General features: G+C 46.5%; 5 protein-coding genes across 6 annotated transcripts; 3 read left to right on the forward strand and 2 right to left on the reverse strand.

The window, feature by feature from the left end:
- The first annotated feature begins 13098 nt into the window (after positions 1–13098).
- On the forward strand, positions 13099–25294 carry pdgfbb (platelet-derived growth factor beta polypeptide b). 2 transcript variants are annotated; one of them, XM_018742947.2, is made up of 8 exons: positions 13099–13625; positions 13797–14115; positions 20730–20826; positions 21470–21547; positions 21806–21999; positions 22445–23336; positions 23436–23595; positions 23724–25294. In XM_018742947.2, exons 2-7 carry the CDS (start codon positions 14053–14055, stop codon positions 23576–23578), a joined length of 1467 nt encoding a protein of 488 aa, XP_018598463.1. In that variant the 5' UTR covers positions 13099–13625; positions 13797–14052; the 3' UTR covers positions 23579–23595; positions 23724–25294. The 2 variants fall into 2 exon arrangements, with proteins under 2 accessions (XP_018598463.1, XP_018598462.1); XM_018742946.2 differs by having other exon boundaries at positions 13099–14115; positions 23436–23617.
- Positions 25295–34644: 9350 nt separating this feature from the next.
- LOC108928835 (cytokine receptor common subunit beta-like) lies at positions 34645–43072 on the reverse strand. Its single transcript, XM_018742999.2, has 10 exons — positions 42947–43072; positions 42001–42145; positions 41635–41773; positions 41247–41401; positions 40612–40742; positions 38026–38200; positions 37658–37754; positions 37330–37399; positions 35790–35878; positions 34645–35621 (listed from the first exon to the last, which is right to left on the reverse strand). Exons 1-10 carry the CDS (start codon positions 43052–43054, stop codon positions 35105–35107), a joined length of 1626 nt encoding a protein of 541 aa, XP_018598515.2. The 5' UTR covers positions 43055–43072; the 3' UTR covers positions 34645–35104.
- A 13149-nt stretch (positions 43073–56221) lies between these two features.
- On the forward strand, positions 56222–77889 carry pvalb6 (parvalbumin 6). Its single transcript, XM_018742956.2, has 5 exons — positions 56222–56345; positions 75129–75199; positions 75613–75745; positions 76010–76119; positions 77422–77889. The coding sequence occupies exons 2-5, from the start codon at positions 75139–75141 to the stop codon at positions 77445–77447; spliced, it is 330 nt and encodes a 109-aa protein (XP_018598472.1). The 5' UTR covers positions 56222–56345; positions 75129–75138; the 3' UTR covers positions 77448–77889.
- Positions 77890–78929: 1040 nt separating this feature from the next.
- baiap2l2a (BAR/IMD domain containing adaptor protein 2 like 2a) lies at positions 78930–85623 on the reverse strand. The gene is made up of 14 exons (XM_029250405.1): positions 85570–85623; positions 85378–85453; positions 84452–84538; positions 83098–83159; positions 82585–82656; positions 82339–82428; positions 81887–82020; positions 81626–81767; positions 81267–81345; positions 80712–80901; positions 80441–80506; positions 80054–80201; positions 79134–79174; positions 78930–79002 (listed from the first exon to the last, which is right to left on the reverse strand). The coding sequence occupies exons 1-14, from the start codon at positions 85621–85623 to the stop codon at positions 78930–78932; spliced, it is 1314 nt and encodes a 437-aa protein (XP_029106238.1).
- A 2826-nt stretch (positions 85624–88449) lies between these two features.
- LOC108928858 (nascent polypeptide-associated complex subunit alpha, muscle-specific form-like) lies at positions 88450–108251 on the forward strand. Its single transcript, XM_029250406.1, has 10 exons — positions 88450–88617; positions 89471–89514; positions 89812–89877; positions 92066–92132; positions 92862–94314; positions 102736–103478; positions 104826–104988; positions 105403–105644; positions 106091–106270; positions 106659–108251. The coding sequence occupies exons 1-10, from the start codon at positions 88549–88551 to the stop codon at positions 106887–106889; spliced, it is 3258 nt and encodes a 1085-aa protein (XP_029106239.1). The 5' UTR covers positions 88450–88548; the 3' UTR covers positions 106890–108251.
- Positions 108252–122892: the final 14641 nt, after the last annotated feature.

Raw genomic sequence — 122892 nt, forward strand, 5'->3', positions numbered from 1 at the left:
TTGGGATGCCTTGCGATGGAGTGGCGTCCCATCCTGGGTGTGTCCCCTCCCCCTCCAGCCTTATGCCCCGTGTTGCCAGATTAGGGTTTGGCTCCCTGCGACCCTGCATGGGAGAAACGGTTTCAGACGGTATGTGGAGAAAGTGAAGACTTCACATAAAAGTGTCTGCTGCTGTCTTGAGAGAACGAGGACAACCGGATCTAACCAGGAGAGAACCGGAATGAGTACAGAATAAGAAGATCTAGAAGAAATACATCAGAGTCCGCAGTCTGAGAAAAAGACGTCTTACGGGTCATCGGTTGGCCGCTTCCTTAAAAGTTAAATAGTTCACGTCAAGCAGCAGTGTCGTCTGCGAGAGCTAAAAGACGACTCCGGGACGCTGGCCTTAGGGGCAGAGTTTCAAAGAAAAAGCCATAACTGTGTAATATTAAGAAAAGGTTAAAATGAGGAAAAGCTCACAGACGTTGGGTGGCGGATGACCGGAAAGGCGTATTACGGATAGACGAGTCTAAGATTGCGGAGTTTGGATCAAGGAGCGGAACATATGCGAGATGCCTGAGCAAAGGGAAGGCTGCTGAAGGAGCGTCTTCTGTCGAGCGTGGCAGGGGAGATGTAGAGGTACGGGGCCGCTCTGGTGCTGTAATGCTATGTCACAGTTGTATTATGTACTGACTGTCATTTCTGATCAATTTCACGCTGCCTTGGCGAATAAAAGTATTACCATCCATCAAAAACATGGAAGTTTCTGTGCGATTCCAGATTTTTGAACAGCAGCGTGCATAAATTGGTCCTTTCGTTGGGTGATAAAGCAGGGCCCCTACCGACACTCGAGCTGGAAACCTTCGCATTACTAGTCTCTGCCTGTAACCATCCTGCCCCCTGCGGCCTAACTCATACGGCAGAGGGACCCGAAGTGGGTCGGGACACGTTTTCCGTCTTCGTGGATGTAGTTCGGTCTCCGTCCCTCTCCCTTCCGCTGCTCAAACGCTCTCCGCGCGGCGCTCCGTTTCCGGCTCGGCCGTTCTTAACGGAGGAAGACGAATGAGCAGGAGAGGCGAGTAGGCGAAAGGCCTAACGGGCGGGTAAGGCCGGTCTGACGAGCATTGTGCGAGATTTTGGCGGCAACATCCGCGCTGCGGCAGATCTCGGCCGCAACGACGAAACCGGGCTCCCGCGGCATCAAAGCGATCCCGCCATTGTTCGCCGCATCGAGGAAGTGGGCTCTGCCGTGTTATTGTTGGACAAAGCTGAGAGAGGGGTTGCGGGGGGGGAGGGACAGGGGTGTTAGGGATGTCGGAGCCAGGGGTACCTGAGTCACAGCGGAAGGGGGGAGCCCGCTAACCAGCGCTTTCCGAAGCGGAACCCGCGCGGAGCAGGAAAACACCTGGAAACTGAGAACAAACAAATATGAAAGAGGAAGCGGGAGAACCGAAAGGCTTAACGATAAATGCATCTGTGGAGCGGCGGAGTCGGGGCGGGGTCTCGACGGAGCCGCGGGAAAGCTCGCGCTTCCATTGACGGAGACCTTCATCGTTAACAGATCTGCTCTCACCGCGGTCTGGGCAGCACAGCGATGCCCCCGGGTGATCGGGCCGGATGTGCCGAGAGCCGACGGCCATACCGGAACCGCTTAAAGCAGCCTGGCGGAATGACACCCGTACGTCGCGTGTCGGTTTTCATCGCCGAAATCTGTTAACGCTGAAACAATTACGCACTTGACGGACGATCGTCTGTGCCGGAAAGCGAAAACGTCATCAGATATTCCCCCGAACCCCGAAAATGTGCACGGAACGGGCGGAACGCTGCGTTTCCAGCGCTTTTCCATTAGACCAAGGCTCATGCCGATCGTGTAAACGAGTCGCTGGTGCGGATGAGCTGTTTTCGTTTGGCGGTCGGGCCTCTGTTTTGCTTCGCGTTCTTTGGAAACTATAAAATAGCGCTTGGGTGTTCACATCCCCCCTCCCCCCCAACCCCCCAGCCGCTCACGGGAAACGTGCACTAGACATATTAACTGCTGCTCTCCTATGACGATCGTATCAGCCAGATCGTGACCGATCCCGAGAGACGCGGAGGGGCTGGAACCCGGCTCGGCGTCCCTCGCGTCTCCGGTGCCTCTTGGCGGTGGACGAAAGCCCCCAGGCCTAGGAGGCGAAGATGAAGGTGAAAACAGCAGCGACGTAAGCTGAGGCCGATAGGTGCTCCGATACAAGAAAGTAATTACATTTAATTAACATTTGTGTTTTAATAATCCCTCTTGTGTAATCTGCAATCAATCATCTCGCACTCGCCAGACAGGCTGTTGACTGCAGCTTCGCCGTTCGGTTAACCTCAGGGCCTTCGGCGAGCATAATTTCAGCGTTTATGTGAGACGGTTGGGCATTCTCACGTATTCGTACCGGAGCAGCGTCGGAAAGTTCGCGCGGATCGCCCCCGGTCTCTCCACCCTGCTTTTTTTTCCTCCGTCGCCCTCTACCTCGCTTTTACCAGCCGGTTTGCGTCATCGAACATCCTTCTTTTCTTTCTTCGCAAACCCTCGACCCATCGATCGCCTTGTTCCGCCGTAACTTCGGCTCTGGAATTTACGGCTGCTGCGATTTTGTTTACGCGTGCCATCCGCCGCTCAAGCTTCCGCGGGTGCGGTGCCGCGTGGATCACGGCTGCCGCTGGCACTGGCGGCGAGTGGAATTAATGGGATTCCTGGGATTTGCGCAGTAACTCAGACGAATCTATAAAGCTAGAGCATTAGTCGGGAATGAAGAAGGATTAGCAGAGGGTGACTATCTGAAGGAGGCCGTGACCAAGGGTACAGGGCAGAGCTGTGAAACGACGCCTAGAGAAGCTAATTGACCCCTTTTGCTAAATATTGTCTTCGATTACATGTGCGGTTACTCATCTAGCAGACGCTTTTCTCCGAAGTGACGTAGATCTCGGAGGAAAATACAGAGGGCATCGCACGAAGAGAAGGAGAGATTTGGGCGCAGACCCGTGATTCCGGAGTACAGCCTATTTGTCGTATTCCGCCATACGAACCAACGGACATCAGACAAGTAGGCGCGTAAAGGTTTATCCATTTCGCCCTTCCGTTGTGTTACATATCTGCACGTTCGATCGGCCGTCATGACGGGGTTCCGTAGAACGAAAAAGATCGCTAAAATGGCTTATGAAAATATCCACCTTTTTCTCAAACAACTGGCCCATTTTTCGGTACAATGGCATTTACCCCCATTACGCAGTCATTTTACTTCTGCAGCAGGTGTTTTATCCCATGTATTATCACCACAAGTATCAGATGTTTTCACACACACACACACACTCTGAAACCACTTGTCCGATGAACCGGAGCCTAACCCGGCAGCACAGGGCGCAAGGCCGGATGGGGAGGGGACGCACCCAGGACGGGACGCCAGTCCATCGCAAGGGACCCCAAGCGGGACTCGAACCCCAGACCCACCGGAAAGCAGGACCCGGCCAAACCCGCCACACCGTCGCGCCCCCCTCGGGTGTTTTCGAATATCGAATATTTCGAACCTGAAATGTTCCCAATGCGAGCGCGTCATTCTGGTTATTTTTCTGGCTAAATCTGGTGCGTTAATCTGTTCGTTCTCCACAAAACGATGGCGGCGAGAGTACAGTTATGGTTCGAATGCTGCTGGTTTGGCTCCTTTCTTTTAATATAGTGCTGGGTGGGGACTGCCGTTCCTTCACACACTTCATTATTAACACTTTGTCGATTACGATGCCAACTGCTGCACATATGTCCCGTTTCCTACAATACTGACAGTGTCGCGTAGCCACAAGTCATGATTATGGTTAAAATAAATTACAGCTGACATAGCAGGTTCAGTACTGTTAGTATCGTTAATTCATTTATGTGGAACTTCTCTACACAGCGACTTATAATGTTACCCTGCTTGCAGTTATTTACATGCTTATACAGCTGGGTTGTTTTTACTGGAAGAATTCGCTGTAATTCCTTCGATAAATGGAAGCGAAACAGGAGCAGGGATCCGAACCTGGGTCTTTCGATGGCAAGAGTGATTTTACATTTATTTGTTTAGCAGATGCTTTTCTCCAAAGCGACTTCCAATGAACTCTTTGTAGTGTTATCAGCCCACACACCTTATTTACCAAGGTGACTTACACTGCTAGATACACCACTTACAATGGGTCACCCATCTATACATCAGTGGAACACACTCTCTCTGTCACTCACACACTATGGGTGACCAGAATGTCTTTGGAGTGTGGGAGGAAACCAGAGCACCCAAAGACTTACACTGCTAGATACATTACTTACAATGGGTCGCTCATCCATACATCAGCGGAACACACTCCCTCTGTCACTCACACACTATGGGGGAACCCGAACAGCGTGTCTTTGGACTGTGAGAGGAAACCAGAGCACCCAGAGAACGCGCAAACTCCACACGGACTGAGCGGTGATCAAACCCATGTCCTCTTGCACCACCCAGACAGCGCTACTCACTGTGCCACCCTAGTGAACTTTATTTCTTTATATCATAAACATCTGTGAACCAAATTATCAAAATGTCTCCATCCAGGGTGTACCCTGTGTCCCACCCTGTGCTTCCTGAATAGACTCCAGAGCTCTGGAACCCTGCACTGAACAAGCAGTAATTAATAACAAATGAAAGAGTGCAAATATGACATTTAAAGCCAGGTTACAAATAATGTATTTGTTTAAAATATTCTAATAAATATTCTACCATACTTTTGGTATTATAAGTAATTTTATATTACATGTCAGCAATGGACTGGGGTCCTGTACAGGGTATACCCCCTTTGCCTTGCGTCCTTTGATTCCAGGATAAGATTTGGACTCGCGAGCCTGACTAGGACGAGCAGCTGACGAACGTGAACGAGAGAGCAAGTAATGCGTTTTTCATCTGGGAACCGATTTTGTTTTTCATAAGAAATAATTGTAATCTGATGCCAGCAGGAATTCGCCTTATGGGATGATTTCACGAAACGAAATAATATATGTATCTTGTTCTCCTGCTGTTTATTCCCAGGGTTTTAATTGATTGTGTATTTATTTGTTGCTATTATTATCATTTTGTATGTTAGTTCAAAACTTTTTTCTCTCCCTCCCTCCCTTCCTCCTTCTCTCTCGGTCTCCTTCTCATTCCGAAGCAGGCAGAGGGAAAGTGAGGTAATGCATTTCCTGGCAGAGGAACAAACGGGGGGATCCGCTCGTGGGATATCAGTGTCATGCTGTGTGGAAGTCCCCTCAATCGCTGACACGTTGCGGTGGGACGCTCGCCGCGCACGAAAGATGGACACAGCTAGGAGGGGAATGCTGGGAGTGGCCCGCCGGCTTTGGGCGATCGAGCCATTTATTTTTGTGGTGTTGCCTAGCGATTGCTTTTTTTCCTTCACCAGTTTATACAAGTGGAACTGTTTATTAAAAGTGCAGCACTAGAATTATTTCATTAGTAATATTTTCATTCTAAGCCTATTGCCAAGGTGTTGATTCACCTGCATCCCACTTGCACTTTTAAACTTAATGTTATGTTTAGTTCGCTTGGGGGGATTGCATACATCGAGTTCAATGGTTCATCCAAACGTGAAATGAACGACGAGCGTTGCGTTGCGGGGGTGCGGTGGTGCAATGGGTTTGCCTCGTGCCTGCTCTACTGTGGCTCTTGGGTTCGAGTTCCGCTTGGGGTACCTTGCGATGGACTGGCGTCCCGTCCTGGGTGTGTCCCCTCCCCCCTCCGGCCTTACGCCCTGTGTTGCTGGGTTAGGCTCCGGTTTGCCGCGACCCCACTTGGGACGAACGGTTTCAGACGATGTACGTGTGTTGTGTTGTTTTCTCGAGAGCTGACTGAGGCTGCAGGTTCACAGGGACCGTACGGCCTACATCCTCATCCTGAGCAAGTAGGTAAAGAAATATAGATAGATAGATAGATGGATCCCACAAGGGAAATTATTATGTTACAGCAGCAGAATACAAGTCTGAAAATACTTGCAATATAAAAAAATATAAAAACAAGCGGAAAAATACAAGATAAAATTATGTACAATTATATATACAGTTGGAGGAATAGTAAATAAGTATATTTAAAGAAAATGAGAAATTAGGAAAATTAGGATAGGCATCAAAATAATAAACAAACCGTTCAGCCCAGTGAGAAATAACACTGAACATGCGAGGCAGGAAATATGAAAAAACATGGCAAAATATGAGCTCGGGGGCTGCGTTTTGCTTACGGAAGACTCGGGGTCCAACGGGACTACGCATTTAGGAGGAATGTACGATCGCGGGCCATGTTCTGCTTCTGCACTGTACAAGCCCTTGAGAGCTGGCAAAAATGTGCGCTGGAAACATTCCTTCCCATGCATCTGACAGCGCCTTCGCGTCTTTCTCACAGTCTCCTTTACATGCATTCTGTTCCAGTCCACTCGTGAAGTTTGCCTCTGTTCGATTCTGTGCGGCGGAGCGGGCAGAACATTCCAGAAATGCCTTCGCAGACTCCCTCTCGCTCCCCGCCGGCATCGCCCTCGACTCCGTCCGGCGGTGCCGTCGACGGGGCCGCGCCGGAACACGGGTGCGCGGCACCCCTTTCGCGCGCAGCTGGAGCGAGTCGCTCCACCGGCCTCGGCATTTTCGCCGGAGCAGCGACGGGACGTGCAGATCCTCTATTCCGCGGAATCGCGGTGCGTGATGCGCGTTGCATCCCACTCACCGGGTTTCACAACGCTGACCTAAAATGACCCGACACCGACCGTTCTGTGAGTAACGCAGAATGCAGCCACTGCCCTTCCACGGCTTTGTAAATAAATGATCTGGAGAGTGTTATAATCCAGCAGGAACAAAAACCCACACTAAATGAGTTATTAAACCAACACAGAGGATGAATTTTAAGACCACCCACGTATTACGAACCAACCGGGATTGAACTGTTTTCGTCCAGGAAACTCTTCATGACGCCTTTGGTGTTCCCACACTGCAACTTTTATCTCCTTTCTGATGCCCGATGGGAGCGATAAGCAATTTCAAACGAAAGGAAAATGCAATGCAGGTTTTTTTTTTTTTTTCTTGCAACGTCTGCATTGCGGAGTCGCGGCGAGCCGGAGCCGGAGCCTAACCCGGCAATGCTGGGCACAAGGCCGAAGGAGGAGGGGACGCACCCGGGACGCATCGCGGTTGGAGTTACCACCTTGGGAGCTGAAGGTTGCAGGTTCAATCCCTACCTCTGGCTGTAGTACCCTTGAGTAAGGTACTTAGCTCAAGTTGCTCCGGTAAAATTACCCAGCTGTATAAATGGGTAAATAATTGTGAGCTTGTACCCGTAACGGTGTAAGTCGCTTTGGAGAAAAGCATCAGCTAAATGAGTCGACGTAAACGACGGCGTCTTGAAGGTTTGTAGAGAAGTGTGGCGGGTCTTTCTCTGACGACCCGAGTTCTGCGCTACGTCGCCTGCAGGGTCCCACGGTAATTAGACTGGGAGATATTTTTTTAATTGAACAACTTTACTTTGAAACACACCCTGTCTGCATGATGCGGGTCAGTGAACCCGAGGCTGGAAGTGGGAGACGGGGGCACACCGAGGCAAACGCCATCTACCCTCAGATAACGCACCGTGTAATTAGCACAGAATGCAACGGCAAGTTCACACAGGAGATGGCAACCGTGCCGGTTTTGGTTAGTGTCGTAATGAGACTTGTAAAAAGTGGTGTGGCGTGCAGGGAGCGCAGAGGAGTCGCGCTCTTTTCCACACTGACTGAAACCGCTCGTCTCAAGTGGGGTCGCGGCAAACCGGACCGTAACCCGGCAACACGGGGCACGAGGCCGGAGGGGGAGGGGACACACCCAGGACAGGATGCCAGTCCATCACAAGGCACCCCAAGTGGGACTCAAACCCCAGACCCAGGTGCACCACCAAACTCTCCGTTCAGATTGTAGTTGGCCTTAGTAACAGGGCACACGCCTGCTTTCAAAGCACAAGCCAAAGTGCTACCGAACCCTTGCCCGTTCACTCACCCGGTACCCTTAACCAAATGTCCTGCAGGGTTGTGCTGGTCCAGAGCCTGTCCTGGTTGCATAGGGTGCTGGGCAAGGCAGAGTGCACTGCAGACAAGATGCCAGTCCATTGTAGGGTAGCCTCACACTCACAAATGCTAGCAAGCAAAAACGACATTTGTTTTTTCATGTTAGCGCTAGTTGTTCTTCAGTGGCGTAATTTTTTTGGATGATCTGCAGATTCATTTATCCAAAATTTCTTACTCTATACACACACACATTTTCTGAACCACTTGTCCCATTCGGGGTCGCGGGGAGCCAGAGCCTAACCCGGCAACACAGGGCGTAGGGCTGGAGGGGGAGAGGACACACCCAGGACGGGACGCCAGTCCATCGCAAGGCACCCCAAGCGGGACTTGAACCCCAGACCCACCGGAGAGCAGGACCCGGTCCAACCCACTGCGCCACCGCACCCCCCATTCTTACTGTATATAGGGCATGGTTTTACAGGTGAATGATTACACCTGAACCAGTTTGAGTACATAAGGAAGGGACAACTGGTAATGTAGTGGATGGCACTACTGCCTTTGGCCCTGAAGGTTGCAGGTTTGATTCCCACCTCCAGCTGTAATACCTTTAAGCAAGGTAATTACCCTAAATTGCTGTGTTAGTAATTGTGAACAGCTTAACACTCCATCACTTCGGAGAGAGGTGTCAGTTATTAACGAATAAAGCTAAGTAAATTGTCACAGGGTCCACACCTCCAGCCCGTCTGAAGAGCTGTCCCTACGCTTTGCTGCTTTTCGTTCCGTTTCAGACGGCGGGAAGTTCTGAAGCGCGCTATAGAATGAGCAGGGGGCCATGCCGTTGGCAGCAAAGGCCGGGTCCCACCCTCGTCAAGAATGAGAGCGCCGGGAGGAAAAACGTGCCCGTTTCTGGCGAGAATCTCGATGCACGTGTGGGGGCTGCGCGCCACATCTGAGGAAGGGAATTTCCTGAGCAGAATACAGGATCAAACGGCTGGTTCCCACATCTGCCTCATCCCCTGGGACACCTGCAGATGTTACAACCAGCCTCAGACTGGGCGACAAAGAGAAGAAAAAAACCATAAATCAGTCCTTATAAAAATGACAAGTTAATGCAGTGTTCTTAGACACTCGCTTATTCTCTTGCCGCTATAACCACCCCTTTCTTCCGAACAGAGGCCTTGCTTGTGGCTCGGAACGCCAGAACCCTCTAAAAAAATCTGACAGCTCTCGGAGGATCTGAGGGACATTGATGGTCTTGGAGCTGAATTTCACAGCTTCCGCACGTGATCGGCCTGCCCGAAAAAGACTTTTCTAGACTTTTTTTTTTTTTGTAAATTTATTAGGTGTTCTTCAAAAGCGGCTGTCGTTTTAAAGTCGCTATTGGTGAATCTTTCATCAGCCACTCGGGCATGTTTACGGATTTACGGCCGTAGTCCCCGCTGCTTCTCGCTCCGCTTCCCAGCTACCCCCCTACAATTTCCTTTGCCAGCGTCCATTAAAGTACTTGTAGCGTAGCTTCCTACAGACAGCTGCTCTCCGTACACATCGTGCTGTACATATTTAGCCCTCTGTCTCCGTTTCCTCAGGTACTGAGTCAGGAACGCAAAACAATGCAATCTTTACCCCTTTAACAGTCTTTGCCCAGAAGCTGCCGCTAGCATAGCTAAAGTCTGAGAAACGCAAGGTGTTTTACTATGGAGTAGTTTTAGCCAAAACACACAGAAGTCTAGACTGATCCTCCTTTCACTGACATCCATGCAGTAATTGGCATCTGGTTGCCATCATTCGCAGTCCCCTGCCCTTCCCGAGATCCATTTTTCTTCTTACATTCACATTAACAGTTTGAGCTTTGTTTAACCACGGTTCACATTTCGGAGGTCGCAGTTCAATGTCAGTTCAATGCCAGCTCAATGTCTAGGGAAAGGATTTTCTGGAAAGTATTGTTTTCCTCCTATATGAGTGCATGTGATACAATGTCCCTGTATATTCCTACCGGTATTCGTTCATTTATGTGCGGCACATAGAGACCAGCGGCACTGGGTTCTCGAAGTCCTGGAAATAGTTAGAACTGCATGAATGTAACTCTACTTTTGACCTTTTTATCAGACGCAGTATGTGCAGTTTGCATACTGGCCCCTGATTTCGCCTGGATTTTCTCCAAGTAGTTTCCTTCTTCAGTCTGAGGATGTGATGTGTAGCGTTGAAGTGTGTAAGTAGCTCTGTGTCAGGCCTGCCTTGTGTTCATAAATGAGAAATCATTCTTTGTTTAGTTAAGCTTGACAAATTAACGGTGAAATTTTTTTTTTTCCCTGAACCACTTGTCCCATACAGGGTCATGGGGAACCAGAGCCTACCCAGCACATAAGGCCAGAGGGGACACACCCAGGACAGGACACCAGTCCATCACAAGGTACCCCCAGCAGGACTCAAACCCCAGACCCACTGGAGAGCAGGACCCAGTCCAACCCACTGCACCCCCCACTTAACAGTGAAATATCACTTCTTTTTCTTGTCTTAAGAGACATAGTTTTGAACCAGCATCTCCACACCACACCACACCACACACACTTTCAGAACCGCTTGTCCCATACGGGGTCACGGGGAACCGGAGTCTACCCGGTAACACAGGGTGTAGGGCCGGAGGGAGAGGGGACACACCCAGGACAGGACGCCAGTCTGTTGCAAGGCACCCCAAGCAGGACTCGAACCCCAGACCCACTGGAGAGCAGGACTGTGGTCCAACCCACTGTGCCACCACACCCCATATCTCCACACTCATGGAAGTTAAATCTTCTGAGAAGGTACTGGGAGGAGTGCTGCACTGACATTTGACTAGAGGTAAGAGAGAAGTTGGGATTGTAAGAAATGGGCCCTGCAAAAGGAAAGGTCTCTGCCTTTTATTATTAGCATTATTTGTTGCAAAGTGGATTAGAGTTTTAAATATAACAGATGTAAAGCTAGATGTGAACTGGTATACTCTAAGAGTATCTTGCTCAAGAGTGCAGTAACAGCTGCTCAGGGCCTGTGCCTTTATCTAAATTGCACAAATTCACATTCTGAGCCTCTGTGTTGCCTACAATCTACGTTTTTGCTCCCAGGTGACATGATCAGCATGCCTTTAATGCTACATGCTTGTCATTCATGTTGAATGACTGATGAAATGATCAACCAGCAGAATTCCAGGAAAAACACAAAAGTAGAGAGTGAGAGAAATCTGGAGGGAGGAAAATGGTCTGAAATGCTGTCAGGCTGGACTTGACCTCCTGATCTGTCCTTCTGCAGCACAACACATCTCTTCATAGCTATTACGCAGATGGAAGACTACAAACCTCTCAGCTGCTCCCGGGGATGCCCCGCTACATTCTCTGAGACAATACACAGAGAAAGCTGTCTAAGTGCCTTCAAAGAATGATTAAAGTTCATGTTCAAACATACAGTGCATAAGCGATGAGCGCAATGAAAAATTTAAGAACAAACACTACACAGTACAGTACACCAGAACTGGTTATTTGAAAATCATGATGGTAATTTTAAAAGTCAGAGTCTTCCAGCACTAACAGATTTTTTTTTGTAATTGCTAGAATTTAGGTACAACATGTTTGTTGCAAGTTTCTTTACCTAGAAGGATTGCTGCATGTTTTTAAGACCACACACACATTGTCAGAAACCACTTATCAAAAGCAGGGTTGTGGTGAACCGGAGCCTAACCCAGCAACACAGGGCGTAGGACTAGAGGGGAAGGGGACACACCCAGGACGGGCTGCCAGTACATCACAAGGCACCCCAAGCGGGACTCAAACTCCAGATCCACCAGAGAGCAGGACTCAGCCAAACCAGCTGCGCCACCGCGCCACCGCACCCCCCTCCACTTTCCAGACCATTATATCAGAAACGCAAGAGCAAAATGCATGCCCCATTGCCATATAAAACTCTATTTTGGGTCTAATGCTTTGGGCTGTTGACCTAGCGGAGACAAAGTACAAACCTACACTCAACGCATGAGGAAATGAAAGGTCATAAGCCATTGGAAATAACACAGAGAGTGATATTTAAGCACCTTTTCACCTCCTTTGCTGCTGAGACAGCGCCTGCAATAATGATGGTGATGATCCCTCTGGGAAATGGCACTATTTTGGGGGAAAAGGTCAGTTCTTGCTTGGTGAAAGAATGCAAACCTTTTAAACATTAGTTGTATCATGAAATAATTAGTAGAACAGCACACACACACACACTTTCTGACCCGCTTGCCCCATACGGGGTCACGGAGCCCAACCCAGCAACACAGGGCGTAAGGCCGGAGGGGGCGGGGACACACCCAGGACGGGACGCCAGTCCATCGCAAGGCACGCGAAGCGGGACTTGAACCCCAGACCCACCGGAGAGCAGGACCCGGTCCAACCCACTGCGCAGCAACTGCGCAGCCGATGCGCAACCACTGTGGGCTGCCACTGCGCAGCCACCCCTAGTAGAACAGCTAGTTTTCTAAATATTTTGCGGATGTCCACGTGTCAACCAGGAGTAACTAAATAAACTCAAAGGATTACACGCCTATTTCATATTAAGACCTTACAATTAATGTCTGGACATTTTAAGAGTGAGTAGTATTTGTGCTTAAAAAAGTATGGCAATAAGTAGTTTTCCATCCCTGGATTCTACTGTAGGCTTGTTAGGAGAGTCACATCCGTGTCAAAGATCGCAGGCTTGCTGCAGTCTGTGGTCAGACAGAGTGACACAGCTACGTTTTGAATCATCTTCTCATACACAGTAAGAATGGACAGCTGTATCCTCAGCGTCCTCAGCCCATAACCTATTTATGATTCAGTCAGTACCTGAGTTTTTCCACCGTGGGATTTGAACCCTCAGCATACCGGTCAGCAGCTCACGCCCTAAAACAGCACAGCACATTGTCTGTTGCCTACGTGTTTGACCTGGCATGAAACTATCGACACGATCTTTAAGGCACGCTCAGAGTTATGGGGCATAAAGTTATGATAGAAGTATGAATCGCAATAAGAAACGTCATCAGGCGTCCCCTTTAAAAGCGCCTCCTCGAGGGCTCGCCCTAATATGGATATGCGAGCCCAGCCTCGCAGGGGCGGGAGGGACGGCGCACACTGGCGCAGAGAGGCGCGCGCTGGCGCTGGAGTGGAGCGCGGCTCGCCGCACAGCCTAATCAGAGGGCAGCAGCAGCGGAGCGCCGCAAACATGAGCGGCTCGCGATAAGCTTATAGAGAAAGAGGCAGCAGCAGCAGCAGCTCTTAGGAGTCCGTGCTTCGCTCCGCGCGGCGTCCTGCGCGCCTGCAGCTCTGTTGGGGGGGCGGGGAAAGCGGGACGGCTCGCTACAGTAGGAATGTGCACTTCATTGCGCGGTGCGCGCGCGTTCTCGCACTTGCGCGCTTGTTGAGGCGGCAACTTCTTCTTGGCGAACACGCGAATACTGAGCTGTGCTACCAGTTCGCGTCTTAGCTTAGCCTGCAAATACGCTGCCACCTCTCTCTGGATGGAAATACCTGTATGAGTTCAGTTTTTTTCTGGGTTATTTGCAAAGACCTGTGGTTTGAAACGGCTCACCTCTACTGGCTGCCGCTCACTTTTCTCCTCAAGATCAGGTGTAGTACTACAACGTTGTTTTTGTACAGATTACTGTACATTTTTAAGTGAGCGTCGGCCACACTGACTGACATTAATAGTAATGTTGGCGCACGAACGTACTGTGTTTTTTAAAACTTTCATGTGTTCGCGTATTATTATTGGGAACCAAGTAAATGGACTTTTTTCAGTGCCCAGACACTTCTGAGATCAGCGCAAAGATTCCTGGAAGGCTGTTACTGTGTTAGTTCGCACTGTGGAGTTTAGGAAAGTGTCCGTCCAGCCGAACATCCTGAGGTAAATGAGCGCCGAGTGAATTTGTCGGACAGTGGAGACGGGCGCGCGCGCCGAGTGGAGCCGCTGTCCTCGCGCCCAGTGCTGAGCAGCGACGCGCTCGCGCTCCATAAATGCCCGGTCCACTGCGGGGACTCGAAGCTGCGCGGCACGATGAGCGCGTGGGTCCTGCAGCTCGCGCTGCTGACGGCTTCCTTGCGCTTCGCTAACGCGCAGGTAGGTAACCCGCGCACTTACTTGCACGTAATAATACCTATGTAATTCGGCCGCTTTTCAAAGTAGTCATTCACTTTTTGCGCTCTTCATTGTTTCACATTTCTGCCTGTTAAATTACTCAGCCGTGGTGCCAAATGGCTCAAGCAAGTTATCAGTTGAGTCTCAAGGTAGTGCGCAAAAAAAGCACCGGATCAACGGGGACTGGTTTACAAGTGGGAACAAAAACAGGAGTTGACTGGAATTATAGAAAGACAAGAAAGTAAGGAATAATGTCTCATTGAAAGAATATTGCAAAACAGAAGTGTTCCCGTGGACCTCTTTGTGGCAAAGCTCCAGGGCAGGGCCTTAAGGGGTTCATGAACATGGACTTTGTTCCTGATGGTGGCCCTAGTGCTCAAAGAAGTTGTCAGATTTTGGGGGAAAAGCTATTATGACTAATATTCAGTGGAATTATACTTATATGTTGGGATGGGGATGGGGATGGGGGGCACACATCCTTTTTTGAACATCGGGGCAACACGTCCCCCATGTGTCACCCAAGCGTAGCCCTGTATTTCTGTCCTCCACCTAATGCAAAATGCTGAACGTAACGTTCACTCTTGGTTTGCCATCACATTAAATTATCATTACTTTATCACTTGGCTGGCAGTTAAGAAAATCACTGTTTTATCCATTCGTACAGCACGGAAAGTACTTTGCTCGGTGGAACTACAGTGGTAACAAGCAGTGGGGTTGGAACTGACCACCTTTAGTGCTACATAACCTTTTGGTCCAGAATAAGTTGCATTTTCAAAAGAAATAGTATAACCACAGTTAAAGAAACAAATGTTTTAATTCTTATCTGAAAGGTTAGTTTTTGGTGTTTGCAGTAGTAATTCTTGTTTCTAGTAATAAAATAATGTTAAAAAATTGTACATGAAATAAGATCTCATAGTGCATCTGAAAACCTGTAATGTCAGTATGTTACAGGCGTAGTTAATAATGGAGTTCAGTGCCATAAAGTTGACTTTAACAATGAGCTCTTTGAGGGAACCATTAAAACATAATAAAAAAAATGAATGAAAGCTGCCACTAAGCATGCTTGGTTTTTAAAACAACCAGTCAAAGTATAGCCAAATATTTCGTAAATCCGTTTTGCTGCAGCTGAATCATGACACGGGGCTTTATCACTTCCACGTCTTCAGTTATGATTGTGTCTTCTACACACCCATCATCTTACGTATCAAGATGCCAGTGAAGTACATGGGAAAAATTAGAACAGACAGTAAGAAAAGGCTCTAAGCAATATTTAAAATGCAAACTGGTATGCCAGTCTACTCAGCATGCTTCAACACGCTGCAATGGTAGTGTGAGGAGTCCTTGCACATGCTAGGAAGGTGTCTTATTGAACTTTATGCTGAGAAGGAAATGCAGCTGTTAAGAATGTGGAAGCTAAAGTTGCTTTTTCCCGGTTCCGCCCCTCAGACTGGGGTTTGAGCTTAGGCTCTGCCGTCCACTGATTGTTACAGTCTCCAAATTAGTGGAAAATGTCATTGGCAAAATTTCTTCAGAGATGGGGAGGCTTACGTTGGCTGACCATTGCACCAGCCCCACCCAAGATGTTTCCGGACTGCTGTTAGATACCCGTGTATGAGATTAGCAGGTTTCAGCATCATTGCAGGTCATTCTGCTTGCTGGTTCTCTGAGTATCAGTGTACCCATTCTCATTTCATTTGTTTCAAAAGTTTGCATGATCCAGTACCAAGGCATGTCTCCTTGTCTGAAAGTAATTGTACATGGGTTAACTAATGCACACCCTTTTTTGAATATTAGAAGACACTAGCAAGTGTCACGCACAAAAGGTAAAACGTGAAGGTTCTCGGTTCTGGCTTCATTGTGGTGGAACGACCTTCCTCTCTCACTCAGAACTGCTGAATCTCTGTCCACATTTAAAAAGGGTTTTAAAACTCACTTCTCCCATGATCTCTTTAAGTTCATGTAAAGTGTAAATGTTCATGCACTGTAACCTTGAGATCATGCCTGTTAAACAATGGATAAACCTTTGCACAGCTACTCCTGTAATGTAAAATAAATGTTTATATAAAAAAAATATTACTAGGAAGGTCAAGAGGAATCATCGATATTCGGATAAAGTTTTATGCAGCTACTTGTGTGATGAACATTGGTTCATGTGGTGGAAAAAAGCAAAGTAACTGTACTTAAGAATCATGTGTTTGCATCTAAGTGTCTCTTTCTGCTAATGTAATGCACACATTGTATTTTCCATGAGATGTACGTCACTTTGGAGAAAAGCGTCTACTAAATGAACAAGTGTAAATGTCACAGCATGTTTGTGTGAATCGGTATACGATAAGAATGAATGTATATATGTGTTCTTGTGTTAATGGTTTTAACAAGTTTTTTGCATTTCTGGATGTGTTTTGGAGTGAACGTATGCTTGAACCTGGCCACTATGTGTCTGAGTGATTGCTGTGATCTTGCATGCTAGAACAGTTATGACTTTATGTTGTGTTTCAAATCACCTGAAGACACCAACATCTGGTGCCTCTAAATGCCAGTAGTATGCATGTATTAATGTGTGTGTTACATTGATCTGCTCTGTAGATGTGTGAATGATTGCACAGAGTTAATTGCACTGGGTCTTATATTTTGGCTTTTCTAGTAATCGTTGAAAGCCGCTTTAGAGAACACACACACACACAATGTCTACAACCGCTTGTCCAAGTGAGGTCACAGAGAGCCGGAGCCTAACCCAGCACCCCAGACAGGATGCCAGTCTACTGCAGGGCATCCCAAGCAGGCCTCGAACCCCGGATCTACCACAGAGTAGGCCCCGTCCAAAGCTGCTGCACCACCACTCCCCCCGTGTGCTAAATGAATAAATGCAAATGTTAATGACTAACACTACTCAGCTGTCAGGAAGTGCACTAAATCCAAATTCATCCCTGGTAAACGTGAAGAAATGCCTCGTTAGTTGAAGTAGGGATATTTGATGAAGGTATTTGTAAAGTCAAATTCTTGTAACTTGAATGGGCATATCTTGGAGATGACTGCATTTAAAGAAATCAGCATTAAATTGACAGAAGTTATTTAACAGATATTTGAACGTTACCATTCGAACTGGAAGTAAATATGACATATTCACTGTCCCCTTAAAGATCCATTCCTGTAACCTACTTTGCTTAAGTGTCAAGGGGCAATCTCCTTTAAGGGCAAAGGAAGACCAAGATGATAGTTCAGCTTAAGTCTCTAGACATCTGCAAATGTCCCTCTGGGCTAGTAAAAGACTGAAAACCACAACATTTTCAGATAAACATGGAAAGTTGTGGAACTTCGGTATGAAAGGTAAAGATCCGAAGAGTCTTGGGAAACATGAAAGTGACTCCAAATCAATTCAGAGAGAATCCAGCCTAACCTGCAGTCAACACTATCATTTGCTTAATTTGTGCAGTCCAAAAACACAGTCTCATTTTTAGGGAAAGAAGCTCTTTGGGTTGGGAAAGTTTGAAAAGGTTGATGTTGGGTGTTTTACTGTTTTAGATGAATCTCGAAATCGAGATATCTGTTTTTAACAGAACTAGAGAAATAACAAGGAAAATCTTGAAATCCATAAGACAAGCTAGGTACAATATTTGCCCTAATGACATTAACTTTCCAAATAATGAAATAGGTATTGAGGCCTATGCAGTCAGATCCTGTTGAACCTTTCTAATTAATGCTGTTTGACACATAGCAAGTGATAAATATCAGAGGTGACAAAAATTCCCAGCTACCTTAAACCTGAGTTGAAAGCTAGTTGAAAGGGATAGCACCAAATAGAATTAGTATTAATTTGTGCTGTGAAAAATTAGAAAGTTTAATTTTATACCCTGAGAGTATATTATTAGAGGAAATAACCTTTACAGCTGCTGAGACTGGTGTTTCAGAATTCTTCTAGTTTCATAGTGTATTTTCAGCATTAAAGGAAATGTTATGGTCCTGTTTTCCAATTTGTATACTGAACTGCACAAGGAATTGGTCCCCCTTCTGCCAAAGGTTCAACCGTAAGTGTAAATAATCATCAAGAGAAATAGCTGAAGTTCCTGCTTCTTGGAAACAAAATTTGTGATTAAAACATGACACATTAGTTAGTGGAGCCAAATCTAGCTTTAACCAATCTAGTCTGATCGGATTTTATGATTTCTGGGAGAAGTCTCCTCCAGAGCTTTTGTTGCGATTTTGAAATTCCTATCAAGGAAATTAATACGTTGAAGGATTCTAATGGGTTTTTGTCCTTTAAAATTAAGATTAGGCTAACTGTGGCTGTTTGAGATAAGAGTCTCTTTAAATATGTTGTTTGCCAGCAGTTGAACTGGCCTGTCTCGCCTTGGAACATCTTGTATAATTCCTCAGCAAAATCGTAAAGTCTGGTGGCTTTTCACAAAGGTATGGATTTGAAAGTTTCCCAGATCTCCTCAGGAGTAAATGGGGATTTAAACAAGTACACTTCTTTTACAACCAGCTGTTAACCTGAGGATCTTGCCCTGCATCTGTTAGTCGAGCTTGCTGACAGGAATTATTGTCCCGTACTCTTTAGTGTTTGGCTTTCAGTTGTGTTGATTTCTTTACGTGCTTTGTAAAAATTGTTGGCGAAATGGGCTGAATTATGCGGGTAAGTCAGAAAGTATCCACAATAACGGTGTGATATGTAAACAGCGACGACAGCTTGTAGTGTAGGGTTAGAGCTGCTACCTATAGACCCACAAGTTCAAATCTCACCTTGAGATTTCCCCTCCTTGAATGCCACCTTAATGTGGTGGAGGGGTTTGAGCACCTGAATGATCTCAGGAGCTATGTTGCCTGGGGCTATATGCCCCTGGTAGGGTCTCCCATGGCAAACAGGTCCTGGATGACAGACGAGACAAAGTGTGGTTCAAAAGCCCCTTATGATGACTATTAAATCAAGGTTTTTGTTTACTCCACCTGGTATGGGGCCACCAGGGCCCCACCCTGGAGCCAGGCCTGGGCGGGGGGGGGTTTGCATGCGAGCGCCTGGTGGCCAGGGCTATGCCCACGGGGCCTGGCCGGGCTCAGCCCGAAGCCATGAGGTGGAGCCGCTCTTCGGTGGGCTCACCACCTGCCGGAGAGACCGTAAGGGGCCGGTGCGATGTGATTTGGGCAGTGGTCGGGGCCGAGTGCTCGGCTGACCAAAACCTCGGGTGCCAGCTCTGGTTTTTGGGACTTGGAAAAGGCACAAAGTGACTGGAGTAAAACAGACAGTTCAACTTCAGATGACCAGTAGAACTGGCTGCCCACACTGTCAAGGAGAAGGACTTTTCCTGATGAAATGATGACCATGTCTTGATAACAGCTATTTGCAGACAGGCTTCGTTGTGCTTGTGCCATCCAGATAAGCAGAAACATGCAGTTTGGTAGTGTACGTACTGTGAATTTAACATAGAGTCATGAACAGATGAAGTGTACAACAGTGTCTTGAGCAGGCAAAAACTGGGCATGTGTCATAAAATGTTTTCTGTGAACTGCAAGCCAGATGAAAAGACCATAAACGAACATTTCTGACATGGTTAGAATGGACACTTTCCTCATACTAAGCTTCAAAAAGTGGACACATGCCAACAAACCTAACCTCCACCCCAGCCACTGTTTCCAAAAGTGCCTTTCGAAGCAAACCATGTTTGTTATAATAATAATGATTATAATAATAATAATGATAATGACTGATGATGCTGAGTGCACAGACAAAGCGACTGTAAACGTACTGTGCTGCTAACGAGGAACAATAACATGAGTCCAATCAAGGTCGACTCATACATAGCCTGCTCTCTGATGAATGTTCTGTTGACTGGTGTATTTGTTCCTTTGGCAGAACAGGGCAGGTTAAAGAAGAATCTGTCATTTAGCCATGAGCAGTGTTAATCTGCAGTGTTCTTCACTGTGATGAAAAAATGTCCTTCATTGCTGTGAAGAACGATGAAATGGAGTGAGCAGATATTAAGGCAGAAGAAAAAACAAACTTTTTTTTTTGGAATAACTGATATGATTGTGATGTGTTTGATGGTATATTTCCCTATATGAATTTGTTATATGTGGCCACATGCATGTGATGAAAGATGTCCCTATGGATCAGGAATGCCTTTTGATACATATTCAACAGGAAGCTTTGTTTTTTTAATCGTCCTTTAACTAGAGTTTGGGGCTGTACGTAGCATAGCAGTTAAGGACACAGGTATGTAACCTGGACGCTTCTCTGGGCTGCTGAAGGTTAATAACCTAGTTACCACTGCGACTGCTGCAGCAGTGTCTTCGAACAAAATGCCCTGAACTGCTATAGGTAAAATATTACTTAAGGGGAACATACTGTAAGTAACTTTTGATAAAAACAAGTACTGATAATAACTATGATCTAAGGACATATTTAAAGGTAGCAGTACATCGAGATTTAAAAACCAGAAGTGCCAGTCGTGCATACCATTGACTGCAGGTCCAGTTCTAGCACTGCAATAGTAAAGCAGCTCACTCTTTTTTTGGTGTAAGCAGTTTAGATGACGTGTGTTTACCTGGCACCATGTGGTGTGTAACTGGGTGAATGAAGTGCGGTCCTCGTTCTCTCTTAGGGCGACCCGCTGCCCCTGGCCTTGGTGGAACTTGTAAGGAGCAGCCCCATCAACTCCATTGAGGACTTACAGCTGCTGCTGCTGAGCGACTCCGCAGGTAGTGTTGTTTCTGAAACGTTTGCCGCATAGCACAGTTTCACGTTGCTTTCTCAGTTAGTTACAAACACACTGTACCACACAAAGAGACAGAGAGATGTTTAACATACAGAGATGGTGGCCAATGAGGTGGATTTGTGACCACAAGGATGCAACTTTTAGAAGATAACGTTCAGTGAACACCTCCTTCCCCATGGATAAGTACGCACAGGAACATTTTAACAGATTTGCTGTTACCACAGATTTTTTATATTTACAGTACATACACACAGATGTGTTTCAAAAGCTTTACTTACTGTTAAATGAGACAGAGACGCTTGCATTCCATTGGCTATAATTATTTTTTGTGTGATTTCTCGCATGTGCACTCAATGCTATACGTTCCTGCTGAAATGTTCTGAAAATTGCTGCAGCTAAGCAATTTCAGTCATGATTCACTCCAGAACAATGCTCATTTGTACTTTTTAGACTAAACAACCAGGCACATGTTTGTACATTCCACAATCCATATTGTGCTCTAACAACATACAGTAGGCAGCTGAGAAGATATAAGGTTGAAAGTCCATGAAAAATTAAAAAGGCTGAAACCCTTCTTACCAATGTTTTTTGTGCCCTCTTTTCTACCTCTTCCTTTTTTCTCACAGAGGAGGAGCCAGACAATCAGTTACACATTAAGGGCCTTCACTCCAATGACACGATCAATCGAATTCCCAGAAGTCTTGGTGAGTCTCTGCATCACTTTGAAGATCAAGGATGAATAATCATAAGAATATTTATAGATGGCAATTACTTGGCACTGTCTGATTCCTTGTAGGTATTTCAGTGTTTTTGTAGGTGGGTTGAACGTTTTTAATCAGAGCAAAACCAATCATGTGCCAGCACTAAATCCAGGTTGACCTATTATTGTGCTGAATCCATGCGGAGATGCATGAGATGTTAGGTCGTTACACTCATATAGGCTTTCTAACCATGTGATCCAGAGCCCCAGCCAGCGCAACAGGCCCTGTGCAAGGTGCGCACGGAGGTGCTGGAGGTGACTCGCACCATGTTGGATCGGCGCAATGCCAACTTCCTCCTGTGGCCACCCTGTGTGGAGGTGCAACGCTGCTCTGGCTGTTGCAATGCCAGGACTGTGCAGTGCATGCCCACAGTCACCCACATGCGCTACCTGCAGGTACACCCCTACAATCACCCATACCCACTACCTGCAGTGCATGCCCTACAGTTATCAGCACCTCCCAGTAATATACGTACGCATACAATGAGCATCATCACATTAACCTAATCATAACTGTCTGTAAGTGCATATACATTGTCATCCACTACATGACAGTCCACTACTACCAGTATGACAACTACTGCTGATGTTATTATTACTGTTATTATCATTATTGGTCTGATGCCTTATACTGTGACTTCAGGATAAATTAAATCCGTTACAGCTTGTACAATGGTATCAATCACATATGAAGTGCAATGCTGCAGTTTGCAGATGCAGGTAACGTGCAGCTCGATGGATTTAGAGTCAAAAGAAAGAATTGTTTTCTGTCCTCTTATTTAGTTTGATGTATTTTAGGGATTATAACATGAGTGCATATTCTCATTCCTTTCACTGTCAGGTGATGAAGATCCAATATGTCAACAAGCAGCCACACTATGAAAAGGCAGTTATATCCGTTGTGGACCACATAGAATGCCGCTGCCAGATTGAAGCCCCAGCTAAGGGCCAACGAACATCCCACAAGAGACCACCTCACCGCAGGAAGAATTCTAGGGGCCCCGAGTCCAGAGTTCATTCGAAGGAAGAGCTGCATCGACAAGATGAGCACAAACAGCATCAGAAAATTCAGTTTGGGGAAGGAGGTGTGTGGCCGCAAAAATTCGGCCGCATGCAGACACTGGCCACGCAGACTGAGGTGCACGTGGTTGCAGGGCATTACCAAACACACCCTTGGGAGGTGCAGACTAATCAGACTCCACTACAGGGATCACACACTAATCACACGGGGAAACTGCAAGACGCAGGGTTATTGTGGCAACCTGATTTGCGGTACCAAGCAATGGAGGAGAGCAGTACCCAAGCGACTCAGGGGCTCGCAGAGACCGAAAGGCCATCTCCAAGTCTCCACGTGCTGCGGGGTTCCCAGGTTCCAGAACCCACCCGGAAAGGCAGCGTGGAGTGGGCTTCCCAGCGTGACCGTGGCTTCTCGTCGGCAGAGGGCGAGCCAGAGGTGCATGGGGTGGAGCCCAAGCTGCACCAGACTCACGAACGAGCAGGGGAAACTAGGCAAGAGGGTCGCCCCAACGACAGACACAGTGGGGTCTTGGAAACAGAGGGCAGCCAATTCCAGGAATCAGAGCAGCTGCACGTTTTGCAAAGTGAGAAACAAGAACTTTTGCTGCTCCAAAGAAAGCTCGATGAGGAGAAACGTTTGTTAGAACTCCACCAGAACCAGCATAGTCATCATCACCATCGTCATCATCAAACACAGACAACTACACAAAGTGCAGGTAAAGAAAGAAATTTCTGTAGGAGCTGTTATTTAAGATTCTGTGTAGAAAGCAAGGCAAAGAAATTTCGGTTCAACTTTCTAGGTTTTTTGTCCGCAGTTACATCCCCCCCGGCGTCTATGCAACCACCGCCTGCACAGCATACCGTCAAGCCCCCCCCAGGCCACAGCCGCCCGAAGAAGAGGAAGCACAAAAACAGAAACCGGATAAGCAAGGCTGCCATGAGGGCAATTCTGATGTAAAGCAACTGGGCTTATTGGTGAGAGACGCAGAAATTTTATGTGAGTGTTTATGGTGCCGGAGCGTTTCACCGGAACGCGTGTATCCACATGAACAAGCAATTTGTTAACTTAAGTCCTCTTTCTCTTTTGTCCACTTCACGAACAGGTGGCCGCGACAGCATCGTTTCTTGCGGAGCATTTGTGGATGAAACTTTGAGACCGTTAGGGGAACACTGTGGCCGTGTGGGTGAAATTTTTGAAACCATCGCTGAAAATAGTGAGTGTAACATACTGGTGGCTGCAGCTATAATATTACTAATGATTGTGCGAGGAAAAAATAAGCACCTTAGTAAGGAAATCGTGTTAAAACTGTTGTGGAAATGCACGGGACATCCGTGTTAAATGTTATACTGGAGCAACAGGGAATCACAGCCTGCGAGGGCCATGGAGGGCTGTGCGTGCATCACTGTGAGCTGTGGAGCTCAGCGGGGAACACAGCAAGCTGGGTTGTGAGGAGCTGCAGCAAGGGCCAGCGGGAGCATGAGAAGAGTCAACTCAGCACCCAGCAGTGATGATCCGTCAAATGAAACGAGAAACTTGAATTTGTCCCAGGTTCAAGTGCACAACCTGCAGTCCACAAAGGACAGTCCACCGAAGAAGCTACCAGAGCTGCTTTTAGAGTGAAGAAAAGGCTGAATCTGAAGAAACTCTCTGGGGTTCAAGCTGGAGGAAAATATGAAAATGTGGGAGAGATGGACACCTTTAACTCGGACAGCCTGGCATCGCTGTCGCAGTATCACGGGAGGAAAAAAATTTTATTGAGTTCATACACACTGGATGACTAAAGGGGGCTTAAAATCTTAAGACAAAGGTGTCCATTCCATTCCATTTAACCTTAAAACTGGGTTCTGTTAAAGTGGAAATGTTAATTATTTTCTCATCTCACTCATTACTTTTGTACTCTGAATTATTTCAGTCACTTGATTTCATTCCGTAATTTTTGCTGAGGAAATAGTATTTTATTACAGCGCTGCTGCCCAAAAAAACAAATAATCTCAAACAATTAGCAGAGTATGTCTAGACGAGGCACGTGAAGAAAGAAACAGGAAGCAACAGCGCTGATGGAAGTTTACTGATCGAAACTCTTCTGTAAATGGTAACGCAGGGGAATCCCAGCATGCCTCCAAGTATTCCCCTGTGTTACTGAAAGTCCTTTTAATAATAACAGTGTTGGAAAAAGGAGGAGGGTGTGTACAATCGAGTACCGCCTTGAGTAAAAGAGGCACAGTGCAGAAGGTTAATCTGGCCTCTACAACCGGTAAAACAAGGTCCACTAAAAGGTCTTTGTGTACGGCCTGTAGGTGCTGTGCCTTCGGTGATAGTGCTTTGGTACTGATTGCTACCAGGGCTGAAAAAAAAAAGTTTTCAATGTGTGTGCGTCTATGTGAGTGTGTTTCTGCGTAAACAAACAGTACCAGTCAAAAGTTTGAGTATACCTGTGTAATCTGACCCCTACTTCTAGGAGATGAAACAGATGAGTAAAAAGCAGTGTAGCTCAGAAGTGTCCTACATCTCTGGGAAGTGTGCTACGGAAGAGCTGGGGAGACCTGGTGCCTCATTTCTTGCTGGATCTTTCTAACCAAATGCCATGTGGGAAAAACCAGTTTTCAGAATGTGAACTCAAACTTTTGACTGGTACTACACATACACACACACACACACACACACACACACACACACACACACACATATATATATATATATATATATATATATATAGCGAGAGAGAGAGAGAGACTCTTTCTTGTGTGACACAGACGGGGAGACAGCAGGGGAATCCAGCAATGAGGCGCCATTGTATTTTTAACCAAGTGAAAGGTCAGAGGTCGCTGATTCAGCCCAGACCGCGCGTCCTCAGATCTGGCTGTTTGTTTATATTTGCGTGGAAACAATCGCAGTTCCCAGACCACGGAGCAGCGAAGGCCTGGACATCCGTGCGCGAGATCGTCCCCCAGAAACAATGGCGGGAAAGCTTGAGTTTCAGCCCCATGACCTAGTTCTCCTGCTGAGGTTTTGCGGGTGCAGTTATGGCAGCGTTGGAACGATCAATCTGCGAGCAGGTTGTTGGCTCTCCTTACCGACAGTTTTCTCAGCTTGTTTTTACATTATTTAAATGTCATCCACCACTCGCAACTGTAATTAAAGAGTGTCATTTTTATGATTAAATATACTGTTATTGTAACTCATTAATGCTACTTTAAGTGTACAAGCAGAGCAATGTTAATATGAAGAGTAGTAGTGTACGCTGTTCTCATGTTTGTGATTTGGAAGAGGAAATGCCATCTTTCATCTTTAAAATTCAACCTGTTTCTTCAGATTTCGTTTTAAAGATTAGAAGTGACGGAAATGCTACGCCTCTCTGCGATCTCACTCATGCAGCACACAGCGATGCGTCATGGGATCATGAGATTCATGGCTGTATTTTCTTATGCCAGCCAGTGCAAACTTTGCAGATAATCACTTCCCTTTAACATATACAGAAAACATCTTTAATGTCTGGTCTTTAAACTGAATTTTCCCCCCCAATAACTGTAAGTCTCTAGACAAGTCTTTTGTCTTTTGTTAAGGCAAAATTATATTTATTTATTTATTCATTTTTCAGATGTACTTATCCAGTGTTACTTACGTATTTAAACGAGTAATGATACAGAAGAGCTAACTGCGATTTTAGTTGGAGAACTATAAAATAATGTAGCTATAAAGTAATGTATTGCAGGGCATGAAATTGTACATCATTAATTCTGGAGAGTCAGGTAATGTATTTTGTTGTGTAGCAGTTAAGGAGTTGAACGGGTGACCAAACTGGCAGAATAATCACAGGCCAGAACCTTGTGTTGTACCCTTGAAGTACTTACCCTCAATGTTTTCGGTGCATTTACAGCTGTATAAATAGATGCAATTGTACAGATACATAAAGAGAACATCTGTTACGCCAATAAATGATGCGACTACTGCAGCAGTGTTTCGCAGTGTCTGTTGTGCGTTTGTCTCCTGTATAAGTCACTGCCTGGATTAATGTTGCTCAATTTTCTCGTAATGAATGTCGCACCTCTCTATGACCCACTGGCACCCCAGACTACCGCACCTTGAGTATGTGAGAGAAGGACACGGTAAACACGGAGGTGAACCTGAGACTGCGAACGACCGTAGGAGAGCGGGGACTGGACACGGGGGCGAGCCAAGATCTCACAGAGCAGTGCGAGAAAAACAGGAGGGGACTTATTGAGTCCAGACAGCTCCTGATCCAGATGCTGAGAGACTGAGCAGGACAGAGGAGCAACGAGCCCTGATGGTGACGGTTGTTCGGGTTTACAGGATGGGGGGGTGTGCAGCCCTTACACACGCACACCCACTACGTTCTGTGGGGCTTGAAGCCCTCCTGTACAGTGCGAAGTGAGACCCCTTCACTTTATGTTATAGCCTTATGTTAAATCAATTAAATTTGTCTCCTCATCAATCTACACTCAATAGCCCATAATGACAAAGAAAAAAAAAGGATTTTAGAATTTTTTGCAAATTAAAAATAAAAAAGTGACAGCACGTTGACAGATAGTTCAGACCCTTTACTTAATATTTAGCTGAAATACTGTACCTTTGGCAGTGATTACAGCCATGAATCTTCTTGGGTATGACATGGCCAGCTTTGCACGCCTATATTTGGGGATTTTCTGCAATTCTTCTCTGCAGATCCTCTCAGGCTCTGTCAAGTTGGATGAGGACTGTCGGCAGACAGCTATTTTAGAAATATTCGACTTTGTTCAAGTCCGGGCTTTGGCTGGGCCGCTGAAGCACATTCACAGAGTTGTCCCTAAGCCACTCCTGTGTTGTCTTTGCTCTGTTCTTATGGTCATTGTCCTGCTAGAAGATAAACCTTCAGCCCAGTCTAAGGTCCAGAGTGCTCTGGTGTGAGTTTTCATTAAGGATATTGCTTTGCTCCATTCAGCTTTCCCTCAACCCTGACCGGTCTCCCAGTCCCTGCCTCTGAAAAACAACCCCACAGGATGATGCTGCCACCACCATGTTTCAACGCTGGGATTGTATTCCACAGGTGATGAGCGGTGCCTGGTTTTCTCCAGACCTGACACTTAGAACTGAGGCCGAACAGTTCTATCTTGGCTTCATCAGACCAGAGAATCTTGTTTCTCACAGTCTGACAGTCCTTTAGATGCCTTTATGCAAACCCCAAGCAGGCTTTCATGTGTTTTGTACTGAGGAGAGGTTTCCCCTCTGGCCACTCTGCCATAAAGACCAGATCGGTGGAGCGTTGCAGTGATGGTTGTCCTTCTGGAAGTTTCTCTCATCTCCATACAGGATCTCTGGAGCTCAGCCAGAGTGACCATGGGGTTCGTGGTCAGCTCTCTTACCAAGGCTGTTCTCCCCGATTGCTCAGTTTGGCCAGGCAGCCTGCTCTAGGAAGTACACTGTTTTTGAAAGAATTATGGAGACCACTTTGCTCTTGGGAACTTTCAGTGCTGCAAGAATTTTTTTGTAGCCTTCCCCCAGATCTGTGCCTTGACACAATCCTGCCTCTCAGCTCTACAAGCAATTGCTGTGACCTCATGGTTTCTCTTTTTCATTGTCACCTGTGGGACCTTATACAGACAGGTGTGTGCCTTTCCAAATCATGTCCAATCAACTGAATTTACCACAAGTGGACTCCAAACAAGGCACAGAAACATCCCAAAGATGATCAACAGGAAAAGGATGCGCCTGAGCTAAATTTTAAGTTTCATAGCAACTGGTCTGAACACTTATGCTGATGTAACACTTCAGTTTTTTATTTTTAATAAATTTGCAAACATTTATAAAATCCCGTTTCTGCTTCATCATTATGGGATGCTGAGTAGATTGATGAGAGAAAATAAAAGAATTTCAAGGATTTAAGCATAAGGCTTATAGATTAAACAAATGTGAAAAAAAGTGAAGGGGCCTGAATACTTTCTGAATGCACTATGTATTGGCTCTGGAAGGGGAGGGAGGGTCACACGCTGAATCAGCTCCACAGCGAGAACATGCCAGTTGTGCCAAGTGACTGAGGTGAGCGGAGGGGCTGAACCTTGGCCCACCCTCGCTGCGGTTTCTCCTGGAAAGAGGTATACATGGTGCAACGCTGGCTTACCGCCCTGGTCCCACGCAACTCGTCATCCCTGGCTCCAAGGCTGCAGACAGAGTGACTTCAGCAGAACGCCGGAGAACAACCTTCAAGTCTCGGCAACCAGAAACTCGGGGTATGGTAATACCGCGTTTGTATGCATGAATGTGTCTGTGGGCTCTGCAGGTCCAGTCCAAAAAGAATTTCAAGAATCATTCACTCATTATCAATGACCTCTTCTCCTTTGCAGGGTCGCGGTGATCTGGAGCCTAACCGGGACGCAACGGGATGCGAGGCAGGGCACACCCCAGGCAGGAAAAACACACACACCAGTTCACTCACACATACACACACTGCAGGCTAATTAGGGTCACCAGTTCAACTGAGAATTTCAACAGTTTAGGACTCAAATATTGTAGCGACAGCGTTGACAAAATGGTCTTTCATATTTTCACTACTTCCCATGTTCCACACATGACTCGTATTTGTACTGGTGTAGGAGATACAATTATTTCTATTCCAATACAGTATAAACGTATGAGTAATCTGCTGTGAGCGCTCTACATCCAAACATCACTCTCCCTCTAAATTCAGCACAGAACTGAGAAGGGAAAAGGTGGGATTGTCCGCCACTTGCCCCCGTGGCTGGAAACCAGCACAGAGGCGAGTGTTTGAGATGGATCTTGGGTGCGGAGACTCCGTGAACACAGATGAAGCTGCTCCTGTCAATCAGCCAGGGAATCCACACACACACACACACACACATTGACTGAAACCTCTTGTCCTGAGCAGGGTTGCGACGAGCCAGAGCAAAACCTGGCAACACAGGGCACAAGGCTGGCGGGGGAGGGGGCACACCCAGGACGGGACGCCAGTCCGTCGCAAGGCACCCCAAGCAGGGTTCCTACTCCAGACCCACCAGAGAGCAGGTACAGGCCAAACTTGCCCCTCCACCGCACCCTCCCCGAGGGAATCCAGAACAATCTAAATGTGGGAGGGGTGTCAACCACAGCCATGTAACCAAATCTGGCCAATGAGTGCAAGAAGAGCCCAGATGAACGATGCTAAATCACCTAACCACCAGCCACCACGAGTCCAGATTATGGTCGAACCCATAACCAAGCCACAAATCCTGGGTCTCCATGCTACTGAGAGTTTGTGTATGATCAACCGACAACGTGCCGCTTTATTGCTGTCTGTTTGCTTGCCAGGTGCTATTCTGTGTTTTACCTGGCTCACACTTGTATTGTCGCACGCGCTGGGAATTTACTGAATTGTTAACTCTTTTTCAAAGGTACAACAGCAGCCACCTCCTTGGAGACCCCTGTAAACCTCGGTCTATCAGACACTTGTAAACCAGCCTGCTATTCTTCCGTTGAGCTTAAAAGCCACATGAGGCTGTCTTCTGCTGCTTTGTATATACACACACACACACACACACACACACACACACACTGACAATAGAAGCGATTACTATCTGTACCGGCCGCATGCCAAAGGGCTTCCTGTTTTTTCATTTCAGACTAAATTTGTCATGGTGCGCATGCATGCCTGCGTTTGTGTGTTGGAGGCAGTGCACAGACCTGTTGTCCTGTCCTAGTCATCGCCTTCCAGCAGTAAGCTTACTTCACCTATAGAGGGTCTGGTCATCATTAAATCAGAAATAATCATATATATCATATATTCACATTTCATAAACGAACACTTAATTCAGCTGGATAGCAATAGCTGAATATACCACTTAGCCTTCCATGTTTTTAGCAGCTGAACAACGTGCGCGTGCAGACTTACATTTATCATACATTTAAATTTATTTATTTAGCAGATGCTTTTCTCCAAAGCGACTTCCAATGAACACTGTGTCCAGACATTCTAGAATTCAATGCAAATCAAGTGTCAATTTTTCAAAGGGGAGAAATCGAAACATTTCAGTCATACACATTTTTTTTTTTTAAAAAAACTGACCCTTTATCATTTCACTGGAGCTAAAAAAATATTAAACTTCCCACAGGCCTTTTAAAAGCATGAACCTTGTATCTGAATTTTAGTTCCATCTTGTGGTCTGAAGTCAAATTGTTGGGGATTTTTTTTTCCTCTAGGCCTGCTGGCATCTTGTGGCCAAAACAGAGTACAGTACACTACTACATTTCTATGGAGACAGTAGTAGAGCACAGTACAGTATAGTAGTTTTGCAGAAATTATAATTTTTTTCTTTTAAAAATCTGTCGGGCGGCTGCAATACCAACTTTTCAACAGAAGACGGCGCTATAGGTTGTAACAGAATATTGCGCTTTTCAGAGCAGTTCATACTTGTTACTTTTACTCTGGTATATTCTGGGTACAGTACCCACCTGTGATTGTAGAAGGCGGCCTTTTTTTCCCCCACAGCTGTTAATATAACTATAATATTTCTTCCATAACTTCGTAATTTTAGACTTTTGTGTGAAACAAAAATTTGCAGTTTACTTTTACTGAAATATTCAATGCGTTCAAATGTTGCCAACATGTCGAAATTAAAACAGTATAATAAACATCATCAATTCTCCTGACTGGTGTTAAGTTTAGTCTTTATTATCATGTATTTTTGCCATTTTGGGTTTTGTACAATAGTAATATTTTACACACACACACACACACACACACACACACATTTTCAGAACCGCTTGTCCCATACAGGGTCACGGGGAACCAGAGCCTACCCGGCAACACAGGGCGTAAGGCCAGAGGGGGAGGGGACACACCCAGGACGGGACGCCAGTCCATCGCAAGGCACCCCAAGCAGGACTCGAACCCCAGACCCACCGGACAGCAGGGCTGTGGTCCAACCCACCGCACCACCGTGCCACCGCACCCCCTTTAGTAATATTTTATTTTTCTTTTTTTTTTTTACTTTTAATCCATCCATCCAATTTCAAAAACTGCTTGTTCTGATCAGGGTCACAGTGATCCAGAGCCTATCCTAGGGTGCAGAGCTGAGGGGTACACCCTGGACAAAATGCCAGTCCATCCCAGCCATACATGCACATTTATCCATTCTTACACTATGTGCAATTTGGCATCACTAATGCCTGTAGTTGGACTGTGGGAGGAAACCAGAGCACCCAGAGGAAACCCATGCAGACACAGGGAGAATATGCAAACTCCACACAGCTGAAACAGCTGTTGATGCGAGGACTTCATAAACCAGGAGGGGCCAGACGAGCCCTGGGGTGGGATGTTGTATTCATGTAGCCAGGCTTCAAACTGACCTGGAGGGAAGTGCTCACTTATCCAGTGCTCCCACCACCCCACCAAGTCTTGAGCATCTTCGGCAGATCTGCATGTTCTTCTGACTGAGCTCATTTCTACTCAGCAGCTAATTTTACCCTACAGTCACAGGCATTATTTCTGCTCATTGAAAATTTTCATGTTTTAACCTACCTACATTTCTGGCTCTAATTTATTTACATAAATATGCAGTGTATATATTTATATCATGTACAGTACTGTGCAAAAGGTTTAGGAAATTGGGGAAAAAAAGCTGTAAAGTGAGAATGATTTCCAAAATAATGCTCTTAATTAATAAACTTCCCACAAAGCTCAGTAACCATCCGTCGTCAACAAGCGCTTGTCCCGAGGACGACCACCTCGTGTCTTGTTGCTACGCTCACTCTTGCCATGGTTTAAGATCTGAGAGTTAAACTGCCACATCTGACAAAACCTCACATTTTCGGTGCGGTTGTCCTGCGCCCAGTTTTATTCCCTCTGTACAGCTCTTTCTGCTTTAGTTAACCGGTTTGCCCCACAAAGACCTCAAGTTCTCTATTTGGAAAGTGGTTTCTACTATTTTACCTTCTTCCTTCGACATACAAAACCCTTACTATAACACTCTAATTTTTTACAAAAGGAATGCTTGGAAATCTAAAATATGCTCTTTCCCACTGACACTAATGCAAAAGACATTAAATCACCATCTAGAACATATATTTTTGTGAAACATCTAAGTGCCTAAGACTTCTGCACAGTACTGTATTTATTTATATTACATTTTTAGCCGAAACTTTCTTCCAAAGCGACTTATAAAGATAAGGTTACAAACTTAGAATTACTTACCCACTTACCCGGTGGGGATCAAACCTGCAACCTTTGGACCTGAAAGCAGTAGTGCTAGCCACTACTCTACCTGCTGTTCCATATAGTTATATATTGTATTCAACTAAAGCAGTTCTTGGAAAAGGGAAACTCAAAATGTACCACAACACTTGAACGGGTGTTTGCAACAGAGACGGAGGGAGAGCAAAAAAAAAAAAAAAGTGATAATTTATCGAGAGCATCATCTGAGCTGAAACGCTCCTCGACAGCCAGTATATGATTGGAGGAGGGAAAGGACACACGGGTTTCGGTCAAAGGGGTGGTATTTGGGTGCATGATAAAAAGGGAAGTCCTAAAGCGTCTGCAGCACGCAGCTGTGCTCCTCACGGCACCAGATGCTCACGCAGAAGGCCGTGAGCTGTGATGTCTGCAGATGCTGCGAGGCGATCGCACGACAGCGACAGCAGACGCTGCCCGAGAAAGTCCGGCTTCCCGTGTGTCGCCCTGGTTATTTCACAAGACAAATGAAGACCTTTGGAGTGTAGACCGATCATCGGTCTTTAAGGTGATGTATGGAGGAAAGAGGAAGACATTTCAGCCTTTTATCATTGGGTAGGTTAGGCCAGACAGGGCTGGACACGTTGATATGAGACGTCCCAGGTACTGGGCGTTGTCCTTACCTTGTCTCCTGTGTGTAAGTGCACTGAGCAGCACTGATTGCAGTTTCGGTCCCCCCTCAATACCTGACCAATGGTGTTCCACTACTGCTTTTCAAATATCTAAACATTAGTGGTTATTGCAGTGTCACAATTAATATCCCCAACACAATTACATACTATCCTGTGCACAGTCTTGACCGTTTTTTAGACAACTAACTTATTGGATTATTGTAATACCATTTTTATTCATTTAACTGATGCTTTGCTCCAAAGTGACTTACAGTGTTGATGTTACAGTTATTTACCCATTTAAACAGCTGGGTAATTTTACTGGTGCAATTAAGGGGAGGCACCTTACTCAAGGGTACTACAGCCAGAGGTAAAGCTTAAACCTGCAACCTTTGGGTCTAAAGGCAGTAGCTCTAATCACTACACTACCAACTGTCCACTGTCCACTTTTTATCTGGAACAGATTATTTTTATTGCTCTTTTACTCCCAACATTTAATTTCATTTATTTCAAGTAAAAAAGCATTTGCACGGGGCCCGTTTAGTTTGACTCCTTCTACGAAGTAACCCAGGGAAAGGCAAATCGTTCGCCACAAGGTTGGATTTTCGTCATGCGGAAAGCCTGCGCTATATTATAATAACTAATAGTGCCCAGCTGGCCCCCATTCATTTAGCGATGCAGACACCAGCTGGGCATAATCCACAAACGAGGAGAAAAGACAAACGAGGTGAAAGAGAGGGGACAGATGACTTTCGAACCCACAGACAATCACGCAAGCTAATGTCGTCCGTTGACAGATTCTCTAAGTTCATTTGCTTTGCCCAGATCTTACAGCTTAAATGTTTTCAGCTGTTGGAACCCTGGTTCCGGTGTTTGTGTCTGGGTGTGTTTTTCTGCTCTTCTCTCGAACAACATCAGTTTAGACCTTCATATCTGCCACGATCAAAAAAAAAAAAAGCTGTGAGAAGTGTCTATTCACATCCCCGAATACTTCCGACATTACTGACATTGACCTATGGGTAGCAGAATATTGTGGCACAGCAGTAACGTGTTTCAAAAGTCTTTTATGCACTCGTCTATGCACTGAATAACGGGATTCATTTTTCACCTTTTTATTAAAGTTAAAAGCACACACACAACAGAGTCTTCATGCTGAATGGGCACAGCCTGTGTCAGCAAACTGAAATGAACGCCCTTGCTCCCCTGCTACTCAAAAGCTCCTCGGTGAATCTAAACTTTTACAAAAGTGTTGCCTTGTAAGACTACATGATGTATGTATTTCACGCAATACAGCGAGAAAAGTTTTGCACTGTACGGATGACTGACAGCAACAGGCCTTTACACTTTTTTTTATATGATTTAGTCCACACAAAGTTATGCACGAAGTATATTTAATATTTATGAGATTAACAGTAGGTTTCTCTGATGCACAGGCATTAGATACATAGACATGTTCTGCATCTCAGATCGGATTCCGGGTGAACGATCTCAGGGATGGGTGGTTCGTCAGTGAGCCACCCTGAAAGGCTGAGCGTGCCGCTCCATGGGTACAGGCCATGTACCACATGTACCACAATCACACCTGGAGCAAGTAAATGCAATATCTTATTTACTTAGCTGAAACACACACAAACGCACAGGTTATCATGCAACGATTTACTGCACTGTAAAGTCCACGCTGCTGTTGCCCGCCGTTCTGTGTGGCTCCCCTGCCTGCGCGTCGGGAACGAGGCCTGCGGATATGCGCTGGAGCAGGGAGGAGTGCAGTGCCGGGGGGGTCGGCGTATAGGCCGGGGGGTTGCAATCTCGTACCTCAAAGTTTGACCCGAAGGAGTCATTGGGAGCGAACGGCCAGTCTATGTACTCCCTCAGGACGTGGAGCGGAGACAGGCCGGCGTCCGAGGGCAGACTCACGTACCCTGTTGTCGATTCGCCCACGGACAGAGAGAGGTGGGAGCCGGTGGAGAGCGATTCCGAGTCGGAATCGGCCTCCTTCGCGCTGCAGTAATCTAGCGTCTCGCTCAGCGATTGTGACATTTTGCGACACAGAAGGTAAGGGCCGTTGAAACTCAGGCTTGAAGTATCCTTCTCCCGCCTCTCCTCACTCAGGGAGGGTGGACTCTTGAAGTCGTACCGGTCAAGGGCAGCATCCCAGCCGGTGTCTTCCGGACAGCTGAGAGCCAAGAAAACAGGCGAAACTACATTTTTTATTATGACATTACAGGAGGCCCTAAAGAAGTTCTCAGATGACAACTCATGTTGCGTAAACACCTGTTTTCCCAACGTCAGAGGCCCGCCGAATGCGGACTGGCAGGGTGTAAACGTGGCACGAGTGCTTTACCTGGAGGAAGAGAGGCTGTCCAGGATTTGCACGTTACAGATGTAAGCTTTCTCAGCCTGTGATGAAAATGCACAGCTGCTCGGGGAGTGCTGCAAGAGCACAAATTATGCATCAGTTGCTATAGTTAAGATATGACCAAGGTTGTAGGTTCAAGTGCAGAGACAGGGCCTTGTTGGTTTACCCTTGAGCACAATACTAAGCATCAACTGTGTAAGTAACACATCCTGCTGCATGTGGTGTATATTATCAGCCATGTAAATCTCATTCACACACACACTTTCTGAACCACTTGTCCCATTTAGGGTCATGGAGAGCCAAAGCCTAACTCAACAACACAGGGCGTAAGGCTGGAGGAGGAGGGGACACACCCAGGACAGGACGCCAGTCCATCGCAAGGCACCCCAAGCAGGACTCGAACCCCGAGACCCACCGGAGAGCAGGACCCGGTCCAACCCGCTGCACCACCGCACCCCCAGCCATCTAAATCACGCTGGATAAAGGTATCTACTAGGCTATTAAAAGAAGGATTGTTTCATTTGTAAAGCTTCCTAGTACATTCTGAATCAGGTGTGTCCATTTATTGTAAGCTCCTCAGATGTGGACAACCTTTGATAAATCCCCCCTTAAATCAATGAAAAATGTGACATTGAAAGGACATGGACAAGATTTGCACGTGATTTCTTGGTGTGAGGTCACGGGCCCACATCTACATTTCAGATAAAAAGCACGCAATTGCTGACACTGAGGACCGAAAGCAAAGAATGAAGACCTGATGGATAAAAAAGAGAGCTTTAGGAGAAATGAAAGATCATAAGAGACCTATGCCTGAGATGGACACCAAATAAACAGTGTGAGCTGGTGGGGAGTGGAACTGTGCAGTGGGACAGGGCTATACTTGGCGGACCTCTCCCCACCACCTGCCCCTTGCCAATTTCCATACAATGAAGACAAGCTGCCTGAAATGAGACAGTAAGCATTGTTACATGAAGCAGCTGGCGGGGGACCAATGCTGGAAGGAGATCTGAGAGGGCGTGTGACAATCGCGGCAGCCTTTTGTTAGGTTGCTCTACTCATTTTGCACCAGATCATTTCATATTCCTCTGTATTTGTGGTCGTGCTCCTATTAAGCATGAGTCTGCTTTTGGTTGACCCTCGCCTGTTTTTCTGCATCCTTCCTTCTCACGTGACTGCCTCCACATCAGGACCAGCCACTACCGGCCTTGCACAGCTTAGCAAGACGTCCACAGTCTAAACTGCTATAAAATAGCACTGACAATAACGCCATGAGTCGAACCATGTCTGTGAACATTCTCCGATGCTGAAAGGGGATTTCTGATGTTGCGTGAACCAGTTCCTGCTTTTTTATATTATTTAGAAAGTGGGAACCACTAAGTTTTTCTAAGCCAGACTGCAGGAATATTATGAGCAACCGTTACTTTTTAAATTTGATGAAGAGGAGCAGCATATCCAGAGGGTGGAAAAATGATGCGGGTTATTCAGAGGAGATGAAGAGAAGTTAGCTGTGGCAGGAGGCACTGACCTTCAGAATTTCTTCCATGACTTTGCTCTTGATGGGAGAAGGAAGTGACACTTCCCACCTTATCAGCCTCCTGACATAAAGAGACACGTTATTTCTGAACTTAGCACATGTAGCAGAAGCTCAGTCTGTCCAAAAATGACGATACATTTCAGATCTTAATTTCTGACACTGAAAGGAAATGTACTGTAAAAGTGGAACTCCATTCCTGGGAAGTGGTCACACATTTTTTTTGGTCAAGCATCTTGGTCCCTGCACCAGCTGCCATAGGCTACGTTCTAATAATTTCTGCTAACCACAGTAATAGTAGCTGTCAAAGTCTGGGACATACCTGTGGAAGGCAGGCAGGGTAAAGTAAAGAATGAAGAAGAATATGGTCACAACCACACCAGTGATGATGTAGATGAACGTGGAGATGGACCAGGGAGCTGTCAGCACGGAGAAGACAAACGCACATTCACGTGTTAGAGACCTTTCGCTGTACGCTTCTCTTTGCTTTCTCTATTTCTTCTCATGTGCGAGACACTTGCAGGTTTCAGAGGTGGTAAACAAAAAAAAAAATCAACGGTCAATAATCTCAGAGCACCTGGAGAGTGATCTTACGAAGAAGTTCAGGAACTCAGGACATTCACTAAATTTGCTTTCTGGAGCTGAACTGCTCCTCAGTGACTAATCCTCACGCTGAGTCAAAGGTCTCACCTGGGTGGGTAATAAACTCCACCGCCTCTGTCCACTCAGATGGTGGACCTCGATAACTGCTGGGGGCGACCAGGATTCGCACTTGGACCCAGTAGCGTGTATGTGGTCGCAGGGAGCTGCTATGGAAGCGGTGAGAGTAGGTGCTCTGTGAGAAGTTCAACTGGGTCAGGTCCTCCTGAGAAAGAGGGAGAGGGGGAAAGAGAGAATGAGAGTTTTCAGCTGAGGTGAGCTTTCCGGGAGCAACGGGGGTCACAGCTACGTTCAGTCCCCACCGTAAGGGAGGGTTCATAGCCTGGCAGGGAGTCGAAAGGAATCGTCAACAGCACTTTGCATGTGTCCAGTGATGGACGGTAATGAAAGTAACGGACAAGCAGATAGGTAGCGTGATGAGACAGACACGCAACGTGACCGACAGACAGGGGCGTAGCTACATGGTGGTTGCGGATGGCCAGTGCCACCCCTGACTTGTGCAAATCTGACCACGCTGACAGGTGACTTTGTTCGCCGCTCAAACTTCATTTGTACGACGCGCATAGTGATCCGTACGGCGCCGTTAGGCTGGAGAGCTGCGAACCGCCCGCACGGCACAAACCTCCGCGTGTAGGAGGGAGGAGTAGGAGCGGGAAAATTCAATTTAGGTACCGTTACTCACTGCAGCCAAGTCCAGCGCAAGAAGATACGGTGATCAGGAGAGTAAAATCAGTGTTATTCACCTACATTTCACTACCATTTCATGACAGTTTGTTCAAGTTGAAGTACTGCGATGTTTCATCATGACAAACAAATGTTAGCTTACCACATTGTACCGTCCCCCCACGGAGCTACTAGAAACTGGCTCGACAGACAGGGTAAAAGAAATGTGCTCTTTACTGAAAGCATGGATGTCTCCAACAACAGTCTTAACAAAGACGCTTCAGACAGTACAAAACACAGAACACCTCAGAATCCCCCTGGGTCACTCCCAGCCCCCCTGCTGCACCCCCTGGTTAAGGGGTTCCCCCCGGGACTCCCCAGAATCCCACTCTCGAACACTGAACATAAATAGGGCGACAACCAATCAGAAACCACACACATAAACACTAATGCCAACTATTTACACATTTACTCCCCTCAGCGCTGTTACAATATTATCGCATAGCTTAGCTAATAGGCTAATGCTAGCTAAAGTTACTGCCGCTGCTAGCTAGCTAATTTTAAAAAACAATATTATCCCACATAACACTACCACATCATAATACACTTACATTATGAGTCTGTCACTGTTTTTTGTAAGGAGCTATTCAATTTAATAATAAAAGTGTTTGATAGGTGTGTTTGTCTAAACTGTAGAGAGCAAAAGGAAAGCAGGGGACGATTAAGAAGATGAAGATACTTTCCTCTTTTTACAAACTGAGGGCTAGTACTAGTGAAGCTGAAAATGATGAAGAGGCAGGGAAATGAATGTTACAGAGAGGGGAGAAGCAGGGGAAATGTGTGCTGCCAAGAGAGACGAGGAGGACGCAGAGATACAGTCCGAGAGGGAGCTTGTGGAGAAGCTCTACAGACACAACACACATCAGACCAGAAGCAGAGATGAGCAGAAACACTCATGTAGTCAGTCGTTGCCCAGGTATATAGGTTGCATAAGTTGTATGCGCAAGGATAAAAAAAAAAATTTCCAATACCCAATTTGCATCATTATCATCTAAATAAATAAATAATGTCGAATAAGGATCGTATTAAATGATATTATAATGTTTTTACAAGGGGGTGCGGTGGCGCAGTGGGTTGGACCGCAGTCCTGCTGTCCGGTGGGTCTGGGGTTCGAGTCCCACTTGGGGTGCCTTGCGGCGGACTGGCGTCCCGTCCTGGGTGTGTCCCCTTCCCCCTCTGGCCTTACGCCCTGTGTTGCCGGGTAGGCTCCGTGACCCCGTAAGGGACAAGCGGTTCAGAAAGTGTGTGTGTGTGTGTGTGTGTGTGTGTTTTTACAGACGTTTCTAAGTACTGCCACTGTAATTTCTTGTGAACATTTGTAATAAATTCTGTAGAATTTATAGAATTTCTGTCCGTAGAATTTGCTTTTGGTACAGCGTGTCACAGTGTCACGAGGAACACAGGGGGCCGGGACGGCTGAACCCAAGTGCAGCGTTGTTCGTCTGAAGTTGAGGGAAGAGGCAAGTTCTCAAAACCAGGGACAGGCGAAGGGTCGGTCGATCGGCGAACGGGACAGGAACGAGGATCCATGGACGTGGTTGGAAAACGAAGCAAGGAGTCAAAAGACTGGAGATCGTGAATAGAGAATAGAGCAAGAGTGTGTGCTAAGTAACGCGAGGAAGGACGGTTGTCCCAAACGAGATTCCGCAACGGTACGGGAGCTGAAGAGGGTCTTTAAAGGGTGAGCGATTACTCGGGAGCTAGTGCAGAGTCAGGTGTTGTCGCTTGTGTTGTGGGCGTGGACGTGACACACAGTCAGTTGTGATTTTTTTTTGGGCCACCCCAATGAAATCACTGGGTCTTACCTGGCCATCCCTGAAAAAAGTTCCGGCTACGCCCCCTGCCAACAGACAGTCTGACAAAGCTACTGATTCACAGACCCGCACATCTTACCTGCCTCTCCATGCTCCAGTAGCGCGCCTGGTAGGAGACCTTCACTTTAGGAGAAACTGGGGGTTTCCAGCTCAGTTCAAACATCTGGTCCTTCTCCGTCACCTTCACTGGGCCCGGAGGGGGGAGCCGGACTGTAAGAAGCAGATGCAGTGACAGATTCGTAAGCACGGCCACCCAGTTAAAGGCCGAAGACTTCATCGGGCTTCATGAATAGGTTAGGGTGAAGCCTCTAATGGCGGAGTTTGAATTTTATGCGTTTTTAAGTTTTTATGCGGCTCTAGTTAAATAAGGACCCACAAAATTAATCTAAAATGAAGCAGATTGTGCACAATGGGTGATGCTGGCGCAAGAAGTGCAGTCTCTGTCCCTAGGAAACGATGTAGCAGCATGTAGAGTACATAAGTGTGGTTCAGTTTAGAGTCTAGGAACACTGCATGCTGTGCCCAGCGGAGACACTCGATGGCAGCAGCGCAACACTTGAATTGCCCCACATGCCATCTCTCTTTGACACAAAGGTCAGAAGATACTGAAATCCCTTCTATTGCTCGGTGCCCAGAGCAATTGATCCTGAGAAAGCTGAGGGACCAAGACAGGAAAGTGAGGGAGCAGGCAGAGCAACTGGGCCAAGTACTCACTGTTAGTGTGAGAACAGAACTGCTTTTTTTTGTATTCTGGGGTGAGATTGACCTGGAGCTCTTCAGCGCGAGAGACAAAGAAGGAGCATCGAAACTGGACAATGGGGTCACTGGGGTCGTGGACAACAGGGATCACTCCATAGCAATGCTGGACCCTGTGATGGGAAAGACGGAGGGGGGTGGGGATGCACGTTAAGTACTTAGAGGCAAAGACACAATGATAAGGGATGCTCAGTCGCGCTCGTATGTAGAGCGAGGGGCCCACACTGACACGCTTGAGCTGAGCTATGAACACAAGTGGAAACACATGCGATTGTGCCTGTGCAAGCCAATGTCACGTGCGAACACACACTCTTAGAGCCGGGCCCTGCCCCTTTAGCACACTTACGCCGCAGAGGAGTTTGTTTGGTAGGAGAGCCTGTAGGTGACGGATTCTGCCAGGTCTCTGCGCAGCTCCCAGCTGCAGCTCACTGTCTTGTTCCCGTCAAAAAAACACTGCAGGTTATAAGGACCTTGAGGTCCCGAGGCTGCCGGTTGGAGAAGGAGATGGCAGCGGGGGGGAAGAAGAGGAGGCATCGCGGCTTTAGATTTACCAACCACACATCTGTAAACCTGCTGTGGCTGAATACCACACCAAAGAATAGAATCTTCTGCAATCTGTTTTTTAAAAGATCAAAGATTTAACTTAATATTTAGTAAAGTTCTGAGCCAGTCCATCTCCAGAGGTGCCAGGCGATGTATCAGTGGCACTCACCCTCCTCTGTCTGCCACAGCACAGGGGGACTCCAGTCACTCCAGGGACCCCTTCCGCCCCTTGCCCTCACCATGGCCTCGTACCTGGAGCCAGGCACCAGGGACTCCGCCCCAATGTCCCATTTCACGTCAGAAATGTCCAGAGTCTGTGGTGCCACAGAAATAATGAGAGTGTCTAGCGCTGCAATGTTGTCCTTAATGTGATGATATAAATGCTTTGGTCAGATTTTACAGATTACTTCAGCAGTTCATTTTACATTGTCTGAACCACTTGTCCCATACGGGGGTCACAGGGAGCCGGAGCCTAACCCGGCAACACAGGGCGTGGGGATGGAGGGGGAGGGGACACACCCAGGACGGGACTACATGCCAGTCCATCACAAGGCACCCCAAGCAGGACTTGAACCCCAGACCCACCAGAGAGCAGGATGAGATTCAACCCACTGCACCACTGCGCCACTGCACCCCCCCCCCCAGCAGTTCATTTTACCATAGGAAAAATTAAAACCCAAAAACCCAAGTTGCCCTGAGCCCTTATAAGACATGCAGCAGAAAGCAGATGGAACAATTATTACAATGCAGCAGTCTCGCGATGGCAAAGGTCACACACAGCCACACCTGGGCCTAGGTGGATGTCACAAAGCTTTCTCCTGCACTAAATGCTCAGGTATGAAGATCACCGCAGGTTACAGATCAAAGGATCCTCCTACATGTGCTTTCTTCTAATATTTCTGCATACACATTCTTGTTTGCATCTGTCTGCAGTGCGGATGGAAACACACTGACAGCAACACCAAGATCACAAAGTCTGGTTTCGGTTTTCAGAGTTGGTGCTGCTCCTTTTCCTCAAAACGTCACTTCATCGACAAAGTTCCATTTTTATTAGACTGAGCGAGAACTGCAGAGGAGAAGCTGAGGACGAGCGTGATGCTTTAAGGGGTCGTTACCATCCAGCGCTGGCCGAGCCTCCTGTATCTGATCTGGTAGCTCAGCGTTGGGTGCAAGGGAGACGCTGGAGTTAAAGGACTCTTCCAGCTTAGCAACCTGCTCCCCATTTCGGTAACGTTCAGGGACAGTCCCTGGGGGGGTCCAACTTTCACTGCAGGAAAGAGCACATGTTGGCACAGGATGTCCTACACGCGCTTCGGCGAGATCTTTCAGACAAGTTCCGATGAAGCTGGTTACGAAAGGGTTGTGGAATTAGGCAGCTGAAGGAATAATCACCATATCATACTGTGTGCTTCTAACTACACCTGATCCTCACTACTGACCGTTCCGAGATAGATGGATGGTCCTGGACATGGCAGCAGAGTGGGGCGTCTTGAAGAAGAAGGTGTGCGGGCTCCCAATGCCAAACACGGAGGTGTTGTACCGACACCGCACTCTAAGCTGCCCTCCGACATGGTGCTCCTGAGGGCCAAATGGGACACACGGGCTATCCCTGGCAGGGAGGCAGGAACACAGTGTCATGTGCTCAGTCTCACCTATCTATTAATTCATTTAGCTGATGTTTTCTCTGAAGCGACTTATAACATTCATCTACCCACAGTTACTTACCCATTTATACAGCTGGGTAATTTTATTCGAGAAATTTATGGTAAGCACCTTGCTCAAGGTGGTTCGGGCATCTGATAAGGATGCCCCCTGGGCACCTCCCTTTGGAGGTATACTAGGCACGGCCAACTAGGACGAGGCCCCGAGGTCGGCTCAGGACCCGCCGGAGGGATTGTATCTCACAGCTGGCCTGGGAACGACTGAGGATCCCCCGGGTTGAGCCGGAGGAAGTTGCAGGGAACAGCGGCAGCTGGGCCTCTCTGCTCTCCCTGCTGCCACCGCGACCCTACTAGGACAAGCGGGATAGAAAATGAATGGATTGATGGATTGATGGATTGATGGACAGACCTGCTGTCCCATTTTTCGGTGTCGTTATTTCTCTTACTGTCAACCAGTCATTCAAATCCCATTTAATACACCATTCTCTAAATAAAATAGAGATAAATGGGATGGAAAAACATATAACACAAATCGACACGGAAGGTCAAACCCGACTTCTCTCTGCCTACTTTCCATCCTGTCTCTTGTTTTCCATGCCATTTGCCTCTTTGTCCTATAGTTTCATCCTCAGACCAAGAACTGTCTGAAGATGCCACCTGTAGCTAAGGAACCTGACTTGTGAGCTGAAGGTTGACCTGCCTTGTGAGCTCCCAGTGGTTGCACCCATGAGCATAACCTGAATTTCTTCAGTCAAATATCCAATTGCACAAGCTGGCAAAAATTAATTTTTGTAATTCAATCTGGGTCACATTATCTATTCAATTTTTAACACCCCATGGCAATACTTTCTGTTCGCTCCTTATTACTATTCAAGTCTTCCAATCCAGAACCTTCTATCTACCGCCCTCCTGGTATACCTGTCATTCTCATCCAAGTGGTACAGGGACAGTGGGGACACTCTGTGGACTGCCTCACTCTCTGTCCACGTGCAGTTGATGTGGGAGGCGTAGTCATTGTAGCACTGCAGGGACTCCATCAGGGTGGACGCTGGGTTCACCACGAAATGAGAGAAGTAGTTTAGGGCTCAAACCTTCACTGCAAATATTCCCCACCCACAGAACAGATCGACACCCCGATGCAGACACACAGGAGGCATTCCTTATAGTAAGGTGTTCTTACCATACTCTGAGCTGACACTGTCTTGAATGCAGTTGAAAGGTTCAGATGTCAGGACCAGGAATGGGAGCGGAGAAGCACACAATGTCCAGATGAGGAGCATCTTTCTTTGGGAAGAAAAGTAGCAAGCTCTCAAAGTTTGGAAGAGCTTTGACAGTTACAGCTCAGAGGAAACAGGAAACAATTTGAAAGATTAAAATAGTGTGAGATGTAAATAATTACATTTTTATAATATCTTTATTAGAAGTTCTCAAAAAGTGAATGAAGTTTCAATTTCCCTCACAACTGGAGGCTTTCCTTAGTGATGAATAGACAGGTTCAAGGTCCAGCTAGACGTTTCATCTTTTGGATGACGGTACACCAAGAAGACAGCGTTCGTGAGGCTGTTCTAAAGACAAAGACTCACTCCACTCCTTATTCGTTTGCTGTTTGCGGATTCCATTATTTTGTCCAGGGCTTGTGTATCACTTATGGGAGATACAGGTTGGTTTGAGGAATGCTGAGAAAGCCATTGACGTGTGCACACTCACGTGTACATGATCAGCTCAACTGGACCTCAGAAAAACAGAAATAATCAAAGGCTCAAGGAAGACTTATCACCAAATGTACTCCAGTGGCACAACTTGCTAGATACCGCTGTCTTCATCTCAAAAGCAATGAAATTTTCTTAACTGCAGAAGGACCTTGAAGCGACTCTGTACTGATCAAATCAGGCACTTATTCCAAAGACTTAAGTTTTATACCTTTAGCCAATTCCAATTTCTTGCTCATCGGTGGGGAGAGATTTTGAAGTTAGACGGCCACCTCAATGAGACTAGACGAGACATTTATATTTGCACTGTCACTCTAGGCAACAGCAGAAGATACTCATGTGAGCCATCACAGGTCCAGCACCTTTATTAAACCCTTTGTACGTGTTGTTAGACTTAATGGTTGCAATCTGGATTTTGTGTTTGTATTTTAACAGACGGGGGGGTGCGGTGGCGCAGCAGGTTCGGTCTGTGCCTGCTCTTTCGTGGGTCTGGGGTTCGAGTCCTGCTTGGGGTGTTCTGCGATGGACTGGCATCCCAACCTGGGTGTGATCCTTGCGCTCTGTGTTGCCATGTTGGGCTCTGGTTTGCCTCGAGACAAGCTGTGTGTGTGTGTGTAAGAGAGTTTAACACATTTACGGAAATCCTTGAACAGCAAGCTGCCAGCCTCAGAAATAACTAACAGATGGGCACTGCAAGAAGAATTTAACTGTTTTAACACCTCAGCAGTGTGTTTTATCTGCCTTTCGCAAAATATAAACGCAGTTTTTGCTGCTATTTTGATTCGGTACTTTTGCATTTGCTTTGCCAGTACGCAAACCTTAAATGGGCAACATCACTGAGAACCTTTACATTTTTTTTTTTTCCAAATATGATATTAATATGGTTGCAAGTGAAGGGCTTCAACAGAAGTCCCCTGTTCTACGGAAACACTAAACAAGGCTCACAGGATGGCCAAGGCCCACCGCTGTGACGAAGATAAATTTCCTTGAAAGAGCTGCAGCCCTACAATAAAGAGGAACCAAGTGACGCGCGACCCAAAGGCCAGTCTGTGAACAGAACGAGTCTCATCAGCGCAGTGCGGCTCTGCGCATGCGCCACATCAATGACCAGGGGGCTATATTTGCATGAGGAGCAACACTTAATTTACATGTATTCATTTAGCAGATGCTTTTCTCCAACGCGACGTACACCTCAGAGAAAACACAATTTGTGCATTACATAGCAGAAAGAGAGACACAGTTGCAGACGTGTGATTCTTAAGTAAACATAGTTTGTTTCTTTTCCACTTGCGCTGATCGTTCATCGCTCGAGAAGGTGCGCAAAACTCAGGATAGACTAATCCTGATCACCTTCCTACGAATTTTTTCTTTATTTTTTTAAAAACACACAAACATTTACATACAATACAGGAGTAGCGGCCGTAAAGGCTTATCTGGGGATGATCACGAAGTTACGCATGAACATTTACACGTTTTACACCATACATGAGCTTGAGAGATCATGGGTGAAGCGAGTCCAGAGGTGAGTTTTCAGACCCTTCTTCTTGAATTTAGAGTTTCAGCAGTTCTGAGGGGGAGGGGGAGGTCATTCCACCACGATGGAACCAGAACCGAGAACCTCCGCGCTTTACCTTTCGTGCGCGGGACCATCAAGCGGGCAGATGTGGAAGAAGGTAGCGGTTGATTGAGTCTTGTAGATATCTAGGAGGAGTTCTATTTGATACCTTGAAGTTGTAGATAACCAGAGTCTTACGGCAACTAGAGGGACCGTTGGGGAAACACATTGCGATGGACAGGCATGAAGAGATAAAAAATGGCACTGTAATATGTTGCCACTTTACATTTTCACCCATTGTGGGAAAACTTTTCCGAAAAGTCTCCTGTATTTGCCCCTTGGTGAAGAAATTCCCGAGTGCATCACCAGGGGATCAGTTTACGAAGGAAAGACACTTCCCGTCAGTTCGTCACTCAACATCTTAGTAAAGGTACCGAAACTGAACACCAATATAGTAATATTCTCCCATACTCCCAGTAGTAATTCTCCCAAGTTCTATAAATAGTTAAAATGAAAATTGGCTGAGAAGGGGGGAAAAAATCAGCCAAGCAATTAAAAAAAAATAACAAGTAAAAATTAACATTACAAAAAAAAAGAACATTCTGAATCAGAATTTCGGTACTGAAACAACATAACAGTACCGCAACAGAATGCGTTCACATATCGACAGAGATGCTATACATTCACGTTTAATCTTAACATCACCAAAGTTTGATATTATGAAAAGTTCTTCTACAACACGTTTTCAAAGTCTGACAAACTTCGACGTACTTTCTAATAAGTGGCAAAACTGGTGGTGGTATTACACACGGGATAGAGAGAGAGTGTTCCGAACAGCCGCGTTAACGTAAGTGTACGTACATATACTGTATTTTTTTTAACAGAGAGGTTGTCATATTATATTAACCTTCATTTTCAATCAAACAAATGAAACAGATGACGGCTTATAAAATAAGTAACTCCAAATTATGACAGCCAGAAAGTGCGACCCCCCCCCCTCCGGCCCTCCTTCAGCACCCATTCATTCAATCACAGCCCATTCATTCCACATGGGCTTCCCACTTCACTTCACGTCCTGATAAAACTCACCATGGTACGGACGTCGCGCTCCCCGATCATTCACTTTTGCCACAGTTTCTTGGCACTTTCGATGCCTTTGGGACGCGTTTCACGCTTTGCCCCCTTGACTTGCACGACCCATCATCGGCAGTCGCTTTATTTTTCCAGCTACACTTATTCTCGTTAACAACTCTTTTCTTTTCTTTTATCCTTTACTTGATCTTCCAGCTTCCACGCCGCCACGACGTAGCTCGGCGCTCCGCAAAGGCGTCTGCGGTGCGCTTTTCTGCTTCGCTCTTACTCAGCGCGCACTTGAGCGCCGCCCGCTTCCTCTTTCCCGCAAAGCTGCGTCAGATGGCGCTTTCGCCGCCTGCGCGCCTGTCACCGCTCCTTATAGTAAAATCGAGCGAGAACACAACTCTGAGGCTCAAACTGAACATGCGCCAGAGCAGCGCAGCCTACGCACACACATACATGCTGTACCACTCACTTCACATTCACAGGTGGTCCCCGACTTATGACGGAGTGGCGTTCCGGGAAACCCCATCGTAAAACGAAAATGTCGTAAGTCGAAAATGCATTTAATATACCTAACCTACCGAACATCATCGCTTCATATCCTTTAAGATGCTCGAGATCGTTGATTTTTGCTTTCGCGTCCAAGTTCACGTGCGATGGCCATTAGGGGTTTGCCGCAAGTTCAAGCTTGGCAATTATCTTGAGTTTCTCCTCAACAGTAATTGCCCTCCTCTTCTTTTTCTCACCAGTAGCAGGAGACACCGATGGGCGTTTCACACAGATGGGAGATGCGGATCGCTGCTGCTGCTGCCCAGCATCACAAGAGCGAATTGTACCGCATATCGCTTGCCCCGGAGAAATTCAAAATTTGAGTACGGTTTCTCCTGAATGCGTATCGCAAAGCTGAAAAATTGTACGTCGGACCATCTCTATTTAATTAGCAGATGTTTTTCTCCAAAGCAACTTCCAAAGAACTCTCTGTAGTGTTATCAGACCACACACCTTATTCACCAAGGTGACTTACACTACTAGATACACTACTTACAATGGGTCACTCATCCATACATCAGTGGAACACACACTCTCTGGGTGAACCTGAACAGCATATCTTTGGACTGTGGGAGGAAACCAGAGCACCCGGAAAAATCTGCACAGACACGGGGAGAATGTGAAAACTCCACACAGGCCGAGTGGGGTTCAAACCCATATCTTCCTACACCACCCAGGCACTGTGAGACAGCGGTGCTACTTGCTGTGCCACTGTTCCCCACACAGTGGTAATACTTAATGGTATAATTGCGCTGACAAGAGGCGCTTGTCTCCCCAGTGATCAAACAGTCCCAGTATGACCCCCCACACACAGTATGTGTACAATTCTTCTGCGTACTTTTGTCAATATTTCGGGTCCCTCTGCAACTCGACTTATATCCTTCGTTTCTACACACAAGATCAGTTCTTCCAAACCCTTGAGAGCTGCTTCAGCATAATGCACAGACATCTGCAATCTGAACACAGCTGCAATCTTAGATCTGCCCGAAATTTTAGGGTGTCAAAACGTCATAATGAGATAAGAGGCTGAGAAGATGCACTGCAAGCCTCCTGAGCTGAACTTGCAACGTAGAGAAGTTTAATGACCCCTTTCTTGAATGTAATTTAAACATATTTTATATACTGAAGTTTTTTTTTAGAATGACATTCAATTCAGCACATGCATTTTTTCAAAGACCTTTCTATTTTTGTTCTATACTACTGTTTTGCCGTATAGCTTTTACGCACTTTAGTCAGTTGCTTTTTGTCTTGCCCACATCACACCTTTAAAGCTGTGAAAAACAGTCACGCATGGCTCATCTTCAGAGAAAAAGCTGCTCTGTTAAAAGAAAGAGTTTTGAAACCGGATCGCTGGTGGCAGCTGTGACTGCAGTAGCACCTCCTGGCTTCGTAAATACAAAGTGAAAAAAAAAACACACACACACACACACAGTCTGAAACTGCTTGTCCTGAGCAGGATCACAGCCTAACCCAGCAACGCAGGGGGCAAGGCCGAGGGGAAACACCCTGGACAGGATGCCAGTCCACCACAAGGCACTCAAACACAGCTTGAACCCCGGACGCACCACACAGCAGGCCCTGACCAAACACACTGTGCCATCACACCCTCAGCCAATGATAAATTGATAAAATATAAAAGGTATGTTTTTAAAAACATGAAGCCGAAGCAAAAGGAAATAAATGGCAATCCCCTGTAACAATTGCTTAAAAATCTACCTTTTCCATCATTTCATTGCTTTTATCTGACATTTCCTAATACCTTTTATAGCTGAGCTGCCACATTATTACAGTATATTTGGATGAAATAATATGACTTGTAAGTACAGCCACTTTCAGCTTTTTTCTTGTTTTTCCTTAATATGCTTATTACAAGCACTTCTTGGAGTTTTGTATACTTTATTATACAAACATATCTTATACATAATATTGCAAAGAGGGGGGCGCAGTGGGTTTGACCAGGTCCTGCTCTCCGGTGTGTCTGGGCTTTGAGTCCCACTTGGGGTGCCTTGTGATGGACTGGCATCCCCCTCCAGCCTTATGCCCTGTGTTGCCAGGTGAGGCTCCAGCTCCCTGCAACCCTACATGGGACAAGCGGTTTCAGACACTGTGTGTGTGTGTTGCAATGAGGGGTAGTCATTTAGCCCCATCATATGCACACAAGAGTGGCACAGCAGGTAAACTGGTTGGATTGACGACAGCACACTCACAAATCAGGGGATTGTGCAGAAGCACGTTAAATACCTGAAGAAAAAAGGTTAAATAAACCCACATTACCCATAATACTTTGATGCAAACCAACAAGAGAAAAAAAAGATCTAACATAGATGTACAATTTGTGGGTGGCCCACAAATTATCTTCATTTCTGTGGCAGAAAGTGGTAGTTCAGACGAAGCGCAAAGACTTGTACCCTTGAAGTATTTGCCCTCGATTGTCCCATTAAAATTCCTGGCTGTATAAATAGGTTAAACGGTAAAAGCTGTTTTAGACGAGCGTGTTGAATATGTAGGACTGTAGTAATGATCCTTAACGCTAAATTTAAACCCCATGAGAATGGAACCCTAACCCTAGTGGGATGACCACATGCGCTCAAAACATTTCACAACTGGCTGCAGTAGCAGGAGAGACCGTTTTGACGTAAGGATGATCGGGGATGAGTTAAGTTTAATGCCTTATAATTTATACTGCAAAGAGACATTTATATAGATCATATAAAAAAATTCTTGCAATGGTTTTCTTTGACTGCAACCCACCTCAATAAAAGACTTCAAATTTTACCTTTCAGTAGCACCTGTGAGTCCAAAAAAAAAAATTACAATAATAATAATAATAGTTGGTTTTTTGCCATCTTTTGGTAACACTCCCCCAAACCCGGTTTACTAGGTTATTTCACCGTAAGAATTTCTTAGTAATCCTGCAGTCTCTTAGTGACTAGATACCCAATACCTTTTATTATCAGTGCAATATTAACTATCTGTTCTAACTACTCTTCCTATTTTTCCATATTATGACTTCCTTCTGAATTTGCTCTGAATACAGCGCATTATTATATTTGATAATGATTGATAGGACCTTCTGTTACTGGAAGTCTGATACATTTTTCAAAGGTGTGGTGATACTTTAGTCACATCACACAAAGAAATGCCTGTGCTCTTGACTCACAAGATCCCTAAAACCAAGCTGTGCACTGTCACACTGTCAGCAGTCCTGTGGACGTCCTCATCGTCGCAGTTAGCTGTGATCTAATGCGTGAGTGTGTAGAATTTAGTCCTCTGCTCTGTCCTTCTCAACGTAGAGGAGAGCTGCTGCTGAGGCAGGAAATTGATCGGCAGATGGTGAGGTTCGCTGTCTTCCCCACGCAATCCACAAGATGTTTCATTCACTCACATCACTGGGAATTAGTGCACATACAAAGACAAAATTTACATTTACATTTTTTTCACTCAGCGATGCTTTTCTCCAAAGTGATTCCAATGAACTCTATGTAGTGTTATCAACCCACACACCTTATTCACCGCAGTGACTTACACTGCTAGATACACTACTTACGAGGGGTCACTCATCCATACATCAGTGGAACACACACACTCTCTCTGCCACTCACACACTATGGGTGAACCTGAATAGCATCATGCCTTTGGAGTGTGGGAGGAAACCAGAGCACCCAAAGACTTACACTGCTAGATACACTACTTACAATGGGTCACTCATCCATACAACGAAATATTCTACACTTCGCATTTTACTTTATTAGCAATAATTAAATAGGTAGGTGAGCAGAAAGCGGTGGCTCGTTTATAACGATGCCCTAAGAGTATGATAACCAACAGTCATAAAGGCAAAAAAAAAAACAACAAATAATAAATAGAATATGAAAAACAAACTAAAATAGCTGATCTAACAGTTTCAATGATGTCATAAGACGGCACAGAGAGACAAATACGTTGCACTGACCAAGGCCGTGTTGGCAAATACATGTATAGTGCAGTTTTGTCATTAACGCTTAACGGTTATTAGGAGACCTGTTACGTATCGCCATCCTAAATGAGACGGATTTTACACTGTGAAATACCATCCTGTCTACCTATATATACACAGCATGACCAAACAGGTAGAACAGAGAGAAAAAAAAATCTAGAATGAGCGACGGTGGTAAAAGAGGAAGGAGAGGCGGTTAAAGTGTGATTCTCACGATACATTTTCTGAAGAAAAGTTCCTTCTTCAGTTTACTGCCTGGTAATTTTTGCATGACTGCATGTTGTCTGCCTTCTCAGTTAATTAAGGAAAATGAAAGTGGACATCAATTTAAGTCTTGCACACATGGCTTAGATAAAGGAAGCTAAACTGAATGGACTGAGCATATGCAATATGAAGATTTGCTCGAGCCCCTCTCTTATGTTTCACAAAAATATTTGTTCTAGACGGTGATTTAATGTGTTCTGCATTAATGTCAGTGGGAAAGAGCATATTTTAGATTTCCAAGCATTCCTTTTGCAAAAAATGACAGTGTTACAGTATTACAGTAAGGGTTTTGTATGTCGAAGGAAGAAGGTAAAATGGTAGAAACCACTTTCCAAATAGAGAACTTGAGGTCTTTGTGGGGCAAACCGGTTAACTAAAGCAGAAAGAGCTGTAAAGAGGGAATAAAACCGGGCGCAGGACAACCGCACCGAAAATGTGAGGTTTTGTCAGATGTGGCAGTTTAACTCTCAGATCTTAAGCCATGGCAAGAGTGAGCGTAGCAACAAGACACGAGGTGGTCGTCCTCGGGACAAGCGCTTGTTGACGACGGATGGTTACTGAGCTTTGTGGGAAGTTTATTAATTAAGAGCATTATTGTATGTATATGAGCATGTATATCTCTTAAATGAAATGTCTGTCTTATACTAGATGTCCTTCTCCAAGAGATGGTGTCTTAAAGTCCTTTCAGTGTGACTGTGTGCATGTTTTTCTTCCCCTTACCACATCAGGTCAACTACTAATTAGTTTTTTTTTTGGTATTTATACCAGTGCTTTTCCCCTAAAGTACTGCTTCACATTTCGGAATATCCATAGTATGGCAAAGTCTTAAAAATTAACGTTCAGCATGGTGTCACGTAACATATATCTTACTTCTTTGCTTAACTTCTCTTTGACGGGGTCATTGTGTATATCCATCCATCTGTTTCCAGGGATCGCTTGTTCTGATAAGGGTCAGGGGAGTCCGGAGCCTATCCCAGAAGCGACGGACGCAAGGCTGAGAGGGGGTACACCCTGGGTGGGACGCCATCCGTGGCAGCGTCACCACACACGCACTTACACACAATGGGCACTTTATCATTTCCAGTCCATTTGAGCCGCATGTCTTTGGACTGCGGGAGGAAACCAGAGCGCCCGGAGGAAACCCACACAAATGCCATACGGACTGAGCCGCATGAACAGCCCGGTCACCGTGAACCCGCTGCACCACCCTTGTGTGCATATGATGGAGCCAGCTGAATGATCGTGGGAGAAGAGTGGAAGAAGAACCATAGCCATAGGCAGAACCCACCAGAAAGACTACTTGTCACTTCATTTAGTGGGGACCAGAAACAGTGTCAACAGCAAATATTGTCTGAACGCTGCAGCTACAGTCTGTGACAATGAAAGGCGATTCTTTCGACCCCTAATGTATCAAAGGTCATGGTTAAGCGAACTGGACAGATTTTAGCCAAGCCTTGAGTTCCTTCCACGATACACGCGAGATTCAGCACTTTCGTTTTCTCTCTCGAGACTTAGGATGGAAAAATGTATATTTTTATAATCAGCATTGCAACATATTGTATCGACCAGCCGACTCGTGTGATTCATCAGCTACACTTCATGTCAGTGTTAACTGACTTTAGTATGACCGCTAAAATCTTTTATTTTTTTAATCTATACTCACTACTGTATGTACCCGTTTATTATTATTGATGATAATAATAATAAGAAGAAAATTAAATTCTCAGTTAATATAACAAGAGGCGAAGCGACGCGACACAAAAAAAGTCAGTTAATAATAGAAAAGGCTAGAAAAACAAGTGAAAACGGCGGTGCAGTGTGGGTTAGTGGGAAGTGAATGAGAAGGTGTTACCGTTTTTACTGCGCTTCCTGTAATAACGGTAAAATTATCGAGCGGTAGGTAGTGCTGTATGTCGGATGGGCACGTTGACGGGAGGGTGCTGGTTCGAATCCCATTCTCGCCGCAGTTCCCTAGAAAGAGGTAGCGGTCCTGAATTGACACCCTAGAAATACTCGTTTGCTGGGTGGTCATTAGCGAAGTTGATTACGTAACATCGTAAACCAGCGTGGAGAGGGATTCCCGCTAAAATAGTGAGTCAGTGTGAGTAACGGTCGCGCGATGAGAAGGCGCGCGCAGCGCTTCTCGGGGATCCACTGAAGTGACTCTTCTTGGCGCGTTGCTGTGAATTATTCGCCTGAGATCGGCTGTCCACAACAGGACGGCGGGCTAATTTTCTGAGGCCAAGACAGCCTGGAATCTAACGAAGTTAACTCGACTCGACGTGCTGAGCTCTGACGGGAGAGCGCGCTCCCTCCTCGACCTCGCGCACGTCGTCGAGCGCGTTCTCGACGCTCCCCCGCATAGTTGCAGAGCTCGGCTGCGTGTCTGTATGCCGGCTGAGGCACGGAGCTGGAAATAACGCTGTAGTTCCCCACCCCACCCGAGCTCGGTTACTCACTTCTCTCGACTATCTAGCGCGAAATACTAGAGAACAGAGTTTCTGCACTTTCTTTCCCCGCTTTTACATAGACGGCGGTTATATGACACGTCGCCCGACTGCGCTCAAAAAATCGCCTCAGCCCCGGTTCTCGTTCTGGCTGCCGAGCGCGACACGGCGCGTTAAATCACCGCTCCTTCATCTCCGCAGCATCCCCGTGAGCGGAGCAGCTAGTGTGAAACGAGAAGACGAAAAGAACTTCTTCGTGAACTCATTTTTAAAAGAATTGCGTCGTATGAACCGTCTTTTTGGTGTCCGCCGCGCCGAACAACTCGCCTGGGGCGCTAACGCACTGCTGTGTGGGGTAAAAGTTGTTGGCTCAAATCCCAGGCGATAAGTGCCTTTCTGCTGCCCGAGGCGCTCAGGTGAATCGTTTTTAGATAGCATTTCCTTTATAACAGCTATTAATCAAGAGGTGTCCCCTTTCAAAGTCAAGGTCAACGTAATACAATGAATGGCGTAAACGGTGAAGTCCTTGCAGACGACACTTTTCCGCCGTGCTGCGCGGTTTCTGTTTGTTTGCCAGTGCACTTTTGACGGCACATCTTGCAGCTGGAGCCGGTCCAGGTCAGCAGGCTGCTGTGAACTACATGCCGCACCTGACCCTTTTTTAATTTTTTTTCTGTGAAGGGAAGCCGTCATGCTGCACAGCGCTCTTATACCCCCGTCTTATTTGGCCTGCACGGACACTGTTCACAGGCGCTGCAGCAGCGCCACCCAGTGGAGAAGGCGGTTCACCTCCTCGCGCTGGACTGCGATCGTAATTGCCATCATTGCAGTCATCACGGCTCTATTGACCGCCCTCGCGCGAGCCACTGTGCCACTTTTGCGATCGTTACGGCACCTGTGCGTCAGGTTTTCCGCTCTCCATCTTTGCGTCTGTCAGAAAGCACTTCTCTTTCTCTCATCCGTTGCTGCTGCTCTTTTGCACTTTTCACAATTATCCTCCCTCCCTCTCGTCGTCCTCTCATCCTCGCTGTGCCTCAGTTCAGTGCAGTCCCTCCTCTTGCACATCACACAGCCTACCCCCCCCCCCCTCCACCCCCACCCTTTCCAAAGCACTGCCCCTCCCTCTGCCTTTATTTCTGCGTCGCTCCCCTTCAGCTCACCTCCAGTCCAGCAGCGCACGCCGTCCTGAGCAGAAAGACCTCCGATCCGGCCAGCCACGCTCCAGCCCACCCCACAGAAGTCCCACCGTTGTGCTGCCCCGGACGCTCACCCACAGGTTAGAGACCATTGGGTGGCTTGGGGTAGGTTGAGATGGGGGCTGTGAGGGCTGGCATGACACAGAGAGAATTGAGTAGCAGCATGTGTGTATGTATGTTTTGGGGGGAATAGTGGCCAGGCACCAGGACATAGAATAAAGCGAAGGGGGTGAGAAAAAGTGATGCGCTTGTGAGATGAGAAAGAGTGCCCGAGGAAAGCTGGAGGAGGCAGAAATGATGGAGATGAAAGAAAGGACGAATTCCGGTGTACGGAATCAGAATGCACAGCAATTGGATGCATGGGATACTGCAGACAAGCAAAGAGAGTGAAATGGAGAGAGAAAGGCACAATAGGGGGAGAGGGGGAGCATCTGGAGCCCCCCCCCCCCCCCTTCCCCGACAGGGAGGCTCTATGCCTTCAGAAAGCCGTTTGCAGTGTAGTTAGCAAGTTGCAGTCTGCTCTCCCTCACCGGTTCCACTCGCCCATTCAGAAAATACACGTGAACAGCGATGCTGTGAGGTCTGTCTGTGCGCACGCGCGTGTGTGTGTGTGTGTGTGTGTGTGTGTGTGTGTGTGTGTGTGTGTGTCTGTCCCTCCCTGAGAGCAGTTGTGCTAAGCACCACTGGGTCTGGTGCAGTAGAAAATGTGGAAGAACAGAGAGTGAAATGGACAGGAGAAAACTGAGGGCCACGATGCTATGGTGTGCGTGTGTGCCCGTGCACAAGTCTGTGTTTGAATGTAAGCGTATGAGAGCACTTGATCATGCCGCTTGTTTCAAGCTTCGGTGCAAAGTGCAGACTGTTCTTTGGCTGTTCTTTGACTGGTCTGTGAAAGTATCATATTAAATACATTATGACCTTATTTGACTGACATCCCTGTTCTGATTGCTCTCAAAAGTTATGCAGTTCCAGGGGTATGAGAACTATGACCTAGCAACCGCTTAGAATTTGTCTTAGAAATGCAGTTTGTGCACAGGGAACAGCCTTGAATAGTAACACCAAGAGGACCAGAGCTTAGTGGGACTTTCTGGTGCACCAGAGAGGACTAGGTGATGGATGGAGAAAAGGAGTGGGAGAAATCACTGTGTCTTTTTGATAAGGAGGGAAGGGCAGTGCTGTTGGAACTCCCCCTGTTTACCGCAGTGCAAGAAAACTGCACGTCGAACTTGTTTGGTCGTGTCTCTTGGCGTTACCTGTTCCCAAACACTGTAGCAATCGCACACTGTAACTTGGATTTCATCTGTGATTTGCTAGTGGGGTGTGATGGTTGAGGGAGCAGTGATCCATGTCTGGGGCACGGTGCGGAAGTGTTGATGGGCGTGGGGGGGCGGTGAGTCTGCCCGTGGTAGTGAATGAAACTGCTCGCAGGCTGTGCACCTCATTTGAGGTGACATTGCTGTAAGCACATGACATCTGTTTAATGGACCATTGGCCAAAAGGTCCATGGGTTCACATCCCAGGAGGGGCCCTGCTGTAGTACCCTTAGGCAAGGTACATAAGGTGAACTGATTCAGTGAAAATGCATAGGTTCCTTCAAACGTATAAGTCCTACAGCTTATACTCAGCAGAAAAATAAGTGCTGAGGTCGATTATGGGCTCCTGTATGGTACACAACTGCAAACGGCAATATGTGAAAGGGAAATGTGACTTTGGGTCCAGCGCTCATGAACCTGCTGTGCGTCCCTATGACGTAAGCTCTCGGGCGCTTTTAAATCCACAGTACAACTGTGCAAGAGGTGGCTTCATTTCTTTTCACGGGATACTTACACCCCCAGCCCCCCGCTGATTAACATTTCTGTTCAGGGAGCCTCCCATACCCTCAAAGTATTAGGGGTCTTCAGCTGTACTGTAGTGCAGCTAAAGGAATACATTTTAATCGACATTCGCGCCAGAGCTGGAAAGAAGCACAGGAATCCTGGGAACCCAGCAGAGGTTAGCAGTCAGGAGTTGGGGCTGCAGCTGTTCAGCGGCCGGGTACATGTTCTGCTAACGTTGTGGGGACATCTCTGAGAGAAAATGTAGGTTCAGAGAGGTGGACCTTTTTGGGTCCCCACAAAACAGCATGTATTTTTAATAATATAACTGTGGACAACTGGTAGAGTAGTGGCTACAGCTGCTGCCTTTGGACGCAAAGGTCGCAGGTTTGATTCCCCAGCTCCAGCTATAGGACGCTTCCGCAAGGTACTTTAAAGTTGCTCCGGTACGATTTGCCCAGCTGTATAAATGGGTAAATAATAGTAAATAGCATAACATTGTAAGCCACTGTGGAGGAAAGCATCAGCTAAATGAATAAATGTAGTTTCTAAAACAAGTGCCGAAAGTGTTCTTGTTTTTAAATCCTCTTGGGGTGTGTTCAATAATCATTTGTTGCGTTGTAGTCCGAATCTCCCCCACAATGATATTTAGGCAATGGCGTGTAACTGTGAGTTCTTATCACTGGTCTCCCCCCGTACGCTGCATATGATATTTTGCATGTGCAGTGTGTGTTTGGGTCAGAATGTGATGGTTTATTTGTGTAGGAGTGTGTAGGTGAGATGGTGTTAGATGGCATCCTCTAATTATGCACTGGCAGCTCCAAAGTGCGCGCTCGAGCGTCTGTGGGCAGCGCTTACACAGAGCCACGGTGTGAACCACAGCGCAGCGGGCACCCACTGACAAAAGGCAGCGTTCCCACGACAATAACAAAGCACTTTGTTTGGAAGCTAGAAGCGGCTGATAGGAAACTCAGTCTAAACTGAGTGTGGTTTAAAAAAAAAAAATAGTTGGTAGCAGATCATGAAACTTTCTGTGTTTTTCTGGATTCTACTTTAATATTAAAGTGGAAAAAATTTACTTTTTAAAGACAGCATGCCTTAAGTAATAAGCATGAGTGTAAAAACATATCGGGGCGCGGTAGCGCAGTGCGTTGGACCGGGTCCTGCTCTTCAGTGGGTCTGGGGTTCGAGTCCTGCTTGGGGTGCCTTGTGATGGACTGGCGTCCCGTCCTGGGTGTGTCCCCTCCCTCTCCAGTCTTACGCCCTGTGTTGCCGGGTAGGCTCCGGCTCCCCACAACCCCGTATGGGACAAGCGGTTCAGAAAATGTGTGTGTGTGTGTGTGTGTGTGTGTGTGTGTGTGTGTGTGTGTGTGTGTGTGTGTGTGTGTGTGTGTGTAAAAACATATCAGCAGGGGTTATGTTAACCTCTGGTGTTTGAGGCGCTGACCTGGTGTAAGTGATTCACTAACACACATTTTGGTGAAAGCAAATGCCTTGATGCTCTTGATTTTGGATCAATACTTTTTAATAAGCACCAGTTTCAAGTCTTTCTGTTAAAGTGCTCCAAATGAGAAAGCTAAAGACTTAGATGATAAGGACAGGAAGGGTGTGTTTCTGCTGATAGGCTAGGCCTCAAGTGAAGGAGAAGCGAGATGGTCCTGTCAGCATGCGGAGATTGATTGGTGGAGATGGACCATCGATGTCAGCTCCTCCCTATACATATACACACTGAATCAGCAGGTGGGAGAACATTCAGCAAGTTGTAAATGCTGAAGCCGCCCTCTTTAGAACTAGCAGACAAGGGTGATCTGATCCAAAAATGGTCACCAAATTCTTTCTGTACACCAGCCTTGGGGTTCCCTCTCGCAAACTGTGTTCTAATCCAATTACATCTGTAGCATCGTACTTTGAGTAATAGGAATTTATCTGTAATTTGTGTAATTCTTATATTGTTCCTGCTTTGAGTGGGATTATATATTATGAGGGATAAATTGCTCTATGCTTCTGGGATAGACTGTAGACCAGCGCAGCCCTGTATTGCTCAAGTGGTTACTGGTGATGGATGGATGGATGAATGAATAAATTGGTTCTGATGAGTCTTGCAGGACTTCATTTCAGAATGCTGAAGTGTTAATAAAACAAGGTCCTCTTTCAGTAATGTGCTGTACTAACTGTTTTCAGAACAATTAACAATTGAATTTGACTACCAACCGCATGCAGGAGCACTTGTAGTGTCCGATATTAAAAATCTAATGAAACCAATTTAGTGAGACAGATTAAAAAGGGGGGATGGGGACATTGCTATTCTATTTGTAGGATTTGTCACATTTTAAGGGCAGGTATTTTTAACAAGGATGAGAAGAGGGAAAAAGTGCCAGTCTAAGTATAGGCCAGCTTCAGGTCGCAGTACGCTAGCTGCGGTCCACCATTCCAATTATTGGAGTTGATGACCTCCTAAATGAGATTAGTGTTAGCTTGTCACTAGTCAGCTGGGAAAGAAAGGAAAATTGGATTCCCCCCCCCCTTTCATGGTTGAGTTTCATAAAAGCAACCAAATCCAAGCCATTTGTTAAAATGTCAGTTCTGAGGAGAATGACTTTTGGATTTATACAATGCGGTGAGAATTGGCTGACCGGCAGGAAACGGCAAAGTCTTTAAACCCTGAAGGTTAGGATGGTGTGGTGTGTAAGAGCAGGTGGGAGGTGAGTTTATAGAGGTCTGGAGGTAAGTTGGTCTAGTCAATTGGTTATGTGACAAGCTTGTTATCGTGTGAGGTATTGATGGAAACTGGCAACTCTTCCTCTTTGAGGGACCACTGTTCTGTAGGAATGCATATTGCCCTCTGGCTGCCAGCAGAAGGTGCTATAGCATTTTATGGACATTTATGTCAGCAGAAACTCTCAAAATGTAAGTCAGCAATGGGTGAGGAGCAGAAATCTATCATTTATCCATACATCTATCCATTCATTATCAAAAACCACTAATCCACTGAAGGGCCAAGGTAGTCTGGAGTCTATCCTGGAAGCGCAGGGTGTGAAACACAGTAGACCCAGGACACCGGCTCATTGCAGGGAAATCTCACACACACACAGAGTCATTAGCACATGTGCATGCTAATGGTTGTGTGGAGTCACCAGTTCACCTGAAACACGTGTCATTTGAATGTGGAAGGAAACCAGAGCAATTGGAACAAAACCATGGAAACTGCACACAGACTGAACCAAAGTCAAATCCACTTCTGAACAACCTGGCCAAGTGCTGTGAGGTACTATCTCCCCCCCCCCCCCCCCCCCCCCCCCCGGCCCAACTCTGCCACCGTGCCATCTAAAATGAGTGCTTTTGAACCGGCTCGGTGTTAAGGTTACCATTCCTGCAATATGATTCTCTTGCGCTTTCCTGTTATGTACAGAATTAAACAAACTCCACATTAACATCTAGTCTCCATCTCTGCATCCACTTACAATTTGTGTTGGATGCAGAGAGGAAGTTCTAAATAGGTCCACTGGACAGATTTCCTGGAATGTCTGTGGATCGAGAAACAGATTTGGTTTAGTAGTCTCTGGGTGATGCTTTCAAATTTGCATGGCCCTTTTTGATATTTAATGAGACTTTTTAAAGTATTCACAATTCCCAAAAGCACACCCTCCATACAGTGAAATTTTTAGGGCCATAAGAGAATAATTTCTGTATCCCTTTCAAAGCAACAGTCTGGCACACAAACAATGCCTTTGTCTGTGAAATGAAACTAAATGAAGCATGAAAAACAATATACTTGATTAACTGTTAATTGCTTCTTAGTCATGTTCAGTATGCAGTTAGTGTTTTAAATGATGGTTTATCAAATTAAACAAGTAGCCCCCCCAATTCGATCCCTGAAATCACCCTCTTGGACAAATTCCTGCTGTAAAGGAATTGAACCACTATTAATTCTTATGGGGAAAAATAATCTTTTGCTCTTTTTGCAGCCTTATCCACTGCCCTTTTCACTTTCAACCTTTTTAGTAGTCATTTTGATCATTTGGCTCATCGATGTTTGGGACACATGGAGTGTCATTGCCTATGTCTTTCACTCTGTAAAGCATGCAGACACTGTGCATTTGATGGAGCTGTGGCAACAATTTGACGTTAGATGACCTTCGTTTGATTGCGAGATTACATCTTTATTTACCCTAGCAGTCATTGTTTCCTTGCTCATTTAAATTTTAATACACTAGACTTAGCCAGACGGACACCACGAAAGGGCAATGATGTTTTTTGTTTGAGGCATCAAGTGTGTATCTCTGTCCCAAAACGACAAGCTTGTTCTCCATATTCAGAATGAAATATCCGTTGTGGATAGAAAATGACCGTGTCAGTGGGTAAAGATGCCATTATATTATGAGAAAGTTGTAAAAAAAAAAAAAAAATTATGCTTTTATTAGGTGGTGTAGTGGTTTTTCTTTCTACAGAAACCCATTATAGTGCAGTTTAATTAGATGAGCTGTTTATCGGTAAAGAATTTCAATCTGATATGTTTTAATCTTTTGCTTAAGCATTCTCATAAATATTATTTGTGAAACACTGCGGGGAAATAATCTTGTATAAAAAAAACAGTGAGTGATGTAACACAGTCCACTGTCCACTGAAGGGGGGCAGTCTTGGCAAAAGTGAGCTTGTTCTCTAGAGGAACGTACAGTAGCAAGAGAACCTTGTGGTTAAAAAAAGCTGACATTGTCCCACACGTTGGCATGTACCGTTTCAGCATCAACTTGGCCAAGGTTTCACAGACGTAGTGTTGTTGCAGAGTGTGGGACAAAAATCAATCCCCTGCTACAGTACAGCAGGGACAACCAAATGTACACCCAGAATGTTCCGGTGTAAAATATAAAATAGCTTAAGGATAATATACAAATGCAATATAGAATAGTGGTACCAAACTTGGTATCCAAATGAAAAACTGCGCGCGCGCGCGCACACACACACACACACGCACACACACACACACACACACACACACACACACACACACACACACACACACATTTTCAGAACCGCTAGTCCCATACGGGGTCACGGGGAACCGGAGCCTACCCGGCAACACGGGGCGTAAGGCCGGAGGGGGAGGGGACACACCCAGGACGGGACGCCAGTCCGTCGCAAGGCACCCCAAGCGGGACTCGAACCCCAGACCCACCGGAGAGCAGGACCGTGGTTCAACCCACTGCGCCACCACACTCCCTCTGAAAAACTGCATTCTGTATTAATAAAAAATATATTTCCAGAGATTGCAGTTGCTGCTGAGCTAAATGTTGAACAGTTGAGACTGCGAAAGGGTACCTATAGCTGGCTTTTCTTCAGGTTGCGCATCGGCGAGAGTCGCACTACCTAGTGGTCACTTAGTTTACTTAGGACACCAAAATAAACAACTTCCTTGGATGGAAAACTAGATAAGGTGGCAAGTAAGAGCTAAAAGCATGTGCTGTTATAAAAAAAAAAAAAGTGGACTGTATGAGACTTCATGCATGGAAATAGCAACCTGTTAAACTTTTCCTGTGTTAATATAGTTTTTAATAGCTCTGTACAGTACTGCTTGAAATATGAACTCCTTTTGTCCCTTAGTTTTACTACAAAATAGTTATTTAATGAGAAGCAGTCATTCTCATGTGACATAATAGGTGTGTAATGACTAATTCCATATGTTGCTTCAGAGGAGATAGTGTGTGTAGTAGAAACACGCAGGTAGTGCAGGTGCAAAAATAAGTGAAGCCCCAGTTGCACTGGATAAACCAAGTAGGTAAGTAGAATCAGGTGTGTAAATGATAATCATTTATTGATTTTATAAGTTTTTATTTGAACATTTAGACTGTATTTAAAAAAGCTCTAATATGGTTTAAAAAAACAAATAAAATGTGGAGGACCTTTAAAAGTAAAAACCCTTCTGTCTTTAGAAAATTTAACATTATGCCCCTCTCAAGGATAATGGTACTTCAGGATTTTTCCAAGCCCTGCAAATACCATTGACAAAATACTGTATAAAAAGTGTTTCAAATACATACATATTTCAGATATAGACACGTGAAAAACCTCTACTGGCCATCCTCTCAGTACAGCGATGCTTTGAGCGGTCTGTGCACACAATGCAACGCTGCTCACCTTTATATCATGCTGTGATGCACCTGGGTGTAGCTAGCCTGGTCGATCAAGCACGTTTACTTTGTCATCTGTGCTCTCATTGAAGTACAATTACCCCCAATCATAAAGTCATTAGATTACTCACTGCTCTCCATTTCAGCTTCTTTGGCAAAACTCATTTTATTTACTAATTTATTTTTTCGTAATCATCAAAGCACTTCTTATCCAGACTTCGGTCCCTGATGTACACTGTAAAAGGGATATTACTTTCTACTCATGTTTTAATTGCCAGTGATTGTGTTTTAGTGTAAAAGGAATGGCTCTACAGATCTTTGCATTTCTTCTTCTCGCTGTGGTTCTCATGCAGTAATAGTAGAGAATGAATGGGAGCTTGTGTAAATCTGAAATGTGTGTGTGTGTGTGTGTGTGTGTGTGTGTGTGTGTGTGTGTGTGTGTGTGTGTGTGTGTGATAGAGAGAGACTGAGAGATGAAGAGCTTAGGATTTAAGTGGCCTGGTGCAGTTCTCCTTCCATTGAAGAGCGATTATATTTCACATGAGTGCACCTCTCTTGGGCCACTCTTACAGCCATGCGAGGCACTGAACTTGCCCACGGCGACTGTCCGGCCCAAAGAATGTGAGTGTACGTGCGTGTGAGAGTCCCTTGCTTACGCATATGCGAGCTGTCTGGCTGTTGGAGATCTGTGTGAGATGGATTTTGCTACTGTGGTGCAATGTCACCTGGGAGGTGGTTGAAGTGGGATGCCACCAGTCCTCAAGTGGGATAGGATTCAGTTCCTCCCCCTCACCCATGCCACACAATCCCATGAACATGGTGATGCTCAAGCATGCCAACCTGTGCAAGCTCACATGTGCTGAGTTTCACATACACACATCAGTCAAAAACATATGCAATGACTGTTCCAGTGGGGTACAACTCACTATCATCTTCTTTTTCAAGTCTTTTCCAGGTTTTATAATTTGCTCAGCTACGTATGAAGCAAAACTATTTATAACAAGAATAGTAAATTCCAGAATTACATTTAACAGTACTGTAGTGCAACCCTTATACAGTACACCGTATGTGAGTGGCAGTATATAAAGTCTGTATGAAGTCTGTGGACAAACAAAATTTATCATGTAGCTCTGTGTGAAGAGCCTATGGCATTGACTTAAAAGCAGAGCCCCTGCAATGCCACCCCTCCCTCCTGCCTTGAAGACGTTTCTGGAATATAAATCAGGGTTTTCTTTCTTTTTTTTGGCTCCTCAACCTTGCGGACATGACAGGAATTGTAAAAGGAAATGGGAGAGCAAACGGAGGACAGTGTGTAGTGAGTTCTGGTGGTGGTGGACTACTGGACAAGAGCAAAGACACACAAAGAGGATAAATGAGGAGAAAATAAAATGGAACAATAAGGGAAAATTACAGTTGAGAGCAAGGATTAAAAAAAAGATAAAATAATTTAATTTAGTTTTGAAAACTTGAAGGTTTGATAAAGTATGATACAGAATTACTGGTAGATGGATGATTAAAAAATTTCAACTTTTTATGCAATTAAATGTTTCTTCTGTAAAGGAAGAATCCAGAGATTCCTGAAGATAGCCAATCGGGGTCTGTTTTTGAAACCTCTCACAGTGGATCCATTGATTTTATCCACTGACATCATGCAAGTGGATGCTGCATGTTGGGTACCTCCTGAAGCCTGTGTTTGTCAGATGGACCCAGTAAATGAGCTGGTAGATACTGACCACCAGTCACTGCCACTACTAACAGGCTAGCTGGGAACACTGCGGTTTTGGAGTGTAGTCTGGGCACAAGGAGACAACTTTTTGTGAAGGGAAGCAGATAAGTAGTTGGGTTCAGGGGGGTGGAAGCATCTGGGCTTTTGATTCAGACAGGGAAGTGGGCTGTGCCCTCATAGCCCACCCTGCCCTGTGGAACGGCACATGAACCACGGAGCCAGCAGTGTTCAGCATCCCACTGCTTGGTGTCTAAAGGCTGCCAGAGACAAAACGGCCACGGTGAGCCAACTGAGCTGCGGGGAGTAAATGAGGTATGAGGGTGTGAGGCCAAGTTGTAGCTGCTTCTGATCTCGCTCTCATGACAGAGGGAGTGCTCCATAACCTTCCTCTCTGAGTGATAGCAGTGAATGAACACAGCTGGCTGACAAAGTCATAGAACCTCAGGCCAGGTCTCACACATCACCTTTAAAGTCCTCAGAGGTATTGTTCAGAGACTTGTAATCTTTGTCATTTTCAATATGTGTCTTTTCATTATAATTAGTCCAAAGGTGAATACACTCATTCAGGAATGTGTAATTTGGCTTCATTAAAGCAACAGCCGTGGATAGACCTCTCCAAGGTCAAGTCTGACACCCGTGCGGCACAGCAGAGGGAGTAAAACACTATGTTACGCTCTGAAAAGCGTACCAGTTTTAATGGGAAGGGCCGAGCCCTGCTGCTTGTACATGTGCAATTTTGCCAAGTAGTTTTAACCCCCTGTATTTGGTCAATGTCAGGGTGTACAAGCCTGAAATGTGAAAGGGATGTTTGCAAATAAGCTGACAGGAATCTATTAGGTGCTGACTTTTAGTTAATAAATGATTGAGGAAGTGTGTGTTTATTAATAGAGACAGAGACAGTTTGTCAGAGCAAATCTGTTCCCAGATCTTCCATGCTGGCCCACAGTTTAGATAAGTGAAACATTCAATAATGTATGAAGTCAGAGCATCTCCCTTTCGGTCTGGTTCTGCTACATAAACCTTGTATTAAAAGAAAAAAAAATAACAGGAAAAGAGATTTCACTCTGCCAGTTTCCTGTCACAATTAAGTTTCTTATGTCTCGAACAACAGTGGAGGAATATAGATCTTTATATTTTCCACTCTTTAATGGATAAAATGGATTAATCCACAGGCAATTTATGTAAATATGCTTAAACCTTATCCAATATATTGCCCCTATCTAATTATAGCTTGGCAGAGAAGTCATGATACACTTGAGAGGTCTGTACATTAATTATACCACTTTTTATTTAATTTTTTACAGTACTGCCTTTTTCGCTCTTACTCCAGGAAAAGGTCAGTCAAGTTCAAAGTCTAAAGTTTGGTAGAAAGTACAGAGTCTGAGCCACCCCAGCAAACCGCCATGTCAAGTCGAGGCAACTGTAAAGAGAGCAGGACACACGCTGAAGCGTGTGCTGTTTGTTTAGTTGTCGTTCGGCTTGTGCCACTTGAGCAGTGTTCAGGTTCGGGGACGAGTGGCACCACATTGAGAGAGACCCGCTTTGGAGGGGTGGAAGCAGAGCTCGGGGAAGGAGAGGCAAAACCCTCGCTTACGCTGAATTAATTATGAAATCTCCCAAGTCAAACTCAAAAATTGTAAAAATAGGAGAACGAGAGACAGAGGGGACACTAAAAATGAGGGAAGGAGAAAAGTAAGGCAGAACAGGGAGGAGATCTGAGAGGGGCACGATGCTGCTAGAAGTGGATCGAGAGAGAAAACTAGTTTAAAAAAAACCTTGTTATTGCACATGTACATTTTGACAGTGCTGGGATACACCTGTCATGCCTTAATGGGGAGGATGGGTGATTTAAATTCAGGCCAGGCAATGTCACGGACAGTGTTTTCTTCCCCAGGCTACAGACACTGCCGTTGCTCTGTGACAGCAGCAATGGGATGAGCACCGGGGGGCAAACGCACTGATGATGACGGCGGGGCGGCAGGGACGTGGCCTTCATCCCTTTTCGCACCGACACCTCTCCACATTCAGTCGCCCCAGGAGGGACTTAAATGGGGGCTCCGAAAACCAGGTTTCGCTCCAAGAGGGCGTTTCTGGTCCTTGGGGTATGGTTCATTCCTTCGGAGGCCTCGACTAATTACACTCCCTGTTCTTCTTTGTCCCTCTTCTTATTTTGGTCTTAGATTTAATCGACATGAAGAGAGCTCTTCCACACCATTACTAAGAAATCTGTTTCACACTGCTACGTTACTGTTGGAGACAAGTAAAACCCTTAAACAAATTCGAATCTTAAAGTCCAGCAGTGAACAATGACAACTGAATGAATAACGGACTGCACTCGAAGTCCTGTAAATACTTAATGTATTTTAAAAATTTGTTAATTAGTTATGAAAGTTCCTTGTTTGTCTTTGGCTCTGCTGTCAACCACAATTTGCTGACAAGAAATTGGCTTTAAGTATAAATCCTTACTAAAGTTTAGTATGAGCCACATTCCGATGTGGAGCATTTTAAACCTCCCCAAGGGCCTCTAATCCCCCCAGCTCAAATTTTTCTTTAATATATTGTCTTTTGACCGAGAGAAGACGACCAAAGTACGGTGCTGATGGGGCAGAATAGGTTAAGTGTATAGTCTCTTTTATGTATGGAAACGCTTCCCGTAAACCACCCTGATCTGTTTGCTCTCAGATCATGCAGCACAACCGAAGACCAGATATTATTATTTGTTCATGTTCTGTGGATGCCTTTCTCCAAAGTGACTTTATAATGTACCATGCTACTTAAGGCAATTCACTTGTTTATACAGGTGGACAATTTTTACTGGAGCCCTTCATGGTAAGCACATTGACTAAGGGTACCAGAGCAAGAATAGGGATTAGAACCCGAACCCTTCACGTGCAAGACAGTGGCTGTACACTCATTAGAGTTACTGCCCCAGTTGAGGGAAGGAATGCTCCGAACTCACTCTGAGACTCCTGCTGTAATAGGAGAAAGGTGTCTGCAGCAACAGCATGGTACAATTCATCTTAATTCTTGTACTTATCTTGATCCATTTTTTACGTCGTCTCTTTATTTAAAACGCCCACTTAAAGTCTATCATGCGAGCACAGAACCGCGCGTGTTGACTCTTAATTGTGCTGTTCATTTGCGATAGGAATACATCCCAAGAGTGGAGGCTTGGTGCAAGGTCACACTGACCACTCTTCTCATGAATGTGTTCGCCCAGGCGAACAGGCGTTTCGTTGACTGATAGTGGAAATGTAATATTCATAACATGTTTCCGAAAAAAAAAAAAGATTTTTAGTAAGCTATTCATCATGCGTGCTAAGAGCAAGACTTCAATGTTAATTTTCATATAAAAAATATTAAAATCTAATGTATAACACAATGATGTGACATTTCATTTGTAGTACAGTCTGCTTTTGTGTGGGCTGTCATTGTGTGGATGTCTTTGAAGGAGCTCAGCTTCCCTCCTCCTTGCGCTCAGATCAGAATCACAGTCAGTACAGCCCAAGGCCCTGAACTCCCTGGATGCTGCCGTTCAGTCCACGCTGGGTTTCCTTCCTCTATAGCGTCCCCTTTCCTTGCATGGCCTGCATTCTTTCTCACCTTCTCCGCATTCGTGTCTTCTGGGTTCTCTTCTGTGTGCCATAGGGAGCTTTCCTGTCAGGATCCTGGAACATCTCTCTCTCTCTCTTTGTCCCTTTCTCCTCTTCTTTCCTTTTTTCCTCCTATTTTCCAGCTGTAGCCTCTTGCTTAATACACTTATAATAGTTTCTCTCCCTTATTATAGGCTGGTTATCATCGCACATCTTGGCTAAATATTATGGAGTCATAGCAAAAAACACTGTAATGTATCCCAACCTACCGCATCCTATTTTCCCGGGATGAGTTCCACATCGCTGTGATTCTAACTGGATAAGCATTTATTGAAAGTGGATAGAAAGCTTATATATAAACATAATAAGTATGTTAATCAGTTTGTGAAAGGCCTGCCTTTGATTTAGCATTTTCCAATAGAGTAAGTTCTGCTTACGTCTCTCTTTGCACATCAGAATTTCTGAAAGACTTGCGCTTACGCAGACAACCACACAAGTGAGACCATTTGTTAACCATATTTTTATTGTGTCACATATCCCTTCAGTTGTTTTAAACATTTATTGCACCTTAATATTTATAGTGTCTAGCGAAGGTCCATTTCGAGTAATGATCTAATTTCATCTCTCACATATAACATCTATTTCAGTTCCATCTCCGTCCTCTCTAGACACCCTGTCTTGGACTTCGGTCTCCATTATTCAGGGGCTCATTTGTATCTCTTTGTCTTCTTATGTTCTTCTTTCATCGCTCTTTTTTCCATGGTAACAGTCTTTTTTTCTCTTTTTTTCCCCCAGCACTTTGTGTCCTACAATTTCCTCACTCATTGAGCTCTTTTGTTGCTATCTTTCTGTCTTTTTTGTTGTGTTATTTTGTTTGTCTGGCCCTGTCTGTCCTGGTTCTGTCTCTCTTAGTCAAGTGTTGAAAATCATAAATGTCCCTGTACTGTAGAGGAACATGTCTCCAATCCCATTGTTGTTTCCTTATTACCCGCACATGGTGACTGTTTTCTATATTGTTATTGTTTTGTCCTTCATCGCCTTGTATATTTTCGTATTGCGTTTCATGTTTGGTGCCAAACCACAACCAATTTCAGTATGCTGGAATAAGATTCTGAGTTCTGAAGCAAGTTCAGAGCATTTGCTAGGACCAACCACCGGGTGGCAAAAATAATTATCCCTAATTTAAAATGAACCATCATTGCGGCCATCTCCGGTCCGGTGTGCTCTGTCCATCCGTTCGTTTGTCTGTGTTTCGTCATTGAAAGTTAGCCCTTCGGTTAATATGTTCAAATGAGCCAGTTGCGTTTCTGCATCAGTGTCTCTCAAAATAAACCCGTCATGTTTGGCGCAGCTGAAGGTTGTTGGATCAAATCCCACTTCCTTCTCTTGGTCCTTTTATGGAGGTTCTTACCCTGAATTGATTGAGTGCCCTGCTGTGTAAATGGGTGAATCACTGTATATTTGGTTGTGTTGTCTTGGGCAAAAGTGTCAGCTAAATAAGTCAACATGTTGCTTATTTGAAGTGAGCCCTGAGTGTTTGATCAATGAGCATCTTTACATACTGGTTGCTCTTGCTAATTTTTTTTTAATGTGTTTTTATGTGCTTTCAGTTGCCAGTTCTCCTCCCTGGCTCTGCGCATGTGCCTCGCAGTGGACGTGATCTCTGTTCTTCTCTGTCCTCTGTTTCCATGCATGCCTGTCCAAACACCTGGAAGTCCGCACTAAATATAACCTTTGTCTTTGTCTAAGGAGGTGTCGCAGGAAGAGTCCAACATAAAAGAGAACAGGCAGAGAGGAGGAAATCAATGGAAATGGAAAAAGAACAACAGCTTATCCTTTTATTTTTTTTTCCCCCCAAGCTGAGGTCTACACCTATAAAGCGTTTCCCAACATGTGTCTAAAGACACCTAGAGAATGCTAAACACTCTCTGCCTCTTTCATCTTGCCTCCTAGCAGCTGAAACACAACCGCTTTCAAAGGACGCCGGGACGTTTGCTGTACTTCCGCCGACCGCAGTGCTTTTACTACACGACACGCCCTAATCCCTTACTCCCACAGCTGCCATTATTGCCCTGCCCCCTCATTCTCTCAACTCCTCTTCTTATCTCGGAGGGAGAAATGCACGATCGGGCACCATCCCTCTCATCGGTGGACTGAGGCTGTGCCGCAGAATTGCAGGTTGCACCAGGAGGCGGATAACACAAACCTGAGGAGGGGATGCTGCTGTTGTGTCTCTGGCCTTGGTAATAAATGTAATTACTTCAGGAAATTACCAAAGTAAATGGGTGCGTCTTCACAAGTCATAGAGTTTAATTAGTGAAGACGTGTCAAAGGAACTGCTTTTGAAACACGATGCAGACATGCTGTACATTGATAATACATTAAAAAAAAGAAGAAGAATGCAGACACTGCCCCGTTTCGCCTGTGCAGAGGGTGAACGTGAAGAGGGGTTTGCGTTAGGGTTAGGATGAGGAACTGAGAGTTGTGGAGATCCCCAGGGAGGGATAATGTGACAGAAGAGAGGGATGGATGCCCAGGATCGAGAAAGGAAATGACAGGACAAGAGAAATTGAAGGGCAGCGAAGAGGGAGGGGTGGGGAGGGTTATATAATTCTGAGTCGAGTGCCCTAATCACTTATTCATTACACTAGTTTAATTTTTAAGAATGCAGCAAGTGCAAGAAACCCAGCAAAATTCTTCCGGGTAGAAAATTTGGGAGGAAAATGTCGAGAAATGACTTAAATGCAGTCTGCTTTCAGCTCTTTTTACCGAGTTTCTTACCAAAGCGACTTTGACACGTGCACTGGAGTGCGTGCACGCGCGCATGCATGCTTGTTTGCAGGAAGAGAAAAAGCCAAAGATATTCAGCGGGGAGGTGGGAAAAAAGAATTAGCGCCTGTATACTGCATACATATGCAAGAAACCATGAGAAAGGATGGAAGAATGCAGAGAGCGGCATGCAGCAGAACTGGCACAGCTGGGCCGATAGAAACGGGCCTTGTGGGTGGGGGGTGTGAGAGAGAAAGCCGGAGGTGGGAGTACAGGAGGGGAAGGTGAGAGATGGCAGGACAGACGGAGACTTTGTGCGTGACAAACGTGTGATTATTAATAGCATGTTTTGAGTGCTGGTAGATTGTGTGGTGGTGGCGGAGATGCTTCGCCCTGTTGGTGCCCTCGCTCTGCCTGGCGCGTCCTCCTGCTCTTCAAGGAGACACTCTGCTCTTCTGATCGTGAAGGGTGGCGGCATGGGGCAGGTGCGCTTTCGGCATTCGGCTGCAATCCTCGACACTGTGAGGTACAGATAACAGCCTGGTGAAATATATTATACGCTATAATTTTTACACCATAGTGTGTTCTGTAAGACAGCAGGCAGTGTCGTGGGTAGTGCTGTCACCTTGAACTCAGAAGACCCACATTTGAATCCCAATCCTGCAGTAGTACCCTTGAGCAAGGTAGCTACTTAACCTGAATTAATACAGTAAAAATGACCAAGACGTATAACTCTGTAAAGAACACAAAGTTACTTAACATTGCGTTCCTTTATGGTGGCCGGTTGCCTTCGTCCCTTCAGGAGTTGGAAGGTGTACCGAACACACACATTTAAGCAGCTATTACCTCTATTTGCTCTGTGCTGCAGTCTTCTGCAGCCCGGTAACCGTATTTGCCCTTTGCCTGCCGCAGTATCATGAGTTTGCAGATCACTAATGATTGACCGTGTGGCTGACGCTTTCGTCCAAGAGCACTAAAGAACGTTTTTTTTTCTGAGTACAATCTGATATCGGTGACAATGGTGTCATTAAAATATCATGGCCAGATTACCTTAAACGTTACCTTAGCAACTGTGTGTTTCCCCAGTCCTTTTGAATACAATTAACATATCAAAACGTATGCAACCATGCATTTTATTCCCTTGAACTCAAACCTCTAGCCCTCTGGTTCAGTGACAGATTTCATGCTTACTGTACAGATGAGCTTTTTACATTTCCTTGAGTCATAGCCACTCATCATGTTAAATCATGTTAATGCTTCCATTTTCTCTTGTGTTATTTAGATGATGTCTTTCCACTAAAAGACGAGTTATTAACTTTGATTTTTTTTTTTTTTTTTTTCCTGCTTTGACCTTGTTGTTTTGTTTTACATGTTTCCAAATACTGGATATTGAGTTTTGACACTTATGTCTTTATATTTTACCGTACAGTACACAAACAGGCGTACACATTCTGTTTCCCAAATGAAAATGCCCAGCATAGGTTCTATTCACTTTATATTAAAATTCACTTTAAAGCAACTTCTTCAAGTTTCCTGCACCTAAGTTTTTTTTTTTTTTTTAAAAAAAAGGTGCGTATATCAGTCAAAATGGTACTTCTATGAACCCTGCACCACACATCCATGCAGACTTTCGATATCACGCACAGATGAGTGACATCTGGTCAGCGGTATTTTCCCGGCAGTGCCAAGGGGGTGGGTGCTCTGAGGTGGCAGTTATACAAATGGATCTACTCACCAAAAAAAGCACTCAGTGTAATAGACCAAAAAGGAAGAGAATAAAGTGTTAAGATCTTCTACAATCAGTCTGGAAGCATTTCACATGCTTTTATGAAAAAAAAAAAGTCCGCAATTCCATTTGAGAAAGAAACATAGGAAGCAAAATTAAAGATGAATGATGGGATATTTGAGACCATTACTGAAATAATTGTTACAGAGAACACCAGTCCAGTGTGCTGTGGAATCGTAACAAACAACATATTATTGTTAAGAGTTCATCTAGGCTACGGAAAGGAAATCATACTGGTATTTATGAGCAGTTACATAATGAACCAATTATGCAATATGGTAATAACTAAACTTGTTTGTGCTTCCCTGGGATTGGTCTTCAGCTTTTTATTGTTCAGGCTCTTCAAAGACCTACACTTATTAAGGTTTAATGACTCTCCACTATCCATATGTTGTTAATATGATGTGTTTGGTAAATCATCAGAGGTCCTGTGATCTACCGTTAGCCATCACTTCATCAGCATAAATGACCGAACCGATAAGCATAGCCAGAAATATAGATAAGCATTAGTGGAGTATCAATGCATAGATGCCCTGGACCCACCTGTCTGCAAGCATCTTTCCTGACATCCCTTCCCATATTCACTCATTCCTGGCTCGGTTATCTCAGGCCAGGTGGGCCGCATTGTAACGTACATTGGACCATTTATATAGGACAGCAAGGCCTCTCCCGGCCAAATAGATGCCCCTGCTCAACTTTGAAAGTGTGAACACGGACATAATGAGACAACTTGAACTTTTAATTCATTACATGTGAACCCAGCCTTAAAACGCTGATGTGCCACTCTCTTTTCCTCTCATATTGGTGCTAGTAGACTTCTTTACAACCATATTTAGTTTTTTCAGTCACCAAGCCAAAACATTTCTGCTTCCCTGAAACTACAGCTTAATCAAAGTAAGTCTACCTATCTATTGATTATCTTCCCTGTGGACCGCAGTATCTTTGCTTCATCCAAAACTTTAACTGCTATGTATCCTGTATACCCTGCTTTACCCCCTACCTGACGATCTTATCCCTCATCCACCTTTGCTCTCTGCTCCTACAATCTAGAACTGCTGAGATGGCGATGAATGACATCCTGAAAGCTGATGACATTAAGAAGGCCCTTGAGGCTTTCAAAGGTGAGGATGGCATGTCTACATTTCTGCCTAACATAGGACCAGGTGTAATTCCTCTTACTTAAAGTGAACCTACTTTAATGGATAATAGTCCATCTTTCAGCAGTTGCAAATACTGTGTTAGGTAGCCTCCTCACATTAGACTCTGACTTGTGTAGCACTGCTTCTCACTGGAAGTCCCAGAAAGGGTCCTTGGCCCCATTGTAGTACCTCAGAAGAGTGTACTAATTCTAATGCTGTGATAAAATATCCAAATGTGTGAACTGATAGAATGGTGAACATCTTTGGTTAAAAGTATCAGGTAAGTATCAATAACTAAGTGAGCACATTATTACCATCAGTGCTCTTCATTGCTGTCTGGGTGTCAGATCTGTTGTCATTTATGTTCTCACATAACTTTTGTCTGCCCACCTAAGCTGTGGACACTTTTGACCACAAGAAGTTCTTTGAAATGGTTGGTCTGAAGGCCAAGTCTGCTGATGATGTGAAGAAGGCCTTTGTGGCACTGGACCGTGACAACAGTGGCTTCATTGAGGAGGAGGAGCTGAAGTAAGTGATGATGATGGTGGTGGAAGCGGGACATAGGCAAAGAGCAAAGCATGATAGACCGAGCTGCAGTACCTTCCATCACACCTAAATACGTCAACTGGAAGTTGCTTGGAAACTGTGCGTTTTATGCACCCGATCATCCGAAGGAATCCTGTTTGGTGAAGTTCATTTACATTTAGCTCCACAGATTATTATTATTATTATTTGAGTCGTAGAAAGTTGGATGTACGGAGATACTGTGTCCTGAACTGTCCTTTTCCTCAGATTTGTACTGAAAGGGTTTGCCACGGACGGCAGAGACTTGACCGATAAAGAAACCAAAGCCTTCCTGAAAGCGGCCGACAAGGATGGAGATGGGAAGATTGGCATGGACGGTAAGATTTTCAGCTCACCACTATTCTTATAAATTATTATATAGCAATATTGTGTTTATTTTGAAAATATATTTCTGTATTACCGTACTCCGTTAGATACTAAGTGATAAGGGGATTTATAAATGTTTTTGTCCAGCAAAAGTCCATCTCTTAGTTTACAAAAGTGTTTATTACTCTCTTCATATAGAGAACAGATGGTTTTTTTAATTCTTCCCTGCATGGGTGTATTTTGTACTTAGCTATACATCTATCCACTGTATAAAGTGGTTAGGTCACTGCATGAAATCATCTCATTAGGCAAATTACCCTTGTGAACAGATCAAATTAATATTGTTTCTTAAGGAAGAAAAAAAAACAGTTCCTTGATGCTTATTTATTTCTGACATATATGTATTATATACTGTATTTATTATATATATATTTTTTTCTTTTCAATTTGCTATTCTCTGCATTTGCAGCTTTTCCCAATGGCCATTTTCCAGCCTTTTCAAGGACATTTCGATAAATTGAATTGAAAATGTTATGATGTAGAGAAACAAAAATTCACAAGATCACTGCCTATGTCTTTCATTCTACAAAGCACGCAGGCAGTATGCTTCTTAAAGGCACCGTGTGACGCTACTTACGAATGTTCAAAGCTAGAAGACCTTCATTTGTTGATCGGGTTAGGTCTTAAATTTGTGTCGGACATTATTTCTAGGATAATTTAGAGGTTAATACACTGCGTTAAGCCATAAAGTTGTCAGATTGACACCGTTGCACACAAAAATCCTTTGGGTTTGAAACACCTAGTATGTATCTCGCTTCCAAAATGTGTAACGTGAGCTGCAATACTACTGTACAGAATACTAAGATACTAAGTTTATACTAATAAGTATAGTATTATTATCTAGTAATACTTTGCTGCAAGGGCCAAAGGTTAAAAGGCCATTGTGGAAGTAAAATGGCTATGTAATTGGCAAAATGCAGTGTATATATTTTCATAGGCGTTCTTAGCAGTTTTTTTGTTGTACATGATGATAGGTATCGTAGTCTGTTGTATTTTATTCTTTATAAACTAAAATCTATTATTGTTATGCTGTGGTACATTGTAGAAGAAGAGTTTTTTTCTGTTAAACTGATTTTAAGAAAATTCAATTTCAACTCAATTCAGAGACATTTCTCAAACTATAGAATATACAGTAAAGTTGCAGTAATTTATTTTACGTTTCCTTCTTTATTTGTTCACCTTGTTTGTTTATCTTTTAATGTCAGTAGACAGACTGTCCTGCAATAGTCTGACTGCTCCTGTCTCTCTTTCAGAGTTTATCGCTTTGGTGCTCGAGTAACAGACACACCTTGTCCAACTAGTGCTCGGCACCCATTTGTCCTGACTCGCTCCTCTGGCCACAGTCACCACCCCTGACATACGCCTGTTCGCAACTCGCCAAACCAGTTCTCAGCTCTCTCCAATTAGACGTACTTAACTAGAAGGCAGTGAGTGACGCTCCCTACCCTCACTCCCATTCTGAAGGTCCATCCTACTTTTTTATACAAATGCAGTACGGTACAGTGCAGTACAAGGGCCTGTGTATTTCTAAATATGAAATAAACTCTCATGTTAATATCCTGTAGATATATAAATATGTCAGCCCAAACCCTCTTCCCTCATTATCTTATTGCTGCCAATACTCATCTCCACCCAGTTTCCATTCTCTTCCCATCTCATGTAATTCCCTCTCCTGGTATCGAGCTGTTATGAAATATGCTGAAAGGATAAGACATCAAGCTGTGAAATGGAAAAAAGAACAAAATAAAATTAAAACTCAAATGTATGGTTTCATACTGACTATTTATTTTACCTTGCAGTGACAACAGAGCACCTGAAAAGATGCATGACACAATACAACCGATGTATAAATGAATGACATGGATCCGGTACGAATGTGTCTATGAAACGTATACCATACATAATAAAAATGTATTTCTGGTTAATCACATACTCTCCCTGCTACCAGTACCCATTGTAAATAGCAAATCCAAATACACACCAAGTGATTTTTGCTGTTGACACATTTTGGGAATCTTCCTGTTCCTGTGACAACTTTAGTGACAGCTGGACCAGCACATGTCCAGTCATACTTTCTCAGGTGATGGCTGTCAGCTCATTGTAGGGCTCATCAGACCCTTGAGTGATGAGCCTGTGACTCTGCAGGACCTGCTGGAAACTCACAGTTGTACTGTCCGAAAGCTCAGATGATGTTCATTGAGACTTGGAGCCCCACTTGTTACCAGGACACTTCATACACAGCAGACTGAGATGGTGCAGGATCAGATTCGGGTTGGAAGGCACACAGAAGTGTTGTCCGCAGCTGGACTGGAGCCAGACAATCAGTACATGGAAGACCCCTTGGGTCAACAGGTCAAAACAAATTGGATGGGGATATTCTGAGGATGTCCATCTGCCAGGGCATTCATTTTCAAAGCAGACTGGGCTCTGCAGCTCAGAAAAGCAATTGAATCTCAGCTGGGATTCACCACTCTCTGGAAGGACAAACAGTTTCCATTCCGGTGAGTGAGGTCTTCACTGAACAACCTGGTGTCGTTCAGTTAATAACAGAGACAGACATGTCACTCGTTCAATTGTGCAGTGACCTGTGATTTATTATGAGGAAGGAGGGCTGAGCTGTTAACACTCGAGATGTTTTCTACTTCTAGTTCCTACTACTACTTAGAGTCGTCGTTGACAAAGAAATTAGCGATCAGTTTTGGAAATGGAGAAAATCAGAGAGGAAGGGGATGGACAACAGTGTCCCCCGGGCTCAGTGACACTAAAACCGAGGAGCTGATCTATCATTAGTGGCTGTGGGCTTCAGCTTCACTGTAGCGAAAGGATTGGTTCCCCTGCGGAACAAAGGTCAGTCAGCCAGCTGTTCGGTATTTTACCATTTATACATTTCAGATAACTGATCGTTACGGGCATTAGCGCGCAACACCACAAACAACCTCCAACACCCTTCAGAAGCTGTTTGTACCTGGGAAAAAGGTCTGGTGGCTGTCCCTGGAACACAGATGCCTGAAGGGCAGAGAGAAATTCGCAGTTAAGGGTTTAATCAAAATTTCATTAGTCACCACATCGCTCTCTGAAAAACAAAGCGAGCGAAGCAGCACGTCGCCAGGAATGAGTGTGACAGCCCCTGATTTTCTCACATGGTTTTCACTAGCCGTGCACTACCGAACAGCCACAAGCATTCCACAACACTGCACAGGTGGACACACCCACACACACAAGCATGCATGCACAGAGCCTCACCGCCCCAATTTCAGCAGCTAGAACTTTCCCCCCGTGTCCACCAGAAGGATGGCTGCTGGGCCATGGAAAACAGCACCTTGCCACAGTGCCACAGCTGACCAGAGGATGAAAATGCAGGGACGCTATATTTCTTACGTATGTTTTTGAAAATATCACCACTACCCAACAAGTAAGAAAACATTTCCTTCCCACAAATATCTGTACTCATACCAAACTAACAGGAGATGCTAAGGAATCACCATTAGTCAGTTATGACTCCATCATTCCCAGCACACTCTACCAATCAACACAATGTGATTCGAAAGGGTTTTGAGCTTGAAATATCCATGAAACACAGCCGCACACAGCCTGCAGACCCGTGAAACACACACACACACACACACACATCATCTGAACGACTTGTCCCATATGGGGTCGCGGGGAGTCGGAGCCTAACCCGGCAACACAGAGCGCAGGGCCGGAGGGGGAGGGGACACACCCAGGATGGGACGCCAGTCCGTTGCAAGGCACCCCAAGCGGGACTCGAACCCCAGACCCACCGGAGGGCAGGACTCGGTCCAACCCGCTGTGCCTCCCTCCCCCCAGTGAAACATCCATGCTTATTTCTTTTGTAATCTGTGATGGAAAAAGTAAAACCCCCACCTTGTTATTGGTGGTAGACTCCGCCCTCCTCCCTGCAGTGGGCGTGTCCGGTAAGGGCGGAGGAGGGGGCGGGGCCACATTTCGGCCGCTCCCAGGGCTCGGCTCGAGAAGACTGCCCATGCTGCGGCTGCTTCTGAGCGTGCTGATGCTGGAGGGGCCAAAGGTCAATATCAACACAACCATTTTTTTCCCCTCACCGATTTGCTTTCTAAATTCTCCTGGAAAATACCAGCCGTACCGCACGTGCAGTTTTATTTACGGGGTTTGATAATTATTCTCCCGAATTTCCAGATGTCGCCTGAGGTTAACTGTTACGCGGAGACATCCGAGACAACGCTTCCACAACAGGTACTGTAATTTGCACGTTTTCCTGTGTTTCATCCTTACTTGGAGCCAGTGGATTTGGGCGTGTCTTCTATGGGTTCAACGTAGGCTGCAGGGAACCAGCCTTGGCTGTAGGAGAGGCATTAAGAAAAGCGTGGGGTATATGTGGGAGTGTAGAAGGGTAAGTGGATCAGACAGATCAATGAACGTAATGAGGGGTAACATAGTAGGTGCTAATGAAACACATCCAGAGGGTGTCTGCGATAACCTCGCACATTACAGTACAGCGTAAAATACAGGCCCTCTGCTGCGTCTACCGAAGCCTTCCACCTACTGTGAGCTCCCCTGCGCTCTGCCGTACAGCCAGCCGTTGCGCGGCTTCTCCACCAGCACGGTCACGGTCTCTCCCCGAGAGAAGGGCAGCAGCGTGGGATCGGAGGAGTGCGTGTGGGGGACCAGCGCTCGCATTTGCCTTCCCACACGCAGAGAGCCCCCCGAGGAGCGGCTAGGCTGCGGAGACGGCCCTGGGAGGAGTTGGGATCGGGGGTCGTCGAAAGAGACGTCGTAGCAGGGAGGAACAAACGTGGCGACGCGGAAATAATATTATTGAAATAACAGCAGAAACACTCCCGTCGTGAACTTCGCTTTGCCGTTCAGCGCTTTAGGGCTGCCGTCTTCCAGTGGAAGGACAGGATCGAAGGATCGAAGGCTCGAATCCCTCCTCCCGCTGTAGTACTGAACTGCTCCATTAAAAAAATACCCGGCTGAATAACTCGATAAATTACTGCGAGTGGCTTTGGAGACAAGTGTCATGCAAAGAAATAAATAATGTATACGTAGTAAGCATCTTCACGTGCTTAAGTCTGAGATGCTTCCGCAGTCCTCCTACCTCTAGAGGGCACTTTGCCCAATGATTGCTCTTCTCTGCCAGTCCAGTAATGTTCCACCTCCTCCTTTTTCGCTCTCATCTGCATGAAAGAACCGCATGGATCTCAAAGATGGACCTGGAAGAAGTTCAACGCGATACCGGCAGCCACTGATCGTTTCACCATCTCGCTGTCACATTTAAGACCCCCCCCGTACTTTAACCCATGTCCGAGCAAAGCCACCCCGTCCGGCCTCCTTCTCTCTCACTCCTCTCTACTCTTCCCTCCCGCCAAGACCAGCTTTGAGCTTTTCTCACTTCTAGGGTTATGGTTAGACCAAAGCCTGGGTTGGCACTCTATGAGCCTGCACTTTCTCGCCCACCTCGGCCTCCTGGTCAAGGTGCGAAGGGGTGTGGATCCTGTCCGTCCTGGTCTCATTCACACGGTCTCTCCATCGCTCGGCCTTTTGCTGCAGCGACCCGGCCGTCTGCGGAGGAGCAGAGATTCCCGTTACCGAGTCCTCGCTGGCAAAGTGATGAGGCAGGTGCGCGTCCTTACCAGGCAGCAACAGCGCAGCGCAAAGAGGATCGAAACGAGACGCAAGTTATGTCGGAGCCGCGTGCTTTGCTGCGGAGAGGCGCACACCTTGTTCATGAGGTACAGGATGGACTGGGTGAGGCCGCAGTGCTTCTCCGCGAGAAAACGGTACCGCCGCTCCTCCTCCGCGAGGGCCTCGCGCTGGCTCTGCCGCAGGAACTGCAGGTAGTCGCCGCTGTCCTGCAGGCAAAGACGCGCTCGGTCGGACACGCGGCAGCCCGCTCGCGGGAGGGCGGGACGCGTGTCCAGGTAGGGTGAGGTTTTCGTTTTGCCCCAGCTCTTAACTGCGATTCTGAAGTCCATGTGGGAGAGTAGGTGTGCGAGGTGTGAAGCGGGAGCTAATCGGGCTATAATTTAAATCTGCTTCCCGCAGGGTTGAGGTCCTGAAGGATCGGAGCGCCCCCCGGTGAAGCAGCACAAGTAATGCGGCCCGTGGGCCTACGCGGTCCGGGGGCGACGTCCCGCCCATCCCCTCCTTTCCGGGCCCCGCAAACTGACCTCCGCGTCCCTGTAGACCCCTCTTCTCAGCTGTTTCTGCAGGGCCATCGCCTGGCTCCTCACCTCCATCTCATAGCACCTCCTGCTGCCCTAGACAAAAAAAAAAAAAAAAAAAAAAGTCCTTTCCCAAGTCCGCCACCTTATTCGACATTTCGATATCTTATCCTCGACGTAGGTCCCGAGCAATCCTCCGCGTCATTTTCTTAAACCGTAATAGGAGTAGCGCTGAGAGGAATCGATATTTACCGATATGTACTCTTTGTCCAGCTTGACGTTCTGGTCCATCTCCTGCAGCACTTCGGTGTGAAACCACCGAAACTGCAAGAGCAACGTGAAAAATAATTTAACAAATGTTGCGGCAACTAGAAAAACGGTGACAATACCGATACTGCTGCCCCACCCCCACCCCCAGCTTTTGTAGTATTACTATAACTGGTGCTTCCCAGTAGGGGCTTTGTTGCCATTTATAATACAAATGGGGTCACTGGAACAGGTGTGCAGTCCCAGTTTAGGAAGCCAGAGGGGTTTTCATTTCTCCCAAGCCAACACTGGCCTCTTTGTTCATTATTAGCCGTCTGGCCTTTTTTCGAGCCGTGACGAAAGAAGGAACCGTTACAGCCTGCGTTATTCTCACGGGATGGTCATGCCTCTTCTCACAACATCATTTTGCAGTTTTCCGGTGCACGGGTTCAAAACGGCTAAAACTAAGTGATGCGAGAGCACTTCGTTTCTGGCGTAACGGCGAGGCAGAACACCTACGACGCCTTCCAGTTCGGCGGTGAGCCTCCTCTGGCTGTCGGAGATCTGAATCAAGACGTCCCCTGCGGAAAGAAGGCAAACGACAAATTCGCTGGGCTCTTGCCACCAGGCATAAAAAAACAAACACGCGGCGGTACTCCAGGAAAAAAAAAAAAAAACGGAAAGGATTCCCATCGGAAATTTTTCCCTATAACCTAAGCGATCGCGGTCCGACAAAAAAAAAAAAAAAGACGTAACTGTTATTAATCGCTAAAAACAAATATGGCACTAAAAGGGCCCGTTGATCATGAGATATGGGAGCAGCCGGGCGAATTAACTGCTGAGAGCTCTGAGTCCCAATCTATTATTTAAGGAGGCCTTCCTCGCACCCGCATCGGCGCAATCCGATCCCCGCGGACGGCTCTGCTGCACACCTTCACGGTACCACGCTCGCGGTACCACATTTCACAGGCTCGGCGGTTCCCTCCAGCACAGCCACACTCGACATCCGCGATGCATATTCTCACTTTTTACTCCTCTGCGGCATTGACGCTTACGCATCAGACGCGGATGCCTAACGGTCGTTAATATTTGCAAGGGTGTTACTAAGATACAGGGAGGGGAACATAATGCTGACTGCGAGGGGAACTTTGCTCGCTCGCCGCGTGGCGTACGCTGGGTTTTACCGCACCTTTGGACACCGGCTCACAGCACCGCGTGTCTTAACTACAGCCTCAGTCAGGCCACATTAATGGCTTTACTGCAGGCTATAGCAAAGAGAGGTGCAGACATTGTTTCTGCCTCTTTCATCACCCTCTGCGATAAAGCCTCAATCGCACATGTTCCGGAATGGCGTACTTTTACGTTCCTTCGCGTGTAAATCTGCGGTACAAATTTCCCGTCTCGATTGTCCCGAAAATGTGCTTAAAATTCAAGGCAGATCGTGATGATCTTTATTTATTCGCTCAACCCACACGCGTGAAACAGCTTTTGGGATCTCCATCCACAACCATCTGGTCGAGCGTCCGAATACTTCAACCGGCTTATTGGCAGAGGAGAACCAAAAAAAAAAAAAAAGAAAAAAACTTTGAACGTGATCATCGATTCCTTTCTTTACACTTCATCCGACTCGCCCACTGCGATAATTTGGTCGCTTAGCTGATGCTTTCAAGGGAATCAACTTACAGTTTAATTCACTTCCGCAGCTGGATACGTCGGTCGGGCGAAGCGCCTCGCCGGAGGAAAGTGCGGCAGCGCCTTTCTCCGGATCACCGGCCCATGTTCCTTAACCACCGTTCCCAAGAGCGGCCGATACAGACGCCCGCACATTTACCCCCGTACCGAGAGGGTTGACGGAGTGTGTTCTGTTTCTTACCCAGAGGGTACGAGGACATGCTGTGGAGAGCCTGCTCCCCCATCTTCGCCAGGGCACTGAAGTAAGCCTCACTGGTCGCTGCAAGGGCTACAGAGGAGCAGCACAGGACACACACACACACACATAAGTGCTGACAGGGGTACACCGTCCAGCCTCCATTCCAACGCAGAGAGCTGGACTCTGCCCGCAGGAACAAAGCGGCCCTTCGAAACCGTACAAAAGGAACGCGCCCCACCGGGGGTAAACCCAGACGACGGCGCTCTTGAAAACCGGCGCGATGTCAGATTCTACGCTTAAGAATCGGAACCTGTTTCCTTCCTTTTTTTATCGCTTTAAATCACAAGAGAAAACATAACCACACTAACTGTACTTAGAAATCCTCAAAACGCCATTCTAGGCGTCTGCGGGTTTAATAACCAAATAGATTCAGGCACACGGTGATCCGTCTCTGACAGAGTGAGAGGAAGCTCAGTAAATGTATTGTGGGAGCAATTCATCTGGACGAGGACTGTCTTTTGTACGACTGGAAAAAACTGTCGGGTAACATTTAACGTTAGATTTTTCACTCTGCGTGCGTATTAATCGCGGAATAAGTGAAAAACGTGAGAAACGCGTTTTACCGTGGTATCGAGCAAAGGAAATCTTTGCGTTTGCAGCCCAGAACCATAACTAGACCGCTACGAGACGGCATGTCCACGGCGACGGGCACGGAGGTTTGGACACCTGTCCTTGTAGGTCTCCATGGCAACAGGGGCAGGTGAAAAAAGATCGTTCTCAAAATTTCAAACATGTTTTTCATTACAGTCCGCGTCTTCCGAAGAGTACAAGGACGGACGCGTTCGCAGGGATTCAGGACCCTCCGTTACACAACGAAACGTTTGACTTTTCTACGATCCTTCTCCCTTTTTCTTCTCCCTTTTTCTCACCTTGGAAAGCCTGAACATAGCTGTGCCCTAGAGACACGAGTTTCTGCAGGCCGGGATTGAACTGATCCATTAGGTTCTGTAAATGAAACACACACACAGAGAGAGAGAGAGAGAGGGAGGAAATTACAGAAACTGAGAGGCCGACGGTAGTAACCGTATGAAAACGTTAGAGGAGGGCATGTCCGCACTCACCATATAGACCCCCAAAGTGGATCGATGCACCTGATCGCTGTTCGGTCCTGACATCTTGCAGCAACCCGGACAACCGGTTCAGCAGAGAAACGCACAAATCCCTCGTCGCTAACTTGCAGCGCTATTAAAAAATAATCAGATTATATGAAAGGTAAGTGACATGACAGGCAGCCTAACAAACAGCTGCTGCTCCCCTGTAGGAAAGAGTGCGAAGGAGCTCCTCGGGAAACGATGGCTTCGGCGACACCAGATAAGAGATGAAAGTGCGTCAGTTAGACCTTGTAAATTATTGAGCAACCCCATAAACACACACACACGCGCACACACACACACACGCACACACACACACACAAACTTCATAGCCTAGGTCAAATACCATAACATTATTATTAATCTTTGGATAGTTCATGACTGCGAAGGCAATTTACAGAGTCATGCGAACAATTTCTCAATGATTCACCCGTTTATGCGGCGGGGTTTTCTTCCGATATCAGTTCCACGAACGTGCCTGTATCAAATGTACCGCAGCGGGATTGGGATTCGAACCGAGAACCATCGTGTCACGAGAAAATAACCCTAAACACAACAAAATCAAGTTCAACTTTATGCTTGTTATATTTAGACAAAGCCCTGGAAACAAAATTTAGCATTGCATTTGCTTCGTTATGGGGTAATAAAAGTCCACAGTATTATATTGTACTCATAAAACACACTATTACCACCACACTAGTTACATTTAACACCGACATGCTGGGCCATCCGGGATTTTTTTTTGCGAAATCCCTAGCTTGTTCTCAGCCTCACTGCAATAAAAATTATTTCCTCTTCTGATAATGTTCCTCAGGCGTGACTAAAAGACTGAAATGATTTTTTTCACGGATGAGGGTTAGGGCTAACCCTAACTCCTAACCCTAACCCTATGGGAGCCAATAGTACAGTAACCTTCATCAAGGTGCTACAGCAGGAGTGGGGCTTGATTCAAAAGCCTCCACGTGGTTACAGATCCACGTCCTTAAGTTAACTGCTGCCCCTGCCGCCCAGTTCTTATCACCCAGTTTTATGGGCCCGTCACACGGTTCGGGTCACGGCGGATTTGGCGCGGCGCGACCAAACTGGATAAGCGGTGACTAAACCTATCAGTCATCATCGTCCCGAGTGATAAATGTTGTGTTTGTAGTAAACGACCTCTTCCTTTGTCAGTCCTGCTGACGCGGTGCACTATGCGTGTACACCGCGTGCGCGGGCCCGGTGAAAAGACACGTGCGGTGACTCCCCCCCACCGTCCGGTAAAAGAGCTCAAGCACAGTCACGGTGCGTGACACACACCGGGTGGGTTTCAATCGCACACTGTGGCAGCGCTCAAACGGCGAGCCTCGGCGTGGCGTGGGTGCGATCTGAGGAACTGACACTCGTGTGCGGGGGGAACAGCTCAGCCAAACATCGCTGAGCGCGGCTCTCCGCGACGCACGGTACAAGGAGAAAGCATTTAAATTTCCACACTGTTTCGGGTATTGTGTGTGTGTGTTGTAGCGGTTAACTACAGCGCACATGCTCGTAACCGGAAGGTTATTGGTTCAAGACTCAAAGACTCACGCCGTGGGGTTGGGGGGCGCAGTGGCGTAGTGGGTTGGACTGGGCACTACCCTCCGGTGGGTCTGGGGTTCAAGTCCCGCTTGGGCTGCCTTGCGATGGACTGGCGTCCCGTCCTGGGTGCGTCCCCTCCCCCTCCAGCCTTACGCCCTGTGTTGCCGGGTTAGGCTCCGACTACAGAAAGCTGCCAGTCGTGATCGCTCCATTAAAATACAAGTTATTGTTGTGTAATAGGGAGAAGTATGCGACATGTTACTTATTAGGAATAATAAAGTGGCTGGCACGGTGGCACAGCAAGTACCGCTGCTTTCTCACAATGCCTGCGTGGTGCGAGAGAACATGGGTTTAATCCCCGCTCAGTCCGTGTGGAGTTTGCATGTTCTCTGGGTGCTCTGGTTTCCTCCCATCCTCCAAAGACATGTTGTACAGGTTCCCCATAGTGTGTGAGTGACACAGAGAGTATGTTCCACTGATGTATGGATGGGTGACCCAGTGTAAGTAGTGTATCTAGCGGTGTAAGTCACCACGGTGAAAGGTGTGTGGGCTGATTAACACTACATAGTGTTCATTGTAAGTTCATTGTAATTTGGAGAAAAGCGTTTAAGTGAATAAATGTAAAAAATGTTTGCTAACGATAAAGTGCATGGATGAGTGACTCAGTGTAAGTCACTTTGGGGTGTGGGCTAATGACACTACAGTTTTCACTAGGAGAAGCTGGAGAAAAGCGAATGGCTGCTGAATGAAAACGGAAAACGGTTCGTGGTACTGATGTTACGCACATTTTCACGCGCAAACTGTACGAGGCTAGATAGTCTAGATATGAAGACGAGAAGAGTTGATGAATTGTCGGTTATTTGCACTACTAGTCTCTGTAATGCGCTGCCGGAGCAATTTGTCAGGTATGAGGGACCTAGTGCTGCGCAGTTGGACACGGGGCTGTTACTCAATAGGGGGGCACGAGCCCCTCGTGACGCCCACGCTGCGTTGACAGATTGCAGTCCCTTGGTTCTTCTCGTGCTCCGTTCCACTCCCCTGCCCTGGCAGCGCTGGCTTAGGTTCGCTTCAGCTCCCTCGAAATATTCAGTGAAATCGTCGTGCTCTTTTCTCTCTCTTATGAATTCTCTTTTTATTCAGCCTCCGCGCAGGTTGGACCACTTTCAGGGCGCGAGCTCGCGCATCACCCAAACAACCCTATTTCTCGTGCCCTCCACGCGCTGCACGCCTACTGCACGTTGCTAGGGCGACGAAAGGGGGCCGACCGCCGGCGCACGTGACGGGTCCGGTCGTGCGCGCTCCCGGCGCTGTGTGGCTTGAGCTCGTGCTGAGAAGGGGAGGGGGGAGGACTCGTCGGCGGTTGCTCGTCTGCTTGGTGTGTGCTCGTAGCGAACGATGGAGCTCTCCGCCGTCGGGGACCGGGTGTTTGCCGCGGAATGTATCCTCAAACGCCGCGTTCGCAAGGTGGGTGTCCGCTCCGCTGGTTCGGAGTGGGGCGAGGATCGTGGTGGCCTTACACTTACAGGGCCCGGAGCCCCCTCCGTGTCATTGGCGTAGCATAGCGGTAGCATTAGCATTAGCATTAGCATTAGCATCAGCGAGCTGTCCGCGGGCTGCACGGCAGAGGGCCTCGCGCGGGCACCGACCGTGTCTTTCCACGGCGGCGCAGCAAAGCCTGCTGAGGCAGCCGCCTTTGCTTTCATGTAATTTTTTTATTTTTAATTTTTTTAATGGAAAATAAACTAAAACACCCACGAAGCGAAGGGGGCGTATCATGATCATCATGTATCGTTTTATTTATCCGAAGTGAAAACGTTAAATTAACCTACCTATTTATTCAGTCTATTTCGGTACTGACACTGAACTACTAGTTGACGGGAAGCTGCGGTAAAGATCAATAATACAGGCAATTCAGTGAGATCGGTAATTTGGTCAAAATACCAAGGTAATTAATCAATAATTTCCGCAGATAAACAGCAAAGCAGCGTTACTCTACTTATAAATAACCTATTCATACTAGTTCTGCACCAAGTTAGTGCTCATTCGTGGCTCCCGCAGTATCTGTTCAGTAACCGGTCACTGAATAATAACGTCAATAACGTGGAAAACGGGTCGATGAGGCGAAAAGTGACGAAGTGCAGAGGCCACGGACGGTGTTGGACACACAGGCTCGCTGGCTTCTCTGCCGCACAGTCGGCTCTTCGCAGTTGTCCGCGAGCAGTTTTTGTAATTAAAAAAATATATTATTAAATTAAGGATTTGATGTCTGTCTCCTCAGCCGCGAACGGTGACATTTCTAACCGTTTCATTTCCTCAGGGGCGCATCGAGTATCTGGTCAAATGGAAAGGATGGGCAATAAAGTAAGTGTGTCGGCTGTTGTCTCACCTTGTTTTGTCTTTTTTTAATACCCCCCCCCCCTCTATAATTACAAATAGCAGATATAAAAATGAATATCAGCAGGGCCGTATTTTGTGTTCATGTGTAACGCAAATCGGCGGCGGCGGCCTGTGTGTAACACTGGCTGAGGAGGAGCCGCTGGAAGCTCCCGTGTCTTTGTGGGACCCGCTGCAGCCTTACAGCGGTTTTTAAAGGGTTAAATCGCTTACTCGGAAGCGCTTTTGTCAGTAACAGTGTTTGCCGAATTAATGTGATTTCAGGTACAGTACATGGGAGCCCGAGGAGAACATCCTGGACAGTCGGCTGATCGCGGCCTTCGAGCAAAAGTGAGTGCGCGCGCGACCTGCGTGGCGGGAAAAGACAGTGTGCTGCACTTGCGCTGGATCCTTAACGTCACACACTCTATTTCACACCTCTTATGATTTTTCTTTTCTTTTTTATTTTTTTATTTTTTTTAAAATCATTCTTGCCTTTACATGCCAGGGAACCTATGTTTTCAGATGAGTGAGAGGGCTGATACACACCCTGCCCTCTATTTGCATTGGCGGAACATGATTCTGATACAAATGCAGGAATATCGGAATGTTATTTGATTTAAATATTGGATTCCTGTTTCTGTGTTTTTATTCTTTAATTTCGAAAGAAGTAATGAGCATTTTGGGATTCTCCAGGGTACGCTTTGTGACAGACAGGTAGTGGCACATGACAGTAACTATCTACAGTAACAGTAATTATAACTGTCCTCTTAGTTTGTTAGAGTTCCAGAAATGTTAAAGTGAGCTTATGAGGTTATGCTGGGCTGTTTGTGCTCTGCTAGTCCTCAAAATCCATGTAATTAAAGTCCCCCCCCCCCCAGACAATGAAATCCAGGCGATTATTTCTGTAAATGTTTTTAAAGATACATTTGCTTATTAGTCGCTAACTTTTAGATGACCAGTGTAAATAAATATGCATGACGTTATGCAGAATCAAGGGCGTTGCAAGTTCAATAAGAGCCTCATAGACTTTGCCCCCTGCAATTTTTATGCCTTTTTTTTCTGGAAAAGGAAGTGTATTGCGCTCATACCAGATGTAATTTTAGCCCATTTATTTACAGTGAAGTGTTACTTTAAGTTGCATACCTAGATGTCCTGCTGGTTAGCTTTTGTCTCTGCATGTTTCTGCCTGACCGTTTGTTAGGGTTCTTTTGAAGTGGTTTGGCACTGCTCCGAAAGACAACTTGAAAGAAGCGCGTTTTAGGGTCCTGTTGCCGTGGATACATTTTGCCTGGGGGGAAAAAAATGGTACTACTGTGGTACTGTCCATTTATTACTAAAACGGTTCTTTGTCTTGAGCAGTTAACAGTGGATTACAGCATGACGACAGTGCTTTGCTATAGGCAGTGCTTCACTTTAAGATCAGTTGTAAAATGCAATTTTAGGTTCTCTGATTTTGTACGTGTCAAAGCAGCATAACTGCAACACAGGCTAACTTCCCGCTTTGGCAGAATTCATCTGAACATTTCATTTGTTGGTATTAAATGGTTACATTTCCCTTGATACTTGAGAGGTGTAATTTTAAGGCCCATACAATATTCTTTTTTTTTTTTTTTTGGACCCAGAAGTTAAAACCTTTTGGTGAGCTGTAAGGTATCATAAGTCCTTTAAGTCAGAGGCAGCTGATGACTGTCTTGGATTTTTTAAAATGACAAATGTGTTTTATAAATATGTTGGGCAAGGTGTTAAAATTACACTTATGCTTCAGGCAAATTCTTTCATCTGTGTTGAAGGAGAGGAGGATTCATCGCATGAAGCTTCAGTTTGACCACAAGAGTTATGACGATAAAAATTGTAAAATTGTTGTATAAAGAGAAACTGTAATCTATTCACAAGGCAGTCACTTCAAATTTTAATGCTAATGGTACAGTGAAATCCACCGAGCAGCGTTGCTGTTGAATTTGTCCAATGCAGGGATTTCCAGTCCAGCGGTACTGTCCCCAAGGTACTGCGTTGACTCAGCTTCCTCTCTTGTATTTAATGGGCTGCAAGGCTCTGCTCTTGCTCTGCATTGGCTTTACGTGTTTTTCTATATCTAGTTAACAGCCATCGCTTTGTTCGGCGCGTGATAGCTAGTCTGAATAAAACGCTTGGCAAGTTCAGCCATAAAAAGAAAAAAGCAACATGCTTAGCTCTTACAAAGACTGCAAATGTAGTTTAAATGTCCACTTTGTGATAAAACTGCAGGAAATGCAAGTGCCCTTATTTTAATGTACATATGTAAGGTATGAGCCTTATTCATTTATCGTATCTTTGATTAGATGTATAACCATGAAAGGCTGAAACTTTTTCATTTCTGTTCTGTGACTCTTCTTGGTTTTCCCCAAGTGAGGATGACAAATTTCAGACTTTCTAACCGCAAAAAACTGAAACTTTTATATCCACCATCTTCCCACCACTTTCTGCGTGGTGCACAAATGTTTGTCCATAGTATGTGTTACAGCTCAAAGTACATTTACTCCCTTTGTTTCCTTTTCAGAGAGAGAGAGAGGGAACTTTATGGGCCAAAGAAGAGAGGACCAAAACCCAAAACCTTCCTTCTCAAGGTGTGTTTCTAAATATCTTCACTCTTTGATTTGCCATCCCTAAAGTCAGACTGTTTTCTGTTGTTTTGGTGCTAATGGGTGGGAAATGTGTGAATGTGCTTTGTGTATCATTTAGAGAGAAGTGTCTGAAAATGTGTAAGCATAATTTTTGTTTATTTAATTTTTTTTTTTTTTTAATAGACACCTCAACATGTCTGAAGATTTCAGATTTAGTCATGCATTGGGTGCTAAGCACACATTTTTAAAAATGTTTCTGTGTAAATGGGGCAGTTTGTAGCGTAGTGCTTAGAGCTGGTCCCTTTGTACCCAAAGGTCACAGGTTTGAGATTCACTTCCAGCTGTAATACCTTTGAGCAAGGTACTTGCCTTAAAAAAAAATACTCCAGTAAAATAGTATAAAACTTTCTCAGCCATCCTTTACTGAAAGGAATCTTTGCTACAGTGTTGTCATTTTCCTGGTGTGTGTCAGCCATTAAAGCCACGACTAATGTGTACATTGCTGTGTGTCCCTTGTCTCCTTACGTTTTCTTAATTAAATCATTACCATTTACTGAATTTGTGCTCTTTAAATACTGTCTTGTCTCAATCACTTTTTCCCCATTTCCATTCTTCTTGTCACTTCATCATATTATACATTCCTCACACTACATATTTTTGTTTATGCCCTGTTTGCCTCCACTTTTTTGTTTGTCACCTTCTGAGCTCTTTACCCATCTTTGTTTCTCTTAGGCAAGAGCTCAGGCAGCTGAGACCACTACACGAGTCCCAGAGCTTCGACAATACCAGCCTGCAGCCTCTTCTTCCTCCAGAGCTTCATCTTCCTCGGCATCCCCAGCGTCTTCCTCACACTCCGTCTACCCGTCTTCATCGTCCTCCTCAGCACCCACTGCGAAGCTCCAGTCAGGGGCGGCTCATCACAAATTGAAGAAGGATATCCACCGGTGCCACCGTATGTCTCGGCGCCCCTTGCCCCGCCCTGATCCGCTGGCCCCACCCCAAGGCTCTTCTGGCTCCTCCTTCTCTTCGCGGCCCCCCATCTCCCCTTTCTCGGAGACCGTTCGCATTTTGAATCGCAAGGTGAAGCCACGTGAGGTCAAGCGTGGCCGCATCATACTGAATTTGAAAGTGATTGACAAGCCGGGGAGCAGCAGTGCTGGTGCAACCAGCAGACGGACTGCCATATCTCACCAGCAGGATTCTGCACACAGTACCCACCCAGGACGCTCCAGAATTCCTTCCCGAAATCGCATCATTGGGAAGAGCAAGAGGTTCGGTGAAGTGCCTTACAGAGGTCTTCAGTCCCCTTTGAAAATGCCGGGGTTCCCTATGTATGGAAAGCCTTTTGGGATCCAGCAGAGCGGTTCTGGTCCTGGCCCAGCGCAGACTGGCCCCGGACACTACGCTACGGGGACCAGTGGGAGCAGTGCCGCCAAAGGAACCAGCAGTGGTGCTCCTTCCTCTCTTACTTCCGCTCAGGCGTATCCTGACAGGCCAACAGGACAGCCCCAAGTTCTGCCGAGGTACCAGCCGCTGCCTTCGCCTTCCAGCTCTTGTGGCTCAGACAGCAGCCCTTCATCCCCTCCCCAGATACAGCCCACCTCCCTCCAAGCCCAACCTGAACCCCCCTCTGCTTCTGCTGCTTCTCCATCCCCTCCCAGCCTAAGTCCCGAACCCATAGAACTGAAGCAGAAACAGGCCCCCACCCCTACATCCTTTCTCCCAGCCCCTCCCTCCATCTTCCTCTCCTCCTCCACCTCGTCTTCAGAAGACGAAGAGATCCTGGATCTGTCTGTGCCTCACGAGGGCAAGAGAAATGCCAGGCGTCGGCACCACCCGCGCCGACGCCCAAGCAAGCACTCCCCAGCTTCAGCAGGCTCCGCCCCCTTGCCCTCGCGGAATGCTAGAAGCAGCCCTCCGCTCCTGTCCCCTGAACACCCTGAGGCAGTCTCAGAAGGGGACCCTGACTGGCACCCGGAAATGGCCCCTTGCTGTGCTAACGTGGTTGTGACAGATGTGACCACCAACCTCCTCACTGTCACCATCAAGGAGTTCTGTCGGCCACCAGAATTTGACAAGCCTGCCTCTCCATCGTCGTCATCATCATCATCATCATCATCTGCTGCCCTTCCTCCTGTTACTCCCTCCTCACCAGCCTCATCAACCCCCAATCCTAAACTGCAACCTTAAGCCCCTCCATCCACCCACCCAAGGCCAAATACATTCAAATCATTAAATAGTCTTCTGTCTCAACCCAGTCCGTACAATATGAAGTTGCTGTATAGAAATGTCTGTTATTGCCTAAGTATTTATCATCAAACCGAGCCACTGCTCTGTTTTTTTAAAGTTTCTATTTCCACACAATTTTCTTGTACAATATGCACTTTTATATAGCGACGCTGTATCGCAGTGTTCACGCAGGCTGTGCACATGTTGTATGAATTTTTTCATACCAGCCTTGTGCTCAGTTTGACATTACTTGCAGTAAGCATACAGTTAGCATCAGAAATTGAACGAGGTTCACTTGTCATATACGATATGGCAGTGCCTACTCGCACACACCGTGGCATATTTAAATACGAATATATATTTATATGCGCGCACAACACTGAAGCTGAGAACGGTTTCATAGATCAAAGAAGATTATGTTGTTGATACTATTAAATCCTTTAACTAGGCAGTTGTCATGTCTGAGGTCTAACAAGACTGTAAACTCTTTGTGTATAAGCGTTTGACTGCATTGAATTGTAATACTTTGATATCGGAATTTTAAAACCTGAGTTTTTCCACTTTTTATATGATTTTAATGTAATGGTACTGGTTTGAAGTAGTCCGCATAGTTTAGAGGAGTTTCCAGTGTCCACTCCAAGAGAAGGCAGGAAGGAGTCACGAGACCACCTTCCGTTTATTTTTTAGCACTCACACAGTGGAAGCCCTAGGCATCCCCATACCGTACACTTTTTCTTAATATTCGGTGCTTGAGAAGTGAATACTACATGAATCTGGTGAAGTTTAGATGGGGATGGTCAGCAAGCAGCAATAGCTACCGAACCTGTTCACAGTGTGTATTATGACCCTCAACAGCAGTTTCCAACCCTTTCCCTGTCTATCAGAATTTAAGTGCTTTCGCTCTAGCTTTCTTTAATGGATTAGTTGCGCTGCCTTAGAGAGATAATTGCGGGGGTTGGAATGCGGCGCAGTAATTTTATTTACAGTACATTGCGGAAGACACGGCAATGCAATTTTGCTTCTAAAAGTATGCGGCGACTCATTTTTTGCCAGAAAGCGGTGAAAGTTTAACGCGTTTAGCAGAGCTTGCTTATGCTGTCAGTGCTCTGGAGAGGTGTTGGTGACTGCTGATCTAGACTACCTTCATCGCTTCATTTTCATCAACGGAATGGGATATACAGGAGCGTGTGCATGTACTGTTTGCAGTTAGCGCTAAGAGTCGTTCGCTCGGCTTCGAAAAGCGTACATCCACACAGGCAGATGTGATGACATAGGAGTTGGAGAATTCAAACTCCTGTTCAAAACAAGGGATTTTTGTTGTGCAGCAAGACTCAGGATTTACATTACAAAAAAAAAAAACAAATAAAAAAACTTTAGGATTACTTATAGCCTACGGAAGATGTGAAGCACACTTCTGCCCAGTGTGGGTGTGATGGGGCACAGGCATAGGAACAATCTGCAGTCTTGACACCTTTGCAGATTTCTTAAGATGCCCAAAAATGGAGCGACAAGGATGTTGAATGATCTTTTATTAATATTACTTTTTGTCGGGGAAAAGAATAGACGTCTGCTTCGTATTCCCCTTTGGTGCGTGCCTTCAAATGAAGTATTTCTCTTCCGAAGTTTAAAAAAAAACACAGACTTGCCCACACGTTGAAAAATGTACCCCCCCCCCAGAATCAAATACTGGGCACAGAGTTTTGGCCGTTTGGAAGCGAGAGCTGAGGTGGTTCCACGCTCAGACCCGCCTCTGTGTTCGGTGCACTCCCGAGGAACTCCTCCAGCACTGAACTTCATCTAAAGCCTTACAGAAGACCTGCCACAGAATAGACGAGATATGCGGACGGTCACCCCAGTCTCCTCGCACTCGTACTCAAAAGATTTTGGGGGGTTTTTATTCAGTTTTGTTAACTTTTTTTGCTGATTTGAAGCCTTATTTTTAACCTTTTTGCCAAGCTGTTCCTCTGTCGGCCGTACGACTCCAAAGTCCAGCATTTGGTGGGAGGAGGCTGACTGACGGACCGACTGACTGACAGAGACGCATGACTGATGCCCTGGAGCAGCAGTCCATCTAGTCTGTGTCGTGCGGGTGAGTCTAAGGAAGCAGCGTGGTGGGAGTGAACAGACAGGCGACAGCGAAAGTCGTGTCTGTCTGAAAGACTGGCTCCCCGACCCCTGAGCGTGTGTGAGCAGGCACACGCGTGTCCAGCGTGTCTTAGAATGTGTTGCTGACGGACAGATTTGAGTAAAGAACGGATCGTTCTGCGAGTCTGTGCTACAACATTCTTCATCTGCGCGTGTCCGGTTTGGCACGATACGCCCTCAGTGTGAGGGTTACGCACCGAAACGCTTTCGCCGAGGCCACGCTGGAGAGCGCGCCTTTATTGGCATGTTAAAACGGTGCTTCTCTCGTAATTTCCACACTGTTTAGACTGCAACTTGAGGAGCAAGATCCAGAAAAGACCCCACAGACTCGGCGACCTCCTCTTGAAATTGTGATCTGCAGACCTTTGAAAGGCTCCTACTAATGATACTCTTGTAATACGGTCCTCCTTGTCCCAGGGAAGGCTTTTCCCTTCGCTCTCCTACGTTTCACCAGTGAGATATTGCATTGCTTGGACCGCTTGTGTGCAGTACTTCAGGGTGTAATGCTGTGCTCTCTGCCCTCATGCTGTAGTTGCTGTTCTGCGGATGCGCTCCCTGGGGTGGACCCCGGTTCGACAGAGGCAGAGACGACAGGCTCAGGATGGAGGCAGCGTGGAGGACGGATGCCTCCTTCTCCCTCTTGAGCAGGTGAAACTGTTCCGAGCAGCTTGAAGAGGGCAAAGAGATCAGCAGCCGGACCATTGCATTCACAGCACAGAGCTGCTGTCCCTCTGCCTTTAGTAAGAGCTGGTGTCGTAGTTAATGTGGCAGATGATGTAAGCTAGTAGAATAAGGGCATGCATGGCTTCAGTGAAGTTGAGTAAATTCCACCTTATGAGTAGAGAAAAGGTTTTGTTAGCCTTCTTGGTTGCTTTATTGCGCGTTTTGGTAAAATTACAAATTATTTATGTTAAAACATTAAGTATAGCCGGAACCATCCTAGATGCAAAGTAAATTAGCTGCGGAGCAGGGCTTTGTTAGCCACCTTTCGATGACAGAATGCTCGTCGGTCATTAAAATTGCCTTGAAAAAGAAAACAAATGTTCAATGTCAAATTATGTCCATCCATGACGAAGTAAACTGAAGCACCCGTTAGTGAGATGTTTCTATTTATGTCAGAGAGCATTTATTGAGTATAACTTAGTAAAGCGTATTTTTGTTGTTAAATATGTCTCCTGAGTAGAGCCTGCTTGCGTGTTTCTAAAAAAAAGAAAAAAAAAAAAAAAAAAGGCCAGCAGAAGCCGGGCAAGTCTCTAAGCTGCAGGAAACAATATTAATGTGCAATGTGATTGTACTGTATGTAAGTAGAGACGGTCAGCTTCCGTAAACCACCCGTTTCCTCGGACGGGCCGACAGGTTCCCGTAAAGTCCAGTTCTATTTCTTCTGCACTAGTGCCATAAGGCCGCCGAAGCCGACTCGCTGAAGAGAAAGCCGGTGTGTACAATAGATGGCATTTGTTAGAAACCAGATTTGCACTTCTTTCAAAGCCTAAAGCTTAGCGGCCGTGATTGAAGTGCGAAGTGGAGCAGATGGTGAAATGATTTAAGGCTGCTGAATGAGATTGTGTAAGGACAAATCGCGGCGCTGTTAATTCGGGACAGGTGAACGCTGTCAAGTGCCGTCTGCTGCCTCGGAAGGTCGTGCTGAAGATGCCGTGTAAACACAAGCGCGATGGTTGCATTGCTCTTGAATATGAGCTCATCTCGATTCCACCGTCATTCGTCTCCGTTCTTTTACTGAATTAAGACCGCCATCCCCGAATGATGAGTCGCTGCACGTTTGGTTTTGGTCGCATGACGAGGACAGCTTGTTGTGGTCCAGCCTCCTCTGCAAACATTCATCTGCCAGTGTTTATGTTCATCCCAATCTGATTTATATCCAAGATGGTGCTCTGGTTTTAAATAGGTGCTAAAGTGATGACACTTAGAAGAAATCAGCAAACTTTAGAACCAAAACTCATTCTGGGCTCAACCCTTTTGCAAGGCTCAACATTATTGTGTGCTACACAGAGCAACCGATACTTTTATGGTGCGTTTGTACACCAAACGTGTCCTTCGAGATAATTATTTTAGTATGTATACACCTTTTGTGTCTAAATCATGAATATTTAAAAAAAATTTTTAAACCTCTCACCTTTTCATAAGTATGGTAATAATGAGTTCTATATTTTGTTTATTACATGTGTGTATTAGACCTTTTGTTGTGTACTTTTCTTTTTTGAATCGGGGCATAATTTCAGAAACTGAGGAATATTAGGTGCTACCCCAAAAATGTATAACCCAGTGATAACCCAGTGAATGGTGTGTAATGTGGCTCTGTGTATGACCTTGTTGGCACTGTTCAATTCTGCTGCACTTCCATTTTTTTTTTGTTTTTCATATGCCATACCGTAAGTGCTTGATTGTTTTGCAGCCCGGTATACCTAATATACCTGCCCATCGTAAGCATGACCAAGTGTCCTGGTGCGTAAGTGTTTCCTGAGTGCGTTTAAGCGTAATTCTGTCCTCCAGGTATCAGCAGAGCGGCCTGTGCTGGTGTTATGTTTGAGCCCCAGTATCTCACCCAGGTGCTGTAATGTACAGCGTGTTGCACAAACTTGTACTCACACACACAGTGTGATACTTGAAGAAAGAGAAACACCACTTGTGGAGAAGACCAATATGTGTCACGGAAGTGTCTTGGAATTTGCTTGTATACATTATGCAATGTTTATGGCCACTTTCATGAATGTCATGCCCCCTTTCCAGTGTTACATATGTTTAAAAAAAAATGCCATAGGCAATACATGTGGACTGTGTGTAGCACTTCAGAAGTTTGTGTTTCATGGGTTTTTTTTTTTTTTTTTTGCAAAGCCATATGATTTGCACAAACTTTTGTGTGGGATACTTGCCATCTTGCCTCATTATTGAAAGCCAGAGTGTTGAAAGATTTGCTTTTATATTTAACTTTTTTTTTTTTTTTAAAAACTGTCGTACTCAGTTCAGTACCGTTTTGGTTATTGTACTTGCAGCTGAATTGAACAGTACGTGCCAAAGCTTTTCCTGTATTGCTCTTTATATGATATATTGTGGTTGAGTGAACAGGGGTCTGGATTGTATGCTCTTGTCTGTTTTTCAGACACTTAGGTTGTAAGGTAAAAATGGGCAACATAAAATGCTATTAATGAATATGTTGTTATGATTATTGTATTAGAAGCATGTTTTATTGTACAGGTTATGTAAGTGTCATGTTTTTGTTCGTGTTTACCATATTACATTTTTAATAAAAATGAGTATTAAATGCAGTTTGTCCCTGCGTTGTAGGATTGAATTAGATTTCGTCCTCATTTTGACGGAAGTGCTGCTTGCATAATGCACAATGTGTCAAGCTGTTGTGTTTTGTTGTTCTGCTGTTTTTATTGCCTGCGGTCATTTCTTAATTGTCCTTAACCTGTCTTTCTAACCACTGAATGACCTTTGCAGAAGCATTAAGTGGATGGATTGGGTGGATGGAGTCTGAAGGGGAACAATGCAGTTTTCCGTTTCAACACTAGAGGGCAGCATGACCCCGTGGGCGTTTTAATTGAGCTAAAGGTGGTTTAATTGTATCGTATAAATCTCTGTAGTGTCTTCTGGTCTCTACACGGTGCCTGAGAACAGCGTTACGTTTATATTTAGCTAAATCAGCCCAGACTGCCATCTATTTTTTATAATATTAATACTTTTCCTTCAAAAAATGTGCACTACCTATACTTCCAAAAACATTTACGATTTTTTTTTTTTTTATTTAGCAGACGCTTTTCTCCACAGTGACTTCCAGTGAACTCTATATAGTGTTATCAGCCCACAGTTCAGCTGGGACCAGAAGTTGGCGGGTAGCTCAGAATTGTTTGTAAATCCATCTACTTTGTCAAAGACAATAAAAGCTTAGTGGTATAACTGAAGTTCTCTAGGCCGTGTTCAAGGTATCTTTGTGAAAACTTTTGTTATATGGGGAAGTACTTTTTTTTCCCCCCAACAGGGTTTAATCACAGATTAGGTTTGGTTAAAAACAACAGATAAAGATAAAATAAACTGACAGCTCGGTATAAGACTTTTGTGTACGTTCATCAGCAGCTCATGCATTCCAGGGTCTCGGCGTTCCTTTGTATTTGAAACCTTGGGCATGACGCAGGGTACAACATGGATGCGATGTCAGTTTAATCAACACAATGGGACATTGAAGTAGTGACTGAAAGCAAAAGTAACTCACAATTTCCTCTTCACTGTGCCATGTTAAAACTAAAAAGCGTTTCACCTTAAATGCCAACTGTGCGTCACATGGTGCACTTCAATAGAACTGGCCATGAAGAAGACACGTGCATCACATAAACATGTTTGTCAACATTTGGCTAACTTTAGTGAAAAAACAAAAAAAAAAAAATTATAATTACTTGCTGGGTGGATTCTACAAAGTGTTGGATATAGTAAATTAATAAAATATGCTGTCAAAATTACTTATTGAAGTTACCCGCTCCCCATACGAAGTTCCATTAGTTTTTTTTTTGTGTGTTTTGCTGCCATCCAGTGGTGGCAAGTAGAAATGCAGGCTATTTTCGCTTCGCGGCTCAGAAATACTAGAATATTTTAAGGAACTGAATAAAGACAAACTGGGAAATGTTTGTATCGTTGAAAATTCATAACTTGGATGTTTCTAACACGAGGGTCAAGGGTGAGGTAACAGCGTGAATTTTACACCGTAACTCCAATTTAGAGGTCTATCTGAACGTACTCCTGACAGAAGGATTTTCGCGTTCGTAAAAGCAGTGCGAGAAGGATTATTATCTCTTGATGTCTTTCTTCATGGTGATATGCTCCAGCTGCTCTTAGCCACTGCATGATTCCCTCACTTTGTTCATGCAGTAATCGGACAGGATAATCGTGTTTCTTGAGCTCCAGCCAGTTACCAAGATCTGAACTCATTATATCGATACCTACCAAAATATCCATTAATCCAACTAAATCGATTGATCCTTGCTGCCGCACTCATAATTTGCTCTTTCTTTGGTGGGGCGTATTTCACGAGAAAACAAGTTTCGGCTCGCTGGAAACGGAAGCTCGAGTCCCTCGCCGCAGCTGCGCTCGTGATCCCCGAAGCCCGGCCTAAGGGTGCTTCGTCGTTGAAGAACTTCCTTTTTTAACCACGCTTTTCACCTTTTTTCCTTTCACGTTTTCAACTTTACTGCATGATCTTTTCTCCCTCGCTTTTAGGCCGTGGATCCCTGAAACCCACGAGGGTTCAAAACCCCAGAATTAGAGAGTGACAGACAACAGGGATACGATCATGTACACATAGACAGTCTCTCTGGGTCTGTTTTCCTCTCCTCCTTTTTTATTTCCCTTCATCTCCATTCTTTCCCTTTCCTTCTTTCCTTCTTTATGTCCCCCTTCTCCCTCTTCCATTCGCGCTCTCTCTCTCTCTCTCTCTCTCTCTCTCCCTTTGCATCTTTGTCTTTCTCCACCTCTCTCCCCCTTTCCTCTCTCTCCCTTTCTCTTTCCTCCCCCTTTCCCTGCTCTCTCTCTTTCTCTCTCTCTCTCTCTCTTCCCTGCTCTTTCTCTCTCTCTCTCCCTTTGCATCTTTGTCTTTCTCCACCTCTCTCCCCCTTTCCCTGCTCTCTCTCCCCCCTTTCCGTTTTCTCCCTCTCCCCCTCTCTCTCCCTTTCCCTACTCTCTCTCTCTCTCTCTCCCCCTTTCCCTGCTCTCTCCCCCCCCTTCCCTGTTTTCTCTCTCTTGCTCTCTCCCCCTTTCCCTGCTCTTTCTCTCTCTTTCTCCCCCCTCTCCCCTTTCCCTGCTCTCTCCCTCTCTCTCCCCCCCTTTCCCTGTTTTCTCCCTCTCCCCCTCTCTCTCCCTTTCCCTACTCTCTCCCCCTTTCTCTCTCTCCTCCCCCTTTCCCTGCTCTTTCTTACTCTTTCTACCCCTTTCCCTGCTCTCTCCCCCCCTTTCCCTGTTTTTTCCCTCTCCCTCCCTCTCTCTTCCTTTACCTGCTCTCTCTCTCTCTCTCTCTCTCTCTCTCTCTCTCTCTCTCTCTATCCCTACAGGCGCGCACACACTGACAGGGGGACCCAGAGCAGCCGACATCCTGCGTTGGCCGCGCTCGTGTCACTCGCCGCAACACAGCGCAACGACACCTGACTCGCAGGCAGGCAGCGCTCGCAGCCCTCATTCGCGCTCGGACCCCGTTCCGCACCGCGACCCTCTCCCACTTTTCTCGCAGCCTCTTCCCCTCCGCCCGACCGCGCGCCGCACGTCGCCACCCTGAAGTTCCTCGTGGTCGTGCTGGCCGCCGGGATGCTGGCCTTCCTCGGCGCGGTCATCTGCATCATCGCCGCGGTCCATCCCGGCTTCGCCAGCAGCGCCGCCGCCGCCGCGCCGCCCGACAACGACTCCCTGTCGCGGGACTCGCTGCTGCAGCCGCTGCCCGAGGGCTCCGTGGGCGCCGTGGGCGCCGTGGGCTCCGTGGGCTCCGTGGGCTCCGTGGCTCGCGCCGGTCCGCTCGGCGCTCTCCACGGTGCTGAATCGGCCGGGGCGCTCGGCCTCGACGGGCTGAGCAGCGGGGGCGCCGCGCCTGTCAGCCGCCTCATCTGCACCCCCGTCCCCGCGGGCGAGTGCAGCCCGAAGACGCTCCGCGCGCACGCCGCCGGCCAGCCGTCGCACGGGTCCGAGGAGCGGGACTCCCTCCGGGCCGCGGCCGAGGAGCTGCGGCACACGGTGCTGCGGCAGAAGGAGCAGATCCTGTCGGAGCAGCGCAGCATCCAGGAGCTCACGGCGAAGCTGTCCGAGTGCGAGGCGGGGCTCGGCCGGCGCAGCCTCCCGGAGCGGAGCGCGGGGCTCTGGGGCGGCGGAGCCCGCAAGCAGGGGGGCGCCATGGCCGGCGATCACAGCCCGGCGTCCCCCGGGCAGCTGGAGGAGCTGGAGCGGGCCGTCGTGCGGCTGAAGGACCGTATCGAGAGGCTGGAGGTGCGGGCGGGCGGACGGATAGATGGGGTGGGGGTCGGGGGGGGGGGGGGGCACCTGTTAGAACCTCTGTCCCGCATCCGTGGCCCGTGCGGTACAGCGATCGCTTAACCTCACACACCTTCCCAACCTCGCACCGCCTTCGAAACCCCTCACGCTCCCCCCTGTGCCCAGACCCCGATTGCTGGCTCCGAACGCCACCGACTCGGATCTCATCTCCTCCGAGTTCGAACCGTGTAGCGGTTCAGCGGAAAGCGGCGCCTCTCCCCACGTCTGTCCACGAGCACGAATCGCACGCTCGAGTAAATCCGCGCCTGTCGCTCTGCCGCGGCCGTGTTGCGTATTCTGTGGAACGACAAGGACTCGTCGGTCCTCGCCGTAATACCTGCGCGGCGTCGTAACGGCAATGTGGCCTCGAGGAGATGCGACTGACAGCGCGTGAAGCTTTGAAGCTGTCAGCATCAGCTCCAGCCTAAGGATGTTTTTGCCTCCGCTTCCGTCTCAGAGTAGCTTCTGCACCTCCGCTTACTACAGAGCTTTCCATCGGTGCCTTTCAAAGTGTGCGCGCGTGTGTAAATGTGTGAGGGCGTACAAAAAAATCCCCGCCTCCTCTTTTTACGCTCCATTCTTCCCTGGCCTCTTCCTTGGCCCTAAAGCCCAAATTCTTTCCTTTCGGTCCTTAACCTCAATCTCCGCGTTCCGCTGTTCGCCGTCTCCGTCGCTGACGCCGCTCGTACGATTCTTCACGTAATAAGTTCAGGCAAGCGTCACTTTCGATGCGATGAGCGGCGAAGGAAGTGCCGTGTGCGAACTGCGAGCGGCGTGCCGAAGTTAGACGTCAGCACTATTCTGTTGCGGTAGGATCACGGCCATGGGAATCACTTGTACGACGACGGCAACGAGAGGAAGGCGTCGACAGTCGAGGGGCGGCACGCTGTATCGGAGCTGCTGCTTCGCGGCACCTGACGTGTTTCGGCGTAGCTCTGGAGTTGACTTTGTCTTTCTGTAGTTCACATGTTCCCGCTGAGTCTGGCTGGGTTTCCTCCACGTGCTCCGCTTTCCTCTTGCAGTCCGAAGATGTGTGTTTCAGATGAACTGGCGGCTCTAAGTTTCCGCAGTGCGTGTGGCTGCCGTGCAACGGACTGCTGTCCTGTCCAGGGTGTGGCCTCTTAGCCTAGTGCCCAGTGATTGCAGGATAGGCTCTGGAGTGACGTGACCCAGACAAGGACAAAAACGGTTAACGAAAGTGAATAAGCGATGACATCGACGGCGCTTACCGTACTGGTGCAAACTACATCTCCGAATGAAATTAATCCTAAGGATCTTTTTTTTTTTGTGATTTGATAACAGCTCGAGGCACAGTCCCCGGTCCAGAACCAGTCTGGAATCGGAGAGAAGGGTCTGGGGGTTGTATCCGGGACTGGCGGGGATCCAGAGGGTGAGCTGGGTCATCGGCATGAGTTGGAGGAGGGGATCGACACCCTGCAGCAGCGCATCGCGGAGCTGGAGCAAGGTAATGCTTTACTTTTGCGTTGCCGTTGGGCTGTCGCACGTCCGGGGTTCCGTTTGGGTGCTCTTGTACGTTTTGGAAGGGAATGTCGAACCCGAACTGCTCAACCTGACAAAAAACACCCAGGTGCACAAAGGGGTCAACAGCTGAATAAAAGCTTTGGTTCTGCTAATCGCGGTGTGACGGTTGCGTGGCGGAGCAGCGGTAGCGCCAGTGCCTCGGCCAGGTGTCGTTGTTCTCCCCGTGCTTGCAACCCGAAGATGTGCAGAAGAACATACCCTTCCTTACCACGCAAGTGGTCACTTTGAGTAAAGGTCAACCTCACACGCCTGTAATCCTAGTCAGTTTGTATCGTAAAAGTGCTGACTCAGCTTTAACCTTCCTGCCCTCAACGTCTTCGCCCTCGTCTTTTCTCAGGTCTCTCGGAGCAGACCTACCCCGAGGGCTATAAGCTCTCCTTCCCCGTGCGCACCGACTACATGTACGGGGTGGTGCGGCATCCCATCCCCGAGCTGTACGCCTTCACCACCTGCCTCTGGCTGCGGACCAAAGACGGGGGCATCGGCACGCCCTTCTCGTACGCCGTCCCGGATCAACCCAACGAGCTGGTGCTTCTGCGGGGTGTGCACAACCCTGTGGAGCTTCTGGTCAACGACAGGGTCGGTGGTCCGCGAGTTCTCTTCGCGGGCTCTCGATTTTCACCGCCTTGTGCGTGATGCTTTTCGGAAGCGATGACGAAGCTTTGAAAATACGGCGGGAACGATAACGTGTGCCTAAATAGTTTTTTGTATTGTAATCAATTAAAGCACATGTAAGGGGGCGCGGTGGCGCAGTGGGTTGGACCGGGTCCTGCTCTCCGGTGGGTCTGGGGTTCGAATCCCACTTGGGGTGCCTTGCGACGGACTGATGTCCCGTCCTGGGTGTGTCCCCTCCCCCTCTGGCCTTACGCCCTGTGTTGCCGGGTTAGGCTCCGGTTCCCCACGACCCCGTATGGGACAAGCGGTTCAGACAACGTGTGTGTGTGTGTGTGTGTGTGTAAAGTACATGTATGCCGATTGTAGATGTGCTCTGTGTTGGGTTTACTCTCCTATCCTTCCCCCGACAGGTAGCACAGCTGCCCCTGTCCTTGAGACCGGGCATCTGGGAGCACATCTGTGTGTCCTGGAGCCTCCGGGATGGGGTGTGGCAGGCCTTCCAGGGGGGACAGCTGAAGGGTGAGGGGGAGGGCCTTGCTGCTTGGCACCCCATTTCACCGGGAGGGGTCCTCGTCTTGGGGCAGGAGCAGGTAAGCGGGTAGAGAGATGGACGTTTTATGCGGCGAAGCTTTTTTTTTTAAATCACCGCGGTGAACTTGGAAGACGAGCGCTTATAGAGGCGTATCCGCCGCCAGCATAAGCAAAAATAATTAAAGAAGAGTAGGTTCCGCAAGCCTTTTCTCTGTTCGGCAGTTGGTGGAAAGGCAGCTGAAGCCGTCGAACGAGCGGCATTACGCCCTCCGCAACCTCTACTCCGATTGCCCTTTTTAAACTTTCATCTTTATCGACCCGCGTCTCATCTCACGGACCATTTTACAAAGCTTTCCCTCCTCCTTTCTCTCTCCCGACTCATTACCTTCTTCCTCTTTCTCCTCTCCTTTATGCCGTCCTCCTCCGCACGCACGGTCGCCCAACAAGGACGCAATGGGCGGGCGCTTTGACGCCTCCCAGGCGCTGGTCGGGGAGCTGTCCCAGTTTAACCTTTGGGACCGCGTGCTGTCGCCCGCCGAGATCGCCGGCCTGGCCGACTGCAGCGCGGCCTTTCTGGGCAACGTGGTGCCCTGGACCGACCGGGGCGTCGGGGTCTTCGGCGGGGCTGCCAAGGAGTCCCCGGAGGCCTGCAGAGAGCCAGCCGGCGCCCGGAAGTGAAGCAGCGGACAAGGGCGGGAAAGGAGGCACGGCGTGAAGGACCTCCCGAGACCGAGGTTGAACCGCTGCGAAAGCAGCCGGTGAAAGTTTGTCTGTTACAGCGTAAGTTACCAGGAATTGTTAATTGTTCGAAAGGAATAAAACAAACCTGTTGCCAGTCACTGAAAACTGGACAAAGAAATCTCAGCGCCAGTAAAATTCCCCGACCGGGGTCGATTTATCGTATTTCGCAAGTATTCGGAAAGACGGACTGAGCTCGGAGTCGGCGGCGTCCGGAGCAGAGCGGAACATCGCGCGTCCCGTGAGGAGCGCGGCTTTTCGAGAGGAAGCTCGTCACAAGTCGCCCTTTTCACGCGTACGGCCTTCGGAGGAGCGCGGGAGGTGCGTGAGCCACGGATTCACGAGAACTGTATAACATTCCGGAATTTTCTATATATGTCACATTTATTTGTATGTGCGCGGTACACCAGTTCTTTCTGGAACTTACACGGTTTTTAAACCCCGTTGTAGCTATACGCAAAGAGCATCGATTGTACATTTCCCTACCCCGAATCCCGAACGACACCCTTTATCCTACGAAAATTCTGCTTCCCGCTCTAAATTTTTTTTTCCCTGCCCTTGGGCCAGGACGGAGGAACCGCAGCATTTGCTCAGACTTAGCATCACCAGACCGGTGGCGGAAAATCGATAACCAAAGAAGCGCGCTGCGGGGAAAGGACGGTGTCGGATTTTAATTACGTCGCTTAGAGGTCAGGGTGCCGACTGCTGGGACGAAAGAGAACTCGAGGAAAGATGTGAACGCAGTCCTCGAGGCAGCAGGGCAGCTGGGGTCATTTGAGGTCAGCTTTAGGAAGGAGCAGTGTTGTGTTCGGAAAGTGCCTCTTTGGGTGGTCGTACCCACGATCTCTTCCTCCTCCTCCTCCTACTCACTCAGTACTCGGTACTCGGATAATGTGCTGTACTGTTGGTGTTGTGCCTGTGATGGCTTGATCCCGTCTGCATTTTCCCCGTTCCGCTGTGGTGCCGTGAAGCTGCTGTACGTGCTTTTGTTCCAGAACTTTCTGTGGTCACGTGTTTGTTTGTTGTCTTTTTTTTTTTAAACAGCCGTCTACTTTTTAAACTGTTCTGCCATTATCTACCCTTACGTGTTTCGAACTGCTGTGTCTACTGTCCCGCTTGCTCGTTTCTCATATTGGTGGTGTGAAATTGTTTAAAAAAAAAAAATCTGTTGAATTTATTTGACATTTCAATAAAAACAGTTTTCAGACTGATTTTATTGTTCTGGTTTTTAGTCAAAGTTTTGAAGTTTCCAGACTCACTTCACCCACGATCTCTTAAGCTCATGTAAGGTGTAAACATTCATGTGCTATCGCTTTAAGACCACGTCCGGATAAATCTGTACACAGCTACTCTTGTAATGCAATGTAAATGTTTATGCGTATCTCGAAAAAAAAATGTAGGAAGGTGATCAGGAATCGTCAATATTCTGAGTTTTGCGCAGCTACTCGTGTGATGAGCATTGGTTCAGATGGTGGAAGAGGAATGTTCTGGAAATAGCCATGGCAGAATGGGGACGGGTGACGGGATGTGGCGTTTAGTGTGACACTCCAGGCAGTTTGTCACGCAGATTAGAGTCCTTCCTTTTGCATCACAAGTGTAAAACATGGCCTGAAACTGGAATACGGCAGACCGCATTCCCACAAGAGGAACCCTTTGAACGTTTCATAAGCCAAATGCACGCAGAAGGAGGATAAACGCTAAAATGCATCAGTTCACCGACACGACATGCTTTCAGAGAATTACTACTGTTTTTTAGACCCCCCTGTTCACGATATTGCTGCCATTACTTTTGAGTGAGCACTAATCTTCCCCTCATTGGAAAAAGTGGAGTGGTGCGAGAGACATGGGTTTGATCCCCGCTCAGTCGGTGTGGAGTTTGCATGCTGTCTGGGTGCTCTGGTTTCCTCCCACAGTCCGAAGACATGCTGTTCAGGTTCCCCCGTAGTGTGTGAGTGAGAGAGAGTGTGTTCCACTGATGTATGGATGAGTGACCCATTGTAAGTAGTGTATCTAGCGGTGTAAGTCTTTGGGTTCTCTGGTTTCCTCCCACACTTCGACATGCTGGTCACCCATAGTATGTGAGTGACACAGCAAGAGAGAGAGTGTGTTCCACTCATGTATGGATAAGTGACCCATTGTAAGTAGTGTATCTAGTGGTGTAAGTCTTTGGGTGCTCTGGTTTCCTCCCACACTCCAAAGACATGCTGTTCAGGTTCCCCCATAGTGTGTGAGTGAGACAAGAGAGTGCGTTCCACTGATGTATGGATGAGTGACCCATTGTAAGTAGTGTATCTAGCGGTGTAAGTCTTTGGGTTCTCTGGTTTCCTCCCACACTTCGACATGCTGGTCACCCATAGTATGTGAGTGACACAGCAAGAGAGAGAGTGTGTTCCACTCATGTATGGATAAGTGACCCATTGTAAGTAGTGTATCTAGTGGTGTAAGTCTTTGGGTGCTCTGGTTTCCTCCCACACTCCAAAGACATGCTGTTCAGGTTCCCCCCATAGTGTGTGAGTGACAGAGAGAGTGTGTTCCACTGATGTATGGGTGAGTGACCCATTGTAAGTAGTGTATCTAGCAGTGTAAGTCACCTTGGTGAATAAGGGGTGTGGCCTCATAACGCTGCATAGAGTTCTTTGGACAAAAGCGTCTACCGAATAAGTAAACGTAATACCTACAGCCGCTCGGTTATATTTGATTGTGTTTTCCTTTCCTCTCTTCTTTTTCCTGGAAAGGACTGCTTTACATGCGGTGTGAAACCTGCGCTATACCGCGGTGTGGCTCCACAATACGCAGTACCACTGCCAAGAAATGACTTCCTCAGCAGAATAGACTTTGGCGGGACTGTTCCGGATCGGTGGCAGATGACGGCCGGAACCGTATCGGGCGCTCTGGCTTGACGGATGCTGATGCGGATGTTTTCGGAGCAGGACTGATATCCCAGCCACGGTTCTTGCGTTACTCGGAGGGGGAAGCTACATGTCACACGTACCCTTCTTTTGCGCAGAACCATACTCTTCGCTCTCCTGAATGTCAAAACTTTTATTGCTTTCAGGGAAATGAGAGACTTTAACGTCAGATTCTTTGGCCATAGAATAGAATAGAATCTCCTTTATTGTCCCATTTCTGGGTAATTTGTCTTGGACAACCATGACACGACCAACGCGCAACATTGGACTCACATAAAACAATTACATACCATAACAATAAGAAGAATAAAGCAACAATCAAAATATATTAAAACCTACTGTACACCAATCTAGAATCTCAGTTTTGCACTTCTCTGCTCAATAACTTAACCGCAGCTGGCACGAAAGAATTTTAATAACGATTTGATTTACACATCGGAACCCTAAATCGTCTCCCTGAGGGTGTAACACGGTAAAAATTCTCGTGTAAAATACGCGTGATTTTTCTTTTAAAATAGATACGTCGCACAGCTCCCGGATGGGTCGTTTCTCTTCCCGCCCTGTAATTTTCAGAGCGGTACGTGCCAGCCGTGCAAGTTTCGATTTTGATCGGACGGTCACGTTTCCATACCGCGCTGTCATACCGTATCTCATCAAGCTCTCGGGAACACACTGATGAAACAGAAACGGAATCTTCTGGTTTACCCCAAATACTTTTAACCTTCGCAAAAAAATGTAGTCACTCCTCTATATTACAGTAAATCGGTAGCACGCCGACAGGTGTCGCTCGTACTCATGTTGGGTTGTTGGACAATCTCCGCGGACCATAGATTGGGCCTTTCTCTCCAACTGGCGCCGAGAACTCGGACCCCTTTTCCGCACCGCCATCCGCATCCGGACCCGAAGCGCAGCATCCTCACGCAAATGCGATAAGTAGAAGCGCGCGCATCGATAAAACCATCGGGATCGAGCCGCACTGCGGCGGCGATCGCTTTACCCACACTCTCACCGGAGTCGTTCACCTCCAAAGTACATTGTGATGATTGAACTTATTTTAATAGTCATTTTGAAGCATATAGGTGAATATCAACATCTGGACGCGGGAGAAACCGGCTAAGCGATGCGCCCGTTGTCCAACCGGTCCATTTCTAGACCTGCTTGTCCAATGCAGGTTTGCGGAGGTTCAGAGCATATCCAAGAAGCATGGGGACTCAGCCCAACGCGGGGTGGAAACACACTCGTTTGCACCCCGGGCAGCTTGCGAATGTCTTCGGATGCTTAGAGTTGATCAGGCTGAGCGGGATTTGAACCCGCGTACTAACCCGCGGCCCGGGATATGCGAGGCGCCGGCCCCACCCGCTGCACCACCGTGCACCGCCGTGCCGCGTTTTAACGCTACGCGCCTCAGCCGAAAAAAGTCGTGTTCCTCAAAAAGGTCCTAAATAAATTCATCCGCATAAAAGTCTAAATAACCGGACACGCGAGCAATAGTTTCTAAAAAAGGTTGTTAATGCACTTAAGTTAAAGTTTAATGTGAAGCGCTTTAAGCTCGTACGCTCGAAACGGAAGCGGATTTTTCCGCCCGTCTTCCTGCTCCACCGCCGCCCCGTGAGCGGATGCGCCGGCCAAGCGTGTGGGACGCCGTAAAATCAGTTCACTTCCACTCGGTGCCTCTCCCCCGCGCGTGACGTCACCTCCCATTTCAAACTGCACCTCACCCGCCGTCTTCCCTCTTTTACATAACCGTCTCTCCTGGCTGTTTTCCCTCCTCGGATTTCTGCTCACTCCCTCGTTAATTCACCCCCTTGTTCATTCCCGTCTCATCGTCTTCTGCTGTTCGCTCACATAAATTTCACATCCGTCATCTTGAAGAGGGGGTGTGGTGGCGTGGTGGTGCAGTGGGTTGGACCGGGTCCTGCTCTCCGGTGGGTCTAGGGTTCGAGTCCCGCTTGGGGTGCCTTGTGATGGACTGGCATCCCGTCCTGGGTGCGTCCCCTCCCCCTCCGGCCTTATGCTCTGAGTTGCCGGGTTAGGCTCTGTCTCCCCGTATGGGATCTTTATGTTTCCTGCAAAGAAGCTCACATGCCTATTGGGCGACCTATAAACGAGAACGTTGAGCATCTTTGTGCCGCGCGCATGTTTCGCGTCTCCTTCACCGCAAAGCGATCGTACGGCCTTTCGCTCCGACGTTATTTTTTTCGCCGTCATTTTAACGTCACCGTCTCCGCAGCGTCGCGCTCGAGGGCGAACGGCGGTTCGCTTGGATTATCACAAACGAAACAAAGGCGGCCGCTTTCTCTCCGAGCAGATAAAACGTGGATTAGCACTAAGCTTGTCCACGAAAACCAATAACGATAACGATCCGTCCGCCCGGGCCTCTCGGCCTTTCCAGCAGGGCGCAGCCCTCCCTGGTTATCCGAGGGCCGTTTTTCGTTTTGCTGCGAGCGGCGTTTCGAACGGACGATCGTGCTCTATATTAGCAATTGTAATCTGCTCGGTGTCACGGACCGTGCTTACGCCTCCGCGCGGGCCGCCTCACGAATCCTCAGCGCGCGTGCAATTTGGTCGAGGGACCCTTCCTCCGTTCTCCCTCTCGGCGAAACCTTAAGGGTCGCACTATCTATATAAACGAAGTGGAGGTCGTCCGCCCCCAGTGCAGGTGACTGTTAATTTGCTCCATCTATGAACCACATCCTTTCATCTCGTGCCTCCAGGTCCCCCGTAAGTCAGATTGTCTTCTTTCCTGGCATCCGTCCCTTAAAACCCTGCTGCTCCTTCATCCCTATCCCGTCTCCGTGGGTAAGTCAGGACCGAGCACTGTTTGTCCGCATAATCCTCTCTGGGTAATAGACTTTACACTAAAGAGATCAAAGGGCTCACCTTTTCATAGTGAGACCGAAGCCCTTACCCACACAACGGGCCAAAGAGAACAGACGCAGCGGCAATTCCAGAAATACCTCTTTTTTTTTTCCGCGCGCACCGAAAAGACCCGCCTAGGATTTAGGTGCCGGTTCGATAAAATAGTACGATTGTAAAAAAAAAAAAAAAAAAAAGTGGCGCTTTCTCTTAAACTAGCCATGCATCCACTTTCTAAACCGTTTGTTTATCTGAGGGTTAGGGCAGCTGATGACTCACACGCACACACCATCTGAACCGCTTGTCCCATATGGGGTTGCGGGGAAGCGGAGCCTAACCTGGCAACACAGGGCGTAAGGCTGGAGGGGGAGGGGACACACCCAGGACAGGACACCAGTCCATCGCAAGGCACCCCAAGCAGGACTCGAACCCCAGACCCACCAGAGAGCAGGATCCGGTCCAACCCGCTGCGCCACTGCAACCCCCCCCTCAGCAGCTGATGACTCATTAGAGGATAATCGCTTACACACATCCCGCCTCGCTGAAGCTGGGTGCGACGGTACGGCCGATGTGTTTGACTGTATTCTATAAAACGTGAACGATTTGCGTGTCATCTTCCACTGTTAGTCCTGCTGGGCTAAAATAATCAGTTCACTTTATTTATATAACAATATAATATATTTTTGTTGACATGATGCTGTCCTCCAAAGCAACTTACAATGTGAGGGTTGTCATTATTTACTCATTTATATAGCTGGGTAATTTCGCTGGCTCAATTTATGGTAAATACCTTGCTCAAGGGTACTACAGCCAGAAATCAAACCTGCAATCTTTACAGCCAAAGGCAGTAGCTCTAACCACTACACTACCAGCTGTCCCCTGGCATATAGATATATACATATAATTTATATTATATATATTACATATAATATATATATATATATCTCAGGTACTCCCCGATTTACGATGGTTGGACTTACGATTTTTTTCGACATTACAACAGACATTCAGTAAAAATCGTACTTCGAATTTTGATTTTTTTCCCAGGCAAGCGATATAGGGAGCAATACTCTCCCGCGATGCTGGGTAGCGACAGCGATCCGTATCTCCCATTCTGTCACGCAGAGGTGCGTATTAGGTGTATTAAATGCATTTTCGACTTATGATATTTTTGACTTACGGTGGGTTTCGGGAAATGGAAACCCATCGTAAATTGGGGATCACCTTTATGTAATATAATATAATATTTAAATTTATTTATTTAGCAGACACTTTTCTCCAAAGCAACTTCCAATGAATTCTGTGCAGTGTTATCGACCCACACACCTTATTCACCGTGGTGACTTACACTGCTGGATATACTACTTACAATGGGTCACTCATCCATACATCAGTGGAACACACCCTCTGTCACTCACACACTATGGGGGAACCTGAACAGCATGTCTTTGGAGTGTGGGAGGAAACCAGAGCACCCAAAGACTTACACTGCTAGATACACTACTTACACTGGGTCACTCATCCATACATCAGTGGAACACACTCTCTCTCTGTCACTCACACACTATGGGGGAACCTGAACAGCATGTCTTTTGACTGTGGGTTAAGTATCTTGGTGTGTGATGATATAATATAATATAATATAATATAGACATTACTTAGCTATAGAACAATAAAACATAACTAGTTAGGCAATGTATAACATTACTGACCCGGAATTTACTTTCGACACTTTTTCCTTGGGAAGCCAATGACTAGTCAACTACCCTTGAGTTACTTTACCAAAGTAACCAACCTGCCTTATAGAGTTTGATCAATCGTGGTACTTTAAACAGGCCTAAGTTTATAATGTTACCTTATTTACATGTTTTGTCTGTTATTGAGAGCAGTACAGCACTGGGCCACAGCAGCTCAGAGACAGAAACAGTACACTGACAATTTCCAAATTTGTAAATCACCGCAAGTATCATTTTTCCTATGATTTCCTTAATTTGGCATCATGTAAAAATAAAAAAAAAAAAAAAGTTTTGATTTTAATAATATTCAATAAAATTTTAAAAACATGCTTTAAAGAAACCACCTTTTGTAATTTGCATGATCGTCTCCTCCGAAGCAATTTACAATTATTTAATCATTTATACAGCTGGATGATTTTACTGGAGCAATTTCAGTTGAGTACCTCACTACAGCTAGACAATAAAATTCCAAGCTCTGAACTTCGGGTCCAAAGGCAAGAGCACTCCCCCCTGCACTACCAGCAGAGTCATGATGCAATGCGGTCACCTAAAGACACGGTGACCAGATCGTTCAGATAGCACAGGTCAAACTTTAATATTAAACCGATGGTATTTAGACTCCCCTCCACAAAAAAAAAAAACCACACTTACTTAGACTGACTTTCTCTTGTCCTCAGTTTCACCTTCTCTCGTTATTCTACGTTTCCACAGGTAATAAACTCCAGTAGGTCGAGACACACAATCCGCCCGGTCACTAAACTGAACTTTTTGTGATCGAAAGTGGGTCATTTGAGACCTTAGGGATGTAAAAACACATGTTTCTTTCTTTTCTTTTTTTTTCCTAGATAGAGGAGAGAGATATAGCAGCAACGTCTAAGAGCAAGACTCAAGCGACGGACTGTAAGTGACTCCAGGATTTTCCTCTAATAATGGTGATGGGGCGAAGGTGGACGTGTGGGGGCGGTTGGTCAGTCTCAGTCTTGGCAGTGTTCTGCTGTGATTTGTTTTTTGCAGTGTTAATACTGACTTGTCAGGATGTATCAAGAGCATGGTACCGAGCATCCCTCCAACGAAGAGGAGGCTGGAGGCCACGGAGCTGCGTGCCGCTGCTTGTGGGAAATTTTCCATCCGTCACGAGGTCACAGTGCCACTGTCTGTGTGATGACATGGGAGCAGGGTGTAAGACAAGGGCCAAAAATGCAGACTGTCCTCCGGTTTTCACTCCGTCGCTGTTTCGGTCTCTGTCCCTAGCTACGGCACTTGTTTCTCCGGTTGTGTGTGTTTTTCCACAGAACTTTCTACAGGACTGGTACCCTTGAGCAAGGTACTTCCCCTAAATTGCCCCAGTAAAATTTCCCAGCTGTATAAATGGGTAAATAATTAAATAAGTAGCTTAACGTTGCAGGTCGCCGTGGAGAAAAGCGTCAGCTCAATGAAGACATTTAAATATAAGTGTAAACTTTATTTTTTCGTGTTTTGTTCACGTATTGCCCCATAAATCGTTATTTTATTTCTTCTCGAATAGTATCCTCATCAATTTCATTACCTTCAATGTGTCTTTGTAATATTTGCTAACAATTTCAGGACGTATACCGGCTTTCACGCACGTCAGTAGGGAGATTTTCATGGGTTCAGCTGCAGTCGTGTGGGTTTTTCTTTTTTTCCAGTTCTTCTTCTTTAATCTTGTGTTTCTTCCCTAAACTTTTATCCACCTTCACTCACGCCATCTGAACCGCTTGTCCCAGACGGGGTCACGGGGAACCGGAGCCCACCCGGCAACACAGGGCGTAAGGCTGGAGGGGGAGGGGACACACCCAGGACGGGACGCCAGTCCATTGCAAGGCACCCCAAGCGGGACTCGAACCCCAGACCCCCCAGAAAGCAGGACCCAGTCCAACCCACTGCACCCCTCCACCTTTGCTTTTCAACCATAACAGAATTTATGTATGCGAATACGTGTGAGACGTATGTGAAATGTTTAGATAATATTTTAATTATTAACCTCTATGCTGTGAGGCATGATAACATAGTGGGACTGCTGGTTTCTCACAGCTCCTAACCTGTGGATTTAGATAAGGGTTCAAATCTGCAGAGTTTGTATGTTCACATGCTCCAGTTTGCCCCCGCCAAAGACACGTCCCCGTGGTCTCCAGACTGCGAGGCAACAGCCGAGCTTATTTTTTTCTAACAGCTATCTGTAAAATTTTGAAATGCAAATTTAAATTATTTTTATATATTATATGGAGAATGCCTGAATAATTTTTTTTTTTTTTAAAAAATTGATGATTCTGATGGTGTCGATGGTGTGAAAGTGATGTGATGTGTCATTCGGTAACCTAATGTTCTTCCCTGTCATTAATTTATTAAAAAAATAAAAAAATAAAGCTTTGCGTTTGGAAGAGTATGCCATGATAGGTTTTCTCCCTACAATATTCATTTCCGAATGGAAATTTCCCGTGAACAGCTGCCTGCTAATGGGCCACGTTGTTAATGGTTAAAATGGCATTTTCCTTCCAACAGAATCGCTTCATTGTGGAGGTGGTGTTGGTGGTATGAGCAGCGTTTACATTCTTCTTGATTCTTCTTAGTATTAATGGTTATAATAAGCATCCATATTGTACGATTCAAAATAATGTTTTAGATGAGCTACACGGAGCAGGGTTTCAGAAATACATTTACTTCTTGAGCTGATGCTTTTCTCTAAAGCAACTTACACTGTTAAGCTAATTACCCAGCGTGGTAATTTTACTGGAACAATTGAGGGTAAGTACCTTGCTCAAGGGTACTACAGCCAGAGGTGGGGAGTGAACCTGTAACCATACGGTCCAAAGGCAGTAGCTCTAATCACTTTGCTACCAGCCGTCCCTAGTGAGGTATTAAACAATAAATTTTACAGAGAAGTGGCGTTGGCGTGTTAAAGGCTGATTCACCGGCGTTGGTGTAAGGATTGACACTTTCTCTCGCCGTCAGTTTCTCTCCAAGCGTTTGCTTTGAAGCTCAGATTTGGGAAATGATGTGAAACACTTTTTCCCCTCAGCACTTCAGATTTTCTACAAGCGTCTTCATTATTCCTACTATTATTCATTTAGCTGATGCCTTTGTCCGGGGCAGCTTATAATGGAACAAGACTTTTCAAATTTCCAGGTGGTAATCGTATAACTATTCCGACATCTGTAGCTCTTACAAGGGGGTGCAGCGGTGCAGTTGGTTTGCATGGGTCCTGCTCTCCAGGGGGTCTAGGGTTCGAGTCCTGCTTGGGGTGCCTTGCAATGGACTGGCGCCCCGTCCTGGGTGTCTCCCTTCCCCTCCAGCCTTGTGCCCTATGTTGCCGGGTTCAGCTTGGATTCGGCTCTGGTTTGCCGTGACCCTGCTTGGGATGAGTGGTTTCAGGCAGTGTGTGTGTGTGTGTTGTTCTCACCAAGCGCAACCCATTAAACGTGATCAGTTTCAGTAAAGGCAAGATCAGACTTCACAAAATGAAACTATATTATGTTTCAACTGAACGGAACTGAAAAAGCCCCAAAATGCATTAAATGCGTGAAAGTTTTTCTGAGCAAAGCGAAACCATAACACTATAAATAAAAGTATTGTTGCATCCTTTTTTTTTAAACATTTTTTTAAAATAGTTCCTCTGCACAAACGCTCGTCATTATTTTGCCCAAGATCTCTATTTGAACACATTCCCTTGACAGCACCGGTTCCATCCCACTGTTTCATGGATTGTTTGGTACCAATATTTCCAGGTAGGCCAAGTGCTCCTCTGAATTATTACATCAACCTCCGTCCCCTCTGTTCTCCCTACGGCGTCTAATTTTTTCTGCGTGCGAGCTTTTGAAAATTCTGCAGGTCGTCTCCTCAGCAGCTCTTGAGGTCCAGTGTAAACGTGAAACATTTCTTACTAAGGGTGTAAATACAATCCTTCTAAGAACCTGCTGCATCCTGTACGTCAGTCCATGGCTGAGCACGAGCTACTATGTCCCCCAGCTGTGCTCAAAACACTGCGGTGACAGGCAGGGACATAGCAAGGAATTCTGGGCCCCCCTGAAAGAATATTGCTCAGCCCCCACCCCTTTTAAATAAGTCATTGCAGTAATTTTTGCGGACCCTCTCCGGATCTGGACCCCGGGAATCGTCATCGCCGTTCAGCTTACTGGCAGTGGCCCTGATGACGTGCAATGACATCATCATTGATTTGCATACTTCAGCATAATGTGGAATCTTTTTTAGTATGTAGAATATTATATCCATACTGTAGTACTTTATAGTCAAAGAGCCTTGTTGTGTGTTGGCCAGAATTTGCAGTATTATTATAATAATATTGTAATACACTGTTTTTATTGTATATATTATAATACATTGTAAGATATTGTTGTAATATAATATATTGTAATATATTGTTTTTTAAGTGGGGGGTGCGGTGGCGCAGTGGGTTGGACCGCAGTCCTGCTGTCCAGTGGGTCTGGGGTTCAAGTCCCGCTTGGGGTGCCTTGTGGCGGACTGGCGTCCCGTCCTGGGTGTGTCCCCTTCCCCCTCTGGCCTTGCGCCCTGTGTTGCCGGGTAGGCTCCGGTTCCCCGTGACCCCGTAGGGGACAAGCGGTTCTGAAAATGTGTGTGTGTGTGTGTGTGTGTTTTTTAAGTGGGGCGGTGTGGTGGCACAGCAGGTTTGGCCTGTGCTTTCTCTCCTGGGGGGTCTGGGGTTTGAGTCCTGCTTGGGGCGCCTTGTGATGGACTGGTGTCCCGTCCTAGGTGTGTCCCCTCCCCCTCCAGCCTTGCGTCCTGTGTTGCCAGGTTAGGCTCCGACGCCGCTTGGGACAGGTGGTTTCAGACAGCGGGTGTGTGTTTTATGTAGCACCATGGTCCTGGAGGAACGTTGTTTCGTTTCGCCGTATACTCTACCAGCTGAACATGGTTGAAATGACAATCAAGTCCCTTTGACTGACTTGACTTTGATTTGAGCTGCTGCAGTTCGGTGGTTTATTAATACCAAGAAAAGGAAACATCAAAACTCTCATTTAGCCAAAAACCATCGCATTCATTTTCATAATTATGAAAGTAATTTGACTGATGAGGCTGAGAGACCAGTTTTCAAGAATTAATACCTTATTACCTCAGGTTCAGGTACATTTCATTCATGCCTACTGAGTTATCGCTTGCTTCAGAGCAGCTCGGTCTGACCGCTTGGTGTGCCGGCCTGTTTCGCGGGCTCTCGCCCAGATGATTCTCCAGTGATATATAACGTTCTGGGCTACCAGCCCACCTCACACAGACACACGCTTGGGGAAGACGGTTAACGGAGATGAGTATTCGTCTATTCAAATTTCGCAATCGAAACAGTGAACTTGCGGCTCCGGTGGCTCAGCACTTTGTATTAGAAAAAGTGTTGCAACGGGTCTCTGCTTCATGCAAGCGTTGGGTATAATCAAATCCTTTTATGCAAATTGTGTTTGATTTATCCAAGCAAATCACAGCAGTGTACACTGTATGGATCCTTTCCATGCATCTGAAGGTCCGTCTGAAGCGATGAGCCTCTTGTTCCTGTTCTGCGTATTTCCTCATGCCTTCTCCCTCACCCACCTCCTCCCGTTTGCCCCCTCCGGTTGTTAACCTGCCAGTCCTCTGAAGGGTGTCCCAGTTCTCAGCTGGGTCCGGATTCGTTCCGTCCTCACCACCCGCCCGGTGCCTCCTCTCCCCATCAGGCCCTCCAGTGACAGATTGGCTCACAGGGAGAGGGGGGATTAGTTTCAACTTCTCCGGCAATCTGCTGGATGCAAGCGTACGAAAGGTAGACCTTCTTCGGCATCGAACCCGCAGCCTTATGTTGGGAACGCTCACCGGTTCCTTAACCGCTCCCCTACCTGCTGCTGGTTCTATTGATAACGGCTGTACAGCCCACAGAGGGACAAGACAGCAAGAAGCGGTCTGGTCGACCGGCGCTCTCAAACATTCACGGCATCCACTGGCTCCCTCTCAAACTCCTGTCTCGTTGAAACTGCCTTCTGCCCAAACACACTTTCTATTTAGCACACCATAAATCAGCTTTTCCCATTCAGCCACTATGAGATGCATTTTGAATTCAACAGTTCCCACGAAATATACATTTTACCTGATTGTTCTGAAGATCTGACCTTAGATTTACATTTGCGCTCCATTAAAGAGATTTTGATTATTATGTTCTGGTTACTATGATCTATTTATTACTTAATTATTCTTTATTATGAGGGGTGCGGTGGCGCAGTGGGTTGGACCACGGTCCTGCTCTCCGGTGCGTCTGGGGTTCGAGTCCCGCTTGGGGTGCCTTGCAACGGACTGGCGTCCTGTCCTGGGTGTGTCCCCTCCCCCTCCGGCCTGACGCCCTGTGTTACCGGGTAGGCTCTGGTTCCCTGTGACCCCATATGGGACAAGCAGTTCAGAAAGTGTGTGTGTGTTTGGAAGTGTTTCTTTTCCTTGCAGCTCTAAGCCCTGTCCTGTTTACTCTCTCTGCCACTGCTTCACCACCCCTCCGCTGTCTCTCTGTTTCAGCATAAAATATTCATAGGCCGCACAGCGTGTAATTCCATCAGAGCGGCGGGTGTGCATCTTCAGACGCTCGTTGCTCATGGAGCAGCAGCTCCTTGTTCAGCCCGTGCGGAATTCTCCAGAAGAAACGGACTGTTTTGAGCTGTACGGGTCCATACATATAAATAAAAAAAAAAACAGATACGGATGTTTACTTCTTGGGAGTTTAGTTCTTGCTCGCGTCTTGAAGGAGACCGACTTCATGCATGGAGAGAAAATTGTGCGTTTAAGAAACAAAGCGAGGAACGGAAAAGTTCAGCGTTCGACAAAGGGGCAAAAAAAGAAAAACGCACGACATTTAATAGATGTGGTGTGAGTAGTTTGCCTCGTTTATAAATGTTTGACTATGCTGAATGTGTTTAATATTTAAAGGGAAATGGTCGAACGGCTTTTCATGGAGGCATGCATACACACACACACACACTTTCTGAACCGCTTGTCCCATACAGGGAACCGGAGCCTAACCCGGCAACACAGGGCGTAAGGCTTGAGGGGGAGGGGACGCACCCAGGATGGGACGTCAGTCTATCGCAAGGCACCCCAAGCGGGATTCGAACCCCAGACCCACCAGAGAGCAGGACCCGGTCCAACCCACTGCACCACCACGCCCCCCTATGGAGGCCTGCATTCTTGCTATAGGCGCTTTTGTGATGAAGTCATTAGAAAGAGGGAACGTGATATTCATAATAAATCGGAACGTGCACGAAGTTACCGAGAAAACGTCCGAGCTTATTCTCTTGTGCCGCGACCTAAAAAAATAAAATCTCTAGGCGCACGCTGGTGAACGCTATAATGAAATTTTCATCTTGCGGCGTCTGCCTCATGAAGTGCAGATCCTGGCTGCAGTTACGCTGACGATGCTGCGTGACCTCATGACGGGAAAGGGGGCCAGAGAAGCTCTCGCCAACGTGTCTGGCCAAGTGCCACTGCTGGTATGCACTTTCTCAAAGGAGAATGGGGGGGGAATAACACACGTTTCGGTCGGCAAAGCCAAGAGCCACAAAATGTGGCAGGATAAGCAAGGAAATGGAATGCACACATTGAGCTGGAAGTCATGGGACACCCCCCCCCCCCACTAGAAATGGCTCACGAAACATAAACTTGTATCATGAACTTGGAGTTTGCACAAAGTCGTTACATCTCGTTGACCACCGCATGTCATCTGGAACCTGATGGAACTTATCTGGGTTGAGCATAATGGCAGAATTAAGGAATGACCCCAATGGCCATCATCAGAAACGAGTGGAACACGTTTCACAGCTCAGAGTCGCGGTCCTTAATGCCAAAAGCAGGCAAACATGCAAAGAGCTTCCTGGCATACAGTATTTCACATCCCCCAATGCCCCTCTAATTCTGTTTTCATGGATTCAGACAGTCAAGATGCAGTTGTCATTTCCCAAGAAATGCACAGACACACCCAGGACGGGACGCCAGTCCATCCCAGGGCACCCCAAGCGGGACCTGAACCCTAGACCCACTAGAGAGCAGGCACAGGCCAAGCCCACTGCACCACTGCACCACCACACCCCCCGAGAATCTCTTGTCTGTATATTACACAACTGTTTGCGATCAACATTATTTTTAAAGGAAAAAAAAAAAGAAATTAAGTCAAAGAATATTTTTTCACTGCTCATAACATGCTTGTTAACAAAGGCGCCTTGTTTTCAAGGGAAGGAGTGGCGAGGGGCAGACATGGAAGGAGTTTGTCTGGCAGAGAGATGAGTGGAAGGTAAATGTTATGAGAGAGAAGTGGGACAGGGGGGCACGCAGGCATGGAGGAAGACAGATAAGAGGGTGACGTAAGTTGAGCAAGAGATGTTCAGAAAGAGGAGATGAATTTTTCATCTAGCCTGGGCCCATGGGCAGTCATCACGACGAGAGGGAAGG

Source organism: Scleropages formosus, chromosome 3, assembly GCF_900964775.1.
Source record: "Scleropages formosus chromosome 3, fSclFor1.1, whole genome shotgun sequence".
Classification (NCBI taxonomy): Eukaryota; Metazoa; Chordata; class Actinopteri; order Osteoglossiformes; family Osteoglossidae; genus Scleropages; species Scleropages formosus.

Excerpts from the sequence above, each read along its gene's own strand:
- pdgfbb (XM_018742946.2), top strand. The coding sequence starts at position 14,053 with ATGAGCGCGTGGGTCCTGCAGCTCGCGCTGCTGACGGCTTCCTTGCGC. Across the intron at positions 22,000-22,444 it reads CCCACATGCGCTACCTGCAG|GTGATGAAGATCCAATATGT; the intron begins GTACACCCCTAC and ends TTTCACTGTCAG. Across the intron at positions 23,337-23,435 it reads GACAACTACACAAAGTGCAG|TTACATCCCCCCCGGCGTCT; the intron begins GTAAAGAAAGAA and ends TTTTGTCCGCAG.
- LOC108928835 (XM_018742999.2), bottom strand. The coding sequence starts at position 43,054 with ATGGGGAGCAGGTTGCTAAGCTGGAAGAGTCCTTTAACTCCAGCGTCT. Across the intron at positions 35,879-37,329 it reads TCATGGAAGAAATTCTGAAG|CACTCCCCGAGCAGCTGTGC; the intron begins GTCAGTGCCTCC and ends GTGCTCTTGCAG. Across the intron at positions 35,622-35,789 it reads GACAGCCTCTCTTCCTCCAG|CTGTCCGGAAGACACCGGCT; the intron begins GTAAAGCACTCG and ends CTTGGCTCTCAG.
- pvalb6 (XM_018742956.2), top strand. The coding sequence starts at position 75,139 with ATGGCGATGAATGACATCCTGAAAGCTGATGACATTAAGAAGGCCCTT. Across the intron at positions 75,746-76,009 it reads ATTGAGGAGGAGGAGCTGAA|ATTTGTACTGAAAGGGTTTG; the intron begins GTAAGTGATGAT and ends CCTTTTCCTCAG. Across the intron at positions 76,120-77,421 it reads TGGGAAGATTGGCATGGACG|AGTTTATCGCTTTGGTGCTC; the intron begins GTAAGATTTTCA and ends TCTCTCTTTCAG.
- baiap2l2a (XM_029250405.1), bottom strand. The coding sequence starts at position 85,623 with ATGTCAGGACCGAACAGCGATCAGGTGCATCGATCCACTTTGGGGGTC. Across the intron at positions 81,346-81,625 it reads ACCTTGACCAGGAGGCCGAG|ATGAGAGCGAAAAAGGAGGA; the intron begins GTGGGCGAGAAA and ends TCTTTCATGCAG. Across the intron at positions 80,507-80,711 it reads AGAGCGCAGGGGAGCTCACA|CCAAGGCTGGTTCCCTGCAG; the intron begins GTAGGTGGAAGG and ends CCTCTCCTACAG.
- LOC108928858 (XM_029250406.1), top strand. The coding sequence starts at position 88,549 with ATGGAGCTCTCCGCCGTCGGGGACCGGGTGTTTGCCGCGGAATGTATC. Across the intron at positions 92,133-92,861 it reads CCAAAACCTTCCTTCTCAAG|GCAAGAGCTCAGGCAGCTGA; the intron begins GTGTGTTTCTAA and ends TGTTTCTCTTAG. Across the intron at positions 106,271-106,658 it reads TCGTCTTGGGGCAGGAGCAG|GACGCAATGGGCGGGCGCTT; the intron begins GTAAGCGGGTAG and ends TCGCCCAACAAG.